Source organism: Aphis gossypii, chromosome 2 (assembly GCF_020184175.1).
Source record: "Aphis gossypii isolate Hap1 chromosome 2, ASM2018417v2, whole genome shotgun sequence".
NCBI classification, from domain to species: Eukaryota; Metazoa; Arthropoda; class Insecta; order Hemiptera; family Aphididae; genus Aphis; species Aphis gossypii.
This window is the reverse complement of record NC_065531.1, coordinates 13,811,443-13,955,621: the sequence shown is the minus strand read 5'-3', so window position 1 is coordinate 13,955,621 and position 144,179 is coordinate 13,811,443. Positions and strand designations below refer to the sequence as shown.

General features: G+C 30.0%; 18 protein-coding genes and 1 long non-coding RNA gene across 23 annotated transcripts in view; 9 read left to right on the top strand and 10 right to left on the bottom strand.

The window, feature by feature from the left end:
* Positions 1–24,018, top strand: part of LOC114127792 (potassium voltage-gated channel protein Shab) — a 51,494-nt gene extending 27,476 nt beyond the window's left edge. Inside the window, exons 4-11 of one of the 3 annotated variants that reach the window (XM_050202107.1) lie at positions 3,036–3,885; positions 5,368–5,415; positions 6,359–6,531; positions 9,365–9,445; positions 15,811–16,326; positions 17,354–17,519; positions 19,436–19,536; positions 21,543–21,691. In XM_050202107.1, coding sequence (XP_050058064.1) covers positions 3,036–3,885; positions 5,368–5,415; positions 6,359–6,531; positions 9,365–9,445; positions 15,811–16,326; positions 17,354–17,519; positions 19,436–19,491 — 1,890 coding nt within the window. In that variant the 3' untranslated portion in view covers positions 19,492–19,536; positions 21,543–21,691. Of the gene's footprint in view, positions 1–3,035; positions 3,886–5,367; positions 5,416–6,358; positions 6,532–9,364; positions 9,446–15,810; positions 16,327–17,353; positions 17,520–19,435; positions 19,537–21,542 lie in introns of all 3 variants that reach the window. The other 2 variants (XM_050202105.1, XM_050202106.1) reach the window with 2 other exon arrangements.
* LOC126550476 (uncharacterized) lies at positions 11,666–12,220 on the bottom strand. The gene is made up of 3 exons (XR_007604595.1): positions 12,105–12,220; positions 11,888–11,982; positions 11,666–11,803 (listed from the first exon to the last, which is right to left on the bottom strand). It is a non-coding gene; the product is annotated as an uncharacterized LOC126550476 (long non-coding RNA).
* Positions 24,019–24,712: 694 nt separating the features above from the next.
* Positions 24,713–30,619, bottom strand: LOC114133054 (protein phosphatase 1 regulatory subunit 16A). The gene is made up of 7 exons (XM_050201536.1): positions 30,047–30,619; positions 29,905–29,975; positions 27,539–27,684; positions 27,238–27,472; positions 27,043–27,168; positions 26,124–26,411; positions 24,713–25,609 (listed from the first exon to the last, which is right to left on the bottom strand). The coding sequence occupies exons 1-7, from the start codon at positions 30,267–30,269 to the stop codon at positions 25,169–25,171; spliced, it is 1,530 nt and encodes a 509-aa protein (XP_050057493.1). The 5' UTR covers positions 30,270–30,619; the 3' UTR covers positions 24,713–25,168.
* A 295-nt stretch (positions 30,620–30,914) lies between these two features.
* LOC126550303 (eukaryotic translation initiation factor 6-like) lies at positions 30,915–32,529 on the top strand. Its single transcript, XM_050201541.1, has 2 exons — positions 30,915–31,109; positions 31,671–32,529. Exon 2 carries the CDS (start codon positions 31,703–31,705, stop codon positions 32,441–32,443), a length of 741 nt encoding a protein of 246 aa, XP_050057498.1. The 5' UTR covers positions 30,915–31,109; positions 31,671–31,702; the 3' UTR covers positions 32,444–32,529.
* Positions 32,530–33,342: 813 nt separating this feature from the next.
* Positions 33,343–37,573, bottom strand: LOC126550302 (serine/threonine-protein phosphatase 4 catalytic subunit-like). Its single transcript, XM_050201540.1, has 6 exons — positions 36,945–37,573; positions 35,605–35,757; positions 34,492–34,665; positions 34,306–34,432; positions 34,046–34,238; positions 33,343–33,977 (listed from the first exon to the last, which is right to left on the bottom strand). The coding sequence occupies exons 1-6, from the start codon at positions 37,104–37,106 to the stop codon at positions 33,848–33,850; spliced, it is 939 nt and encodes a 312-aa protein (XP_050057497.1). The 5' UTR covers positions 37,107–37,573; the 3' UTR covers positions 33,343–33,847.
* A 2,574-nt stretch (positions 37,574–40,147) lies between these two features.
* On the top strand, positions 40,148–42,395 carry LOC126550301 (COP9 signalosome complex subunit 5-like). Its single transcript, XM_050201539.1, has 5 exons — positions 40,148–40,290; positions 40,414–40,588; positions 40,944–41,178; positions 41,578–41,772; positions 41,860–42,395. The coding sequence occupies exons 2-5, from the start codon at positions 40,434–40,436 to the stop codon at positions 42,292–42,294; spliced, it is 1,020 nt and encodes a 339-aa protein (XP_050057496.1). The 5' UTR covers positions 40,148–40,290; positions 40,414–40,433; the 3' UTR covers positions 42,295–42,395.
* A 372-nt stretch (positions 42,396–42,767) lies between these two features.
* Positions 42,768–48,876, top strand: LOC126550300 (queuine tRNA-ribosyltransferase accessory subunit 2-like). The gene is made up of 9 exons (XM_050201538.1): positions 42,768–43,668; positions 43,724–43,876; positions 44,475–44,593; positions 45,072–45,228; positions 47,736–47,930; positions 48,028–48,191; positions 48,269–48,358; positions 48,436–48,561; positions 48,631–48,876. Exons 1-9 carry the CDS (start codon positions 43,537–43,539, stop codon positions 48,692–48,694), a joined length of 1,200 nt encoding a protein of 399 aa, XP_050057495.1. The 5' UTR covers positions 42,768–43,536; the 3' UTR covers positions 48,695–48,876.
* A 14,708-nt stretch (positions 48,877–63,584) lies between these two features.
* LOC114132113 (b(0,+)-type amino acid transporter 1-like) lies at positions 63,585–75,380 on the top strand. 2 transcript variants are annotated; one of them, XM_050201537.1, is made up of 13 exons: positions 63,587–63,863; positions 70,160–70,287; positions 70,390–70,491; positions 70,605–70,880; positions 70,985–71,110; positions 71,198–71,297; positions 71,843–71,887; positions 71,984–72,107; positions 72,192–72,295; positions 72,396–72,492; positions 72,595–72,744; positions 73,610–73,778; positions 74,658–75,380. In XM_050201537.1, exons 2-13 carry the CDS (start codon positions 70,203–70,205, stop codon positions 74,792–74,794), a joined length of 1,515 nt encoding a protein of 504 aa, XP_050057494.1. In that variant the 5' UTR covers positions 63,587–63,863; positions 70,160–70,202; the 3' UTR covers positions 74,795–75,380. The 2 variants fall into 2 exon arrangements, 1 of the variants encoding a protein (XP_050057494.1); XR_007604350.1 differs by lacking the exon at positions 74,658–75,380 and having other exon boundaries at positions 63,585–63,863; positions 72,595–73,502; positions 73,610–73,639.
* Positions 75,381–80,035: 4,655 nt separating this feature from the next.
* On the top strand, positions 80,036–84,867 carry LOC114132119 (peptidyl-alpha-hydroxyglycine alpha-amidating lyase 2-like). Its single transcript, XM_050202269.1, has 7 exons — positions 80,036–80,439; positions 81,621–81,757; positions 81,823–82,021; positions 82,135–82,336; positions 83,515–83,703; positions 83,812–83,927; positions 84,220–84,867. The coding sequence occupies exons 1-7, from the start codon at positions 80,221–80,223 to the stop codon at positions 84,343–84,345; spliced, it is 1,188 nt and encodes a 395-aa protein (XP_050058226.1). The 5' UTR covers positions 80,036–80,220; the 3' UTR covers positions 84,346–84,867.
* Positions 84,868–86,293: 1,426 nt separating this feature from the next.
* Positions 86,294–88,960, bottom strand: LOC114132116 (probable malonyl-CoA-acyl carrier protein transacylase, mitochondrial). The gene is made up of 4 exons (XM_027997509.2): positions 88,528–88,960; positions 88,071–88,469; positions 87,792–88,009; positions 86,294–86,890 (listed from the first exon to the last, which is right to left on the bottom strand). Exons 1-4 carry the CDS (start codon positions 88,790–88,792, stop codon positions 86,495–86,497), a joined length of 1,278 nt encoding a protein of 425 aa, XP_027853310.2. The 5' UTR covers positions 88,793–88,960; the 3' UTR covers positions 86,294–86,494.
* Positions 88,961–89,077: 117 nt separating this feature from the next.
* LOC114132115 (protein adenylyltransferase Fic) lies at positions 89,078–92,863 on the top strand. The gene is made up of 7 exons (XM_027997508.2): positions 89,078–89,214; positions 89,390–89,822; positions 89,887–90,089; positions 90,146–90,325; positions 91,660–91,923; positions 92,002–92,255; positions 92,313–92,863. The coding sequence occupies exons 2-7, from the start codon at positions 89,558–89,560 to the stop codon at positions 92,482–92,484; spliced, it is 1,338 nt and encodes a 445-aa protein (XP_027853309.1). The 5' UTR covers positions 89,078–89,214; positions 89,390–89,557; the 3' UTR covers positions 92,485–92,863.
* A 4,264-nt stretch (positions 92,864–97,127) lies between these two features.
* On the top strand, positions 97,128–100,241 carry LOC114132121 (uncharacterized protein CG1161). 2 transcript variants are annotated; one of them, XM_050202271.1, is made up of 5 exons: positions 97,128–97,708; positions 98,225–98,325; positions 98,399–98,510; positions 98,569–98,742; positions 99,381–100,241. In XM_050202271.1, the coding sequence occupies exons 1-5, from the start codon at positions 97,655–97,657 to the stop codon at positions 99,552–99,554; spliced, it is 615 nt and encodes a 204-aa protein (XP_050058228.1). In that variant the 5' UTR covers positions 97,128–97,654; the 3' UTR covers positions 99,555–100,241. The 2 variants fall into 2 exon arrangements, with proteins under 2 accessions (XP_050058228.1, XP_050058229.1); XM_050202272.1 differs by having other exon boundaries at positions 97,132–97,708; positions 98,569–98,697.
* A 655-nt stretch (positions 100,242–100,896) lies between these two features.
* Positions 100,897–103,512, bottom strand: LOC114132120 (proteasome subunit beta type-4). Its single transcript, XM_050202270.1, has 4 exons — positions 103,343–103,512; positions 102,172–102,323; positions 101,259–101,677; positions 100,897–101,141 (listed from the first exon to the last, which is right to left on the bottom strand). The coding sequence occupies exons 1-4, from the start codon at positions 103,407–103,409 to the stop codon at positions 101,021–101,023; spliced, it is 759 nt and encodes a 252-aa protein (XP_050058227.1). The 5' UTR covers positions 103,410–103,512; the 3' UTR covers positions 100,897–101,020.
* Positions 103,513–104,872: 1,360 nt separating this feature from the next.
* Positions 104,873–108,542, bottom strand: LOC126549691 (uncharacterized). The gene is made up of 5 exons (XM_050199725.1): positions 107,379–108,542; positions 107,199–107,313; positions 106,907–107,030; positions 106,458–106,698; positions 104,873–105,030 (listed from the first exon to the last, which is right to left on the bottom strand). Exons 1-5 carry the CDS (start codon positions 107,478–107,480, stop codon positions 104,890–104,892), a joined length of 723 nt encoding a protein of 240 aa, XP_050055682.1. The 5' UTR covers positions 107,481–108,542; the 3' UTR covers positions 104,873–104,889.
* Positions 108,543–115,562: 7,020 nt separating this feature from the next.
* On the bottom strand, positions 115,563–117,143 carry LOC126549688 (uncharacterized). The gene has a single exon (XM_050199721.1). The coding sequence runs from the start codon at positions 116,964–116,966 to the stop codon at positions 115,692–115,694; it is 1,275 nt and encodes a 424-aa protein (XP_050055678.1). The 5' UTR covers positions 116,967–117,143; the 3' UTR covers positions 115,563–115,691.
* A 439-nt stretch (positions 117,144–117,582) lies between these two features.
* LOC126549690 (clumping factor A-like) lies at positions 117,583–119,489 on the bottom strand. Its single transcript, XM_050199724.1, has 3 exons — positions 119,351–119,489; positions 118,930–119,184; positions 117,583–118,848 (listed from the first exon to the last, which is right to left on the bottom strand). The coding sequence occupies exons 2-3, from the start codon at positions 118,967–118,969 to the stop codon at positions 117,881–117,883; spliced, it is 1,008 nt and encodes a 335-aa protein (XP_050055681.1). The 5' UTR covers positions 118,970–119,184; positions 119,351–119,489; the 3' UTR covers positions 117,583–117,880.
* Positions 119,490–119,857: 368 nt separating this feature from the next.
* Positions 119,858–126,570, bottom strand: LOC126549689 (uncharacterized). The gene is made up of 2 exons (XM_050199722.1): positions 123,629–126,570; positions 119,858–123,521 (listed from the first exon to the last, which is right to left on the bottom strand). The coding sequence occupies exon 2, from the start codon at positions 121,790–121,792 to the stop codon at positions 120,539–120,541; it is 1,254 nt and encodes a 417-aa protein (XP_050055679.1). The 5' UTR covers positions 121,793–123,521; positions 123,629–126,570; the 3' UTR covers positions 119,858–120,538.
* A 1,144-nt stretch (positions 126,571–127,714) lies between these two features.
* Positions 127,715–128,721, bottom strand: LOC126550281 (uncharacterized). Its single transcript, XM_050201484.1, has one exon. The coding sequence runs from the start codon at positions 128,602–128,604 to the stop codon at positions 127,834–127,836; it is 771 nt and encodes a 256-aa protein (XP_050057441.1). The 5' UTR covers positions 128,605–128,721; the 3' UTR covers positions 127,715–127,833.
* An 8,713-nt stretch (positions 128,722–137,434) lies between these two features.
* Positions 137,435–143,660, top strand: LOC114128118 (U1 small nuclear ribonucleoprotein 70 kDa). The gene is made up of 10 exons (XM_027992552.2): positions 137,435–137,749; positions 137,832–137,949; positions 138,030–138,094; positions 138,808–138,870; positions 138,945–139,026; positions 140,610–140,711; positions 140,794–141,037; positions 142,248–142,442; positions 142,502–142,584; positions 143,353–143,660. The coding sequence occupies exons 1-10, from the start codon at positions 137,606–137,608 to the stop codon at positions 143,496–143,498; spliced, it is 1,242 nt and encodes a 413-aa protein (XP_027848353.2). The 5' UTR covers positions 137,435–137,605; the 3' UTR covers positions 143,499–143,660.
* Positions 143,661–144,179: the final 519 nt, after the last annotated feature.

Sequence of the window (144,179 nt, the reverse complement as noted above, 5' to 3'; positions counted from 1 at the left end):
GAGTATTATATAAAGTATAATTGGTTTTTGTACTTATAAAATTGTAAGTCTCAGCCCTCAGGTAATAGATATATAATACAACGATCTGTTTGATTTAAGATAATTTTATGTGCGTTACCTATTTAAAAAAATTGTTTTTAAATTATTTCATTTTAAAAGTAATTCGTATATATAAAAATCATATGACTAGAATTACTTACTAAATGTTAATGTATTATTAAACTATTCATGTGCTAACGAAATACTTTTCTACTCCATAAATTTTATAATTATTTATATAGTAGCCGCATTTAGTATTTTAGCCCAATATTACACTTGAGACTTAAAATTTGGAAGTATGCGAAAACCAATCTCCATTATACATACTTATAAAATATAAAAATAGATCACAAACTATACTTCATAACCATCATTTAAAAAAAAATAAAGTTTTAAATACTCCATAAATGTTTCACTTTGTTTTTATGGTTATAAAGCTAACAAGGACCTTCGTTTTCAGTTATAACTAAAATAAACAGTTTAATACTGGTCTACGTTAATTTATTTTAAATGCTGCTGCTTTCCATCGAAATCGCTTATACTTCTTCAGAAGCACGTATTACATTATGTATTTATTGCACTGCGCTTTAATGTTATGTAAACAATTAATTTAAAGCTATTATGTAAATAATACTAAGTTATAGTACCTATACTAAATAAGAATTTCAAACTAAAAGAAATATTGTTAAACGATACTATGGAAAAAAAATGTATTACTACTGAGGCCCTAAGTACCTCGATTTCAATAAAAATAAAAGCTTAGAGTTGGTACCTCGTGAATGTTAGTAATTCCATTTTTAGAACATCTCAACATTTTTTCTCAATTTTTTTTAAGCATAGTAAATTATTCGACAAAAATATCTTAAATTGATACAGTTTTTCTTCGCGATATCATACACTAATAATATAATTTATCAAAAGTATGCCGTTATTTTTTCAAAACGTCAAGGTTTTTGATTGAGAATAAAAAATAATTTGATCAAATCTTTGTCATAATAATATATTATATATGCGTGCAAATTTTCAACGATACAGACGTATAAAATACAAATCCGATTTCCACTCTACAATCGGCGTATTTTCGTGCGACGAACAATACGAGTCCGTGGTGCGTGCGTACATACTATTGTTAGACAATAATTAAAAACAAAATAATAATAATAATAGTAATACGTTTATCTATATTATATTATATATTGTGTACAGTGTACAATGTATATTATAATATATATTTATACACATTAAATAGTATAATATATAGGTGACATCGTGCAGTATTATATTATATTACAGCGAAACACGAATCCTCAAATCGAACCATGACAGGCGCGAGAGTCGTCGCACCCGCGGGGTTATATCATACGATAATACACGGACTATATATATTTTATAGTGTATATATATTTTATAAGCACACCGATAGGCGATCCACCCGAAAACTATATAGGTACATAATATATGATATATGTGTAAGTGTGTGTATGTGTATGTGTGTGTGTGTGTGTGTGTGTGTGTGTACTGTGTATGTACTATTGTGCACGTATAGGTAAATTAGTTTTAATTAAAATCAAACGAATCGCAAACCGTTCGTTGAATACTGACCAGTGTGAACTGTATGGGTGGCACACGGCGCGCACGCACTTCATACCGCAAACCTACATATAATATGTATTTACACGAAACAGAGGGTTGCTTATTATTATTACTACTATTACTATCGTTATCGTCGTTATCGATCCCGCGTATACCTACTGGAGCTCGATAACGCCACAGTGGCACGCGAACCTCACGAAAGGTATAGACGGAAGGATGCAATAAACCATATTATATAATATATTATTATGTTATACTAACGCGATATACACACACACACACACACACACACACCGATGTAACGTAAATTTTATACCTTTATAAGACCTTCATGTTAACGCAAATAGAGCATCATTTCTTTCTATTTTGGTTTAGGTAGTGGTAGTGGTTTTGTGGCAGGATGTAGCCGGAATTTCGTAATCCCGAGATTGAGAAGGTTAGAATAGGGGACGTCGAGAGAAAAAATGTGTCTGTACCAGACATAATCGGCGTGGCGTATAAAGAGTGAAAAAAATGTATGATCGATTCGAATTGAATTATCTACTCTCTCCGAAACTATCCCACTGTAGATTCTTAAAGTCCACATTTTTAAAAGCTCTACTTTTTTCGAATTTTATAAGGACAGTGACGATACGAACTTTTTCATCTAGCATTCTCCTATAAATAGAATAGGTAACTCCAAATTATGTCAATCGTTTACGATAGATCATTTACTATTAACTTAAAAATAATAGAAATACCTATTCGAAAAAAATTGTCTCTTCGTAATATTCCAATATGTTCTTAATTGTCACAAAATATTGTTTGAAAATACAATATTTATAATAACCACATGTGTAGGTACTCAAAAAATGTTAAATCGTAGCGGTGTTCAAACAAATGCAAAAACGGGATGTACGGTTGTTTGAGTTTCTAAACTATTCGCCACATACATACCTCACAATATACGTATACGTGCAAAAATGTAGATATAGATAGGTAGACAATATGACTTGACGACCTAAACCGACGCGCATCGCTCTGTTGTATGTGGTAACCGTTTTTTACTAAAGTCGTATTCTTTCCTTTTTGGCCGATTCACTTTTCGACCAAGTTTAAAAAGGTCGATTCTACTTTTAACCAAAAACATACCTTTCCTTTTTGGTTTGGTCGAAAAAGGAAGGCTACGATTTTGGTTGTAGGGAATCGGACTTTTTAAAATTTAGATAAAAGGGAAAGGGTACGGTTTTGATCGAAAATGAGTTCATCCGTTGGACGATAGCAGCCTTTGCAGTGGTCGATAAAACCGTGAACGTTTAAAGCAATATCGTTAGGACGAAACCGAAACAACAAATTTAATACTTATTTTCGTGAACGGAAGTCTGACCGGAGCCGCACGCGGTTGTTTGTATGTGAACCTGCAGGTGATAGCCGTGATATCGATACTGTTCATCATTATGTCGACGGTGGCTCTGACGCTGAACACAATACCATCACTGCAAGTGGAAACGACGAAGGGTGTGATCCAAGACAATCCTGTTTTCGCCATGGTCGAGCTGGTGTGTATCACGTGGTTCACGCTCGAATACCTGCTCCGGTTCAGCGCGTCGCCCAACAAGTGGAAGTTTTTCAAAGGAGGCCTGAACGTTATCGATCTTCTAGCCATACTGCCGTACTTCGTGTCTCTGATATTGGTGGCCGAGACGGACAAGACGGACACTCACCAGTTCGACGACGTCCGCCGCGTCATACAGATATTCCGAATCATGCGTATACTTCGTATACTCAAGCTGGCCCGTCACTCCACCGGTCTGCAGAGTCTCGGGTTCACGTTGCGCAACTCGTACAAAGAGCTGGGCCTGCTCATGTTGTTCCTGGCCATGGGCGTGTTAATATTCTCCAGTCTGGCGTACTTCGCCGAAAAGGAAGAACCCAACACCAAATTCCTGTCCATACCCGAGACGTTCTGGTGGGCCGGCATCACCATGACCACCGTCGGTTACGGCGACATTTACCCGACCACGGCACTGGGAAAGGTCATCGGCGGCGTCTGTTGTATCTGCGGCGTGCTGGTCATTGCGCTGCCCATTCCGATTATCGTCAACAATTTTGCCGAGTTCTATAAAAACCAAATGCGACGGGAGAAGGCGCTCAAACGGCGTGAAGCATTGGAACGCGCCAAGCGCGAAGGAAGTATCGTGTCCTTCCACCACGTCAATCTCCGGGACGCGTTTGCAAAGAGCATGGACCTGATCGATGTGATCGTCGACAACGGTAAGTCTACGTCGCTGCTACTTGCTGCCGCTATCGTCGATATTCCTATTGTTATCACTTATCACTCCTTGTCAGGGATGTATTGGTAAAACATTGAATGTATTGTGTGCGCCATATTTTTCTAAAAAAAATTATTGGGAAATAAGTAAAAAATATATATTTTGTTGTTTACTGCCTAGTGAGCTCAAAATTATTTTTATCCACTATAAATATTTAAACATCAGCTTTATTTATGATTACATCGTATGGTTTTCGAGTGGTGTATTGGTGATGTAGTGTTACGGGAAACAACAGAATTTAAAAAGAAGAAATATAGTGTGAAACAAATAATATACGTTCATTGTTCACCATTCACCGTACATTTATAAAATCAATATTTATTTTTACGTATACGCATTTCTTGATAAATATTGTTATGAGTACACGCTCCGATACATCCCTGCTTCTTGTTGGTTGGTTGTATACGTTTAGTGAGATGATTTTTCTTCGTACACTTTCGTTCGATAGCGACCCTCATTTTTCTGTACGTCTCTGAATTACATGCTTAACGTATCCATTGTTTATAAACGTTTTGAGTTCCTAAAAAGTGGTGTGATTACACTCCTTTACTTTTTGTTCCACTATTCTGAGCAAGTTACAGTTTATATAAACAACAATCAACTCTTGGTCGTTGTGTCAGATGATTCTTATCAATCTAGCTTAGAAAATATTTTATTTTCTGAAATTTTAAATCAAAACTGTTACAGTTGGATTGAAAAGGTAAAAATATAATTAACGATCAATACTGAAAAAAAAATGAAAAATAATTAGTTTTCTATGAGATGCATCATATTATTTTGTTATGTTAAAATGTCCATTCTATGATAAAACGTAGAAAAACAGGCTACCATGTGTGTATGTACGTATACAGGATCATCGAAATATACATTACAAACCTTGAGAATCTTGTAAGATTATATATTTTATAATATATAATATTTTGACCGACACCAGTCTTGCAACTTGCTACAAAAAATTTTAATGATCCTGTTTATATATATTTTTAAATCTATAATTTATATTTTATATGTCATATGACATATAATATGGTTACCTTCGCTCTCTCACACAATCCTTGTTCCGCAATTGCCATATTACTACAACTGGTACACAGTATTGAATATATTATTGTCATTCATAGTTATTGTATACATGAAGAGCCTTCTTATAAAATTTCTGTATAAGTATCAGCTACTAAATTCGATGAACTTTAATCTTTTACAGTATTATAATATAATACATTCACCCTCTAAGCTGTTGTTTCTGAATTATATAATATTATAATGGTATGGAAACGCACTGAAATTTATAATAAATTAATCTATTAATGATAATGAATCATTACCAATCATTACTAATGATGTTATATTACCGGTATAAGAAAAAATATATATATATGCGCCGTATATGAAGCACGTGTAAATAACTCTAGTTGATTTTCAGAGAGCGACATCCCGAAGCTGTCCAAGCAGAATTCGCTAAGATCACACGGTAAGTTCGTTTTGTTTTTATATGTACTTATAGTATTTTATAGTTGATTTCGCAGCTGTTTAGAGTAGCAATTTCATTATATTCATCAATACCGTTAACTTTATATAGGTATGCGTTTATCTCTCGTATTTCGCAAAATAATCAAATTTTTAACCACGAGAAACAACTGTATTCACTTTCCGAAATTTTGATTAGGTGAATAACCTAGATATTAGATTTTACTATCCGATATATTAGACAACAACGATACAATTATGCATATTATTATATTATTAATTCAATTTTTGAATATCGTTATTTACTTTTTGATTCAATATAGAAAGATAAACAGTGAAAATTCATATATTTTAATGATAAATTACGTTAAACAGAAAATAATATTATTCGCCAGTCACTGACGCTATTAACCAAATACATAAGTAATTGTCATTAAAAATAGTATAAGCTATACATACACTATAGATTTTTGTTGTTTATACTCTTAATACGATTTCAAAGCCTGTACGTAAACCGTCACGATGTACATATCGTTTTTAACATCAATATTTTAGTCAAACAATTTGTCAATTTTTAAGTATCGGTGCGCTTAGCGTAAAAGCTTAGAACACTTTTTCACCACGTTTCGACTAATAAAAAAACCTATTCAGAACTTTCTCCCAAACTCAAATAGAAATTCTATAGAATAATATACAAGTGGTGTTCAAGTTGAGGAAAGGAAGAGAAAAATGCTTACATTAAACGTATTGAAGTTTAAACTTTTTATAGCCAGAAACCTATCGCGTCCCTTAACGAATAAAAAAAACATACGTTTGAACGTTTAAAATACACTAAAACGTCTGACAATTTATAGCACTGCTCTAGTATGCACTCGTGAAATCCATCGTTTTGGAAAAATACATGAATGTAAATGTATATTGTATGTGCAATGTGTGTGTTCAAACAGTGGACAGCAATTATTCGCAGTACGACGGGACGAGTAGCGGCAGCGAGACAGTTCCGTTAAACCCGACACCAGCGCGAGGTGCCGCGACCGTCAAACCGGAACACCAGACACTGTTAGACATCGACAATCCGGAACAAAATGCCAATTCGTTTGGGAAACCTTTCGAAAGCTCGGTGAGTACACGCTCCTACAAATCGTACGCCACTGCAAGTGCGTTCCTGCGGTTGTGTACTTAGCCACTATACCTACTAGAAATTGAAATTTCGATACTATTATAACGTAACGAAATATTATGCTGAGCGTAATAGTAGAAAATTGTTACTGTAATGTTACATATCAGTATATCACACTACCTGAAATATTAAATCAAATATTTTTGAAATTCTGTTTACTCACGAATTACAATTTCTCTTTTTATAGAACAGTAAATTTAAATTTAAAACAAAATAACATTTGCAAACTATTTGACGCTTCGGCAAAATTCCTTACTAATCGTTCAAGTTGCCGCACTATTTAAGACAAAAATTTTTGCTCGTTTAATAAATAAAATCTCATGACCATAGCTAATTTGTTTGTGGAATATAGAAAACCAGCCACATTTAGTTTTCTGTTTCCACACTCGCACCATTCGCGTACCATTTCAACATTTCCCGTGATTTTACGATACAAAATAATTAATAATAAATATTTCAGTACTCACATTCCAAAAAACTACTGATTTTTGAAACCGCAATTATACCCTAGCATTCGGTGTGACCGGATTTAAGAATTTCAATAGCTTCACTGTTCAAACTTTACGAGTACCTATCGTGATATCCACTTGAATGCACTTAATAATTTTTAAGTAAGACGATTACAATTTAAGGATAAAAGAAAATGACAGTCACTTAACTCGGAAGATTATGATGTGGCTTACTGTCTGTTTAATTTAAACTCGATTTTTTTTTTCATTCGAATTCCTTTGGGTTTACTGACAACGTTAGATTATTTATATTTTCATAACTTATAAGCTGATAATAATTTCTATTTGTTCTATAAAACTCAATATTTCAATAAATTGCGCACGTTAAGTTTTGTATTTTATTTCTATACCCACACAACTCAATGACTTTGGTAATAATTTTCTATCGCTTATATTTTCTTTAGTTTCCACTTTGAGTACTTTTATAAACATTATTATATTTCAATGACTTGCAAAACTAAATCAGATTTTCCAAATAAAATGATTTTGTATGACTTTGTATGGTTTTTAGTTATTATGTAGGTACTAAATTATTTATTTTACATCTTGAATCTTGATATGGTTTAATTTGTTTTGGTTTAATTTATATTTTTAGTTGGGCAAACTAAATAAGTTTACGATTGAATAACCAAAAATTTGGTGAAGATTTTCAGCTTATCCAGACCAAAACAGTTTTAACTTTATTATTATTATTATTATTTTTTTTTTTTTGATTAGTTTTAATCATTGATTCAACAGTAAATTTTTCAAAAATTCAACAAAATGTGAAAAAATCAAAAAACTTACTTAATAAATCAGCGGTTGTACACAAATTTTCTAAAATGTTTTACAATAATAATTTTTTGAGAAATAATTTTGATTAAACTTAAATAATCCTAATCATATAATACAAGTAAAATAGTAAATGAAAGCAGAGAATAAGCTTAATTGATTATATTGATTATAATCTTCCTATGTAAAAATAAAATATTCAATATTCTAATATTTATGCCACATAGAATACCATAATAATTACTAATTACTATAATATGAACAATTGGTATTAATCAATGCCTCAATAATTAAATAAGGCGCATGATATATATTTTTAAATCATTACAAGTAACGGTTCTAAATTTATTAAAAATTGAGATAATATGAATTAAAATATTCACCAAATAAAGTAACCTTCTGTTTTTTTCTCTTTTTGCGAGTATATAGTAATTGGTTAAAATTATTATTTCTAATAATCTAAAATGATCCAAAAATAAAATAAAATAATTTCAATTTATCACGTTAATTTTTACGATAAAAAATAATAGATAAACCAACTTCCATATTTTGAGTATACTAAAAAGAGACATAAACAATAAATATATATTAAATTCGTTCGTGCTTATTTTTTGAAAAATAGATTCATTACATTATTTTATAAATTAATATACGAATATTTATTTAAAAAAAATACTTACGTTAATCAACAGAATGAAGTTCTGGAAAAATATTTGCAAAGAAATATTTTATTATAATAAAAAGTAAAACATAAATAATAATAAAAAAAAATTATGAGCTGATACACCTAATATTATATTAGAAGGAAATAATATAAATTTCATGATAATTAAAATTGTTAAAATATTACTTTAATTTATACATTGAACATTAAAAATAATATAAATATAGTGATCAAAATATATGCAAATTGGGCGTTGTTAAAATTCAGTATGTACTTAATATTCATATATTTATACATAAATTTATTTAATAAGGATAGAATAGTTCATTCGAATAGAATAATTGCTCAAACGATAAACACCACAAAAATAAATCAACAAACTTAAACAAATCATTAAGTTCAAAGTCTGTATTGTTTATTATTATTTTAACAACAAATTGGATCTTTCTTTGATAAATTATTAAACAAAAAAGACCTATGGGGATGCAAACACAAGAGTAACCTTAGAATTAATTTGAATATGATCTGTGATTTGTCTAAACTCTGTTTAATATTTATTCTCTATTGCCCTAATAAATGATAATGTACCAATATGATGGTTATATAAGTGTAATCCTGAGTTTTAATTTGCTCATTAAAATAAAAATGTAATTAAAATGTTTATTCTTTGAAGTCATAAAAAATGAAAAATGATGTCATATGATTCTGAATATACAAAGAAAACAACCTTTTTACGCTTACTGCAGATTATCTATTTAGTTTTTGTTTGGTTTTTGCGTGACTTTTTTTTTATGAATGTTTGTTTTGTTTTGTTTTGTTTTTCTTTTAGGGGAATATGACCGTGAGTTGTTTTAACGAAAAATTAGACGAAAATTTCAATGAGTTCGAATGTTGCTCTTGTAGACAAAAGGTACCATGAAAGTTGTTTAAATGAAGTTATATTAGTGATTAATTTTATTTCTAATATCAAAAGTCTAACCAAAAGTAGACTTCATACATCATAATATATATTTTTATATAGTTGCAAGTAGAATTAATAAAAACTATTCTTAGTTTTGATTACATACTATAGTGTATCGATTAGACACTAGATATATATACATGCGTTATAGCTTATATAAATAAATACAATTCCACATTTTTAGAGTTGCAATGTTTGCATATAATACAAAGAAAATAATGTTAGATAAAAAAAAATCGTGGTTTTTATTTTTTTAGTTTTTTAACTAATATTTACCGAAAAGCTAATTATTTTCACTAACAACATTTTAATACCTTTTTTGTACATTCTTATACAAAATAAACACTTTTCAATGTTTATCATTTGATCAACGGTTTAAGTGGAATATAAAATACAACAGAATAGCTATAAGTTTTAGTATTATTATTTTAACTATTATGATATTATTTAGCAGTATTTCTCAACATAATTCACGGGAACTTTTCAGGAACTTAAACATTTTGTAAAATCTTCATTTTTTGGTCACAAAAAAAAACAACATTCGTTCATAGTTTAAATTGAAAATGTTGAACATCTATTATTTCCTAAATTCTTCATTGAACCCTATAGGCATTGAATTGCGGAACCTTTAAAAATATGTTATTCGTAGTCATTGTCAAAAACTAAAGTTTTACCCAAGTTAAAAAAAACTTAGTTTAATTCTTAGACTTGGTTAAACTAGAGTTTTATAACGTATTATTCATAGGCGACATAGTCAATGGGCTGGGTTAAGTTTTTAAAAACTGTGGATTATCTTAGTTTTATTATAAACAACATTAGAGCTCTCCAAATGTCCTTATTATTACTGATTGTTGCCAATCTAAAAAAAAATAAGATATTTCTAATCATTTTTTAAAGATGCTAGTACCTTATACGTAAACTTGTCGTCTCACACATCAACGGTTGACTAACATATGTAAATCTCCATTATCGTCCTAAACCTTAAATTATAATAATATAGATACTTGAGGTACTTGAGAAAATTTGTTTTAAATTCATTAACGAACTATTACTATAAACATAATAAATAATTACTTATCCACTACATGGGCGTCCATTGGAAGGGGCAAGATAAGGCACCCCCCTTTATCCCCCCTGGACCAAAAATATTTAAGACTTGTAGCTCAATAAATATTAACATAATATTATTATTATCTTTATTACCTTACATTTGAGAATTTTTTTATTTTGACCCCCCCTAAAATGTTACTTATGGGCGCCCATGGTCCACTAGCTAAATAAAATAGTGCAATCAAAAATTGAAAGCTCAGCGAAATCGGTTTTCCGTGATTGTTAACTGCTCGAAGTAAAAAGTCACAAATTTTGTGTACGATATATTTTGCTTTCGAAAATCTATATTTTTTTCTAAATTCATTATTGATAAGTTTTTTACGAATTTCTTATATTTTCTGTTGTCTAAAATGCAAATTTCTTGAATTCCTTCTGTGTCTAACATTTTATAAATTAACAATATCCATTTTTCTTAAGTATTAAGTGCACAATTTTTTTAAATATAAATAAATTAAATTAAATTATAATAAGATAACATTGATGTTTTTCTAGTTTGTAAATCGGTGGTTTATCGTTAAACTCAGTCTATGGTCTGAGTAAAGTTTATCGTCTATGAATACTAAAAAAAAAAAGAACCTTTGTTAAACCATGACCAATTTGACTATGAATAACACGGAATTCCAGTTGGGAAACAGTTATATAGTATTATCTATTATTATACTAAAACAGCTGATAACGTAGTTATCTGATTATGCGTAGATGCCATAGTTGGACAATGATCTACATTGTGTAGATAGCAGTAGATGCAATATGTAAATCACGGACTAAGATAAAAAATATAATCTGACACAGGCGTGCGTGAGAGAGATTAAATTTAATAACACGTCATATTATCATCTCGTGGATCAAACTAATGAAAAATATTAGGTACCATATTTCGTGGTAGATGGTTACGTTTAATTATGTAAATAACATGATTGTTGTATACGTTTCACATAATTTTTCATACAATCTATTATTATGGCGATAAATTATATAGACAATTATTTTAATATTATATTGCACTAATTGTAGTGCAATGCTACAATATAACATTGTAGTATTTGTCTTGAGAGAGATGAATTTTTGGTTAGAAATACATTGTATACTTTGTTGAAGACCTATGTAAAATATTATCCACTATTTCCGTTGTTGTCTTCAACGAAAACTTTGAACACGTCGAACACCTGATATCTATTGATCACATTTCCACTAATCCTGAATATTAATAATAATACAAAAAATACCTCCAAATCATTGATCACCGTTTTTTTATCGATATAATAAAATACGTTTGCGTACCTTTTTTGAGACATACCGGTACCAACTAGAACTGTCCTGTCTTTACAACACGGTTGTAGACTCTGCAAAACATTTCGCTTACCCATCCTGTTGACCTAAATCAACGGGAAACAAATAACGTATTATAATGCATGCAATGTTAGATAATAATCATATCCGTGAACTGCGATGGCTAATAATACTAAAATTATAATATGTACGTGTAATGTAAAATTACGTTTTGCACAAGATTCCTGTTTTCGTCGTTTTGACTCATATTTTAACTTTTGCGAGGACAAAAAAAAATCACGCTGACGTCTGTAAAATTAATAAAGCAAAATAGGTACCTAAAGTTACACACAAAACACGCGTTTGCTAATAAGAATACAGTATTATTTTTGAACACAGAGATTGCGATTATCGATTTTGTACAATGTATTGCATTTCGTCATCGTTGCGTGTTATTTTAAATGATGACACAACAACATAGAACAGGGGTTGGCAAGTCCAAAGATTAAAATAATAAATAAATGAAACCCAGACGAACCCAGACGTTTTTTCAAATTTTTATGATAAATTAATTACACAATCTAATTGAGATATTATTTTGATGGTCCAGTTTTTGCTTTTCGCGGTCCGAATACGAACCGCAATCCGCCAGTTGCCAACCGTTGACATAGAGCATAGATTTTATAATATTATAATTGTATGTTTATTTAGTAATCACGGTTGTAGATAAACAACCGTGTTAGTAATTATACACTATAGACATAATATAAATATCAATGATATTATATAATATTATATTATTATGTCTATGCTATACAAACCCAAACAATAGGATCATGTTTGAAGAAAAATCGTACTTTAAAACTGTATTATTAATTTTTAATTCATACTATAAAAATTGAACTAAATCAGTTACAATAATAAATCACGTACTATCTACATACCTATATTAAAATAACAAATTCGATAACGCAACTGTACTATACAACTCACTGCCACAACAATTAGCTGTAGATACAACAATTTTATAAATCCAATAAAAATACTAACATTAATAAATAAAGTTTCGAATTTGAATACAACACCAAATATTATTATATATCTTAGTGGTTAGAATATTAAGTGCGACGATGATAAAAAAATTCAGTTTTTGTTAATTTATGCTCCTAATTCTCGCGTTTTGTTCTTTGTAGAGTTTGGTTAGTAGTTATACAATAAAAAGCTGCTAAGGCTATCCTTATCCTAGTATAATAATATTGTTTACAATGTTTAAATATGTTTTTTTTTTAAATCAACTTGATTGACACAGTTCAACCTTTAACCTTAACGATGACATGTCCAGATTCATTAATAATGGTAACATACCAGAATGATTTTGGTTAAACATCCATTTTAGTTCAATATAAATATCTTGAATTCTAAAACTAATATACAATTATTTAAAATGCATATTTACCTTTTTGTTTAAAATATTTGATTTTTCTAAGGGAGATTTCGTCAAACATCATAAACTGTACTGTCTTTTTTAAAAAATTTTAAATATTTTTCCCAGTACAGTAAATTTTAAATATTATACTCACAACTTTTCAAGTGCTTTTAAAATGATTTGCGAACTTCTATTATACACTCATGGTACATTAATAATTGTAAATTTGTAAACAATAAAATGTTACACTTAGGTATATTATAATAAACAATAGTCAATATGTTACGTTGGTATAATTCTCGTACATGAACCACACACCATCGCCACTCTGAATAGTAACCACCACAGATCTTGTCATCGTTCTTGAATAATTAACGGTACTAAATCGATAAGTCTGCGACGCATGATGTCCACCGCTTTTTATTCGGGTGCAATGACTCCATATTTTTCGGGTTGTTTTGGTGAACCAGCCACCGAGGCGCCAAAACAGAGCGCTCTTCGTTAATCGTTTTTCTAATTAAAAATTAATTTTATACTCTGCGCAGAATATGTCTTATTATGAATATTATGATTAATCTATATGTAATTCCATTTAATATATTACTTAAATATTATATGAAACAGTTCAAAGTTTATTAATGTATGAGTAACATCGATGTCGTGTCTCCGTACTATTATTAATATAGGTATACTGCACAAGAGTCATGACTCATAGCTCATAAACATGTTTGACTCGAATAATTTGGTAGGGTAGGTATCTATATTTGATTTATATGATATTGTATATAAATAAATACTTATGTCATGACATAACATGGCTCCTAACTAAACGATAAAAGTCGATTGAATTATGGCCCAAACTTAAACGTAAATATACTTATATTGCATTTAATGTAGATTGTAGGTACTATAGATACATACCACCTTTCCAAATTATTATTGAAAAATGAATTAATAGTACTTATTATATTCAATTTGAATTTATCCACTAAAGAGTGTTAATTTTTGTCTGCTAAATTCTATTGCTCGGTACGAAAATTATACTTTGGGTCTATAGTATAAAGCATACTATGTTATAATAAATTATATTATATTATTATAATAAGTGATTGCACTTATTATTTAATAATAATTAACTTAGAATTAAGTGAACTGTAACTATTTGTGATGTTAATCGTCCTTCAGAATAACTTAATCAATAAAAAGTCCGTGGATAATAAATTATATATTTTTATAGCGTGCACGAACTATTTTGATCATTAGTTATATTATATAGAACTGCATGATTTATTATTATTTATATTTTATTTTCTAGCAATCTTTGTTATATCAGTTTTATACTTACTTTATTATATTTTGATATTTTTGATGAGTATGAGGTAGTTATAGAAATGCTATAAATATTTGAAAACCATTTATTTTATTTTTTACATAGTAATAAGTTTCAACAAATATTTCATATTTTTCCGTACAATTATAATATATGTATGTTATAAAAGTTCCGTTGAATAATATGAATTCATACAAAATCATATTTATCAAAATACTTGAGTAAATAAAAATGTAGTTATTACGCACTGATAAATCAGTAATGAACGAACAAGCGAGTACTTAATACTTTTGCTGATGTATTTCTGTGAGTCATTAACTGCTAGAGAAAATGTCAACATTTTATTTATTTTTCAATCGATATTATTATTTTTAGAAATGATTTTTAATAATATAGCTAAAAATATTGTAATTGTACTTAAGGTGTCTTAATAGAAAATATATATACTTTTAAAAACGACAATTATATATATATATATATATACCTACACTGTAATAATACTATGCATCATAGTATCATACGAGTGATTTAGTGTCATCTTGTCGACAGTCAAGCTCTATTATAGTCATAATACTTTAATACTTTATGTCACTTATAGGTTACACTATATTATACTATAATATGATAGTGCTTGTGCGTATTACCTTATCTACTTGTGTACGCTGTCAGCTATATTTAGGAAAGCTGGGGCTAATTGTCACAATTTTCACTATTTCGTTTTTTTTTCAAGTGCTATTAGTCACATGTTAAAAATATCATCTTGAAATCATATGAAAAAAAGTTAAAACGACAACGTTTGCTATATAGTATATATAAATGACAAATGTAAATAATATATTCACGAAAAAATATTACTCGCAGACTTAAAATTCACTTTGTTCGTCTTGAAACTCGTTATACGACTGCAATCATCTCATAGTCGAGATAAAAATAATTATTTTCATAGAAATAATATAAAACAAACATAAATACCATCGAGTTTCATAGGTATTGACATTATGACAATTAACTCGTGTGAAAATTAGCCCTAGTCTCTTCTTTAGTAACTATATTAATGACAATCTACTTAATCGTATTTTGGCGATTACGTTTTCTAATTTTGTATTTTGTTTTTTGTTTGTTTTCGACGCTCGTGTGCGTCCGTATATGTGTTTGCATTTTTGTGGTGCGGCACTACAGGAGGTTAAGGAATACTTGGACGCAGAACACCTAACACCGTACCCGACCAGCGAACTGCGGACGCCGCTCAGCGTGGAGATGAGAACCCTCAAGGAGGCCGACGGGTCATCGTCAGGTGGCGGCCAGTGGCGTTCGCGCAACGAAGTGGGCAGCGTTGACAGCTCGGACACGTACATCAGCTGCAAGTCACAACCGTTCCATTCGCAGGGTGACTTGACAACCGAAGACCTGCACGACGCTGTTTTCGAGCAGGTCGGTCACATCCCGGCCAGTGGCGTCATCGCCACCGGTAAGGGCAGTGACGGCGGCGGCGGTGGAGTTGGCATCAACGACTCCAACCTGTACGTAAACCCTCTGGAGAGTACCGGCGGCAAAGGTGGCAAGGGGGGGCCGCCCCGGAGCTTAGGCACCTCACCGATGGATGAGTGCAAAGAGTTCTCGGGCAGGACTGCGGCAGTCGGCAGTCGGGGAAGCCTCAACGAAACGGCCAAACAGCGAAAGACGAGATTTTCGCAAGTAAGTCGTACAGCTGTTGTACCTAACCAACCTAGCTAGTATAAGAATAGTTGAGCCGAAAAAATAAGTCTTTAAGGACACGTGATATTGATATCGATACTGTTCTACAAAAATTAAAATTTTCCGTTTGTTTTCAAAAAAAAAAATATACAGGAAAATCACTACCTCAACTCTTTCGATCGATGTTTATAAGTATATGAATGTAAATTAATAATAGGAAAATCTTAGAATCCGTTATACATAGGTACCGATGACCGACAACAGTATTATTTCCAATATTGGTGGATCAAAAATAATATGTCTGCAGTGTTCGGTCTAACAGTGGGAAAAACAATTTAATGCAATAATTTTTTCCTATAACATAATATAGTTCTCAATGATAATAATTATTTTACCGCCGAGAAAATCGATCGGCATTAATATTAAATAGCAGTATTACTAGTATTAGTAATAATTGCATTAATTTATCACCACCTGCAGTACTATTCCCACCGATAAAACCGGCAGTTAACATTATTAGTAGCATGTATATATTATAATATATTAAGAGTAATTATTTTCGTTTTGAAAATTAGAGTTTCATTTGTAATATATATTATAGGCGTTGCGACGTTTAACAATGACCAGTTATTGCTTTTCATATACCTATATTATAATATATACTATGGCAATTCGACTATTTAACTACAACGCCAATATTTTACGTATTCCGTATTATACTATCGTTCCAGTATAAACAAATTTCAAATCATTATAAATCTCGAAATTGTATACAATATAATGTGCGTGGAAAATTTAATTCGTTTATTTTATTTTAATCGAAATATTAAAATAACATTAACAACAGTCTAAATGGTATAACGTAATAATTGTATCGACGTTGATTTTATTATTTTATTCAAGTCGTTAACCTGAACATCAATAATAATAAATAATAACAATATTTAGATAATGTGCAAGCATAATAATACGATATTTAGTTAAAAGATAATATAATATGTGTGGTTTTATTTTACCATTTTTGAAGCAATCAAACATAGGAGAAAGTTTATTTGGCCGATCGTCTCAAGAAAGTTTGGATGGCGTACGGAAACGACGACCTTCGTTCGGGTTGTCGTCCAAAACATTGACTAATGCTACAAGAATAATCAATCAACGTTTGTTCGCGTTACCACTAATATCTAATAAAACAGGTACTATATTATGGAAAAAAAGTTTCCGTTTATGTTATATATAAATTAAATAACGTATGCATTGTATATTTCAATTTTATATACTATTGTGTTTATTTCAACAAAATAGCTCTGCATAGGTTCATACAATTATAATAATTAATATATTAATAATTGTAAGTATTATTTTATAATTTTAGGTTAAAATTGTTTTCGTTTACAAACAATCAAAAAAAATATTATTATCTAGGTATATACCTAAGTAAGAAACATAATTATTAATGTCATCTAACAAAATTGTAATACAGATATTATTATGACTTTAAAAAGGTATATATAACTTCAAATAGATACTCAATAAATACATGAAACTAATGAAAAAATATAATTAGAGTTTGCCAATTATTACATTCTATATAAAGTAACCAATTATTATCTGTATATACCTATATAACAAAGATAATAACTATCAATGTGACATAGCTAATATCTGACATATATGGGGTAGTAAATATGTACTCGAAACTTTGATATTGTAAAATAACGTTTAAAGTTAAACAATTTAACATAATATACTACACTAACAATAACTAAAATACCTAAGCACACTGGAAGTGATAGGGACTCGTTATTGTGATTGATATACTCAATAATTTACCTTTTAAACTTTAAAATTGATTGGATGTTGAAAAATATCGTTTTATACATACATAAGACTGATACGAGTGACTGATACGATTGACCTTTACAAAAATCCAATTTGGTAACGTATACCTACGTTGTGCGTGAGTCCTTTGTACTTTCCTATAATATATACAAAAAAAACCCTTATAACAATACTATAAAAAAAATAATAAATATGCATGTTCTATGACAATTACAAAATAAAGACTTTAATAGTTTATGGTTTAAACTTCATAATGTATAACAAATATATGTTTAAATATGTAAACAATATATTATCTTGCCATCATAACAAGACATAGGTAACGATTAATTTGTTCGAAAAGTAATTCTATGTTGAAATTCAGTTAAATTTAAAATAATAGCAAGATTATATTAAAAACAAGTAAATACTTACTTTCCTTCTCAATAATGTTTTGTATTGTATTTCACGTATACTTCAAAAACTAAAAGAAAATTCAAAAATCAATACTTTGCAATGAAATTGTGATTATTTTTATTTATTGAATTTTTAACCTGAAATGAAAGTATACAACAACCGTTTTATTAAATGAGACCTTTTTACTTTAAAATATAATTTTCCCAATTATTGGGAAATTACTTTTATCATATTTATTTTATTAAAAGTCCATCGACCATTCGACCCTTAAGATTATCAAGCAAAATGTGTTATGTCTCAAGTATAAACTTGATAGGCATGTAAGAATATAATATTTTACAATTAACGAAATAATTAAAATTAAATTATTATATCGGTTGCTGAGACTTTTCTATTAGAAAAGTCTTAATAAAGTTCTTACTAGAAACAATATTATAAACACTTTGTTTAAATATCATAAATTCATGACTATCGTTGCACCATTATGAATTAATCACTTGCTCATTTAATTAAATAAAATGATTCGTTTAATTTTTCACATTACCTACTAAGGATAGATAACGTTTTCAAATTTCTTAAATGAAAAACGTTTAAAAATATTAATTTAAAAATCTACTTTACAAATCCCTACGAATTTAAGTTTTCCTTTCAGTAACATAGCACATTCTCTAATACCCACCTAAGTCACATACTTACATATACATATATTTTAATTAAAGTCATTATATTATAATACCACTGTTCCAAGTTTTTACTTTTTAGAACGTAGGTAGTAAGTACCTATTAACATATCTATCTGCCATTGCGAGTTGTGACTGACATAATGCACATTTATCCTTTATGACTTTTAACTTATAATAGGATTAAATTACAGCTCTAAACATATGTAATGTGATAACAGCCATAAATATTGGCGTAGAAACTTCATAATGTTTGGACATTACGTTAACGACCGAAGGGGATGCTGAATTTAGGGTGAGTTTGAGGAATTTAGTCTTTATACTATGTATATGATGTTATCACTATATAGCTGATGATTATCAAAATAATAGATGTATTTTACTTATTAGTTATTTATACTACCTATCTACCTACCTTATTATATTATACTATTTATATACTATCTATCTATCTACACATAAAATAAAGTAATATTATAATGTATGTATATAGTGACTATTATAGTGCATAATATTATTATATAATATACAGTATAATATAAATTAAAAATCTAAACAATTATAGTGGATGATTTAAAACAACGATATCATTATTCAATGATTCTTTTATTCTTAATGTTTGTTAAATAGTAAATACACAATTACCAAAACACTTACTGTTTTCATTGCTTGTTAAACTTTTACGTATACGTTAGTAATAATAAACTTAGACTTCACCCTATGGGGCCATGTCTATACCCAATGATACCATTATATAACATTTGCTTTATAAAATAAACGAATTTTAAAGCAAATTTGTATAGACTGTAGTCAATTTTTTAAATATTATTACTATATGATTGACAGTAATAAAAATGTAATCGTAACGATTTTCTGATATTTTGTCGTCAAAATCGTTGCGAATACATTTGGTAGGTATAAGTGTATAATATTAATATAATATATTACCGACATCATTATGTCGGTATACATATTTACAATCATATATTAACTATAGATTTAAAAGTAGGTATTAATTTTAGTATTATATTATATTTAATATTTATATATAGATAAGTAGGATCTTGAAATAATTGAGATCGTTATGGAGAAGAGTGGTATTTTAGATATTATATACCTATTTTATTTTATCAATAGTTGTAATGCATCTTCTAGGTTTCTCGATTTTAGATATTTATAAAACGTTTATAATTATTAACAGACGTATGCGCACAAAGGCGTATTTCGAATATTTTATTCAAGAATAATGTTGTACAGGGACGGACTCTCACAGAATCATAAATATTTTTGCTCCTTCACTCCCTTTCCCACTGCTTAGTCAACCAATAAGATTAAAATATTTCTTACAGAAAATTATAAACACAAATAATATGAAATAATTCCACAGTAAGCAATCATCTCTTCTATCATCCGCCCCGGTGTACGGCCTAAACTTAAACATAATATACGTCAGTGCGACATACGTCTTGTGTATATCTTGTACATTGTACTCTAGTAAAAGTGTATAGGTACACATTATATAAATATAGCTACATGTGTACAACAATTTAAACTTAGCATAAGCCATTTAAATCTTTTAGTTTTGTGCTGAATTATATAATTTATAATAAGCAACCGCCATCCGTAACTATATATGCACATTAGTAGGCGCAACCGGACCAATATTTTTGGGGTGCGTAAGTTGTGAAAAGCTCGTGGACTACAACACTTTGGTAGGTTTACCTCCACGCCATTTTCCCTACTCTTTTTACAATTTTTATAATAACATAATTTGTTCAAATTTATATTTATGCATACGTTATATAATAACGTACAATCTATATTTAAATGCAAATAATATTCAAAAACCGAATTCAACTTTTACAACTATTTTAATATTTATTATAATTTGTCTTGAAAGTATACTATTATATTTATATAACATGTATTAGCTTTTAAAATTACTTAGAATATAATATATCTCTTTAAATTTAATGTTTATAAATTGGTGAATTATTGCAATGGCATCGTTCATAGCCTGCAATATATACAGCTACAGAGAGTAATAAAGTATATTACTCTAAAAATAATATACAAATTATCGGTAATACTTATTGAACAACGATAAAATCGTAGGAGAAAAAGGCTTTGATTTTTTGGGAATGCATACGTTCTCCCGATACCCCTACCCCCAGTTGCGCCCACAATGTGCATATTACGTGTATAGATAATGATGACGAAAACATTACTCGGGTCAACGTTCTCCGCATAATTATATATAGTATAAATTATGTATTGTTATAATTTCACTGGTTATTGCAGGGAAAAGCGGTAAGTCCACGCCGTCGGTGTCGACCGAATCGATAAATCGTTCTCCAGAACCGCATCGAAGGTCAAAATCGATACTGAAACGACACCAGAACCAAGGGTCGTCACAGGCGACTCAAGACTCTTTATCCGGCAACCACGCGAGAATAGGCATCCGGCGGACAGCACACGTGGACCCGGAAACGGAAAAGCTCATACCAGACAATCTATCGGACTGTTCGCCGGGCAAGAGCCCGATGTCCCCGCAGCAGCAACAGCAGCAGCAGCAGCATCAACCACCTCAACAGCAGCAGCAGCAACCGTCGCCACTGCCGCTGCCGTTGCCGTTGCCACTTCCGCAGCCTGTACATCCGCAACAGTCACGACACAACAACAACCTCCACCACCTACAGCAGCAGCAACAGCAACAACATCAAAACCACCATCGCCACATCAACAACAACCACCACAACAACAACAATAACGGGCGGACTACCGGTGGCGGCGGCGGCGCGGGCGGAAGAGCACCCGTCGAAGTGGCACTGCTGCAGGACCTTCTCGAGGATTCGGGTGGACCGATATTCATTTGTCCGCCACCGCCGCCCATGAACGACAACACCGACAAGAGGTACTCGTAGCCGTCGCACTACGTGGTACTTATGTATACGTATATTATATATGATATATATTATATTTGTGAAATCGTTTACTACCACTCGCAAGCAAAATTCGCAGACGCACGCGCGTAGAATACGTATAATATATTATTATACATAATACGAAGACAATAATATAATAATATAATATAATATAATAAAATATATGACAACAACTCGCTCGCCATTAAGCTACCTATACGTAGTGTATACTAGTAATATTATATATATATATATATATTTTATTATATTATGATATATAATATATGTGTACAGTCGTCAAGTGCCGCTGCCGGCGAAACAAGCGTACATTACATTATGATGCGCATCCTGTAATTATTATATTAGCCAACGAATTGCAAGAACGCCACCGCCGTCCTGGCTGGGATATCTCCAATATTATAGTGGTCGTGCCTTTGGACGGCGTTTTATTTTAACGATACATTTTACGTACAATATATAATATATATATATAATAATAATAATAATAATAACGATTTGTATACGATCGCGAGAACAACGTACTTATAATATGTACTACTATGCATACTATAAAGTACTATAATATATATATATATTTGTAATGTATGTATGGCGTTGTATAATGTATATGTAGATTTTTAACTAAATGCAACTCTCGTTTTTTTAAGAGAAATTTTCAAATTTAAATCATATATATATGAGAAATGCTCATTTTATCATCATCATTAGATTGTAATAATTATATATATATATTTTAGTCTCGAAGTAAGTGAAGAAAACGAAATGTAATCATTTACCGTAGTATATACGTAGATATTTGTAAAGGACGCTTCTTTTTAGGCTTCCTATTGGTCAACTCTGTTATTTAAATCGTCGCTATCATTCATCATCAACGTAATCATTATCGCATCATCATCACCATCAAAATCATCATCGTCGTCGTCATTACAATATGTTATGTACGTGGTGTACAATATTTTCATGTCGAAACGATTGTTTAGTTCCATAAATCGGCATACGCATCGTCGTGTTAACCCGAATATACAACCCGTTTCACGTTCAAAATATACGTTGCCAAATTATAACAATCTATCAAAAAAAAAAAAAAAAAATTTCAACTATTATACAATGTTACTGTTTTGTTAAGAAAAAAAAATCAAAATGAAAAAAAAAATTCTTCGGGTCAATTTTCTTTCCTAAATATTTCTTATATAATATATAACAAATAATCAAACGTTACCTACCTGTAATTTGATTTTTTTTTTTTTTAATAATAAAAATTAAAGACTGGGAAGCAAATGATGAATTATTCATTATAACATTAACAGGAAATTAAGCATGCATTTTGCACTGGCCTTTTATAATTATATTTTAATTTTATTATATATATATTATTATTATTGATAATTATACTTTATACCCACTTGGCACAGAAAAAATTTTATCGCTACGCAAAATTAATTTTTAACGCGATCTCAATTTGATATATCGACGGTAGATAATTAAAAATGTATAATGATATTTTGTGAAAGTATTTTAGAAAGAAAGCAATATTGTAGTTAAATATAATTGCGTAGTAGACTTAATCATGTAATTTTAATTGGATTTAAAAACGAAAACATTGTATACGTACCAATCGATATAGGTACGCAAAAATTGTAATGTGCATTGAGCACAAATTTTTTATAGTTCGGTCGAAACGAGTATTTTATTAGTATAGAAGTACATAATATTAATACATGAACAAAATTATAGTTTCCATTTTTTAATTCGCCTGTGATTTATCTTTTGTTAAGTTTATAAAATATGTGTATGTATATGTGCAACAATATACATAACAATGTTATTGAGCATTTTGTTTTTGGTCTTTTATCCTTTCTTTATTTATTATTATTTAAAAATTAATATTGAGTACAGAAAATGTTTGTACCGGTTAATTATTATGTGTAGTTCCTCTCTTTAATTGGCTAAAAGTAGATGTCTGGTGAAGCTGGTTAAAATAAAAATATATTAAAAAATAATAAACCAATTTAAACAATGGAAATTGTTTTAAAGTCAATCTATGTATTTACTATATAGAAAATATAATTACTTTATTTTACCAAATATTTAAAGATTTATACTTGATTTAGTAGGTTGACACTTGAAAGTAAAGTATCTAAAATTGTATGATGTTATTTGATTAACTTTTTATTACATGTTAAATTGTACACCAACAACTTAAACTCATATGATGCCACTTATAACACTAAATATTATATTGTTGGAAATATTTAATATAGCTTAACTATTTTAATATCCACACCACTAATAAATTATATCATTTAAAATTATACATTGCTAAATGTATTTTACTTTAATATATTCTATAAATTAATGAAAAACATCATATAATATATCTTAAACCGTTTTATCCTCATCGATTGCAAAATGTTTAATAATAATGGATTTTATATTTAAGTATTAGACTATGATATTAGTATGTATAATCAATAATTATTACCAATTTATTTAATTGCAGTCTATTTTAATAAAAAAAAATCATGATGTATTACAAAAAATATATTTCAAAAAAGAAAATCCACTTTAAAAATATTATTACATTTAATATTTAAACATAGGCAAATATTATTGGAATGTAAAAAAATATATTAATTTGATTTGTGCTTATACTATAAATACAAAAATAAGTTTTAAAAAAATGATCAAGTACTCTCCGAACACTCACAAATTTATCACAGTTATGTAAACAATTAATAATCTAAATTAATCCTAATGGCCCATTTAAATTGGAATAATTCAAAACTAAATAAAAATAATTCTACAGGACGGAACAATATTCAGTGATGTTTAAGTACACAAAAAAGGAAAATGTATAAAAAAAAATTATAGAAATTTACAAAATAAAAAACTACTTAAAAAAATGTAAATATTACATTTCAATAAAAAAGTTATTAATACTTTATCCTCCAAAAATTTCATAAATTAAAGGCAGTTAAAACATTAAAAAATTATACAACATTTTCGCCTTGTTTTTAATGGATCACCAACAATCACATCCTCAGTATCACCAGCAAATCTATTAAATGCAGCTCCCGAATCAGACGGCAAATCTGCATTATTAGAAAGAAGACCAGCTGCTGCACGAGTTTGTGCTCGTTGTTTCTTCAACTCAGCTAAAGTACCTGCATTGATAGTTACCGAAACATGTATATTTATTTTACCATCGCTTTCTGTAGTATAACAAGTTTCAGCAGCTGGACCAACATCAACAGATTCCAACTGTGACTTTTCATCAGTAACGTCTTCACCTTCAGGCTCTCGACGTTCTGTAGTAGGAATTATTGAAGGAACAGGAATAGGTACTGGGACAAATGAATCAATTGATGAATCTCCTTCTAAATCACTAGTGATACGCTCATTAGCCAAGAACTTTTTTGCAAACTAAAATAAAAAAAAAAAATTAATTTTTATGAAAATCAACTGCGAAGACATCTAATCAGCATGTATTGTCTCAGTCTTACAATTACTAACATAACAAATTCACATCTAGCAATATTCATTTAGCTTCATTAGTTTTAAAATTATAGTGATTTTACTAATAATTTAACATAAAAGTAACATCACTTTCTTTGATTTATTGGAGTTATTTTTTTCAATATTTTAGTAAAGCAAGTAATAAATGTGTAAAATACTACAATTTAAAAATGTTCATAACTTGCGTCAAAATTAAACTATCAAAAATAAAATACAATGAACGATTGAACAAATCGCAATAAATGCTTTACTTTTAAGTTCAATAATAGACCAACTTACTGAATTATTAAAGCTAAACCAAGAACTACTAAAAATAAATTTGGTATGTTACAACCGAACAAAACTGTAACAACACATCAAGGTGAGAAATGTCCTCTTAACACATTATAACATTTTTATATCAACATATAATTGTACTTACATTCTGAGCTTCAACCCTTAACCTAGCTTCTTCTACTGCATCCTTCTTAGATGTCAACGTTTTTTCTCTAATAGATGTTCTTCGAACCGATTGAGCTCTTGTGTTATTTGATTGTGTACGTCGTACTCTTCTTCTCTGAGCTTCTTTTTTGGTTTCTTGTTCATTACGTAATTGTAATATACGATCACGTAAATCTGGATCTTCACAAATGTCTGCCGGTGTTTCATCATTTTTTGTCTTAGCATTTAGATCAGCGCCATTTTGAACCAATATTTCCAATACTTCCAACTAATTACAAGTGTAAAATTAAACATATATTATTAGCTATTTTACTAACTCATTTACACAAGAATTGTTCAGTAATCACTAATCTTAGAAAAATTTAATAATTTGTTTATTTATATGGCAAATAGGTAAACAATAAAATAATATTACTAAGATTAATTGAACTATGTCAACAAAAAACAAATACAGAAATAAACAATAATAATAATAATATCGACAATTAAAATAAATTGAAATTATTTAACAATTTTATGGATGCAAAATATTCACTTAATACGCTAGATATAATGTATTTTGTGTAGCCGCAGTTTAAACAAAGATAAATATTAGAGTACAACCTCCTTATACCAAAATTTTTTAGAACCAACTTATTGTTCAGTACTAAAGGTACATCCTTTATAGGAACGATTAAAATATAAATGGAATATAAGTTACAGAATTGTTATTTTCCATTGTAAGGAGATTTCTATCCGTTTTTCAGTATATAAAAGTGTTATTGTTGTACCATAATTCATTATAATATTATAAAAATTAATGATTCTAACTTAGTTACAGTAAAAATACTCAGTGATCTGGTTAATAATTTAGAATGAATGATCTAAATATTTCATTCATAAAGAAAAACTATACTTACATGACCCCAACAAGCAGCCGCATGAACAGGTTGCCATTCATCAGAATCTTTAACATCAGTTGCAACGTGGTTATCTAATAAGTATTCAACAACTTTTAAATAACCATTGGCAGCAGCAATATGTAACTAAAATATAATGAAATATTTAATTATGTTCATAAAATAAAATAAAAATAGGTACACAATATATATTACAGGTGTAGCTCCTTGATGATCATATGATTCTAGTAAATAACTTTGATTATTTTCAACAGCTTGCTGGAGTTCTTGTAACATTCGATGTTCTGTAGTAGAACGTGTGTTATCAATCAATTGTTGTGTTACACCTCTTCTAGCCATTTCACTCTCAATAAGATCTAATGCCGCTTCATCTTCACAGATATCATATGGCATATTACCATCAGCATTCACAGAAAGTAAATTAGCACCCCTAAAAATAAATTATTAAAATAAACAGCGAAACAAAGCATAAAAAAAAAAAATTAGAGTAACATACTTATCAATAAGATATTTAATTAGGTGTAAATGAGCACAAGTGGCTGCTGCATGTAATGGAGTCCATTTTTCGCTATCTTCTGCGTTAACGTTAGCACCAAACTCTACTAAGAGTTTCATCATTTGTTCATTATCATCAATACAACACTAAAAATATTAAAAAATATTAATTAAATTAATAACAATACATAATTGTATTTTAGTTGTTTTAAAAAAAAATTTAGAAATTCTAGACTAAAGCTTATTTAGCTAGTTGTATTGATACCCCCATACTATAAATAAAACATTTAAAACAGCTTTACTATTTAATTTTATACATTATTTTGATAAATAAAAATCTCTAAGTATTTAACAATGTGAATAAAATGGCAAATTCATAAATTTATAGGTATACCTAGTAGATTTATGAAAATACAATAATAAATAATAATATTACGTACTGCCCTTGTACCAATTACACATCAATAGACAACAGTTATAATTAATTTGAGAATTATATCAATTTCAATGGAAATGTAATCAGATAAATACAGTGGCATGTTGAACTAATTTTTGGTGAAGAGCAAAAATGTTGTATACAATAAGTACCCACCCCCAACGCCCCTTTAACAATCTAATGGTACTTAATATACATCAACAAACAACTTTTAGCTTTAAAAAATGTATATATTTGTAGAGGTATTCGTATAATTGAGTATATACCTTACTTAATTAGTTTATTTAAATACAACCAACATGATTTTATGCTGAAAGTTACAAAAATAAGACACATATTTGTATTCATATTTCATAGTATATTTCTATAATAAACTTAGGTATTTTGAGGTAGGGAAAACCATCCAACCCCAGAAATTTTAAAGGAACAATTGCTCCAAATCCCTATGCAATTCCACTAAGATAATTTACATATTACTTCATAATAAATTTTAATTTTATTATTTTCATTTAACATTTATAAAAATATATATAATTACCAAAAGAGGATATGTTTTAGATATATTTATAAGTATATTTCCTATGTTTATAAATTAACCTATGTCAAGTAATATGGACTATTATAATAACAATTGTCATAGGTTAAACACACATATATTTAATGTAGAATTTTATTTGTCAGTCAAGACTCAAAACTCAACTTCCAATTTGATATGATCCATTAACAAAGTTTAATAAGTATTTTTAAATGTTTGAGTGAAAAATGTATTAGGTAGTTATTAATTTATTGTGCAGTATGTTCCAAAAGTTCCTTATCAACCTTAGTGGTAAATTAATATTTTTAAATGTGGTGGTTTTTACAACAATTAGTAAGAAAATTCTAATTGCATAGCATGTTTCAAAAAAAAAAAAAAAATACATTTAATGCAATTTAGTTTTTTAAATTTTCAAAATAGCCATTATTTTGATCATATAGTTTTAAGAAAAAATGTTAGAATGTTAAAACTCAATGGAAATCAACAGAGTTTAAGTAAATTAAAAAAATTCATAAAAATAATAATTAATAACTATTTTAGCTAACAAAACACAAATTGCATGCAAAATGCAATATCTCCATATATTGGATCCTGGCCTATTCTATGTAGTGTCCACAGAAACTATTGCTTTATTTTATTTTTGTTTTGACTTCCTATGAACAAACAATTTCCTTCCTCCACCCTCCAAGCTTCAATAATACTCAGATAATTTTGGATACAACTACATTTTCAAAAATGTTAATAATGAAGCCAACATTTTTCAACATTTTTCTTTGGTCAATTTAACCTATTTTGCTCATTGACATAACATAAGTGTTAAAATTAAGTTAAGAAAATAAGAAATTTGATGAATTAATAACGATAGGTATTAAATTATTAAATCATAAGCTACCTAATAATTACATGATTTGGTTGATTTTTATTTGATTAAAAAAAAAAAAAACTGAATGAACTATATAAAACTGTTATGATCAAAAATAGCTAGAGTGAAAATTTAAAAACTGAATTAAATTGAATTTTTAAACATGCCTTTTAGTCAGAATTGTTTAACTAATTGTTGTAAAAAATCGGCATTTAAATATATTGATTTACCTTGGAGATACTAACAGTGATACTTTTAGAACATACAAAATATCAGTGATTTTATACTTTTTAATTCACTTAAATCGTACAAGTATTGGGGATTCCAAAATATTATTACTGAAACAGAGATAATAGTGAGTTGTTTCATTTTAATTGACTTGAAAAAATGATAAGAGTAAAAACACGCTATGTTGGTTTTTTAAATTAATAATTTTTTTCTAAATTTGTAATATAGCCTTATATATAGGTATGTATAAATTGTAATAATTTTAATAACTTTTACTTTAGAATTTATATTACAACAGTTATTTACCTGATGCAAAGCAGTAAGTCCATCTTCATTTGTAGCATCAGGACTGACCCCTTTGGTCAAAAGTCTTTTTACTGAAAACATTTGCAACTTTCAACTCTTAATCTGTATCAATTTAATTTATAATAATTTAGTTATGTCATACCTTCTTCAATATCGTTTCTAGAAGCAGCTTCCAACAACATTACATTGTCACTGAAATATATATGTCTATTGTTGCGAGGTGGAGATAACCGTCGTCGTTCGCGATCTTTTTGGGCCCATAGTCGTAGTTGTTGAACCCGGCGCCGTCTAGCTAGGGCCAACCTATCTGCTGTAGGCATCCGCTCCAAATGAGACATTTCTAACACCAACTCGGCGTGATCCATTCTGCTCTAACGAATTAAGAACCAACAAATTCGAGCGATTTCTATCTAAGAAAAGTTAAGAGCCGACTGTCCGGTGACACCATTTCACTGTCACCGGTTTGATTTGCATAGTTGAAATGTCCATTATCGTACACGGTCGTGTTTCTCAAACTCGGTCGTAAAAAAACTGTAAAACTCAATATTCAAAGTTAAAAATTCTAAATTATACGGTACACATTATTCTGAAAAATATCCAACGAGATGAGATTCTTAAATCCTAACTAAACGACTAAACCTAAAATTAACTATTAACTATTAAAATGTATAAAGAATAATAAAAAAAAATACCGTTGTTTTTGTTATCACGTGTGTGTTATCAACTATAATTTTCACAGTCGTGGTTCAGCCACAGAATCTATTCTGTGGTTCAGCAGCAAGTTCACAACAGGTTTTAACAACGGTTGGTAATAATTTTCGTTTATCATATCTCGATTCCTTATCATTTTTCGGACAACTGCCAGCATAGATAATATACATTATCAGCTATGGAGGGATATTATCGTTTTGTAAGCAAATTGGAACATAGAAACGTAAATAAGTACGAAATTTTATAGTATGGTTGTGTATTAGTATCAAGTGGAGTGTAAATTTTGAATTACGAAAACGAAAATCGTCTCCGATGAGTCCTTTTCTACATCGTGTTCCCATCACAAAGTAGATCTACCTTCTAAGACGTGAGTCCGTGACTAATATCACAAAATATAAAAAACAATTTATCTAAAACCATTAAGCGGCATTTTTAGGTTAAAAACAATTCAAGTTTGTTATCCGTTTGTTTTTGGAAAAAGTATTATTAAAAACGTAAGTATATTTAAGTACATATTAATAGTTATATTTCTAATGTGTCGAAATGCGCGTGCCATTGTGTTGTTTGCACTAGAGTTGCGATGAGTACATTAAAACTGTAAACACAAATGCATGTGACTAACTGTTGTGTTAAGTCGATATGGTTTTAAAATAAATTGAATTAAGTATATAATAATATAGTGCTGTACGTGACACTAACCCCAATATTATTGACTACTGTTCATGTAAATTTCAATACAATACTGAATAGTTGAATTTTAACAATTTTCTTTGGCCCTCTTGATTTATAATTATAATAAGTTTTTTTATGAAATTTCCTTAATTTAAGTATTGTTGATTTGGTAAAACAAAAATTATGTAATGTAGACAGCATTAAGTATTTTTAATGCAAATTTAAATATTTAACAATTCTATAATAAAGCAATTTTGTCTAATTTCTGTTAAAAAAAATTCTATAAACCTTTTGATAGGAATTAAATTTAAAAAATGTGAATTTTATTACTTAAAATTTAGAAGTTAGAAAATATTTTAATGCTCGACTTTATTTGTATACAGGATTCTGATTGTGAATATATTATAATACAATAATGGCAGTCCGAGCACAGTTTGAAAACAACAACGAAATAGGGGTATTCAGCAAGTTGACAAATTCCTATTGTTTGGTTGGGATTGGAGCTTCAGAAACATTTTATAGTGTATTTGAATCAGAATTATCTGATATTATACCAGTTATTCACGCATCTGTTGCTGGATGTCGTATTGTCGGCCGTATGACAGTTGGCAATAAAAACGGGTTACTATTGCCTAATTCTACTACTGACACTGAATTACAACACATACGCAACTCATTGCCCGATAATGTCAAAGTACAGCGTGTGGAAGAACGTTTATCTGCTCTTGGAAATGTAATGGTGTGTAATGACTACGTAGCTCTAGTTCATCCTGATTTAGACAAGGATACAGAAGAGATACTTTCAGATACCTTAAATGTTGAAGTGTACAGACAAACTGTGGCCTCCAACTGTTTAGTAGGTTCATACTGTGCTATATCTAATCAAGGAGGATTAGTACATCCTAAAACCACAGTAGAAGATCTTGATGAATTGTCTGGTCTGATTCAAGTTCCCCTTGTAGCCGGAACAGTAAACCGTGGTTCAGATGTTATAGGTGCTGGAATGGTAGTAAACGATTGGTGTGCTGTTTGTGGTACAGATACTACATCAACAGAAATTTCTGTCATCGATAGTATATTTAAATTAGATCCAGATGGTGTACACAAAATGAAAAAACTTAAAGGTCCACTTATCGATAGTATTAAGGCTTCATAATCATTAATAATATTAAAATACACTTTATGTTTATACTATTTATATTATCAATATACTTTACAATAAAAAAAAAATAAAACTGTTAACATTGTATAAATTATTTTTTACATACTAAAAATATACAAACCATTCCTTTTTAGTAATCATTTATAAATTTAGTCAATTTATGCAAGTGCTACAAATAATCTATAGTAACCTATGTTTAAAATAAGTAATTGCGTCAATATCATTATAACGTATGTCATATAAAAATGAATAAAAACTGATGTAAGAAAAGTATCTTGGGTCATCCATGTTATAAGTTATAATATAAAAGATACTACCTATGGCTACTTTTTATGTTATCCATTAAAAATATGTTTAAGTTAAATGAATGTATTATTTCATAGGAGTATGTATCTATATTCTATAGGAACACATCTAAGTAATTTGATTTTAAATGTAAATAAATGATTTTGTTTTATGGATTGGTACAGATATTTAAGAAAATAGGAGCTATAAGACTAGTATAAGTACTTCTTAAATGGGTAGTGAATGCATTGAGTTTAACATATTGTAATAGTAGTTACATAAGAAATATATAGGGACCATGAGTTGAAACGAAATATTAACACAACCACTTATACTGTGTAGAATAATAAATATAAAATAGAGTGCTATTACAGTAGTGGAGTGCATAAAGAAAATAATAAGCAACATAGAACACATCATTTCTGGAATATTGCATACATTTAATTTTTATAGAAACGCATTAGATTGATTCAAATGGATATTTATTTATTTTCGAAACTAGATGATCAAAATCAACTTCAATAAATTATTATTACTATTATACTATAAATATTATGTTCATTAATACATGATAAAATGTGATATGCGATATGGACACATCAATAATATAGAGAAAAAAACTTGTATTACGCTTACGCAATATAATACCTGGATTTACAATTTGATATTGCTTTGCTCATTAACTTAAAGTATCCAAGTACTTCAACACACAACAATACATTTTAGATATTAATGTAACACTTTATAATGTCGTTAAGTAGGTACTTCGTGTTATTTATTATTTATACCTAAAGCTCATATTATGTAGGTGTATACATTTTAATAATAATGGATAAAAAAAATCAAATTATAAATTTTTATTTAAATACTATATTAAATTACTGTTCAGCCTCATATTAATTTCTAATAATAATGTATAAATCTATTTACTCCTGTACTAAGTATGTGTAAAAAAATAAGACTTATGTAGCTTAAATATAATGAAAATAAACAATAATTCATAATATTGTCATAATTCTTATAAATAAAATGAAATTAAGAGTTAAGATATTATTCATTTTCTCTATTGTGATTTAAAAATTATAATTAAATATATCAAAAACTACATAATATTTATAGGAAATAGTCAGCTGTATGTTTTTTTGTTGGCATTTCACGTCTCACTTGTATAGCTGCTTCAAACATTATAAAATCTCTTTGTAGTGTTTCATTAAGTTTTAATATTGCCGCAATATTACCACAACTAATAATGAATACATTAGTTCAACTATTTAAAATAACTAAATAAATATAAAAATAAATAGTATTTACCGATAACAATAATTAGGTGCTGACCAAACAGTAAGGACAGTTTCATCAAAATGCCATTTATAACCTTCCATTACTAATTGGTGAGCTCGGCAAATAATATCTAGATCATTTGTTGTATTAAATTGAGAAACAATATCTGAACCAAATAGATATCCAGCACCTCGAGGACTTACTCCCCATCCCTGCAGAGTATCTAAGATACATATAATATAATTTCACAACTATTAAATACTTAATAATTTATTTATTTAGGTGTTTACTTTCAGGATCAGACCATAATAAATCACACATCGGTCCATCATGAGGAACTTCCTGTTTTCTATCAATTGTTCTAATTTGATCCAAAGTTTGTATTGAAGGTGACAAACCACCATGTACACAGAATATCTAAATATTTTAATACACAATAATATTGAAAAATTTTAAAGAATGAAGATTTTTCATACTTTTCCATCAATAATAGCAGATAAACTCATATAATCAAAAATATCAGTGCAGTAACGCCAGACAGCAACACTATTGTATTTTCGTAAGCATTCATCATAAAATCCATAAACTTGGGTAATTTGTCGCGATTCATGGTTACCGCGAATTAATGTTATACGATCCGGATATCTTACCTATAAAAAAATTGTATAACTATTTCTTACTGAATAATGAATACTAAAAAAATAAGAACTACTTACATTTTTATGAACGATTGGTATGAACAAAATAAAATAAATATAATGAAACAAATGCCTAATTATTTTTATAAATTGATTGGTAAAGAATTAATTAGTAGGTAACTATAATATAGAAAATCAAATGTACAATATTTCATAAGCAGAACATAAAAGACAAGTAATATGTAATTTGTTAATTTAAATTGTTACCTACTGAGAAAACATTTTTAAATAACTATATATTTACATATTATGTGAGATTTTGTCAAAAAAGCATTCAATTGATTACTAAGTGAATTATTGATTACAAATTACAATGAATCAGAATTGAAATATGTATTTATATATAAATATATATAAATAGATAGCTTTGATTAGCTTTGATAATATATAATTTACAACATAACAAATATTAAAATAAAAAAATTAATTTTTATTTATTATTTAAAAAGTATTGAGAATAGAGCATTAGATACTTTCGGGATAAAGTATTCTAAAAATATTCAAAACATGTATTTGAATTTTGATTTTTGAAAAGTAAAAACTATAAGTATTCAGAATGTCTGCAATAATAGCATTGTATTATTATTATGCTTGTACATAATATATTATAGCTTCATCAGTATGTTATTAAAATATATTAATTACAAGAATTTTAGCTAATAGCTTAATAAGTAACAGAACCATATTAATAATATTTCATGTTGAAATGAATTCCTTTAACTTAATATTAAATTTATAATATTATCTACTTTATAATAAATTACATCAATAACTAGTTTTTAGTATGGATAATTTTTAAAATTTAATTAGCAATGAATATTTTACTATAAAATGTAAACAATAAGTAGATAGGTATTAAATACAAGATAAGTTAACAAAATGAATATTTACTTTTAAAGCAAGTAGAAGTAAAAATGTCTCAACACTGAAAAATCCTCGATCAACAAAATCACCCATAAATAAATAATTTCTTTCAGGAATATCACCACCTACATTAAACAATTTTTTTAGGTCATAGAACTGTCCATGAATATCTCCGCATACCTGTAAAAGAATTAAATGAATGATTGCAATTTTTTAAATAATTTGATTTAGAGAATAAAGAATAGAGATAATATAATTAATAGATATAAAAATATATTGGTCAGTTTATTTTCAAAGAGGGACACCGTACAATTTTAGATTAAATGTCATGTATGCAATACAACTAATCTTAGGATAACAGTAAAAAGAGCCTAGGAGTAAGGCTTTCAAAATTAAAAGCATAATTTTTAAATAAGTAAAAATCACCTTTTTTCAATACCTACTTAATAAAAAAATCATACATAACACACATACCACAGTATATTAATATCATACAAAATTAAACATTATTTTTCCTTACATAAATCATTTATCGAATAAAAATTTGATCAAATAGAATAAAATTCATTTTTTTCACTAAAAATTAAATTAAATCATAATAAAATACAATAATTAGTGTAATAACAAGTAATGAGACAAATAGATTTTGGGGTTAAAAAAAATCAAGATCTTCGACTTATGAATATTTCTTGATTTGTTGTCCTTGAGTACAATTGTAAAGGTATTATGGAAGAATTGAAAATGATGAGGTCAGTAAATTGCTTGGCATATCTCTGGTTTTTTATGTGTTTCCACAGAATATTTTATTTTTTTCAATAACCTAAATAAGTTTTTTGAATTAGTTAAAATCTAAAGAGTCAATTATTATTATGTACATTCATACAAATCTTTACTGAATTATTTTCCTTTTTACATGCAATAATAATAATAATATACAGTAAGTGCCTACTGTAGATAATCAAAAATGAATCGATGTGTCACGTCATATATTTGCTTAAAAACTTAAAGGTCTAAGGGCTATGTTTGATAATCAAATGCCAAGTATAAGTTTATAAATTGTAAGGCTAATATATAGATGTCTATCACAAACAGTATCTCGATTTTGAAAACTTATAATATCTATCGCGATAAAATAATAAAATATTGATTATAAATTTATAATCATTATATTCAATTGGCATATTTTGGCAATACGCTCGGGACACAGATACATCGAATCATCTATCGATCTATCTGTACCTACGGAGTGTTAGGTTAAACATTTTTTGGAACGACGAAAATTACACGACTGTTGATGAAGATATTGTTTTATGTAAGGGTAAGCGTGTACCTTAAACAATAAACAGTAAAATTATTATTGAACTCACCGTGACGGGCGAGTCAACGCGTTGCACGTTGCTCTCTTCAATGAGTATTTCACGTGCTTTAGAGCATAATACTTTCACGTCGTGTTCCGTGAGGATTTCGCATTGCCTAAGCTGTTCGATTTGACGATCTAAGTCGTTACTGGAACCAGTGAAATCATACATATTTGAAGTTTGAGATTTTGAATCATATAGTATACCAGGAGTGGTGAGTAGTTATTGAGTCGTAACCGTCAATCGCAATTCGTAATTATATTAACATTGGCCATTGTGTATTAATTATAAATTTATAAACAGGTATTTATGTTGTATAAAAAATTACAAAATACTTTATTTATTAATTACCTATTTATAAACAAAAATTAATGGTATATTTTAAATTGGAATAACCTAAATATTATTATTTATTGTAATTTTATTAGTTTTATATACATCTAAATGCGCGTGATCTAGGAAAGGCGACGGCCGCGGAAAAGTAGTACAGTCGTTGTGAATTTGAAACCAAAATATTTAATATTTCCGGCATTTCCGCTCCCCACCTACCGTACGCGAAGATCGACGAAGAGTTTCCGAACTTTGCCGACCAACTTGTTGATAAACGTCGGAGCAGGCCGAGCAGCAATATGCCGCCAAAAGTCAAAACTCAAAAGCTAATAGTATATAGCTGAATAAAATAATAAGTAATAAGAGACAAATAGACAATACAAGTATTAGACTTCCCTAGTGGCGGATCTAGGGGAGGGATATGGGAGACAGATCCCCCCCTGTGGCCGTGGAAATTAAATCTTGTTTTGTAAATTTAGTAGAATAGAAAAAATAAAAAATAAAAAGCTTAAATACCTATTACCTTTACGTGTTATGTACGAACATATTTTATATCCCCCCCTATGAGAATCCGCCACTGGACTTCCCTAATAGCTAATAACTTTTTCTACACGAGTTATCGTCATTGTCTAACGAAAAATTCCAGAGTTTTTGTAATGTCTACACTCTACACTGAAAGTTTAATTTTTTGGTACCAATTATATTATATATTATGTAGGTATCAATTATGACTAGATTCTAAACACCAACTACCAGAAGCAGCAAAAATAGTTCATTATAGATTATTTTATACCAAAAACATATTCTGTGATTAGTAGTTAGTATACTTATTATGCTCAATAATTATTAGAAAAGCTTTATAGACATTAGAGTAAGACGTAAGTATCATTATCAGTTGAGTTGTTTACCAAACAGTAAACACAGATAAAGATCCCTCAATCCGGAGTCGACTGCAAGTTGTAGGTATAGGTATATTATAGAATATATAGAATAGCATGCTGCTCACTGCCACATCAAATGTGTGGGATACCTTGATACCTAACTTAAGTTGATACTTGATTCTACTCATCTCTGTAGTTTAATTTGCGAATGTATACAAATCTAAAACAATGGGTATATGTGGTATCACCCACGATGTATATTATAAAAAGATGTCGATAGGTTCAATATTGTATCTACATAGTGGCTGTATAATAAGATATGATATAAGATTACAGGGTTAGGTTTTTTCCCCTATAGATTTGCATGGATGTAGTTTAACCTATGATATTAGAACTTCCATTATTAAGACCATCATAATTCATAGTCAACCCCATGACAAACTACAAAGGACCGAGTACATAAATACCTAGGTACATTTATTTTGTCATCGCCTACTTCCCTTAGGTATTTATTATTCAAGAAAAATTATATGCTGTTCCTAAACCAGTTGCTGTCGACATTTTAATTTTTAAATAACATATAATTATTCGTATAATATACGTAAGTGGATGTTTTGATAAATCGAAAAGGTTATAAAATGTATAAAATCGTTTAAGATTAGTTTTTATTGGTTAATTTTTGAATATTGTAGGTACGTATTTTTTTTTAGAAGTATTGAATTTTATACCCATATTATGTTAGTCTTGTTTATGACACTTCTAAAAAAAACATATATTCAAAATATTCCAAAATTAATCAATAAAACTAATTTTAAATGATATTATATATTTTTTAAAATAATAAAAAATTTTATTATTTATTAATATTGACATGGCTCTTATTCAGTCAATTTTGAATTTAGAATCATAATTGTTACATCAAAATTGCTTTTAAAAAATAGATCTATCTGAATATGATGTTCAAAATAGGTGTTGCTATTCAAAAAAAAGATTTTTTCTGGGCATGAGCAGACCAAAATTACAAAAAATTTTGAAATCTATCGAAAAATATGTATTTATATACCAACAGTATGTAAAAAAAAATCGATTTATTCCAAAAAAATCCAGCCGAGAAATTCAGTGTTTCTTAAATTGGTGAACACATCTGTATAAGTCTATTAATTATGTATTATATATTAATATTTTGAATTAATCATTGTATACCTAAAGATCATGCTAATTTAAACATTTGGACCATTTGGTGAAAATTTCAAGGAGTTACACTAACTATAACATTACAAATATAAAAAAATAGATTCTCGAAACTGGGTTTGCGTAAACATTCCCGCTTATCTGTCATTTTACTCTTTTATGTGGTTTTCCGACCTTTTGAAAACTGCTGGAATAAACTTCTTACTTTTGACCTCTACGGCTCTACTTCTACAATGCGCCACGGATATTCATTTTCTACCGGAAACAGCAGAAACCACCTCTGGGCCCTGAAGTTTTATATTGAAGCATTATTCCGACAAGTTATCGTGCACCTCCGTCCTACACTCCTGCACACATCATCGCACTATTGTAGAATCAATACATTCATCACTCCATTCCAGGGAAGTACGCAAAAAACAATTTGGGGGGGGGGGGGTATGTTTTTGAAAAGTACAACATTTTTTTTTCAAATTCTTTTGTACCCATCATATTAATACACAATAGGTATAGAAATTATATTAATTAAATTAATTTGTTGGTATTAATTTTTTTATTACAAAAACCAAGGATTTTGGGGGTGTGGTGTTTGAATACCCAAAACACCCCCCTGTGTACGTCCCTGCTTCGCTCCGTTCAGAATCTAAAAACGAACCAAAAATTACGAAAATCTAAAATTTTTCATTTTTAAATCTTTAACCGTGATCTTCGTCCGTGATTTATATATACACAATAATAAATATAATACAGTGGTACCAAGACCTTATTTTTGAAAAAAAAAATGAGATAATAGGCATTGTCATGTCGGTACTCGGTAGTGATTTCCTTATCACTGTCCATTTTTCTTGTTCTGTGACCAATATTAAATAATACATTTTCTAGTTTAAACTTAAAAATAAAATTCATCCTTATTTTTCGATTTTTTCGGTTATTAATTTAATCGAATTAATTTACTAGTTAAGTAGTTTATTTATTATTTATTCTATTTACTCAAATATCATAAAATTATAAAAACATTCGGAATAATCTTAACTTCCAATATAGACAACATTTATGATTTAACTTATTCTCATGTTTAGGTGGTTCTATTTTCTATAGTATGGCGTCTACATCGAGGGATTCCCAAGAAAGCATTGCTAAAAAGACATGGGAATTGGAAAACAATGTACAAACTGTTAATACAGTCGATGACATATTCAAATATGACAAGCAACAACAACAAGATATTTTGACTGCCAAACCTTGGGAAAAAGAGTATGTTCATATTGAATTTTTGATAAACTATTATTATTGGTATTAAAATTCTCTGGCATATATTGATCATAAAAATTAGTTTTCATTTAGAATCAATAATATTTTTGACATGTAATACGTATGTGTACAATATTTATCCATTTATTCAAATAATTATGAGTTGTTGAGTGTAATGCAGTTAAAATTAAATTTGAAATTTACCAATTTATCTTTAACAACTTTTCACATGCTTAAATTTTTTGTATTTTTCTTGCAAGTTGAAAGGCTCTTTCCATAAGCCATACCTTTCACCAAATGCATTAGATATTATTAATATAATACTTTGTATTGATATATATATTGTTAAATTTTTCAGTCCACATTATTTTAAAGATATTAAAATATCTGCATTAGCACTACTCAAAATGGTCATGCATGCTCGATCTGGTGGCATTCTGGAAATAATGGGTCTATTACTTGGCAAAGTAGAAGGTAATACTATGATTGTCATGGATTCTTTTGCTTTACCTGTTGAAGGAACAGAAACTAGAGTCAATGCTCAAGCTCAAGCCTATGAATACATGACTGCATATATTGAATCTGCTAAAGTTGTAAGTTCATATTCAGTATAGTATTTAAGTATTTAATGTTTATATTATCAGTTAAAGATGCTTGCAAAACTACTTGGTGTTAACTGTGAACAGTTACTATAATATATTTATAAAGTTATGTATTTTGCTCATGAAATTATAATAAGTTATTCGAGTATAATTTTTAATTGTTTTCCTGTAATATGTTAGGATTTTATTCTGGATTTGCCTATAACATATTATATGTGACAGTTAATTTTAAAGTTCAATTATTTTTGATCATATTATTAATATAATTTAAAAGAGTTATTTTTTTTTATGTATTTTTCAAGTGTATTCTTCAAAAATAATTATTTATAACTACCTAATAAAATGTATTTTATATTATAATTATATTTTGTTTATTATTAAATATTTTAGGTTGGACGTCAAGAAAATGCTATTGGATGGTATCATAGCCATCCTGGCTATGGCTGCTGGTTATCGGGTATTGATGTTTCAACTCAAATGTTAAATCAAAATTTTCAAGAACCTTTTGTTGCAATTGTTATTGATCCAGTTAGAACAATTTCTGCTGGTAAAGTTTGTTTGGGAGCATTCCGTACTTATCCCAAGGTAAGTTTATAAGGTTTTATTTAATATTTGATCTTTTTATGTCAACTATTATTATAATGCTATTCAAAACAAAATTAAAATTTCTAGGGTTATAAGCCAGCAAACGAAGAGCCATCTGAGTATCAAACTATTCCTTTAAATAAAATTGAAGACTTTGGAGTACACTGTAAACAATACTATTCATTAGAAGTAAATTATTTCAAATCTTCCTTGGATCGACGTTTATTGGATTCATTATGGAATAAATATTGGGTGAACACTTTAAGTTCATCCAGTTTAATAACCAATGCTGAATACTTAACTGGCCAAATCAATGATCTTTCTGATAAACTTGAACAAGCTGACACTTCTTTGAGTCGTACATTTTTCGAGCCTGTTGACCGTAGTAAAACAGAAAATAAATTGGTTAAAGCTACTAAGGATAGTAATAAAGCTACAATCGAAATACTATGTGGATTAATGTCTCAAACAATTAAAGAAGCTCTGTTTAATAGTTGTACACCAAAGAATAATCAGCAATAAATCACACATTTATATTATAATTATTAAGTAAATAATTAAGATTTTCAACTAATAATAATACATACATTTTTTAAAATAAATTATAAATGAAAAATAATAAATATGTGAATTTATTTTTTCCTAAAAACTGTTTAAGTATGAACAGTTATTTGACTAGTTATTTGAGTTATAAAGTAAAATGATGAGAAAGAAATATTCTTAACATCTACATTATATTAAGAAATGTAGCATAAATAACACAATTTTTACTAAAAAGTTAATTATATTATTAAATAATAAATAAATTAAAAAAAAATAATTTATTATAATATTTATAATATTTTATAATAAAAATAAATTTTATTTTAATATAGGTAGTATTCATTTTATCTCCAAAAAGATAAAAATATAATTTATACTCTCACTGTAAATATTATTTAAATTATCTGTTTACATTTATAGTAAAATACAAAATATGTACTATGGGCAATTTTTGTTTAAGTTCATAATGATGAAGACTACACATTTTTAATTTAAGAACATTTAATCATTGTATTGAATTTATTTTTTTTTAAATTATATTAAATTTACTTTAGGAATCATTGTATAAGAAACACCGAGTATTGACTCTAAATATAGGGTACATATAAGATATACCCTATAAATAATTTTTAAACCACTGACATATTTGTTTTGTTTTTGTGAATGTATTGGTATATCAATGAAATTTTTTGTCATTAATCATAATATTTTTGAGCAGAATAAATGCATTCAACAAACCTGAGTTATTACAATAATAAATAAAAATGTTGTTCAGAGTTTTTATTTTTTGTAAATACAAGTTTGAAGTACACATAAAAACAAAAATGTTGATACCAAAGTTAACGTAATACGACCATTTATCTCAGAGTTGTGTCAAGTTAAAAACTTAAAATGTGTAGTCTTTCAATGTTATTGGTATGGAAGTTCAATTTCTTGCCATACAGGAGTGGGGGTAACGAAAACTACATCTGCCCTTATTTACATCATAGTCCGCGCTCCAGTATATTCTTATCTATCTCAGTGACCATGACTGAAAAACTGATAACGATTAACCGGCATGGTCAATATGCGAGGAAGTATTTGAAATTGAAAACATGTTTAGATTTTATATAATTTAATTTTTTTGTACATTTCACCTTCATTGAAAACACGAGTATACTATTATATACCACCTTCTTACTTATTTTGTCCTCTGACGTCGTTTTCCTATAAATATCATCGATGGAGCAAGCTTTGTTTTCAGTTGTCACGGACAGACACAATGGCATACCATTGACAAACGGACCCAGACTTGGGACGTTGAAACATTCAAACTCTCAAGTTGATACTCCGGCGTTCATGTTTTACACTAAAGTAAGAAATACCATATTCTTTACAATAATGTATTTTATTTTTGCGATTTTTCTAGTGTGGAAGTGTCCCATACATATCGAGAGAAGTATTCGAAAAAATTTTGCCTGATGATCAGGCATTATTTAATTTCCCATTGCCGACATGTCTGAGTTTCTACCAACCATTGAAAGAGTTTAATCACGGTCTCAATGCGTTTGTTGGTCTTGAGGTATATATTAATTGCATTACAAACACTAGTCACTATAATATTTATTTAAACAATTAAACACTTGCTAGAGTAATACTTAATAGCTAGAGTATGTAGTTGCACTAGAATTATAATTTTATTTTCAAGCATTATTGCTTTTAATTTTTTTATTTAGATATTAAAAATGAATGATTTTCATTTTAATTTATTCAGGAGTCTTAATTTAAACAATTTTGTAGGTACTTAAAAGTTATAACAAAACATTTGACTTATGATAGGAGCAGAGGTGGTTTTTGGGGCAACTTTAAAATTTCAAACTGTCTAGCCTCTATTGTAACTGGACTATCTATCCCTTAATGCAGGCACCGGCAATTAACTATTAAGCCATTAAGGCTTAATGGCTTAATAGTTAATAGTAGTTTATTAAATTTCATTAGGTTATATTTTTAATATTATTGTATCTAATTGTAGTTAATTAATTTTTTTTAAATTTAATATCATTCACATACAACACAAAGTAACTAATAATTTACTAACATAATTTTTACTTAAATATATTTGTGTTGTTAAGTTTTATTGAATATATATTATATAAATATTCAAAATTTTCATTTTTTAGAAGTACTTGTCGTGCTGCTCAATAACTGACTGTGCTGTGGATAACCTTCAAGGTTACAATAAAAAAGATAGTGTTGCTGTTAAAACTAAAAGCGGAAATCAGTTAATAAACTATGAAAAGTAAATATTACAGTTATTTAAATATTGTAAATTACATCAATAATAAACAATTTATCTATTTTAATTAATTCAAAATGTTATAAAAAGTTATATTTTGTTTTATTTTTTATCTCACTTAAATCAACCACCTATATGTTTAATCAGGGCCGGTGTTTGAGATTGACGACCTGGGCCTACGCCAAGTGCGCTTGTTGAAAGGGGGACGCGTCAATTATATAAAACGACTACTAATTATATGGGGAGATGCGCATATTTGTTTACTTGCCCAGGGCGCCAATGACTCTATTGCCGGCACTGTGTTTAATTCATAATAGAACAAGTAAATTATCTTATTTTGATTTTTTGCTTAGTTTTATGTTTCAGAAAATAATTATTTTATCTTAAGACAACAAAGTTTTAACATTTTTATGACATCTTAATTTTTTCTAAGAATCACAATTATACATTTATACTATTTATTAAAATATGTTGTATTTAGATACATGGATATCATAGAAGTATTCAAACCCACTATGTACGTTACCCTAAGCATTTCAGATATTAATTTGGATAGTTCACCTTCAGCAATTGAAAAGTCAGTCAACATTACAAATAGACTTTTTAAGAGTTGCTTGGAACGGCACCATCAATCAGAAGTGAGTGTTCATTTCCTTGTATAAATGTGTGAACTTTACTATTTAATATTTTATTAATTCATAATTTATTAATATATATTACTATAGTTGGGGTTCAAATATCACAGGGAAAAAGGCATATAATGATAACGTTTGAACAGGTTATAATATCTTATACTTTGTTTTGAAATAAAATTGTTTTAATTTAGGCAACTATTTGAATACAAATTGTATAAATAATCAAAAGTATAGGTATGTACTATTCATATTTTATTAGTTAAAACAATATTTAAAAAAATATTCTTTAAATTAAATAGGTATATAGTTAAATATTTTTTAGTGAAGTTTTTCCTGAATCACTCAATATGTGTATTAATCCAAATTATGATTATGAGCACTTTAATGTTTGTTTTCAATTCTGATTCAAATATTTGATTTATACAATATCTGAAACATCCATCACTCAAAATCCAGATATATAATTCCCTGATTTAATATAATCATCATATTATATCACTCCTGTTTTTAAGTACTTAAGTTTAATGTTCAGTATTTTGTTGCTGTAATTTATACTCACTTATAATCTGACCATCTGAGCATTATCAATTTTTTGTTTAGTATTTACAATATAATTATGATAACATAATATACTAGTATTCATAACAAAACCATATAAGTTTCTAACCACTATTCTGTTTATTTTGTTATTACTCATTACATTTTTAAAAGGTATTTAAATCGAAAAATTAATCATACTTCTATTAAACCGTTTTGTCACAGAAGAAATTTAGTAAAATACTAATATACTAATCAGAATAAAATAATTTGATTTCAAGAAAATACAATTTTTATCATTTTAATGTTGAAAAAAAAATGTACTAAGTATGTGTTTCTTAGGAAGATAATTACAAAATAATATTGTTGTATGATCTATTACAATATTTTAAATTATTTCTTTTTATTCTTTAAGATAATATTACAAATCATATTAGTAATATGTTATTGTTGTTACTATGAAATAGTAATTTGTTTACTTACACATATTTTACTCAATATAATCATTTAACAGTTAAAATAATTACTAATAAATAATAATTAAAAATAAAGCTTAACTAGTTTATTTAGCAATGTTTTTAAACTTATATTATTTTAAATTATGTAGTATATTATTATTAATAGATTTATGATAGTATGATAATTCATTAACACATTTTTTTCTATAATTAAATATTGAAATTAAAAATTTGTTTCATTAATTTTTATTAATATTATATTTTTGATACATTTAATTAATTCAAATTATATTACACTAATCGTTAAACAATTATATTTTAATTATAGAATATGATTATTTTAAATAACTACTTTTCGTAGTCAAATTTAATTTGTTTTAAAATAAAAAAATGTATAATTTTAATTCTTTAGTATTGACAAATTCAATGGATTTTTCAGATTATCAATGTATATGTATTTAAATTAAATATTTTATTTATTTATTTTTAATCATTTTATTTTACAGATTTTTTCTTTTTATACTTTAATTATTAATTTATCCTAGAGTAATTTTCCCTATGTGTATGTTTAGTAGAATAACATCATTTTATCATTTTTATATTTTATTGTCTGGAAAAAGTATGACTGTAAAATTTAGAAAATTACAATTTATATATTTTTTTAATAATTAAACTTCTTAGTTATTTATCATACTTATTTAATTGATAATGTATTTATCCTTACTAAAGTATTATTGTATATAACATATTTATAAATATTTTAAATGTCAACTATATTGGGTGATTTATATTGTATCTTTTAATAATGTGTTGATTCAAATTCTAGTTTTTAGAATATTTAAGTTTTCTTTAAGTCTTAAGACCACATCTTAAGATAATTCAATTTAAGGTTTATTCTATTTTAGGAGTATCCTGAGGCTATAATATCAACTTCTTATTTTCTTATTAGAACCTTCCATATTTACTGTGAATTGTTAAGAAGCATGTAGTTTTGAAGTTTTGAACATGTTAATGTATTTAAATCGAAATTTAAATGAATAGTTTCTAAGTAAATAAATTGCTAGAATTAAGCATCCTTAAAAATAGTTGTATATAAAATAGGTATGCTATTTTAGTCTAATACAGTTATATGCAAATAATATTTACAATTATTATAAAAAGCTAAAATAGTAAAATATTATCTAGTTCAATTATATCTTTAAACCTATATAAATGTCCATAAAGTACAATAACTCAGAAACTATTTGTCCAAAATCCAAATTTGTATTTATATACTTTTAAATAGTAATAATAATAATAAACACAGTACGCTATTTAAATGAAAAGAAAACATTTAATTTATTTGAAAATAGTGTCTTTAAGTTAACTTGAATAATGCTGATAAAAAATCAGAATTTGAATAAGTTAATTGAAAGAAAAAATGGAGAGTTAATATGTTTGTTAAATCACCCTAAATATAAGAAATAGGATAGCAATGATGTTGTATAATATGTATATTCTAATGTTTGTTTTTAGATATTAAAACAAAGTTGTGTAATTGCTCCAATCCAAGGTGGTTATAATGTACAAGAAAGAATTAGATCAGCAACATTTTTATCAGAATATCAAAATGATGTATTAGGATTTCTATTTGATGGATTTTTTACTGATGGAAGTATTGTTGAAGAAATCCCTAGTGATCTAATTCTACCCATCGTCAATAAAACAATGGTACTTATGCTAAAAATATTACTTAATATTACTTATATTTAATTTATATTACATAATTTATCTATAATATGAACTGTACATTTTTCATTCAACAAAGGAATGTCTTCCATATGATAAAATGAAAATCATATTTGGTGCCTGGACTCCTAGTTTAATAATTGATTTTATAAACAGTGGAGTAGACATGTTTGATTCATCTTTCCCATATATCACAACTGAACGCAATTCGGCTTTAATATTTGATTACAGTTTAAAATATAAGTAAGATTTTGTTTTTCACTTAAATTATATTTATTCATTTTACTGAGCATATTAAAATGTATTGCTTTGAATTCTAGAAATGAAATTATTATTATGGACATTCATCATAATACAGATGAAAAAACAGACAGTTCAAATGACTATGAAATATGTTTAACAGATACAAGGTAATATACTCATTTTTTAAATTTTGTAATAAAATAATATTTATTAATATGTATGATTTGGAATGAAATAAATGAAGTAATTTTGAGAAGTTTGTACCAATAAAAGATTCATGTACGTGTTTGACCTGTAAAAAACATACTCGATCTTACATTCATCATCTACTGGTCTCAAATGAACTTCTAGGATCTATGTTATTAACCATGTAAGTATATTGAAAAATATCAACCTAAATATAGATTATGTTATACATTTAATTATTTATATTTTTCAGACACAATCTACATTACTTTAATAAATTTTTCAAGGACATTCGTGAAGTATTGAAGAAAAAATAAAATAAAATTCTAATTTATTTTGATAATTATGTTTGTGTTTATTGTACTTATTACATGTCTTGACATAATCCATTTTTCTCAGTTTTTTTTTATAACTTTTCTATATTTTTCAAAATTGTAATCAGTCTTAAAGAATTAATCATAATTTAAATTGAATTGAATTGGTAAAATAAGTATTTATTTTTTCTTAATTTTTTTTTATTTCCTCGGGTTCTAAAATCTCATAACTTTTTCATCCATTTTTCAATAATTGATTTTCATAAAAGAATTTCCTTTCATAAAAATAAACAATAACTTGATATATACAAATATTAATTTAATACTGGAATAAAGACATTTATATTAAAATTATTTGGCAATGTGATAAACAGTGGTTGTGAGTATGACGTACTGTGGAGGTGGATTTGTATTACCTAAAATTTTGAGTGGGTGGGTAGGTAAAAATATTTATCTAGAATTATTAATACTATTACTATAGTAGGTAGGTATTAGGCACTTATGTAGTTACGTATTACATGATTACATTATTATAGTATTACCACATTAATAGCTATTTATTTAGATATGATTAAAATGTATATAATTAATATTTGTATTAATTTTAAACAGTGTTGAGTTGATGACTATTGTTAAAATTATCTAATGAAGTATACAGTTCTAATACTAAATTTTTATATTAAAAAAGAAATCTATATTTGATACTTAAATCGATTGTGCATTGAGTCATTCAGTGTCGTAAAAATGCCCACTGTCAATTTTACAAGGCCCTCATTTTAAACATTTAAACATTTTTAATACATTGAACGTTTACAATTACATGTCTATACTAAACTCCAGCCAAACACTCGAGTTCATTTATAATTTTATACAGTGTACAAGTGTACCTCTGTTGTCTAACCTAATCTATATACATTTATATTCAAGTATAATTATTATTCATTTTACATGTATGGAATAATTGGGTAAAAATTGAGGAAATGTTGACCAATGATTTTGTCCGATGAAATATTATTATGTAGGTAGGTAGTATATGTGTGTATATGACAAATTTTAAATTATAAGTTCTTCAATCGTTTGTTGTCAATGCTTCAGCTATTATGAAAATGAATTACATATTTATAAATAACTGTTCTTCTACAAATGTAAGTGTATAAGAAAAGTCAAGTGACAGAAAATCATGAAATAATTATATTTTATTTGTCATAATGTTTTTTTCTTGGATATCATTCCTTACTATTTTCGGGATCATCGAAAAGACGCGTCTAAGTGATTGAGAGGCAATTTTAATGACTAAACTAAACTTATACAATCCTTTTTTCATATTGTATAAAAAGGATGGAAACTTATAATCAAAGTTTTTGTGAATAATGACTATTATTGAAATAGATAGATAGGTACCCCAGTATACATGTAATAAGATAAAAAATGTGTTGTAAAAGATGTATATTTTTCATAGTATAGTACCTTTTACACGCGCAAAGCAATCGGTATTGTGTAATTTAATATATATTTTAAATAATGACTCTAGCTTTTGAATGATTAGGTGGGTAAATAAGTTAAGGTTAGAATTGAATCACTTTTTATTTTAACTTAGAGCCACTGATGATAAAACTTAGTAATAAATATTAGTTAACTACCTAAATACCTACATTATTTTCATCAAATTAAAAATCATCAATATGTATACTGAAAATTAGGAGTAATACTATTTATCTCACCCCCTCCGCTAATAATTAGGTATATCTAGTGATTTGTTGTCAGACAGTTTATATTATAAATGTATAAATCTAAAGGATATGTGTGTAGTAAATGTATATTTTTTGGATTAATATGGCAGAGGGGTTGTTCCAACATACAAAACAACCCTCTGACTAGTGACTGTGCCACTGTCATTATACCTTTGACCTATTTATCGGACCTCTTAATATTGCATTATAACTGATAAGTGATACTTAATCCTGTAACTGTATTAATTTTTTATGTATCTAGTATTCTAGTAGGAATTTTATCAAATTTGTAAATTGAAATTAATAGCTAGGTAGGTACACATATATAAATACATACCTTATAATGGAATTATAACGTTAAGTGACGTTCATATTAATATTAAATTAATTATGTCTGAGAAGTAAAAAAAAAAAATCTGGTAAACACTAAAACAAATACTAATAGGTATAATTGAATGCTTTTCCTATTAATTTGTTTTTATCAAGTCATCTTATATTTAGGTATTCACATTGTATTTGTCCAAAACAAATTCATTTTTATAAAATCATTAAATTATAAAATTAAATAAAATTTTAATTGACATACCTATTTCTAACTTTTTTATACTTGTAACTTAACAATAAAACTATCTAAGAATCTAAGCTCTGTGCATTCCAATCAATTTTTATTTAATTTAAATTTTATTTTTGAAAAGTATACTTTGAGTTTTAATCAAAATAATATTTTATGTATATAGTATACACCTAAGTATAAATTGATAAAATAGGTAGATCACTAGGTATTCACTAGATTAGACGTAGGTAATGGATCTCGTCTCTATCTTATTATTTTTTTTTATAATCTTATGTAATAAAGCGTGAATAATAATTACTATTAAACAATAATATATGATATTGGACGACGACACGTGTCAGTATTAATTTTCTATGTTATAACTGATATAAGTTCAGTTAATCAGCTTGGTAAATTTATCAGGTTTTAAATTAATAACAATTGAAATTGTGCGTCGCAGAGTACATGAGTATTAAGTAGGTACCTGTCTCAAAATAATATTAACATAATAATATAGGTACCTAGGTATGTCGTTTAGTTTTCTGGCGTGACGTATATTATTAAAATTAGATAGGTATTATATTTTTTTGTGTCGCAAATTACAAGTACTAAAATTTGCACAAAATACCATAGGTATCCGATATCCCACGAAACAAGATTAAGCACGTTAGGTATGATAGAGATTATCTGTAGGGATACGATACAATCGATTTATTATAATTTATAAATTATAATATTAAACTTTTCACCGACGCATGCAACGCTCTAACGTTATATTTCAGGTTAAAAATGTGTACACTGTACGGCACGAATTCAAATAATATTAACGATGCAAGATGTTTACTTGGGTATTATTTATTTTTGATTATAACTCGGCAATTAGCACATAACTTTGCTGTGAATAAATTATTCTACTTACTTAACTATATTTACTATAGAAGGTAATAACAAGGTGCCTATAGCCTAAGGGTTGCCAAACCTTTTTTTGGTAACGGTCTACTAAAAATATACCTTACATTTGAGGATCGACTAAGCTTCCATCGAAATTTTTTTTTGATTTTTGAATAACTATAATTATTAAGAAACATATTTGCATTAAATGTATAATATACACTTAAAATAAATTCTAACATGATCGAATTGGAAATTGTACTCGATCAACCGTTTAGCCTCCCCTGCTATAGCCTATAGGTATTTTTATATTATATACTACCTGGGTACTAACTATATCCTCGTGCACTTCACTGTCCGCATAAAACGCAGCCGTTAAATTTGGCTGCTTAACTTACTAGGTTCCGCGTATGGATGAATAATATTTTTGGTTTCTTGATTTGGTGTTGGTATAGAATATAGATTATACTTCTAGAAAATCTAACATAAACTAACTTTACATGGCTGTTTCGCCTAGATTTGATATTTTTTTTTGGCCATTTAACAGCAACATTTTTTAAAATTTGGTATTTTTCTTTTCTTTTTTTTTTGTTGAACGACCCTAATTTAATTTCCTTTTCATTTTGCACCAAAAACTCATAAAGTTTCAATAGTGTGAATCAAGAACAACGCAGGCGCGGATCCAAGAAGGCAAGGGACCATATAAATTGAAAAAAAAAATGTTTATTTTCGTGAGCTGATAAAATGCAGTGGTGGCAAAACAATTTTTATTTAAATTTTATTCAAGATAGATTATACATCGATAAAGTTTTAAAAAGTTTTTAACTATTTGTTAAAATATATTTTATAATAACAACTAATAATTAGTAACAGATGAAAAACAAATATTTTTACGTGCGTATTTGCCAATTAAGTACCTACGTATAAAAATAAATAACTTGTTTTTTCATTAACTTATAGAATCAAAATAGGCTTAAAATCTGTTTCGAAATACACTCTTTCGTTAAAAAAATTTAAGAAATTGGATGAGTACTGATTAGTTTCATAGAACATGCGTGTCAAAAATTTCCATTTTCCCATTTATATGTATGCATACAGAGATAGATGTGAGTTATAGTCTATAGACTTGTGGTCATGCCATGGCATCACACCCATACTCCACGTGATTAACAAATGCCAGTAGGTACGCCACAAACAATTTTCGGGTATGGGAAATAAAAGTTAAACAATCTCTGATAATATTTTAATTACCTATCTGTTTTTATTTCTATTAAAATTATACAATAAATGCGATGTTATTAATGAAAATAATTTTAACATTTAGCTCATTATAAATTCTTCTTATTATTAATAAAAGCGATATAAATATAACATGATAAAATACCCTTAGTAATAATCAGGGTTCGGATTTTATAGCACTGAAAAGTTAAAAAGTACCAAAATATACTCTATAATATGACCAAAAATCTTAAAAAATGCCCTAAAATATAAAAACATTAAAAAAGAAAAAAAGTAAATCAAAATGTTATTAATTTTTTTTTATCTTTTACTGACAGTTTATTTGATTTTTATTTATTTTAATTAATATTTTAATCTTGTGTATACCTATTATGAATTAATAAATTTATAAAAATAACCTTTTTTACATTATATTTGTATATCTACTAAGTACTAACTATTCAGTATTCAAAAACAAAATTTAGAATTTATAAGTTTGAAATATTGGATATCGCTGATATTGTTCAATATGAAACGAAAATATGAACATTTTATAAAGGTTTTTATAAATAATATTTTTCATTCAATAAACGAGATTTATGATGTATGAAAAATATGAAGCATTATATTATTATGAATTTTAGCAAAAAACAAAAAAAAAAAGTCGACAAGTGGGTACCGCTCTGCTGTACATTAGGGGGTGGGGTGGGGTGTACCTCGGACTAGGGTAGGTTAAATATGAATGCAATGATAGGTATCATTATATACGAAAAACGATTCTGAATGGAGATGATTTATCAGTCTAGAATTTTTAACGTTAGATATAAATACAAACAATTTTAAGAATTTTGAACTACAAAATAATTTGCAAATATTCATGATTTTGACAAATTTTTGTCAAAATTTGAACTTCAAATGCTAATAAAAATAAATTGTGCCGATGTATTCTTATAATTTTTTAATCACTATAAGAATAATATATGAGGAACTTTGTATACAATTTTCAAGTATTTTGATTGGGCCAAAAAATTTTTTCAGAAAAATTGAAAAATTTCAGTTGTCTATAAATAGCTCAAAAAAACTCAAAATATATTTGAAAATTAAATCATGTAAAGAAAATGCCAATCTAAATAACTGGTAAAATTTTCAAGTATCTACGACTTATACTTTTTGAATAATAACAAATATTTAAAATCGTTTGAGGATAAATCGTTATCGTTAGTCGTTACGCGATTTCGTAAAAATTTAAAATTCAAACGCACTTAAAATTTTTCTTATAACGATGCTTCGAGTTTTCTCTATAGCTACTTGAAGAAAAACCTATGGAAAACTTAGTGTTGTATTTTAATCCTTAGTTATAAACACAAAACATTTTATGATCTTTCAACTTCAAAATTACTTGCAAATTTTTGCGTTTCGACGGATTTTGTAAAAATATGAACTATAAACGCTTATTAAAAAAATTGTGACTAACGATCTTTAATTTTTCTTAGCTACAATAAGAACAACTCATAAGGAGCCTTGTATTAAATTTTCAAGTTTTTTTGGTCATCCAAAATTTTTTTACCGACACTTCAAAAAAAAAATTCGCATAAAAATCGAGAATTTCAGTGGTCTATAAATAACTCAAAAGGGGTCAAAATTTTTTGAAAATTTATCTGTATATAGATAACACTAACATAAACATTTGGTGAAAATTTCAAGTATTTACAGTGATTAGTTTTTGAATTACAACCATATAAAAAAATCGATTCGGTCGAAAACTGGTTTTGCGTAAAAATTCCCGTTTTTCCGTCATTTTTTTTTGTTTTTCTCAATTTTTTTTGAAAACTGTTGGAAAATGTTTACTTTTTCCTCTATAATGCACCAAGAATATTTACTTTCCCATTGGAAACTACCCCCGAAGTTTGAAATTGAAGCATTATTTCGACTAGTTATGCTGTACACAGACACAAAAAAAACATACATCATTGTAAAATCAATACATTCATCACTCCGTTCAGAATCTAAAAATAGCACCAAAAAATCCAAAGTACTTCAAATATGTAAAAAAAAAAACAACAACAAAAATTTCATATTTAGAGCCGTTGGTGCATAAAACAAATTTATATTGCTCTCTAATAATTTTTATCTGTACCTATCCTGCTATAATAATTAGCAAATGTTATAAAATCCTAACCTGGCCAGTAGGTACCTACAGTTGTACAGACCGTCTCCACTTTGAAAAGTTGTTCTTATAAAATCATCTTTACTATACAACAGAACAGGCTGGTTCTCAGGATTTTTAGTTTTAATTGTATTAACCCTTGGACCTATATTTACAATGTATGCGTTGATAATCATTAAAGGTATGCCTATGTTAATTAAATATTACCTTTACGGCCTAACGCTTATCTATTACCCTTTTATTGTAGGTATTTAGTTTATTGGAATATAATATTATCAGTTATGTTAATCGATAATCGTTAATGGTTCTTACTCTTTATTAAAGAACATAATATTGTACCTATACGACCTACTCCTACCTACTTTTCTAATGCGTTCTACGAGTTACCTATATTATTCCAATAAAAAAACGAAAATATATAAATAATAATCTAAGTCTCAAAGCCAGTTAAAGGATATAATTGCTTGTTATATTGCATATATGGTTACTTAGAAATTATGGTAATCATATGACTTATAATTTTAATTGTTATTTATTTTATTGTTGATATAGGTTTAATTATGGGTATAATATTTACCTCTGTTTAGGTATAGACTGTATAACAGTTACATTCGTGGTCTGCATTGTTTGCCTTTACTTAATTATAATTTTAAGACGTATATGCATGATGGTTATACAAAATGACTTACATAAATTATTAAAAGAGTACATTGACTTATACATTTGATAAATTGCAATATTTAATTAACCGACTACGTATACGCTTTGTTCTACATAATAGATCATGTTAGACATTTTAAACATAGCTATGTATTTATCAAATAAATTTATCCTTGAAAAACGTATTTATTCATTCATAAATATGTTCAAATTTTTCTTACGTGTGTTGCAATAACCTTTTCTGTTAATCTATATATTATATATATATATATAAAATGCTGTTCGTTGATAAGCGCATAACTTGAAAACGGAAGGATCGATTGAACTTGTTGTTTTTTCTTATACATGTTCGTAATAGTCCATACATGGTTTTTTATGGAAAAAAAAAATTGGAAAAGTTATCCACAAAATTGAAAATTTAAAAAAAAACTGAAAGTGCGCTTTTCCTATGAAATTTTTGTTTGAACTTCCGACCATATTAGAGTATATAACGTTTGCCGGATAAAGTGGATCAACTATAAAATATAAAAACATTTTATGATCAAAACATTTATTGTTATATATTATAACATATATCTATATATTTATTGAAATTTATGTATTTTTTATTTATAGATATAATTGATTAAATATACATAAGTATATTTAAATATTTAATCAATGTATACTATTATACATACTAATATAATAAAGTCGAAAAGTTTGTTAGTTAATTGTTTAAATGCACTATGCCATTATAATCTCTAAAATTATCAGTCGGATTTAGAAAAATTCTGTATGCATGTAATAGTCCAATTCTCGAGGAAGATTATTGGCTATTTAGGTATAGTACGCAAAAGTTTGGTGAATGGGGTTATATAATATATAATACGGGGTTTCGAGATGCCATTTTTTACTGGCAACAAAGTGCATGGGGACAGCTAGCAACATAATATAATTTAACATCTGTACTTCGATTTTATTTTATATTAGTTCTATTTCTATATTAGGTATAATACATATATAATAATATTATATAATACCAATGTGGCAATGTCCTATAAATTATAATATATATATTATATCAGTGTTTCTCAACAATTTTTACTCAACACTTCTTTTAGATTTTCAAAAATCTCATCGCTTCCCCACTACAAAATAAATTAAAAATAATTATAGTTTAATTTTGATGATCAATAATTTAATTTTAGTAAAAAACAAAACTCAACAAACAATTTCTATTTTTATATACCTACTAAATTTTAATAGTGTGTATACAATATACATTTTATTTTTATACATACCTACATAGTTCTGTACATTACTTTTGTAACATTATCTTAAATTATTTTTGACTGTACATTTGTATGCCGTTAGCTTTACATTTTATTGTAATAAGTTATGAACTCAAAAATAAAATTCATAGTAGAATCGCCCTCTTAAGTAAAACGCAAACGCCCTCTTCAAAATTAAAAAATCCCAAGTTATTGGAAACCATAAACAATGTATTATACAGTATACACTTACAGTCCACTATACATTTACATGTTTTACCATAACATGTAATTCAAGTATAGGTATAACTGTGTTAATTATTATTTTATTCTTTATGCCTATTTTTAAGTTACAATAACTTCTACAATGTTCTAACGATCTAACTATTTAAGTATCTATATTTTGTATCTAATATATGATTACAGGTACTTTTACATACCTAAAATTTTTTTTGAAGGAGGAGGAGGTTAAAAAAATGTTAAAGTATTGCAAATTATTGTTATTATTAAACAATTTTGGGGGGATTTAAAACCTCTTAACCCCCCTGAATACATCACTAGGTATATACCTATGCTATTTTTTACTCTTAAATTTGATACCTACGTCGTTTACACAAATTTTAGTTCGAATCTATACATAGATTAAAGGTTACAAACTTAGGTAGTAATTTGAAATGTCATATGTAATTATTTCATCTCGTTAAAAAATTTTTTCTTCACTAGAATAAGGGATCAATGTCCTATGATAATATTTTGATACTAAAATCTTTTTGTATAGGTACATAAATTATCATGATAATCAGCGTCTAGTAAATATATTTTTTAAACAAATAGCTTTTATTCTATTGATCCAGAGATTCGTCATTGATATACTTGGTTCGTGATCGTGAAGTATGAACATTATGTAGAATTTGAAATTAGCTAAATTAGTTGACGTCAAGTTTAGTTACCCTCTATAGTCAAGATTTATTAGTTTTATTGTCGTAACCTGTGCTTGATTTGAGGGGGGATGGAGTTCCCCTTCTTTTTAATTTTTTTTTTTAGCGTACCCCTTCTATTCATTTGAAACGGAACGCTAGGAACGCAACATTTACTATAGTGAAATTGTAAATCATCAGTTTTTCTGATGCAAAATATTTAAATTTACCTATAACCTATAGCAATAATATTCGTACCTACATTTGAATCGACATTGATTGTTAAATTACTAAGAAATTGATATTGTATTGTGCCCACATAAATATAAGCATAAATATCTGTGATAATGCCATAGATACATTTTATGGATTAAATCTTTATAAATCGTATTATAAATTATAGTGTCATTGGATGATGTAATTAAGTTTTTTTTTGTAGAATAATTAATTAATAAACAAGTGTTTTTTTTAATATTTTTGTATAATAAATTTAATGATTTTTTGAGATAATGGGTAGCTGAAGGGGGGTGTGGGGGGCTTTGGCCCCCACGGTAATGCGACAGTTAATTTTGTGTGGAACGCTCGTTCATCAAACATCCGCTGAATCTCCCTTCTAGTTTTTTTCCAAATCAAGCACTGGTCGTAACCCATTTTATTTATCTGGAAATGATGACCTATTTATAAATTATAATCTCTCATTTTAAGTACAAATATTCTACAAATTCATTCATGGAACACTAAACCAATATTACCTAGTAAATGTTTACAGTTTTCCGACACTCAAGATATTTGTATCACTCCATATGGAATATTTAAATCAAAAATAGGCTTTTTTATTGAGATAAAATGCATTACTTTGTTAGTTTTTGTTGTTATTGATATTAAAAAAAAAAATAAAGGTAAGTGGGTTGTGGGTACCTACCCATTGGACCGTTTTGCTGTACATTGGGTATTGACTATTGAGAACTAAGGTCGCTATTATAATCAGGTGTATTAAATTTATATTCGATGATGTATCATTACATACAAAAAACGATTTTGAACTGAAACAGTTTTATCAACCTATACCACCAAGTGATATGTTTTTTTATGTAGCTATTAACTAATTAATATATCATTATTTATCGTTATAAATAATTTTGTTTAAATAATGAAACTTAAAATGTCTATAAAAAATAATGGCCTTTATACATATTTTAGATTTTATAGTTTTATTATGAACTACTTATAAAGAATATTGTGTACCTATTACATTTTCAAAATTTAGTCCCAGCTAATAATTGTTTATCGACATTTATAGAAAAAAAATAAAACATTTCTCATGCTTATAAATAATTTAAAATTTGTTAAGAAAAAAAAAGATTTAATATTTTGTTGTGTAATGAAAATAATATCATATATATTTGGTAAAAATTTCAAGTACCTATCTGATAGAAAACTTTAGATGAAATTACGGTGTATTATAATAAATTATTTGTGAACAGCGAGGACTAAACTTTTACGTTCCTATACTTATTATTACATTCTATATTCACAATGAAATTTTCAAAAGATTTTAATTAATTTTAATACCATGCATTGCCCGATTGCCGGACTAAAGGCTAAGTGAGCTAAAGTCCAGGCCTCCTCAAAATTTATTATGGGCTTGTAGCTTTTCTACAGTTATAGATATACAATTAAAAAAATGAATTTTAATAATATTTATTTAAAGATACATTCATATTAATAATTTGAAATAATTTTCAAAGTTGGCTCTAATTTAAAATCGACTAAGATCTTCACAGATAGAACTGATTTAAGATAGGTCGAACGCAGAACGCATTAATAATTATGTAAATTGAAAATTACATAATATGTAAAAAAAAAAACTCATTTGATGACATTTTTCATACTTTTATAGTAAGTAAATTAAAAAAATTTATTTTTAAACATTTATTTGTTTGTATTTTTGTATTATTACCATATATTTTATATTTTTAAACTTATATAATTAAATAGTATTTTTTAATAAATTTACTCTCTGGAAAAAAATATTTTTCTTATTTAACTAATAAATATCAATTGACTATTGATATATTATTATAAAAATACTTTTTTTGGTAAAATTAGGGCCCCAAAAATAAATAACCATACAGGGCCACTAATTTCATTAATCCGGTCCTGATACCATCATGAACCTTCTTTTACGATAAAGCAATAGTATTGTCTTAAAAGTTAATATAATAATAATACATGATATTGATTTAAATATATACTATTTTAATAGTTATTAATGTTTTAATAATATAATAAAAAAAATGTTATAAACAAAAAATCTACTATCATAGTGTATTATACAAATAAAATAAATTTGGTACTTTAATAGCAATATCAACAAATATATCATGAACTATTTTCATGACGGGTCGCATCAACAATCACTAATCATTTAATGAATCAATGTATAGTAAGCTAATGGTCCCTTAAATATGATTGGTCCACTATATTTTATTGAACCATTAAATGAGTCAATTTTTCGTGCAATTATATACGGTATAAATAATGTACCAATATAGGCTGACAAGTAACAGACAATTTTTCTTTGCTCAGAATCGTATTTTGTAATTAGTATATTATAATGATTTTTGATTGATTTTAAATTTATTATTATTTAATGAACATTGCAATGCCTATGTCTCAATGACAAACCGACGGCGACGAGGTACGTCGACGTACTGTACGTTTGTACCCTTTTCGACACCCAAATACAATATACTGCGTACAATAAAGTTGGTTACCTACTTTCCCCTTTTTATTTATATCAAATTCATTAGGTAATTCATTTTAGTGTTAATGCTCTTAATATTACGATTAATTACATCATTTTTGAAAATATTAGTTTTACTATGTTTTATTGTTAACACTTTTTAAGTTTTTACTTTTTCGAATAATAATATACATATATACATTTTTAATTTCAAATATAGAATAGTTTTTGGAATGAAAAGTATTATTTTGATAAGAACATACAATTAAATTTAGGATAAGAAGTTAATTATTTATAAATATTTAATAATACTATTAATGTTACGGAATCCTAGATTCAAATTCAAAGTAGGTAGGTACTTGTAGTGATTTAGAAAATGATGTAAAATATATTAAAATATAAATATTAAATAATATAATATTCACCTAAATTATTGTATTATTTTGTTACCTATAAAAATGTATAAAATATATATTAATGTTTTGTATTATAATACAATACATATTATCATTCATTCATAATTATTTAACTTAGTATGATACAAATATACAATACTTACTAAACTTAATGTTATTGCATAGGAGCAAAGTAATATTAAGATTTATAATTTTATACAGTTTAGTTACCGAACCTGCCAAAATTTTAACTAAATATAACAGGATGTAAAGCGTATTTTATTTATTTATATATTTATTTTAGTGTTTTCATTGACAATTATTAATTTGATATTAGTAAAATACTAAAATATGTTAGGTGTATGTACTGATTCTGGTATACCTATAACAATTGATTTCTATGTAATACGTTAATTCAATTTTCTAAATTCATATAAACATATATACTTGAGATAATATATTGTGGTTTAAAATTTTTAATTATAATACAGTAAGGTACATGCTTTTATCTACGTTCACTATTGCATCATTAATAATCAAGTATACTGTCAATATTACTCGTACGCATAGCCTGCCCTACCTATCTGTATACTTGCTCTTGTTTTAGTCGATAAAATATCTTTATAATTTTTTTTTTTTATATATATAAAATAGATAGGACTTAATTTATAATATGCATGATGCCGTGATGGAACAACGATATTATATCAACATGTAATGTGTAACTCATACTTTCATAAATAAATTAAGAATGATGATTGTTTACTTTTTAACCATTGCATTTTTAGTTTAAAATATTTGTTTTTGTTTTTATAATGACTAAATATACATATAAACTTAGTCCTTAATGACTTAATTATTAAATTAGCCGATTAAAATAATTTTGATCATTAATTTACATGCTTAAACGACAAACAATATTTTGATTAAACAAAATAATAATTAAAAATTAGTAACTGTTAATAATTGGTATTAATAAATAATAATTATAGTCTTTAACTATATTATAGCCATAATAATACTTATATAATATACAGATATAGGTATAGAATATAACTGCTCGTATATTATAAACTTGTAAGCTGTAAGCTCATATTATTTTAAAATAAATTTAAAACGCATCAGTATTTTAATTTGATACATTTTTTTAGCTTCTAAATAGAGTAGGTATGTTGTATGATATTACGATTTGTAATTATACCATATAGGTAGGTACCTTATATAAATTAGGTCTTAGGTATATTGGTTTATGAATATATGATTATTATATAAATTGAATATTCATAATTAATAAGTAATAGTCTATTAAAATATTTTGATTTAAATAAAATATAAATACAACTTAGTACCTATTACTATTGAATAACACGGTTTTATTTGATCCAACATTGAATCATATTATACATTAATACATTATAAGTAGGTATTGGAATTTTGAAAGGTTTCAATAATTTATCTAATGATTAATAGGTACTTTTTTGTTTTTTACAGTTTAAACAGTTTTTTATTATAGCTTAAAATATTAGATAGGCTATAATATGTTTAATTGCATAGCAGTACGTATACTGGTATACTTATCACATATTATATTATATAAATATAAAAAAGGATTTTTAATTTAAACATTGTATAGCCTAGTAAGTACCATAAGATTATATATAAGTTCATAGTACCTACCTACCTACTTTGACTGCTTTAAAAAAATTAAAATATTATGAACATGTTATTTCTACCTAACTATTTTTGTCTTATGTAAAATATGTTTTTATAAATAGTTCCAAGCCCAATAGGTCGTAGGGTAGGTGCACAAAAGGGACATAAATATCATACGGAGGAGATATTCGTATTATACAAATTAATTTATGGGTACCTATCTAAATTTTAAATACATGTTGTCTAATAAATTGTATTAATTTTTGGGTTTAATAAAAAGTAACCATTTTTAATCATATGATTAAAATAATTTTTTTGTAGATATTGAATATCGTCTTATCGATAATCAACAGAAATAAAATATTAAAATATCAAATATTCCAATATTATCGTGTATTTATAAGATACAATAATAAATTGATGGTTGTACGCGTATCTGTTTAATATTATGAATGCGCGTATAATATCATATGTACATTGTACAATAACTTGTATGCTACACGATATAGATGATTTCAGATTTATAAAGAAAAATATACTACTTACCCATAACATACCTATAGGTACATATTTTTTTTTTTTATATTACGACAATTTTTGTGTTCCACAGTTAAAATGAAACCTGCTCACTGGGATCGCTGCGGGTCATCGTGTTAAACTGTTAACGAAGCTATGCCGATTTTCATCCTCGAGTAGCGACTAGCGACTGGTGACTAGTGAGTAGTGAGAAGTCGTCACTATACATAGTCGAACGTGCGCTAAATACGAATTACACGAATAAACGGCTTGAGTCTATTCAGTAGTATTTGACGTACAGTACCTATTATTATAGTCAGTACTATAATTGTACTTATGCTGTATGGTTCTTAGTTGGAACACCTACATTAATCGCGTGCGTTTCTATAATTTATTTTTCTTTAAATCGATTCAAATCATTCTTTTTCACTAAAGTACCTATAATAATAATACGACAGTCAATTTTCAGACAGGTAAGATTTTTATTTTCTGATTTTTTTTTAAATATACAATTGCAATTACGGCAATTGTCTAAATATAATAAAAGTTATAATAATACCTAGGTATGTGCGTGAGACTTGAATAATATAAAAATATTTTGACCAATTCGCTGTGAATCGAGATAATAGTGTAAATGTAATCGTGTAAAGTCGATAATAAAATATGTTTATGATAGTCGTGTACCTACCTTAATATTTTAGTTAGTTGCGATTTACAATTTGTATACTATTACTCTCTAACGTTTTACTGCAGTATAGTATTATATTCATTTCCTTTGTCATTACTCATTATTATTGTATTCAAATTTTATTCCTTCGTCATTTTACTTATTTACGAATTACGAAAAAATTTTATTTTACCCTAATATTTCGTGATTTGATAAGGTAATTCCTTAGTCCTCGTGGGTCGTGGCTTGTCAAAAGACGATTTTGCTTTTACACCAATTACGTTATCTAGTGGTATAATCCTCGAAATAAAATATGATAAACCGCTCAGATTTAAACAGACGTACCAACCAATTATCTTGCTATAAGCAGATTAAAAAAAAGGCAAGATACAATTTTTATCATCGCCGTTCAAAAGTATCATTTCTACGAACAATTTGATTTTGGAATGAAACAGAAATATATTATTACCGTTATAATAAAATAAATAAACAAAATTATTATGATTAGGTACTTTCAAATTATATGTACCTAAATATGTAAGTACTCATAAATTAGCATTAAGTTTTAATATCTTCAACAATTATTATAAAAATTATGTTTGGTTTTAAAATTATTTACTAAAACCATGTGTTCATATGCGCATGTATAATAAAATGATAAATAAATAGATAATTTTAATTTTTTTGAATAATTTATTCGCTGTCATAAATTATAACTTTGGTTTTTTAAGTATTCATCTTATTATTCATAATGTATGAACTAAATGATTTCCTGTTTATGCATTACGATTGTTGTTAATTTATTTTTTTGATGTATTTTTACAATAATTAAACATACTTAATAAACTCCAGTAGATTTAAATTAACCTATCATTTTCCGGTCAATATTATTGTTCTATAAAATGTATAGAAGGGTAAATACATTAAATACAAAATTAGTATAGTAAAATATTAATTTAGATCTATAAAAACTGCAAATTAAAGTATAACATAGTACTTAAAAGCTAAAAATCATCGTGAATTTCCAATTATCTACCTACATATTATTGATATTAAAAGTGTTTTATGTATTTTTACAAAATGGTATAAATCAGATAATTTGTATCATACACAAAATTAATAAACTTAATATTTGAAAAAAATTATTAAACGAATTCAGTATTTTGAGGAACATAAACACGATTCTTGTCTAAAAATGTATGTGGAGGGAAATGGAAATGTTAGGTTAGGAAAGAAATACATTTCTTTATTATTTTGATAAAAATGTACAGTGAAAATAAACGATGTGTCATTTTTGGAGGAAAATAGTCCCACCCAAATATCCGTATTATAGCGATCCATATATAAGTCTTTCAGATGGTTCTATATATAATAGCGGGTTTCTATTTATATAATGCATACTTTTAACAATATTTTATGACGATCATTTATTACACATTTACTCCAATCATAATAACATTACAAATTACGAATGTTAGTAATTAAACATAATAAATATTAAGCATTTAAAAAAAATTAATTATATCTTCTAATCAATCGGAAATTATTAAAACAATTACGTTATCTACATACTTACGTATATGTTTATGTTTGTATATTATTTTTATAAAATAAAAATGTATAGGTACCTTCCAGGGACGTACACACGGGGGTGTTTTAGGTGTTCAAACACTCTCCGAAACATTTGATTTTTGTAATAAAAATGTAATACTAACAAATTAAAATAACTAATGTAATAAAATTTGAATAAAAATAAAAATACTTAAACAAGATTTATAAATAAAATAAAATTATACCTATTGTATATTGACGCGATGGGTACAAGATAATTTGAAAAAAGTTCTATTTTTTAATAACTGATTTTCACCCCCCCCCCAACCTTTTTTTATTGCGTACGTCCATGAACTACCTTCAGTAAATATTATTTCTAACTGAATTTTATTAGCGAGTATTTACATGTCGTGAAGAATATAACTTATTGTTTATAATAATTATTTATCATGCATAATATTGTAGTTTTATATAAATTATTACGAATAATTATGTAATTATTCGCTGTACTTCTATGTATGTATTAAAAACGTACCTATAGATAAACTATACCTACGCATTCAATACGATGTACGATGATGCTATTTTAATGTATATTATAGTTACCTACTGCACGCTATCATACTGTATGCTGCACCCGATATAAGACTATAACAACTATAACTGTATATTGTATAACATAATACATATACCAGTTGGCACGTGCACATGTCTGCTTGTTTTAGTCGCGATCGATGCATAAAATTAAAACAACCATTATGTAATATACTAATATAGTAATGTTTGTACTTGCGGCGATTACTTTAAATCTATAGACACAACATTATATTATGTGCGCACGTGAACCGGCGAATTTCACAGATCCGGGTTTAAGTCAGGTTATGTTTAGTCTCGTTAAGCTGCGTTATTTACAGTTAAAATATATTTTCGGTACAGTGTCGTACCTAGTTAGTAATTTTCTTTATTTATATGATGTGACACATGAATTATATACCAACATCCATTTTTTCACTATGAGAAATTAATAATTATGCAATATGCTTTATTTTGATACGCGTGTATGATCTCATTAAAATAACTGTTATTTACATTTTTTAATTTTTTTTTTCTAATCAATTAAACCACAATGAAATTTTTCCACGCAAGGATTATAGTATGAGCACAGTTTGAGAACTGCTGATGTAAGCATCAGACAAAGTACGTTGGTAAAAAAGTATAATATATACAATGTCTGATATGTTGTATAATATACTGTATACCGAATTCATTGGCGCTCGATAAATTGAAACAGTGGCGTAGTTATGGAGGGGATATGGGGATAGATCTCCCCCAGAGTTTTATTTTTTAATGTTCAATGCATTGACTTATTGAGCCCCCCACTTTATATTTAACTAATAAATTATATAACCCTCCAGAACAAAATCATAACTATGCCACTGAACTGAAACGAAATGTGATTCATTAAAATAAATAGTTTGAAAAAAAATCGTTGTAGCTATAGTTAAATAAAACTGCATATTTCACTAATATTATATATTTTTATTCTTGCACGTGTGAATGTTAATCTGATTTACGTATAGTGTAGGTTTATAAGTGAAATTTATATTATAGTACAGAGAGTGGTACCAAGTAGCTACTAACAATATAAAGGTAGGTTAGTAGTTTGAAAAATTGTACTTATTCGAATAGTCGCCGTATTGAAGAAAGCCTGTTATAAAATAACAAATTTAAAAACTGAGGAACTAGCTCTTATTGTATAGTACTTACATAAATACCTATAGCTATCAAAGCTATGTAATGATTTATTGTTGAATTCAAGTTTAACTAATACATTACAGTGACTTGATGACGAAATATACTCAAATCTTGTTGTACAAGTACATTTGTAATATTTTTTTTTGTTTATTTTTTTCTCATCTTTTAAAAGTACTAAACAATTTTCTTCTTCTTTAGATGATCCTTTAAGGAATATACTACCTATTTGCTACCAGAAACTGTCTTTAAAGTTAATAATAGAAGCATTTTTCTATTAAAAAACACGTCATTATTAAACCAATTATTATTTCGTTCAGAATCTAAAACGTAAAACGTATTTGATATTGAAAGTCACTTTCTGAACTAATCCATTCTTTGCTTAACCAAAGTTCAAGGTGAATCATATATTCATATACATAGGTATAATATTACTAATCAAATTAACACACAGTTAAGTTTCACCTAATGAATTCGTGTAAAAGATTATTCAATAGGTTACCGAGACGAGGTTATCGAAATGTTCACTTTGCGGAAATCACGCGAGGTTAGATTGATAGGTATTAATTATATATTTTAATATCTAAGTGTTAGGTACCTATATAAATTTATTTTCAATTCTTTTGAGTAAAGATCTATACTTAATTAATATAACTTTGCTTAGTGCTCGGTAAAATATTATTACGTGGTATTAGTTATCAGAAAAAAGCGGATATTCATAATAATTATAGGCAGATAACATATTATATTAATTAAAAAAAACATTTTTAAATTTTTAAGACCAGACAAAAAATAAAATTGTTTGAAATATTGCAAATAATAATATATAAACGTTTAGTATTATAAACGATAACAACTATACACAATACGTCAATACAATGTATAATAATATGAATTATTCGTGTATCTGCAATGACGCAGGGAAGTTTTTTCTCGAAATTTCATTTTGATCTGTATGCTTTTATCTGTTTTTGTGTCTTTAATTGGTCAAGAATTCCTTTTAAATGAATGCTTACTGGCTACTGATATAATTTTCAAATGTATCTGATCTTTTTATAAATTATAAGAATGCTGTTTGTATAGTATCACGTGTTGTGGTATTGTGGTATTGTGGCCTGTGTAGTTGTAGATAGTAGTTATTATTATACATTTTTATTTAAATTGTGTCTACTATAGTTTATAATAATATGATGAAATGATTTTATTTATACATATGTTATGCATAAAAACCTTGGAACTTGCTCTGTTATATAGGTTGTATATGCCATATGGTCATTGAATAGGTTAGGTTACTATGATGAATCAGCTAAATTTGAATTCAATGAAAAATGATTGTATTAAAAACATGGTTTTCTGTGGAGAAGACGATATATACCTCCATATATTTATGAGGATAGTAATACTAATGTTACTTACTATAGTAGCTGGTAGCTATACCACCCGATTTAGACCGTATAGAAATAAAATAATATAAAAGACAGCAGTTATATAGTGTATTTTGGTTTTAGTGTACCTCAGTTCTTAGTTTATGGTGTACTATACTATGTAGTTAGGTATACTAAATTAAATTACCTAAACAATATTATAATAAAATTAGAACACAATTTTTTAGCTTAAAATCCCTCCTGAAATTAATTTCTAGTTACGGTCCTGATACCTACTACCATTGTTGAATCCAGACAATTTCTCTGGGAGGGGGCTCACTTTTTTTCCATGGGTGAATGGTGATACAGTCAGTAGATAGTTCCTATACTAGCAATACGATATAAAAACATTGAAATAAATAAATTATATTTTATTGAACGCTATTAAGTGCGGTAATCGTAACGAGTATTGTGCATTTAATAAATAGGTACATTTTGTTGAAAGTTGTATTTGTCAGGGGTGCGAATGAAATTTCAGGGGGGCATTTGCCCTACCCCCCTCCAAAGTATACCTGGATTCAAAACTGCCTATTACTGTAAATGATGTAAATTGGGTAATAACGTAAATGACTAGCTAATATCATGAATGATTTACATTAGTATCACTAATGTAAAAATAAAATATTTTGCTAACATATTATTCACAACTATTAGGTACTAAGAAATTATTTGAATGTCCAATATTTGATAGACAATATTGATGGTTTTGTCTAGCAACATTTTTTTTTAATTTCATTAGAAATTTAAAACAACGCTGTACTGTGCAGATACTACGTGTTGACTGAAAATAATGAACATTAACGTTATTTCCTAAACAATATTGTATACTGTCTAATTTGATCGAAAATATTGTTATTAACTATAATGTAGTTATTAACATTAATTCCATAATTCACGTCTTCAACGGAAACATATCCCTATTTTCTTGATTTGTTATCACTTTTTAATTTTTTCTGATTATTAAGAAAAGTAGGTACTATAGTACTACTACTGTAAAGTACTATTTTACTAACCAGAAATAACATTTTTCACCTAGAAACGAATACTTTCTACGTTCCGAATCCAAGCACATTACTGATTCAATAAAATTATAAAATTGTTTAAGTTGGTCTCGAATATGTAATTTTTAGTCGCGAAACAGTTTAATTCCATAGCTGACTTTTGTAGAACTATATGACAATGCACTTATATACATTTGAATAGTTGACCAACTAAACGATTTAAGTTTGTCACAAACTATTCGATCGCGCTTACAAGCTATTCGTACATTTCAACCGTGGCGCAACTAAAAATTACATGTTTATGACAACAAACTGCAATGAAAAATTATGTGTATAATATACTAACTTGTTGTCCACTTGTATTATTGTTACAGGTAAAAATATATTTTATTCGTCTATACATTCCGAGAAATAAAAATGACATCGATACCGAAAAACGTAAAATTACGCCGAGAACTAGGCCTATTCAGTGCCGTCTGTCTCATTATCAGCGTAATGTTGGGTGAGTAGTTACATATTATATAAATAAGAAATATAAATTTATGTATTAACCGACTTTTATTTGACCTTAAATCATAACAATGTACGATTTTTTTCTTTGTAGGATCAGGAATATTTGTGTCTCCGGCCAATGCGTTAAAGAACACAGGTTCTGTGGGCATGTGTCTGGTCATTTGGGCATCTTGCGGGCTGTTATCGCTTTTGGGTAAATATTTTTTAAACTGTAATTCCTTTAGATCATACAGATAATATGCATGTATTCTGAAGTTATTATTAGAATAAATGTACAATCGTTTTATTGTCAATAATTATGTTTAGGTGCCATGTCGTACGCTGAACTTGGCACGGTGGTCAATAAGTCGGGAGGTGAGTTCAGTTTCTATCAGTCTGCATTCGCTGACATGCATAAGTTCTGGGGACCTCTACCGAGTTTTATATACTCTTGGGTGAGCATCATGTACGTTCGTCCAGCCGAGGTGGCCATCATTATTTTGACGTTCTCTGAATACTTCATCCGGCCGTTCAGCATTCTGACTGACATGACGCCCGAATCCGAACACACAGTAAAAAAGACTGTCAGCATACTTGCACTCGGTAAGTGCAGACATGCAGTGTTTAAATCTTTTCTTTTTTTTGTTATTATTAACTAAGTACAAGGAATAATATCTTATGATATTTGTATCGGTTTTGTTTTAAAGGTATCATAACTTTTATCAACTACACTAGTGTCAAGTGTTTCATAAAAATCCAAAATGTGTTCACTATATGTAAAGTTACTGCCTGCATATTTGTTATAGTAGGTGGAATATATCAACTTTATCTAGGTAAGTGACTAGTATATTTTAACGACGGTTTTTGATTTCGAATATTGACTTAATTAACGTATTTTTTATTATTGTTTATCGCTGTAGGAAATACTAAGAATTTGATGACCGGTTTCGAAGGCACGACATTATCCATAGACACGCTGCCGATAGCTTTTTACAGTGGCTTATGGGCATACGATGGATGGTAAGTTATCGTGACCCCCGACCGCTGTTATAACTTGAATTGAAAAGAAAATAGTAAAGGTGATTTGTTTCGCCAAAAAAATTGCGTTCCTAGCTTATTTATATACGCAATTATATTAACTAGAGTTTTCTTCCCATGCCCTCTTCATTACTCCCTCAAATGTAATACAATAATCTAACAAACATGTCATACCATATTATGCCAGTTAGTGGTAAACTTTTGAAAGCAATTGAGGTAATACTGGTATTTTTTTTAAAATGAATCAATAATAAAGTATAGTTTTAAATATTTTAATTTGGTTGGTTTTTATAGTATTATGTGTATCTTTTGTGTAAAATACCGTTTTGCATATTATACTGAGTAGGAAATATTTTTTAAAAAATAAAGAAACTAAAGAAATGGTATAAAAAATATAAAAAAAAAATTATTTACAATAATACATACACTCGACAAAAAAATAGCTGCATTCGTTATAAATTCAGAACTCTTAATATGAAAGGCCATATAACCGTATTATGTTTTAATAAAACGCGTGCATGTTGCAGGACGGCTACAACTGTGGTGTCCGAAGAAATCAAGAATCCTCAAAGGTACATACAACTTTTTTGTGTGACTATACATTTTATTTCTATCACGGCTTTCTGTGTTCTTTTTTCTATACAACAACAACATTTTACTTGTTACAGGAACATACTGCTCAGTATTCTTCTGGCGGTACCGTTTGTTACCATGATTTATGTTCTGATGAACGTGTCGTACTTAACAGTCCTGTCGGTCGCAGAAATGACTTCAGTCCAGGCGGTAGCAGTTGTAAGTATACTACAGCAAAGTCGATACTCGATTTAATAATTGTATTCTTTTACTTAAAATAATTTTGAACTTTTTAATATTTAGGAATTCGGAACTCGAGCACTGGGAAGTTTTAGTTTTATTATTCCACTCGGTGTAGCAATGGCAACATTTGGTTGTGCGCTCAGTGTCCAATTTGGAATAACCAGGTTAGTCACCGGATCACTGTTCAAAATATTTAATTTCATGCCATACATATAATGTACATTTCACTATGACTTATTTTTTTTTAAATTATCGTTGTTGTAGATTGTGTTTCGCCGCGAGTAGAGAAGGTCAAATGTTGGAAGTTTTCTCTTACGTGAGCGTAAAAAAGCTAACGCCCGCTCCCGCTGTAGTTTTACAGGTATGCCAATAATTAAGACATTGTACTTTATAATAATTATATTAAATTTTAATTTTAATTTGTATTTTACAATTTTACAACAATTTAATGTTTCTTTTTCAGGGCTTGCTCACGTTAATTTGTCTATTATGTGGAGACATTGTGGTGTTAATAGAGTTCGCTAGCTTCTTAGTGTGGATGTTCTACGGTATCTCCATGGCAGCATTAATAGTGATGCGTTATACCAAAAGAGACGTTAAACGTCCATTCAAAGTAAACACATCATTATATTGTCGTACTAACGACATTAATGCTATCTATCACCTCTATGGTGGTGCCAAATAATGTCTCTCCCGTGTCCTACTATGGACTTATAGGATACTCTATACATCGGGGGAAAATAACGTGATGAAATTATTCATCTTACATCGATTTGATAGATCAATTATATATTATTGCTCCGGGTCGTTATAAAATTTCGTTTGTCACCTATATGGTGGCGGTACAGTTCGTAATATAATTTAGTAACGTTTTCTTCAATGTCCTACTATGGGCTTTATATATATATATGACTCAGTGCGTCGAATGTGTACATGCTGCAAAATAATATGATGAAAATATTCATCTTATGTGTGTATATTGGATCGAATAAATCGATTGTTCAGGGTCCTCAAAGGACTTAAAATTCCTACCGCATCTAATTGGATGCGGTGTAAAATTATATTAAAATAATATTATATTTTATTAATGTTCCGTGATTTATATTTCTTTCACTAGTGTCCAATTGTTTATAGGTATAGATAATAATATTTCGAATAATTAGGAGGGTATTATAAAACCTTTGTTCCGCCTGCACGACGATGATCAAATATATGACACGGCATGTTTACGGTAACGAAATGAAATCCTATATATATATACAGCTCTACACATACACACAAACTCGCAAACAATATATATATAGGTAAAATCAAATTATATATATGGCGTATAGGTATATGTTTATAGATGCCGTAACTGCCCCGCAAGAAGTATGTAGCTTCTACAAAAAAATTGTATCTTTTGTGCATGCTACGCAAATCGGTGGAAAGCTCATCGTTTTTAATCTATACGTTTTATTTTTTGTTCGATCACGCAGGTGCCAATTGTAATTCCGATATTCGTGCTCATTGTGTCTACCGTTTTATTCATCACGCCCATACTCAGCGATCCCAAGCCACAGTTCCTCATTGGTCTTGTGTTCATTCTGTCAGCGTTTTTGATATACATTCCATTTGTTTACCTGAAAAAGAGATTATCGATAGTCGGTACGTATATATAATTGTAATATTATAATATGTTATATGACGTCGTGCTTTGTATAAATGCATCGGCGAGTTATCGACATAGTAAATACTAAAGAGCCTATATATTATATTATATAGGCTCTCTAGTAAATACTATTATGAGTACCAAATATTTCGTACACGTGACGTTGTACCAAAAATCTCGATTTTCTAAGATTTAAAGTATGCGTTCTTAACTAATATAATTCATAACTTTTTTCTATTTTAAAATATAAATAAGTTTAAATGATTTTTAAAAATACTCAGATTGTGTGGATCTTAAATAATAATATATATCTAGTATTTTATTTATTTTATTCCGATTTACGGGATGATAGTAGGTTCCCTATACTCTGTCTAGTGAGAGAAAACAAAATATGATTATCTTACTCAATGAGCTATCATCGAGATCAACTCACATAGCAGTGTATCACATGAGAATGTGGCGCGTTTGTGCAGAATAACCGATTTTCGTCGGACCGTTGCGTGTTCTCTCGCTAGATTATAGAGTATATATTGTATAGCTGGTATACTATCATAAAATCATCGTTTGTTAAAATTATAATAATTATTCGTTTCCAAATAGTATTTAATGTTTGAATAATCATAGGTATACTTATTTGTTATACTGAAATTTCGCTTCCAAACAATGATTTTTCTCCGGCAGAATATAACACCTCCTTCCTAGTGCACTAAAAACAAAATAAACCAGCTTTTATCTAAACATAAATAGATTAAGACGTTTGTAGACGTTATATATTAATAGTCAATAGCACGGTTTAAGATAGTATCTAAAGCCGTGGTCAATAGCCCTTTTTAAATCGTATATATATATCTATTCTTTTTATTTTATGTAAATAGATGACTTCACTAAGTTCATTCAATACTTAATGGTTGTCGTGCCACCGGAGAAAGATGAAGGGGAGGCCGAGGAAAATCATACCGTGGAAGGCGACGAGGGTGAAACTGAGGCTCCCATGATTGCCGCGGTGGTGTGAAAATCGCCTTAATATAATATATAACAAGCCTCACTTCCGAAGGACACAGTACTTCCGGATGGTCGCGTTTTATATTACTGTACCTATAATATTAATTATGATTTATACGACTGTGGAAACGGAATGCTAATTTAAGGTTTATTTTACGTCATGTCCACGTTATATATACAAGCAGCGAATCTGTGATATTAGGATTAACAATTTTATAGTATGTATATATAACTATCCTCAAACCAGTCGTATACTACATTAAGAATAACGCCACCTAAATTGTATTAAAGATAAAGAAGTCAATTATACTACTTATCATAATAATTTATAAGTATATTTACCTAACGTTAATGTCGTAGGTACATATATATATATATATTTATATGTGTATTTAAATTCATCTTTTGTATTATTATTATTATTATTATTATTATTATTATTATTTATTATTTATAATATTTATATAAAAGGTTTTCGCCTGTGTACTATGTACATTTACAAATTGGAAATTACTAATAATCGTCTGTATACAGATATATTATATGTAGGTATATATTATATATATAAACAATATAGTTCACATTTGTAACAATTTCATCATAGTTTTATCAACATTTTTTATTTTTGAATAAAAATATGACTAAAAAATAAAAATATTTTTTTATTTTTTTATCAAATGTGTATAATTTAATATCTCACAGCTTTTGGCTTGTGAATGGTGAATAGTTTAATATTAAATTCTTATATGTAAATATATTTTTATTGTATGATGTATTTTTCTGTTCTTTATTATAATATAATTTAATCTATAATAGTTGACCACCACATATTTTATAATAAAAAATAATAGATTGAAACTGTTGTAATGTTTTTTTTGTTATTTGACACACTTTTATACTTAACAACATAATTAACATAATTCAGCGGGATTGGTTTTAAATATGAACATACAAACATATGATTATATTATATCAAATACTAATAACTAATAAATTATAATAAAACTATATACATGGCTAAGTAAAACTAAAAAGTGAAAAAAAATGATTCAATAAACTTAAGTATAAGTTAAACTTTGATCTAATTTAACCAAACAAAGTATAAAATCTAAGTTAAATTAAATTAATTGAATGAAAAAGAAATATAATTATTTTTTATTTTAGTAAACTAGATATAAAACTATTAGTTTTGACAATTACAATTTATATTGTTTGACAACAGGGGTTATAACAACCCCGCAAAGATTGAAAAATTTATATCACAATATATTAACATAATAAGAAGAGAAAAAAAAATTAACATGATATAGGTAAAAATGATACGAATAATAAATAAAATATAATAAAAATAACAGAAATAAGTCTATTAATATATTGTAAAATTAATCAAACCAATAATCAATAATAATGAAGTGTTCGACGACATTAAATTTACAATAAATACAGCCTTAAGCTTGAGTACATTCAGTTCAGAAAAAAGAAGGAAAATTAAAGGACTGAATTATGAGTTTAGAGTTGAGATTAAATGTGAAAGGATGTCACAAGTATGTCGAAAATATCAGTTATTGGTGTTTGACGATTTGTTTTTTGGTGTTTGGTTCAATATGGAAATTAGCGAACTAAGACTTTTTAGGAATCTTTGTGGTAGTTCTTTTGAAAGCTGACTTGAATGCTGGGCATCCATTAATATTTAATGTGGGCAGACGGCAGTATAGCCTTTGTTGGTGCAAAAGACCTTTTTGAAACTCTATATTTAAAAATGATCATAACTTACTTAAAAATAATAATATCAATAAAAAGCTACGTGGAGCCGTAGATAATAATCTTACTTTTAAATTATATAATAGGTCAATTTACTCTAATATCAAAACTAACAGCATACTTTTGAATCTGGTGAACAAAAATTTGCTATGTCATACGTGTGTAAGACGGAGACTACACATGCGGGTACGACGCACGTCGTCCTCCTTAATGCATTGGCGTAGTGAGGGTGGAACAGGGGGGCACTCCCTCCCTGCGTCTCAAATTGAATTCTATTTTTTTATAAAAAAGAGTACATTTTACATTAAAATCACTTTAGCGATTGGTATAATAGTTTGATTTTGCAAAGACTCTAGACGATTATCATTGATATAATTTAAAAATAATAATGTAAATAAATGATTTAAAAAAAAATCGAGTTTTAATTTCCCTCCTCCTCTTGAATGAAATCCTAGCTGCGCCTTAATGTAATATTGTGTAATTAAATAGCTAAATTTTTAATGTAATACCTATATATTATATATGTATTATATAAAGCATTCATAAAAAACATATTACCTATATGATATAAGTATGAGGGTTACCGAACTGGGTTTACTGGTGCTGGTCGTCACGGAGTCTTCCTTCCGTTGTCTTTTTTTTAGTGTCACACACATTTTCCTAAGCACGCGTCACTGATTTTATTACCACAACACGTACGAGAAAAACTAGTCAGCAGTCAAGAGTCGATCAGTTCACCATTCCTCGTACTCAGTTTATTAGTCGTACTCATCTAAAAAGCTATAATTCGATAGACGGCTATCATTACAATAGTATACATTATATTTTACTGTATGTTCTCTGTGACTGTAAAAGGATATTTCTTATTTTATGTTACGAGTTTTGAATGTTATAGGTACCTCTAGTCTCTACATAGTGGCGTAATTTGGTCATGTTTGTAGGGGAGGGGATGAAATATTTTTACATTTTACTTATACCCCCCTTCACAAAAAAATTGTATTCATTGTAGTGAACCGGTCTCTGTAGAGATTAACTCAGCATGATTTAACGACGAGGTCCACTTTGTCGTAGGTCCGCTTCGGTGATGAGAGGTTTATACTTTGTAGTAAATAAACACTTAATAAAGTTAAAATATAAAGTTTATTTACTAAGACAAATTTAAAATAGCCTGGTAAGTCGTTAGGTCTATGCGTAATTGTGGTTAAATCATGTCTAATTCTAACTAGCAACTATACGACCCTTTTTATATACAGAAAAATAATATATGTGGTACCTCCCCGATGCGCTTGCGATGGTAAACAGAAAAAAACAACTATATTTTTGTTTACCATTTAGCGAAAGGTTAGGTAAACTTAACCTGTACATCTTCGTGAAAAGTCATAACCAGAAAAAATACTACCTACGATCTAAAAATAATATGTTAATTGACAAAAACATAAAAATAGTACGAGTATAATAAAATAACTTATACAATTATTAGTAATATACAGGCCCGACTCAAGGGGCAGGCGACATAGGCCCACGCCTAGGGTGGCATTTAATATTTTTGTATATAGATAAAAAAAAATGTTCGATGTAGTATGTAAGGAGTGGCAAAACTCAAGTTTGCCTAGGTGTGTTTAAACACTTGAGCCGGTCCTGGTAATATAGTATCCTAATTGCTCAAGGTGAATACCTAAATAGTAAAAACCGGGTTACTGCATTATCATAAGCATCTCTTTTCAGTGCAATTAATGTATTTACGCATCATGTGACACGGAAACAAATAATTACAAAAATTCAACAATATCAGTAAATAAACGTAGTTAACCAGTCTTTTTTTAAAATACGACACCCAAATCACCCTCCACTCGTAATTACGCCAATCGGTATACGTATATGGTGTATATGTAATAGTGAAATGTGTGAAGCAAACGATAATGTTATTTTACAACAACTTGAACACGCATATCCATTTTTGATACAATTAAAAATAGCTTTATAATATATTGGATTAAAAACCACGTTGTTAGTTAAACATTGCTTTTTTACCTATTATTGAAGAAATTAATAGGCACAAATTGATATTTTCAATACATATTATACATAGTCGCAATGCCATTATTCAAATATTATATTCCTATTAATATTTGGAAGAAAACGTGGATGGATAAAGTTTAATCAAAAATTCAAAAGACTAACTGAAAATATTGGGTGCTCCAAGTTCTAGCATCGCTGATTTTTTTTTTTTTTTATCAAAGTTATACCAGTGCATATTATGACTGACCGTGAATAGGTCATATCAATATTATACTCGTAAAATATTATTTATCTAGTTTATAAGATTATTTCATTTTTGTTATTATTTTATTAAGTCATATACCTAAATATTTGTTTAAGATTTAATTGTATTATAATAGATAGGTATAGTTAAAATCACTTCCAGTTCGAAAATATAGTTGGAAATTTATTAAAAGTTTCAATGAGAAATAAACATTTTTAGCATCAATATAATATATGATATGAGCTATAAATAAGCGAATATAATATAACAGGAATTTTTAACAATATTTTTTTTTGTTTTTAACCTAACTTTTCCATATTATATACTCGACAATTTATCTTCCGATCTATCAAAAAATAAATATATATAATAATATAATCTTATAAATTATTAAACTATAATTTAATATTTGTATAACCCAAAATTAAGTACCAGATATTTTAAAGTAGTGTTGATAACAAGTATACACAGAAAATTTCTTATTTCATCTCACAATAATTTTTGTTTAACACTGGGTATTGTAAACATAGCAAAAACTTTTAAAATAATCATTACCTAAAACATTTAAAACAAGATTAGGTAATTAATTCTACTTAGAATCGAATAATTTTCTTTTTAAAAATCAATTTGGTTTTAGTCCTAATAAAAGCACTGACTAAGCCATAGCAAACATAATAAGATCTACTTTGTATTAGATAAAGAAAAAACTAAAAAGTATACATTAATTTACTTAGATAGTTAGATCTAGTTAAAGCGTTCAACGCTGTGAATAAAAATAAACTTTAAATACAATGCAGGAATGCAGAATATAGGTATATCCGGATCTGCTTTAATCTTAAGAGGACGTATATTTTATTTTCATCTCAGAGTGTTGACATTTTTAGATCCGATTCCGTCCTGCATAAGTTCACATATCCATATAAAATATTATTAAATTATATTAATTTTATGTATAATAAATTTTAATAAAAATTTAAAACTTATATTATTATAGAGCGTCACGACTTGTGGTGGAACGGGTTTATACACTTTAGGGTGGGTCAGGGGTCATCTCCCAGCGATTCATCATCGCTGTTGAGAGGAAGTGAATGATTACATACATGTAATTTAAGGGTGGATGGAGGGGAAGCGTGTCGTTTAAGGGTGCACGGAGGGGGGTCCCGCTGCGCTCTCTGGCGATCAAATTAACCGACCACTGCTGTGGCATACCTAAGGTATTGATCTCGGCGATTTTACCAAGGCCAAATTCGTGAATCGCTGTCGTCGCCGCCGCCACTGTGCCAATGCATCGATAACGAAATATATTATACACTAACACAAGACACTTCGTACACGTCTTACCCACTGAAATACGTATAGCGCCCACGCGCACCCACATCACGTCACATACCTGCAGCAGTTACTGCTGCACTATGGGTCAGCCGCTGTACTTGTCGCTGTTGGCCACCACAGTCTTCCTGGCCACTTTTTTGGCCACGTGTCCCGTGTCGACAGTCGGTTGGCCGGTTGACAGCAGTTTTTATGACGCGATCAAGCGAGTAGTGTACGGTAGCGATAACGTCGACGACTCTGCCGCTGCCGCCACTGAATCATCACCTCCACCGCCGATTTCATTGCCGTTGTCGTCACAGGCGAGTATATATTATTATGATATATATTAGACACATATGGTTTAATAATGTTGATTGACGATATTATAAATAAGTAGGACATAAGGTCGATTCGTACATTTTTCATTCTGTGTCATAAATAATCCAATATTTCACTTTTTCCATCCATTTTATTTTTTATGACCTTCGAGAATTATTTTTTACTTTTTACCAACACTTATGGAACCCTATTGTAAGAGGCGTAAACTATATAGGATTGCAAGGCGCGGCAATGTTTCGGGGCTCCGAACTTGGGGGGCCCTTGACCTTCATAAATACCATTATTGTATAATGTATATACAAACATTTAAATTTTGTTTTAAAATTCGCGTTATAGTCGTTATACCATCTTAGAGAGTAGAGAATAAAAAGTGTAAAACACATATCATATTTCATACAAAAGTATGGGCAGGACTTTTACATTATGTTAATTGAAATAAATGTAAACAAAGAAAAATGAATCAAAGTTAGGTACATTAAACTTTATTTTATCGATATGAATGTATGTATTTTTCCCGAAAGTCTAAAAACCTGAAACCTTTTATCCGACGATTATTGTTCCCAAAATAAAAAAAATTTAAAAATTTTGTTATTACGAAGAACTACAGTGGCGTATTTGCTATATATATTATATTTTATATCTATATAACTAAAATACATTAAATACAACTATTTCTATACATTCTAATCTATATATAATAGGTTATCATTTGTTCATGCAATAAAGAGAGTATTTACGAAAAAGTAGAGTAGTATCTTTCCTTTATCACACTTTACCGTCGTTATTACGACATATATGCGGATATGCCTTTTTAATATTTAATTACATTACATAATTTATTACGTTATTATAATACTTATTATTAATTTTATTAGTTAATTTTTATTTTTATACGTATTATAATTTATTGACTTTAATATTGATTCAGGTAAAAGGTGTACGGGAAAAAAAGTTACGGGTTTACGGACTTTTGGGTAACATACCATTCGGGAAAAATACCGGTATAGTTTATTATATATTTATCAAAGACAAAACTTAAAGTTGTATATTGTATTTAATTTTAAATATAAAATATTGTTTTACTCAATCATAACCCATTACGCATTTATGCATAAACTTATATTTTTAATAAATGGCTCTTAATTGATATGAACAAACACAGGACATTAACAGGCCCGTAGAAGTAGAAGGATGGCCAAGAAGTCCGATACCCCGCCTCGGACAAGTGAGCGGGGTAGCAATAAACACGGTCGGACAACCTGTGATTTTTCACCGGGGAAGCCGTGTCTGGGATGAGAAGTGAGTTTAACTATCTTGTCCTTTTTTTCCAGAATTTGCATAAAATATTTATCAAAATTGTTTAGCTCATTCAATGAAACATTCCACTACCAACATATAGAGGAAGGTCCCATTTTAACAAACGCCATTGTCACTCTGAGTCCGAAAACTGGAGAGGTTTTATCCAGCTGGGGAGCAGGTTTCTTCTACATGCCTCATGGCATCACAATAGATCGCCAAGGGAACGTATGGGTCACAGATGTGGCTATGCATCAAGTGTTTAAGGTTAAAAAACACCACTTTTATAATATATTATAATTTTCTGCTCAAACGCATTTAAACTCATTCACAACGCATGTTGACATATAACGGAATAATGGTGATAAAAAAATAAACAGTTTTCGCCCGGAGCGCCCAGAGCGTCATTAACCTTTGGCAAGAGATTCGAGAACGGCAAAGGATACAGGACATTGTGTCAACCTACTTCTGTGGCCATCGCTTCCACTGGTGAAATTTTCATTGCAGACGGATACTGCAACTCTAGAGTCCTAAAGTTCACAAGCAGAGGAGAATTGCTACGAGTTTTTCCACATGCCAACGGTAAATTACTTTGCAATATTTAAAATAAAATAAAAACTAATTCATTTTGAGCCATTTTCATTGCAAATCATGCTGTAATATCTAGTAGTTAATTCAGTATTGGGAAAGTTTTGTTCAAAATTTAAAAAATAATAGGTAAAATTTTTAATTCGATACCTTTTCTAAAAGATAAATTAACTTGGATTGAACTTTTAGTTTAAAAATAAACTTTCGATTTTTATGTCATTTACAGTCACAATAAAATATAAATACTAAAAAGCATATTTAAAAACCAACAAAAAGTGACGAAAAAAACGAGAATTTTTAAGGACCCAGATTTTTAGTAAAATGTATTTAGTTTATTTTTTATATATATATATATATATATTTAGTTGCATGTTGAAGTTACATAGTTATTACAAGACTAATAATTATAGAAAAATTGTTGATCTAGACGGCTAAGAAGTTCGAAAAATAATTGTAAACTAAAAGTATTCAGTAACAGTTACTGCTTAACAAAAACCATCAGTTTAATTTAAAAAACCGAATAATGTATTTGATTTTATTTTATTTTCTTATTTTCTATTAGTTTTCTTGTACTTATTACATTTTATTTAAAATAATTATAATATACCAAAATAAATTAAATTAAATATAAATAATATTTAATAGTAAATAAGTATGGTATATATTAATATATGGTATACTTACATATTAAAATAACATTACATCTTTCTTTAACTTAAATTTGAGATTTTTTTATTTTTCCTCCCCTTAAAGTGTTACTTATGGCCTATGGGCGCCTATTTCCCATTCATGTACTTCTTAAACAAAATTTATTGTGTTTTTACTTGTTTGAATACCTATATAAGTACCTATAATTAGGTATTAATATAAATTTCAATATAATAAAAAAAATGTGTATGAAAAACGATTCATAAAATAATTTTAGTTATGAAATGCTCAACAAATGATTAGGCAAGAGCTAAAAATTATCAAATAACTATACCCATATTTTTATACTCTGTATAGTCCGATGATAATCATATAGATTTTAGATGATTTATAAACGTATAGTCGGGTATAGGAGTATAATATTTTAGAATCTCAAGTACCTATTTTGCAATTATAGAGCAGGGTACCTAGCGTTTTATACTTGTGTTAAATCCACACAGTGTTATAATTTATTGTGTTATTAGAATTTTTAAGCCTTCAAGTACCACACAGTCTGGCGTTGCTCGAACAACACGACCTCATCTGCATTGCTGACCGCGAAGATATGAGAGTCGTGTGCAGAGGCGCCGAACTTTCGACCGAAAGTAAAGAACAGGCTCCGTTAACGATTCAACAGCCAGACTTGGGACGTGTGTACGCGATAACCAATCACGGTATGTGTTTTGATGTAGCAAAGGGGTGGAATAGCTGGTTTATTAATGTGTCATTTCGCTGTTTTGCTATCTTACAAACGTTTTTTTTTTTTTTAATTTCGTTTTAAGGCGATCTGATTTACGCCGTCAACGGACCTACGTCACCTCTGATACCGGTACGAGGATTTACCATAAACCCTATGACCGAGAACATTGTTGATCACTGGACACTATCAAAAAATGGAGTGAGTTAATGCGATAATCGTCTAATATAATAATATATTTTTTAGATAGGAAATTATTTTATCACGCATATATAAACGCATATACCTACCTACCAAATGAGTTTGTAAATATTTTAATAATTTGTCTCGTTTAAATCATTTAATGTCATAAACTCATAACTCATAGGTAGGCATGTAAACACTGCCGAGCTGCACTGCTTATACGTCATTATATTATTATAATATAGTAAAAAACATTTAGTAATTACTAATTAATACCTACCTTATTATTTTATTGCTTCTTGTTTTTCAGGCTATTAATGTGCCGCATGACATAGCGATATCGAAAGACGGATCGTCGTTGTATGTAGCTTCCATCCATCCAAACCGTATAGTGAAATATACGATGGCATCAGTTACTCCATTAAAATCCGAATAATTCTCAAAACTCAAAATATTCTACACACAAAACTACACAATAACAATATTTATTTTATTCCATAGAATTAGGACACAATATATTCATTATTCGATTATTGTTTAATGAATATACAACAGTATATTGGATGATCCATTAAATTAACGATTGAACAATTAATTTAATAAAATTATTAAGTATATTGTTACAAGTACCTAGCCAGTAGAATATATTTTCCTAAATATTGTTCGGCTTACTTATAATAAGTATAATTTAAAAAAATAGGTACATAATGCATACGCATAGTGTGTGATTATGCGAGTATCGGAGTATGTTATGTACCTAAGTACCAATAACCTACATTGAAAATATATTGAATAGGTACGTTGGGAATAAAATTATATTATTTTGGTCCCTAAATTATTATGCTGCAGTTGGCAGTCGTTCGTGATCACTATTATCTATCGCCTAGCTGTTTTCATATTTCATCTATCGAAATTTGATAATGTATAAAATATAATAAAGTACAGAATTTTACCTACATTTATGAGTATTCGACTGTACAAATACGTATTACACTAAATAGTTGTTTAATATTTATTCATTATAGTATCAAACAAAAGTATAATGATATAATAAACAATAATATGTGTAAAAATATATTATACATACATATATAAATGACCTTTAGACATATTATTATACAAATTTGTAAAACATATATTATATTATATTGTACCATTAAATAGTAAGATTTTTTAATAGGTAGGCATACTATACATAATATAGACCTGACAGTGTTGTGGAGTATCTATTTGAGTAAAGTTATTCAAAAGTTTTACAAACATTTGATTTTTATTTGAAAAAATGGTTGGTAATGACTAGTGACTCAGGCCCGGCGAGTTACCGAGTTAAACTCGGTGGACTGACTTAGTAATATATGGCTGAAAATCGTTGAATATCCCAAACTCTGTTACTCTTAACAGCAACAGCTCAAAATGTATTTGAATTAATGGCTATATATTATTGAAAAATTTGGCGCTAACATTTTTAGAGCCGGTTAAAATCCTAAAACTAGGTGGGCCGATACTTTGCCTATCCGGCGCTGCTAGTGAGTAATATTATGAGCACATTGCCCACTGATTTCAAACGTTTCCGATTCATCATACCACATTTTATATGCTTTTTGAGATACCTACTGAAATGTAATTAATGATTACAATATAATAAAACATAATAATAACTTTTTATAATTATTTTAAATTATTCATCTGATGCTTTGCACTTCATCTTATGGCGATATAATATAATGTTTCTTATTTGTGATAAAAATTAATTTATTATAGTTTTTGGATTGTTATAAAAGTGGTATTTTGATTCAACTGTTGTTTATTAGTTCGACTCATTAAATTATTATATGTATTAAGCTTTTCATGTAAAGTATATGCTCTTGGGTATCTGTTTGGAACTTTTACCCAGAACTTTGGTAAAAAAAAAAAGATTTTTATAATGAAATATTTGGGTACAAATTTTAGACTCGTTGATTCTACAAATAAATTGATATAAATGATAGTTTTTTAGTATAATTAATTGAAAAAAATAAAAATACATACATTGGAGGAATAAGGTAACTCATTTCCTAGATACTCCAGAAGATCACTCACTACAAAATATCTTTTAGCCATGCAAAATAAAATTTTTTCGTAAAAGTCACAGATTAAAATTTAATTTTTGAATACACCTGGATACTAATTAACACCGATGCACCTGAAATGATTTTACATTGTAAATTACTATACATTTAATTTAATAAAATGGAAGAATTAACAAAATTGTAAGTCAATGTTAAATCAAAATTTTAAATTTCAAAACTATTAAGAAAAAAATATCTGATATGTTGAGTTATGGATAAAAAAAACTTGGATTTTAGCATGGATAGTAAGATTACCCTTAGTCTACAATAAAATGGTTTTGTATTTTAAATTATAGAATTTTATTTTATTACATATCTTAGTGTATACCAGTCGTAGTTTATTTAATTATAAGTCTCAATAGATGAAATAATCTACTGAGAGAATTACATAAAACAGTATAATAATAATATATAACAAATAACTGGTATTGCATTATAAATAGTTTTATAATTAAAGTTTCCTACTCAATAAATACATTAAATATCAATAGTCAGACAAGAAGAATGAGCCTTAGAATTAACTGTTTTTAATAGATTTCTGAGGGTAGAGCCAGGACCACACTCAAAGGTATCTGGGAAATCAGACCCAACTGGACGTTCATACAATATGTGTAATGTCTGTTCCCACTTAACAGGTTTGTATATTTGTTTAGGTAAATTTCTATAAATTTGAGCACTGTTATGATAACGTTTTCCATCAATATTTGAATGAACGGCTATCAGAGGTTCTGCTATTTTTATGTTACGCAATGCAGCTGCAAATGGTTCAACAGCAGGGCGCATGAGTTCCGTATGAAATGCACCAGAAACATTTAACCTTTGCATCTTTCTTAGGTTATATTGTTTTAAATTTGATTCTAAATACTTTAATGCCTAGAATAATTATAATAAATCAATAAATATTTTGTATACAATATTATGCTACTAATTTAATATTTAGTTACAATCTTGTAAGACTAGTTAAAGTGAATTTCAAAAAAAAAAAAAATTCCCATTATAAAAATTAATCCATTTTAATATAACATGTTTACTCTATGGCTAAATAAAAACTAATAGTAATTTAATATATGAATATAAATAAATAACAATAAAACATTAATAATTTGTAAAACATAGGTAAGGTAGGAATATTTAATATAATTAAGGAATAATATTAAATACAGTGAAACTGCAATAATATGACAAACTTCCATTTAATTAAATAGTTCTGAGAACCACAACTAAGTAGTAAGTTAGAACAAAATTTATGTAATTATATTTGATGAATGTCTTTAAAACATAATTTCTAAGCCAATGAATAAAATGCAATCACTTTTATTGTTTTAATGGATATAAATGATATAATAGTTTTTGACTGGATTTGACTTTTTGACCAATCTTAACAAGGCACTACATAATAATAGTGAAAATAGGCAGAGCCGCCCAAAATTATTCAAAGCCCTCAAAAAATAATAATAATAATATATAACCGATATGTCATACCCTCAAAGACATTGTCCTCAATAGTTTTTGTAATAAGTAATTTTACTTTAAGGTTACTCAAAAATCATGAAAAAAAACGATGTTAAGTGAAAAAATGTTATCTATGTTGAGTGTGGGTCTTAGAGTGAAAACAAATATTGCACTGTTGTCCTCTTAATTGTACAAATAATACCTTTTATACCTAAATATTTTATTGTATTATTAAAACTATTAATTATCATTAAAAAAAAAATTAATTTTTATATTGTGGATTTTTGGATTTTTTTCCAAAGACCAATTAAATACTTCTTACTTCTAAATGTCCAGCAACCACTTTACAATCAGGATTCAAATAGTTTGATATAGAACAAACAGGTTTTTCAATTCCTTTATCCAGACACCAATCTCTGGCCATTTTCAAAGCATATTTTAATTTAGAATCTGGACTTAAATAAATGTTTGCCATCCCACCCGGTTCAATTTCAGATGCATAATGCATTGCTTCAGCACGTACTTTTACTAAATTGACCGCTGAAAAAATTAAAGAATTTTTTAGAAAAATAAAACTATGATATAAAAAGTTATTTATTACCTTGTTCGAATGAAAAGCATCCAGCAAATGTAAGCGCAGCAAATTCTCCAATACTATAACCAGCAACAGCCATACAGTTTTCAATGGCACTAAGTTTCTCTTCTTTTAGTTTCTCAACTGCACCTAAGGAACACACAAAGATGGCTGGTTGACTATAGATGGTTTGATCCAATTTAGATTTTGGTCCTTCCAAACAAAGTTTCAATAGATTATACTTCAGTATTTCACTGGCTGCTTCGAACATCTCTACAACCTGAGGAAACACTAACAGATTTTTTCCCATACCCACAAACTGGGTACCTTGGCCAGGAAACATGAGTATTGATGTTTCTTTGGGGTCAACCTTTGGCCGTAGAGCATGCTGCGCTTGAGACTGGTTTTTGTGAGGTACATATGAACCTGGTTGTAAACAACAAATAAATTAAGAAAAATACTGTTCTAAATATGTAATTCAAACCTTTCGGATATGGGGATGTTGTCCAGTTTTCAGTGTCTCCTACAACAGATGACTCTTCTGGGACTGTCCCATCTTCCAACAATTTTTTTATGTCAGTTTCATGTGTGTGTTTTGAATCGTTGTCAATTGACATGAACCTTAGTTGTGGCCCATAATTTAAATATTTTGATTCTGACGAAGAACTGAATAAGGTATTTATTAAGCGTTTAGTGGACGTTTTTTGAAAACAGCCATACAATTGATGACACTTTCCAATTAACACCATAGTGTTCTAAAATGTTCTTCAATCGAGATCTATATTTAAAAAGTAAAAAAAATACGATTTTTAAACATTCACAATCATAAACAAATTGAACAAATTAAATTTTGAAATAATTAAATAATTAGTTAATATTAATGAATACCAACGAAAACGAAAATGTAATTCTGTGATACTGATATCACAAAATATTTTGAAGCACGTGAGAAAATACCACACAAAAATCTTTTGTTATCTATGGTGATACCACTAAGCACGGACAATATAATATTATATCAAAGAACAAACGATAAAAGGCTTTATCAGTATTATCATGCTGACTAGTGACGGGTGACGACTTATGAAATGATGACTACATAAAAAAAAAATTTAAAAACCCTTCAAGAGTTATGGAGTATTGAAATTTGAACTTTGAAGTGATTTAATAGGTACGTAAATGTAAACATGTTCATTTGGCATGTATTCAATGTACATGTTTTAATATTTACCGTAAATATTTGCTACCTAGAGGCTAGAATGAAGATACTCTTATATCGTATCATTCCTAGTCTACCGCTTTAACAATATGTTTATTAATTTATTATTCGATGCCGATCTTGACAGATGTGAACCATGGGCATTCGTTTTTTTGGACCAATAACACTCATGAAAATCACGAGCAGAATGAAGCCTATGTACATTGCAGGACCATCGTGAAGTTTTATAATATATATACTTAAATTTTTATTTCATTATTTTATTATATTGATGATATAAGATTCTATAATAATCATGAGGTGTTTAGCTCTGAAGTTATTCCAAAGCAATGGGGTAATGTACAAATATTATTCTGTGATCTTTATATTTTTGTTTGGAGCACTGTCAAGTATTGTTTTTAATAAATACTGGAACTACACTCTGTACGTTGATGATCAAACCAGACATCTGATTGTACGCCGCCCTTTTTCTATTATTGATTTTGATGATCATGAATATTTTGATTCGAATCAAGACGCCCACGAACTAATCATCAGAGAAACAGATGTGCATGTTGTGTGTAAGTTGGAATAATGATTCATTCTTTTTTTGATGTATATTTTTAATAAATCTATATTGTATAGCTGATCAAGATAATGTGGAAGCGTTAATGTCACTGATTGCTGCCAACGAGATGAAATCAATGGGTAAAGGTGAAAAAGCGTTAAAACTTATCGAACATGGTATTGCACTTGCTCCAAAAAATCCTGATTTATTAAATGGTTATGGTGAACTTATTGAAACACTTCGAGATGACATTTTAACAGCCGATCAGATGTATTATCAGGTTTGTTAATATAAATAATCATAAACCTGTTAATTTAATCATAGTATTTTTAACAGGCACTTATATATAGTCCAAAACATAAAGAAGCATTAATCAATCGTAAAAGAACTCAAATTATTGTTGATGATTTGGATTGGCAACAGCTCAAGCGTATTGACGAAAAAAGAGATAAAATGGCTTTAATATCAGATTCTAATATGGCTCTTAGAAGAGCAAAAAAAGAAGCATATTTTCAGGTAACTAACAACAAAGAAATAATTTAAATTATAATTTTTAATTACAACATAATTCCTTTTTTATATATGATAAATAATAAAAAACCAAATATTTAAAAAATTTAAAATACAATACTACCCTATTTTTTATTTTATCTAATTACTAAAATTCTTTTTATACAATTCTCAAATAAATCTTTTTATAAAAATGCCAATTATTTTTATTTAATTTTAAATTATAAAAACATCTTTGAAAAAAACCTTTCATTATGTATAATAAATATACAGTAAAACCTCTTCTTCTATTATCCATCTGTATCTGAACCCTGATGGTGATAGATAATAGTATTAAATGGATAAAAGAAAAATAATATTTTTATATTAACATATAAGTGAACATATTTGATTATTAAATAAGATTATTTTAAAAATGGTTCATTTTTATTTATTTATATGAATCATGGGCGTTTTTTTAGATAATTTTAAATAATTATTTGCTGAGTTTGTAACAACTCACTCCTTTTTCGTAAGTGTTGAACTATTTCATACTTTTTTTCCAAGTTATTAGGCAAATGTTTTTGTTTTTCAGACATTTTTCATTACAAAAAACATACATGAGTATGGAAAAAATTAATTAAGTACTGATTGTATAGTGTATAAAATATGTGTACGTCAAGGTACATAATATATGTATTCTTAATATTCATAATAGTAAATGATGATATGTTGCAGAAAATATGATATAGCTTATCTATAAACAAAAATAAGTGCACATATACTCTTTACCCATAATACAGCTATATAATATTCTATTTACTATTTATGATTGTTATTATATTACTCTCATGAAACTATTAAAACGGTGAGTGGTGTATAACAGAAGTTGACAGATAATCAAGGTTTTTTCTGTATTTTAATCATTATCATCACACATGCTTATTTTACTTATTTTACTTATATTATATTATTATTTACTTAATTGTTTAAGTTTTATGTTTCATAATGAATGTAAAAAAATAATTGTATAGGTATGTTAGGTATTATCATTCATTAATTATTAAATAGTAAATTAATAAATACAAATGTTTGCTTCAAAGTATCAATTTATCTCTACAATATTTTTTAGAAGATACAATAGAGTTTATTGATGGTGCATGACTACACTTATTTTAAAATTAATATTATTTTAAATATTTTTTTTTTCTAATTTGATAACAAATATTTATTTACCAACATCCCAAAATATGCGTAGTAGCATATTCTTTTCTAGTAAAATGAAACCATTAATATTAATTTATTTAAATTTAAACATTTAAAAAAAATAAACAAATTTAATTTCTGATTTTTTTTTTTAGCACATTTATCATACTGTTGGCATTGAAGGAAATAGAATGTCTTTATCAGAAACTAGGTCTATTTTAGAAACTAGAATGGCCATTGGTGGTAGAAGTATTGCTGAACACAATGAGATAATAGGTCTAGAAGCAGCTCTTAAGTACATAAATGCAACATTAATCAATCGACTTGGTAATATATCTGTTGATGATATTTTGGAAATTCATAAACGAGTAATGGGATTCGTTGATCCTTTAGAAAGTGGAGTTTTTCGTCAAACACAAGTATGTATTACAGTTATAGTATTCTTTCAATAAGTTTTTTAAACATTAATTAATTTTTATTTGTGTTAATTTCCTTAGGTATTTGTTGGTGGCCATGTTCCTCCGGGACCATCTCATATTGGAACATTAATTGAAAATTTTTCTTTATGGCTCAATTCTGAATCTACTCTCAGACTGCATCCTGTAAGATTTGCAGCTCTGGCACATTACAAATTAGTACATATACATCCATTTACTGATGGTAATGGACGAACTTCACGTCTGCTGATGAATATGATTTTAATGCAAGCTGGCTATCCACCAGTTATTATACCAAAAGGAGAAAGACATAAGTAAATATAATATTTTAATATTTATAAATAAAAATTATTTCATTTTTTTCATTTTAGATATTATCGAACTTTGGAATTCGCAAATAAAGGAGACATTAGGCCATTTTTGAGGTTTATTGCTGAATGCACTGAAAGAACATTAAATCATTTTTTATTGTCTACTACAACCGAATTTTCAACTGACATTCCAGAATTAGATTATGATAATATAATTATAAATGAATCTTAATTTTGTCCTAAGTCTAAAAATGTATCAGTCACAAAATTTATTGAAAGTGAAATTGGTGTAGTATTGTAAATATATACAAAATTGTATTTATACTAAACATTTAAGTCAATTTTATATACATTTTCTGATGTATATTTTTAATCTCAATATAACTATGTATAAAGTCTTTGATGACTATGTTATTAATTAAACCTATACTCTATCCAGCAAGAGAACGCGGGCCAAACAAAATCAGTTTTTCTACGCATCCCAAAACTTCACCTTGTTATATGGAAACCGGTTTTGATAGCAGGGTAATGCAAGAGGATGCGCAGAATTGGTGTATTCTCTTGCTGGACAGAGTATAGAACGTTAAATATATTCCTCTTATTATTTAATAGTAATTATATTTTATAAGAAAATTAAATTAAATGTATAAATCTTGTTTTTATGAGTCACTACTAAGTTATAATTGTAATGGATAAACAAAAATGTATCTTATATTGACTAACATAATAATATTAGATTATTATTTACAATACAATAATCTTTCTTACATAAATATCTTAGAATTTAAAAAAAATGTTTGTATAGGTAGAGAAAAAAAAATTAATTTATCTTATATTTTAGCTATAGGTCTGAAAATTAATTGGGTATTGTTGTTAACCAAAGCAAATTAATATTATAAAATATAACCAATAAATACCTATGTACTTTATTGTATATTAAATATTTAATTAATAGATACAATTTATTCTTATTATTATATTGCCTGTGATATATTTTTTATGTTAACAGTTACCTATTATTTCTTGTTATATAATATATTCAATGTTGATTATTTTTAAGTTTTAGTTATCTTTGTTGATATGTGTAAACTATTAAATTATGTTTAATTTCCAAACAAATGATACTTTTATTTATAAAAAACATGTTTATTTTTTAATTTACATTTTTGATTATTCGTGTATAATTTTATTTTATAATACATATTATTTTGGACCAAAATGTATTTATTATTTACATTAAATATATTTGTAATAATTTAATCCTAAATTTTTATTTCAATATAATCTGAAATGTGTGGGTACGCTACTAATGGTGTACATTATAAATACATTTTTAACTCATCCCTTATGAGTGTTTTAAATACAATATGGCTAGGGGGAACTAAACTGCATTTATGTCACAGCACCTTATTGAACATAAACTACGACTACTCAATTCTTCAGCTTTGTCATTATTAATTTAAAATAAATAAAATTTACAAGACTGAATATTTATTTGATTATAATTCGATTGTAAGAATAAAGTATTAAGATAGTGATAAAAAAATATTGTTTATAAATATATAATCAATTTAAATCAATTTAAATTTTCTGATTGTTTAAAATTATAATATTAATAATATTGTACTGTAGTAAAATATATAGAACATAGAAGTCAATTTTATAATTGACTTATAGTTAATACAGTAGTACAATTAATGAAATAAATAATTTTATTAATTATTACAAGTGTAACCTTGAATATTATAATTCAGAATTTTCCAGAAAACTGTATGTCAATTTTTTAAACCAGTAATATATTTATGTCATAGTTTAACACTTTTATAACTAAAAGTTAATAGTCTTTATAAATCATTACATAAAGGCTAATACATTAGATTATTAGACTTAATCATTTAACAGACATAATAATATAGTAACTCGTGTTTCGTTACATATAATTTTCAAGTCATTGTGTTCATTATTTTTAATTTTAAAAGCAAAAGTTGGTTGTTGTTATAGACTTAAATAGTTAAGTTTATCTATAATCGTTATGCTATAAGTATTAATTTCTTTGGTCTACCTATATTTTAAACTATAAATATTTTATTAATAATTATTTGAACTTAGAATATTTTTACCAGTTTATTTAATTTAATTTTTTGGACTTAGAATATTTTTTCACACTTTAAATATATTCCATCAGCATTTATTATTTCAACTTCCACCTCAAATATATATCACTATTTTTCTGCTGAACGAGACAATAGACTTATACAAAATCGTGAAATAAATATAAATTTAAGAAATGTTAATGCATAGTTTAATAAAGAATACTCTGCAATGAATTACGATTTTATTATTGATTACAAAAATGACCGATGGTTTGATTAGGTGCAATTTCAATGTCTATTGTTTGTGAATATTGTTTAGCTCTAAAATGGAATAAAAACACTAATTATACTTGCTATTATAAATTGTTAAAATAATTTATTAGTTTATGCATAGCTGCTAAAGTATTTCATATTAGATTATTTATTAAATATTTCATAATAAGTTATAATAAATGAATATTTTCGAGTAATTTAATTGGTTTTTATTTGATATTTGTAAAATGGTATAAAAATCCCAAAACGCTATGGTAAAATTAATTTAGGGCGTGTGAAAATCGTGACTATGTACTTTCGGTTTTTGTGTGTCTGTGTACAGCATAACTTGTCTAAATAATACTTCAATTTCAAACTTCGGGGAGGTGCTTTCTGATTGCAAACTGAATATCTTTGGTGCATTATACAGGTCAAAAGTAAATATTATCCAGCAATTTTCAAAAACATCGGGAAAAACAAAAAAAAAAGTGACGGCAAAACGTTTTATACAAAACAAGTTTTTAACGAAATCGATTTTTTTATAATTCAAATCTGATCACTGTAAATACTTGAAATTTTCACCAAATGTTTAAATAAGAATTATCTATATACAGTTAAATTTTCAAAGTATTTTAACTTTTTTTATACTTTTTTTTTAACTTTTAGTTAATGTTAAAAGTTGTAATTAACTTGTTAAAACAGTCGGTAATAGTAGTGTGAATATTAAAATCCAAACTAACGTTACTGCTGCCGAACTGCACTCGAAAACGATAAAGCATTAGCGAACGATACATCGTTAGGGTTAGGAACTGGTAGACGTATCAATATTGCATACACTAAACGCCGTGCTACATTCAAAATGATAAGATGACAAAAATACTAGGTATATCTAAAATATAATATTATACCTATTTGATAATTTTTTTAGGGTTCCGTACAGTAACGGGACCCTATTAATTTGGCTCCGCTGTCCATCCTTCCGTCTGTCACCAGGCTGTATCTCATTAACCGTGAAAGTTAGACAGTTGAAATTTTCACAGGTGATGTATTTCTGTTGCCACTGTAACAACAAAATATATGTTATACATTTATAAAATATAATGTAATAATTATAATATTATACGTAAGAAATACCGGCTGCTTGTAACCAGCCTAAGTCTTGGAACAAGCAGTGGTAAATAAGGATTAAGAATCAATATGAAAAAAACGAAGATAATGAAATTATTAGAGAGGGAAGAAAGTGCGGATAATGGTGTCAATGAAGACGTACGTAGATTTTGAAAAAGTTAACGAATTCCACTTGAATTGGCACTTACTAGCCATGCCGATTGTCAGGAACGATTGGTCAAGACAGATTGGTTTAAGAATAACAAAAGCGAAAGGGCAGCATCTGCACTAAGTAAGTTTATAAAATCAAAAGTATTTTAAGATAAAATGAAAGCAAGGTTGTACATTGTGATAATAAGACCCAACTTAACTTATAGATACGAAAATTGGACAACCACATGTAATACAGAATGAAGACTAATGACATTCGAAAATAAAATATGGAGAATAATCTGCTGTTCAGTCTATGACAACAGAACAGGTGCGTAAAGAAGAAAATTTAATCGGGAACTACAGGATGAGTTGGGACTGGCCTAAGTTAGTAGCTTCGTAACTGGTCAGCGAATACAATGGGTTAGGCACGTGATGCGTAGAAATGAGGAATGACGGTTAAGGCAGTGCTGGAATGTATACCTACAGGGAAGAGGCCGCGTGGACGGCCTAAAGAAAGGTGGTTGGATAAAGTGGAAGAAGACCTCAAGAAAATTGGAGTAGGAGAGGAGAGAACAATAGTTTATAACAGGGATGAATGAAGGTAGATCGTGATGGCGGTGAAAACTCTTCAAGAATAACAAATGCCAGCAGAAGAAGAAGAAATGGATATTCTAGTACAAGATTAAGACTGGTTAGATATTATAAATCAATATTTTTAACAAACGCAATAAAATGGGTCAGGAATATATTGTTATACTGTGCAATAATGATAATTAACTATAAAAAGCTAAGTTAAAACAATACAAAATTTAACTGAATAAGTTTAATAAGTTAAAAACAAAAATAACTAACTAGTTAAGTTAAAAAAAATTAACTTTTTAATAAGTTAATGCCCATCATTGCTAAAAAGTATGTACGTATGTATGTATGTATGTATAATTTAATGAAGTATTACATTTTACTACTATGTATATTATTTTAAATATGTATCTATAAATAAATGTAAATATATTATGTATAATATATTTTTTTTGAGTTTTTTTCCGGGGTGTGTTTTTTAGTTTGGGGTTTTTTTTTCCGTGGAAATTTTTTCCGCCTCCCGTTCGTGATATCATCATTTTAAACAGTGAAATTCGAATCAACTGATATTCGTAGTTATTTATTCGGTGTAGTACTACATTCGGTGAAATGACTTTTCGTAGCTATGGTGTTATCTCGGATTAGAAGGTTTTATATATCTGTGAAATTGATAAATAGTAAAATTAAAAATATGCTCTACAGAATAGATTACGATTTACGGACTAGTGACTACTGACTACTATAATAGTATGAGTTTTTTTATATTATGTTCTATTAATATTATGGAAGTGGAAGTATTGAGACGAGAGCTTTTTTCATAGGCATGTCGATTACTGATAACGGATGTTAAAATTTATTATAAATTTAGTGCCTAAATAGTAAATACTAAATGGTAAATACTAATTACTAATTTCAGGTAGTATTTATCTGCCTATTACCTGTACATTTTTTCTATTTTTTTCCGCTATTATCCGTATTAATAAAACGTCCAAATAATAAATATGTTAATCTCAATCTTAAATTCTTTTAGTGTGTTAAATGCCTAGAATTGATCGTTAGTTGGTATTTTAAGTATCGATTGTCTTTTTATTGTTTTTAATGTCCTCGAATTCTTTATGTATTAGTACAACTTAATAATAATCGTCATGTTTAAGACTTTTTTGTTTACCGTTCACTATTAAACATAACATAACATCGATTTACATAACTTAACTCAAAATGATGAAGATTCCTGTTATGGTGGGCGTTTTATCGTTGATCACCTTGTTGAAGGTAAGTATTTTACTTGATGATTTTAGACATTAAAGTTCACATACCGTAACAATAACTTTCATTAATTTTCAACTACCTAGTATTAATTACTGTAAAAATATATTTTTTATTATCAGAGCTCTTAACCTGATTTATGTGTTGGCACATTCACCACTTTATTATTACAACTAATTGTTATTAAAAGCCAATAGTAACCATTTATAAACAACAATTTTCCCTTCATAAATCTCAAAATACCCGGTTTAGCACATATATAGGGGTAGCTATTGCGATAAGAATCTTCTTCGTAATATACTCTTTCGTTTAATAAAACAATCAAGAAGATCTGATAAATAGTTCCAGAGTTTACACTGTACAAATATTTTCATTTCACATTCTAGTTAGAATGATATACATTACAGTCAAGCTATATAACATTTATTATTTTAAATACAATAAAATAGGTGAGAAAATAATTGAAAAATGTTTATAAACCATGTTTTTTTTCAACATTTTATTAGCCAACTAATTTTTCAGGCTGAATCATATGAAGACGCCCGTTGCAAATGTGTTTGTACTATAGTGAATGGTACAGAAATGTATAATAAATTATTTATAGCTAATGTTCTTCCTAGCAAGTAAGTTAAATTAATGTTCATCATAAATTGTTAATTTATGAAATTAACAATAATTATCCAATTGTCTTTTCAGTGATTGTAACGGAGTAAGTTTACCTATTATTGGTGAAGTGAATAATACAAAAAAAGAATTATGTCCGCGATGCACTTGTACTTATGAGAGTAGAAACACTACAACTATGAAAGTAACGAGTTTGTGTAACTTATGTTAAATATGTTATTAATGGTTACACATATTTTTAGGTGGTTGTATTGATTGTGCTGTGCGTGGTATCGTGTTTGGTGATGTACATGTTTTTCCTACTATGCCTGGAGCCTATGATAAGAAGACGCAAGCTTGTTGGCGCATACGTTGAGCACACCAACGAAGAGGTATGTTCTTTATTGGAGGCGACCATGTCCGATAGCGGTAGTTTTGTAAGTCCAACCCCATTCTCTCCCAATTTTTCTTACAAAATATGTAATAACAACAGTTATTTCCTAACGTTCCGTGATATGCAAAAGTATTTCGACATGACCATGTCAAAATAAATTGGAAAAATTACAAAAATACATCAAAAGATATGGTTTATTCAGTAAATATTGTTGTAGTTGGACATACTTGAGTTTTGTATTGTTGTGCTTAATTTGTTTTTTTTTTTTTGTCATTAGAATGATACACCAATTTTTTTACCATTATTAGCAGAATGCCTTGCTTTTCAAATAATAAATCAATATTATAAAATGTTTTTAACTTAATCATCGTGATCAGTTTGCTTGATGTTGTTATCAATGTTCACTTTTGGATAAAATGGATGTGTCCATTGCACTATGTGGGCCACTTATTACCTGCTTTAAAAATATTAACAACAAATTATTGAATATTGTGATTCAAAATAATTATCAATTTTTATTTTTAGTAGTATAAATAATTCAATTGCATGTGTGTTTGTATCAATTTTTTAATATAAATAATTAAATACATATTTTTATAATTTTTTTATATTTTATAATAATATTTATAATTAAACAGTGTATTAACAAATACTTTTTTTACTAATTACTTTGAAATATAGGATGATGTTCCACCTGCTGTTTCGTTAAACACAAGGGGAGGAAGTGATCCAATGGTTTCTGTAGCTAATAGCAGTAATGTTCTTAACAGATTTGGACATCAACAAGACAAATGGAAGAAACAGGTGAAAGAACAAAGAAAAAATATCTATGATCGTCATACTATTCTCAATTAAATGTTTAATTTTAATACATTTTTTAATTTGTTATTATTGTTATTTTTACACAATTAGTTAATATTTAAAGACAATTAATTTAACTCTTTCTTTAAGTTTTTCATCATAAATATTAAATGCTGCTGGTATTTTTTTTACATATATAATCAGTTTCGTGATGATCTATTTATATATTATCATTAATTTGATCATCAAAGAAAAAATAGGGTTTTTTTAAAAAAAAACCATTTTAATTTTAATTATTTGTGTATTATGTATTGTATTTATTATATTTTAACAGCCGTTACCTTACATTAAATTAAGCATATTCGTACGGCTTACATGTAAACTCCCATTGTGTGGCCATTGCCATCAATGTCTTAAACATATTATATTAATTACTATTTATACTAGGGGTTTCCAAACTTTTTTATTCAAGGGCCACAAAAAATATCATCTCTTAGCGGGCCAAAAGTTTATACACATACAATTTTTAATTTTTAAATGTTAGATATATCATCTTGTATATTTATTATCCTATGAGGGCCGCGGGCCGGTTAAAATTTGTTCGAGGGCCGTAGTTTGGAGATCCCTGATTTATACAATAAAAATAATAAATCCTATAGTGAAAAATATTTTAATGTTTATTAAATTACATTTTTGATTCTGAGCATTGAGCCATTGAATATATTGAATATTGATTTTACAGTGACATGTTTTTTATTTTTATGTTATCACCCTTTGTGGTCAATAAAAAAGTTTTGATTTTCAACTTTGAGGATGGTTTATGTTAACAAATTGAAACAAAAAATAGAAAGTGGGTAACGTTCTGCTGTGCAGTAGGTATTATATTCATTATTCAATGCTATTTTGTCAAAGGACAGTATTAAGCAGTTCATGTTATAAATACATAATAGCAATTGTTATTTTTCATCCTATTTTGAATTCAAATGTTTATAAAGAAAAATTGTGCATACATATTTAATATTTTAGAGTATTTTATTTTAGTATGAAGAATAAGGAACTCTAATTTTGGTAATTCACCGATTTAATCCAGGCCTGTTTCTAGTCTTCACATACACATGTTTTCAGTATTCAATGAATACACATTAAATTTTTCATATTAAAAACCAAGAACTGTAGTATGTATGAACAGTTGGCAATTAACAAACCGCAAAATGCAGAAAACTAGACGGTCAAAATATTTCAAATAGATTGTATAATTTATTTATTTTAATGATTTGTCAAAAAACTATTTTTGTGTGTCCCTCATTTATTTATTATTTTAATTTTCCAGACTCCAATAGAAATTACTTAACACCTGCTACATACAATAAAAATTAAAAAAATAATTATTTTAAAATATATTTCCATGAAATTTTTTATTAGCAAAAAAAAAATTAATCCCTACATAAATGTAATAATTATTTAAGAGTATTAAGAATAATGATAAGACAAAATTGTATGTTATATAAGACTTCAATATATTATTCATATCCTTGCACCAGCTTGGCAACTTCCCATCTCGGTTTCAATGCAAGATTTTGTACTTCTACGGAATCTTTGGTAATAATACCAATTTGATATTTATCGTGACTCCTTGCATCTCTGTAAAATATATTATAATACTTAATCAATATTTGTTAAAAAATAAAAAAAATAAAACAAAAGGTTAGGTAAACCTTAGAAACACCACTTAGAAAGAGTTAAAAATCATTCAAATACCTGTAATACAACACTTCCATGCACTTTTTAAGCAGATCGACAGCTTCATCTTTAGTTAGTTTAGAATTGAATTTTTCACGCTTCTCATCAATAGCTTTTCGCATTAATGGTAATGCAAGGTATGCACCATAGCCACTGGCAATTTGATCATCTACAAATGCAGTTCCCAATTTATCGATTTCACCCAAAAAGGGAACATCATTTTGGACTCCAGCCACTAAGAATGTAGACCAGAGAGGCTTCATCTTTGTCCTGCGGTTGTATAAGACACGAGATAACCATGTGTGCAAAGCTTTTGGTTTCATTGATATTCCGTCATTCAGACTCTTTTCAGTCCTCACTTTTTCTTCAACAACATCTCGTATAAATTGGTAATCAGAATATTCACCAGCTGCAGCTACAATAATATTTTGATTCACCTGTTGATACAATATAATCATATTATTTAAATAATCAATTGAATTATAAAACAAATCTTTTAGCTAATAATGATTAAGAGGACATCGTACTCATAAGTGTTATTTCCACTTTACACCCATACGACAGCAAATTTTCATTCATCAGTTTCAATAGTGTGTAATTAGTTTTGATATTAGAGTTAATCAACCTATTATAAGATTTAAAGGTAAAATTATTATCTAGGGCCCATGTAGTCTTGTATTGATATTATTATTTTTAAGTAAGTTATGATCATTTGAAAAAGTAGTTTCAAAAAGGTCATAACTTACTTAAAAATAATATCAATAAAAGCCTAAATGGGATCCTAGATAATAATTTCACCTTAAAATTTTATAATAGGTCAATTCACTCCAATATCAAAACTAACAACGTACTTTTGAGACTGACATGGGGATGCACCGAGTCAGCACAATCTCTTATTGGACAGAGTATAAGAATACAAAAATTATCATACCGTCAATATTCTGGGATTATTCTGGAAACAGGCCATTGAACCATATGATGTAAGTGTATCTGCAGCCAAAGCTACACCAGATTCAAACACAACTCCAAGAACAGAAGTAGTAGTAGTGATTGGTGTCCAACCATGCTGCACAACATCATGAGCTAGAAATCAAAAATTATTTGATAAATATTATAAATAATATAATACCTACTTAATGAGATAGGACTATATACATAATATCTAATGATTTATTTATATACAGTGATCTCTCAGTAACTTTGCAAATATCATACCAGAAAATAGATTAATGGAATACTGACTTTTTACCTTTTTAAATTTATTTTAAAATTGCAAGTCTCTCAACTAGATATAAAGTTGTTACATTTTTATTTACTGGAACATTTGTTTTATTATAACTACTTATATTACAAACACACTGAGTACAAAAAGTAAAAATATCTAATCAAACCATTGGTATATAATTAATTTTATTAATGTACAATTAGGTACTTATTATTTATTCATTATTACAAACATTATGAGAGACAAATCACTAAATATGTCAGTCGTCTGATTACCAAGTGACTGTACTCATTAAAGTAATGTCAAATGAGCTGTCTGGAAAAAGGAATTTCAGCACAGTGGATAACTGTAGGGGATATTTAACAATTAGTATTAACTTCAAAGCAGCACAGAATTTTACATAGCCTCTACTTATATAAATTAGATACAGAAAGGGATCTGTCAAACAAACTTATTAGATAATTTTTAAATGAAATAAAATCTGCAAATAGTGAAGAAACATTGAAGATGGGTTGGTACATTACTCAACATATTGGGCTATTTTATATCATATAATTAATGTAATTAATGACCGGATTAATGACACAAGTTAACTAAATAAATATGCTATAGTCACTATATCTAAATAGTTAATTACAAACATCAGTAGGTAATCATATTTATTGAATGTTTTTTAAAATCACATATTGGTAGCACTAAACGGTGCAACATAATATTTAACGTCCATTTATGTTTTTAAAAAAAATTCCAACACCAAGTTTCTTACATAGTTCAATATCTTCAGGTAATTTTGAAGGTATTTGCACTTTAAGTCGATCATATCAAAAAAAAAAAAAAAAATTGCTATTTAGGAAAATACATTGTGATTTAAACAAACCTGTACGTCCAGTATCGGGGACACTCTTAAAGTTTCCAGGAATCCAGTTTTGACTTACAAACTCCATAGCAAAAATTTAAATTTAAAATACTAAACTTTGAGTTTACTGTTTAATGTTTATTGTGATTTGTGATTTGTAAGCTCAATGTATTGTTAATCAAAAAACAAAATATTTAATCGTCATTACGATAATTTCAAACATAACCTTAAAAAAACTCGTATCACTGCTGTGGTTATCAAGGATTATTTATTATCTTTATCTTTAATCGTGATAATAATTAATAAGTGATACACAATTTAAATTTTAAATTTTAATATATAAAAAAAAGTGGCTTCTTATTCACGTAACCCCATAATGTTTATTAATGTTTATTACCCTAATTTCACTTATACTTATTGTGCTTAATTGTATAGATTGTATATTTCTTGTAAAAATAAAAAAATATAAAAAATATAATGAAATTACACTCTAAATAGTGAATTAGTGAAATTTGAACTATAAACTCTTATAAAAAAAAATTGTGACTAACGATTTTTAATTTTTTTTAGCTACAATAAAAACAACTCATAAGGAGCCTTGTATTAAATTTTCAAAACTTTTTGGTCATCCAAAAATTTTTTATCGACACTTTAAAAAAAATTTCTCAAAAAAATCGAAAATTTCAGTGGTCTATAAATAACTCAAAAAAAGTCAAAATTTTTTGAAAATTTAACTATATACGGATACCACTGACATTAACATTTGGTGAAAATTTCAAGTATTTTCAGTGATTAGTTTTTGAATTACAACCATAAAAAAAAATCGATTTGGTCGAAAACTGGTTTTGCGTAAAAATTCCCGTTTTTCCGTAATTTTTTTTTGGTTTTTCCCGGCGCTTTTGAAAACTATTGGAAATTTTTTACTTTTGACCCCCCAAAGTACAAACTACATTCACTTTCCTATCCGAAACAGGGTCCACTTTTTAAAATCGGAGCACTTTTACTGCTCCAAAACGTGGTGATAGATACAAAAAAAAATAAAATAAAAAAAAAAAAAACACACATCATTGTAAAATCAATACATTCTTCACTCCGTTCAGAATCTAAAATGTAAATTGTCCTGCAAAAATAAAAATTATTGTGAAGAAAACTACTGTTGACACCATTAAGAAGGATAAATTTATTAAAGTAAGATTATTTTAATTTTTTTTTTTTTTTGTAACCTGTAGACAATTGATGTTGCAGAATTTGCCCAATTTTTATAAATCTTTTTTTTAACTTACATTCAATAAATGGTACAATGCATATTTTATTCTTTTCATTATAATTATTTATTATCATTGAAATAGTTAACAAATTGATTATAAAAATAAATATTGTTTACAAAAGTAATGTAACATAACACAATACATAACAGTATAAGATAATATTATTTATCATAATTGTATGAGGTTTATTTAAATCATAATTTATTTATTTGTTAAAAAAAAAAAAAAAAAAACAAAAAAAAAATTTATTTTATAACAAATAGATAAATTATGATTTAAATAAACCTCATGCAATTATAATTAAATGGTATTAAATATTTCATCTGATCGCTTGATCTCATGAATATAATTTTCTGCTAGTTGTAAATCATCAAGAGATTCTTTAAATTGTCTTCGTTGATACAAAATTGAAGATCTCTTGATTAATGAATTTATCACCAACTATTAGAAAACAACATATAATTATTATATCTAAATTATATTATATATAATTATAAAAATATAGGTCAGTTTTGTTACATTATTATATTATAGTATTAAATATTTTATATTATATTATATACCTCGTATAATTAAAATTTCTGGTTTTATAAGTAAAACTGAAATTTTTAAAAACTGAAATAATTTAAATTATAAAAAATATATATTTAGCCCTATGACCAGTGATCTAATTAGAGATTTTTTATAAAATATAATTTAATATTATTTAAGTATATAAAAATGATTAATTAAGATTTTAAGACTGGGTCAGATGAGAATTCAATAAATATTTAATGAGTCAATAATGAGTATATTATTTTAAATACTATGATTGTTTGTAAAATAAGGTATCTAAAAGATACAAAATCTGTTAACTCTGGCATGTCATTTATTCCCTCATCGAAACGTGTCGACAGTTTAAAAACAGAAATACAGATGTCAACGATGATCAGAATGTTGGATAGCCATTGGTTTCGAACAACACAATTTAAAAAGTGAAGAAGATAATGCCTGAAGATTGATGACTATTCAGGAGCTGTATGAATTGATATCTGTTAGTAAAACTATAATTGACAAGATTTTTACAGAACATTTGCATTATCAAGATGAATTCTCAAAATTCTCATCCTCACACTGCCTGAGAAACAATATACTTAATCAACCATTATGGATAGAATAATATTAAACATCCTCAAAAAGCTTTTTAACCTAGTACCAAGTGTTAATCATCCCTATTCCTGCATTGAAATCATACCTATCTGGTACGAGTTCTATGATAAAGTTATTAAAAAAATGGTCTTCAAAATACAAAAATACATATATTCATCACAGTGGAGATTATGTAGAAATATAGTAAAGAGAACCAGAATTTCTAACAATGTATAGTTTATTTCAAATTTATTTGTCAATGTTTATCCCTAATTTTTGGGGTTTATTTTGTGTATTAAATAATTGATAAAATTAATACTTTTATTGGAGATATAAAAATAAGTATATATTTAAATGTTGTATACGCGTGTAAGTTTTCTAGACTTATAAAACTAATCAGTTTTATTACCTAATCAATTGTATAAATAAATCCGAGAAATCATTATATTATTCTAATTATTCTAATGAAACAAATATCTAATTTACTAATACCACTATGATAATCTTATTATAAATAATCAGTTCTTTAAACAATCTCTTTTGACAATCTATACTTAGGTTACAAAATAAATAATCTTAAACATAAAATAAAGATAGAAGATGTTTATTTATTGAAACTGAAATAAGAAAAAAAGAAATATTTAGAAATTATGAATTTGTTGTAGGGAGTAATAACATAATAAAACCATACATTTTTAAGTGTGTATACACACATCACTAAATATAGTTTAATTTTATACCTTTTTAGAAGCACTTGATGTTTCTACAACAGTAGTGAGATGTTCAATTGCAGTCACATAATCTCCCCGTAGTATGGCAAAAGTACCAAGAAGATTTAATGCCAATGTTCTTCGAATTTTTCTCATCAACCTTTTCTTCTTATTTTTATTTTTTTTCTTCGCCAATTCTTCTTTACATGCCTCCTCAACGAGTTCATATTTTTTTTGACGGAGGCATGTGAAGGATTTGGCGAGACCAGTTCTTAATAAGTTCGACGAAAAACAAACATTAAAAATTATGTTGTAAGTTATAACACATTTTATTATAAATGTAATACTGCAATGTGTATAATATATAAATATATTATAATTATAATTCAAAGATATATTATGCTGTATATTAATACAACTTTTTTTCAAAAATAAAAAGGCTGGCTGAATCGACTAAGAATCATTTAAAATAAACTCACTGAATTTCCGTTTCCATTAATGCGCGTGAATATGTATCGTCATATGGATCTTCGCTAAAAGAATTCAAATAATTTTCAATGATGATTTCATCAGGCAAATCGAAGTCATCATTGTTCTTTTTTCCTACATGAACATTAAAATATTGTAATAAACACAATAAAATATAATAAGATAAAAAAAAAATACAATTTCTAATTATATGAAATAAAGGTTTTCAAAAATTAGAAAAAATAAGTCTAGTTGAGTAATTATTAAGTTCTAACTTCTAGATAAGAAACTAAATAAATATACCACATAAAAATATTGGACCTATGGTCGAATTATTGTCAACCATTCCTAATTCTTCAAGTTTTTTTTTGTATATTGGTATGATTTCATATTTAACTTGACGATTCTCATTATTGTACTAAAAATAATTTAAGAAATTATATGAAATAAATGTTAAATAATTAATAAGTTTATATTCAGTACCAGTTTATTGTAAGCAGCAGCCAAGCCCGCAAAGCCCACCGCAATACCACCAATGGCAATACTCATTTTCCAGTTATTGGATATCATGTTATTGAACCACATACTTGTTACAGATTCAAAAACAAAATACGACAGAAAACGAATATTGTTATAAAGTGAACTAATTAAACACAGTGAAATAAATAATATTTATTTTGTTGATATTCCTATAACGTAGTCCAGGACGACGAAATAAAATATAATCAAACTATAAACATAGATGAAAAAATAAATATTATAGTAAGTATCTATTATATTATTATTATTATTAAAAATAATAAAATAAAATAAATAAGTAGTTTAATTTATTTATAAGTTATATTTATCCATAAAATTAATCTTCTCCTTTATCCTTATATAATAAAATGTGAAGGAATTCGCGACGTTGGCGATGCAGCAAATAAGGAACGCCAATTAGAAAATTAGATTTTTTTCTGATCGCTGTTTTCTGAGCTCCGTGGCCGCGTCGTTATCGAAACGAATAGTTCTCCTCTAGTTAATAACACGAGTTTTGAAAACAATTTTTACAATTTTCGCCGGATTTTTCAATTTTTCCGAACGCTTTTCACTTCGTTGTTTGCGTAGCTCGCGTCTCTTAAAGGCCGTGCGTATACGTGTTTTTCGTCGTTTGTGTTTGGAGCTGTCACGATCGCGGTACGAATCTATAACAACTTTAAATTACACTGTCGTTTATCGATTTATATCTTTACATGACTGATATCTAGATATTCAACTAGGTATAATTTTCTGTAAATATTTATTTTTAAACGTACAAAAAAGCACTGGAGAAGCTATAAATAGCTCAAAAAAAGTCAAAATACTTTGAAAATTAAATCACGTAAAGAAAACGCAAATCTTAATAACTGGTAAAATTTTCAAGTATCTACGACTTATACCTTTTGAATAATAACAAATATTTTAAATCGTTTGAGGATAAATCGTTATCGTTACGCTATTTCGTTAAAATTTAAAATTCAAACGCACTTAAAATTTTTCCTATAATGATGCTTTGAGTTTTCTCTATAGATACTTGAAGGTAAACTTATGGAAAACTTAGTGTTGTATTTTTAATCCTTAGTTATAAACACAAAAAATTTTATGATTTTTCAACTTCAAATAATTTGCAAATATTCATAATTTTAACGAATTTTCGTCAAAATTTGAACTTCAAGTGCTAATAAAAAAAATTGTGCCTATGTATTCTTATAATTTTTTAATCACTATAAGAATAACTTATGAGGAACTTTGTATTAAATTTTCAAGTATTTTGATAGGGCCAAAAAAATTTTATCGACACTTCAAAAATATTTTTTCAGAAAAATTGAAAATTTCAGTTGTCTATAAATAGCTCAAAAAAAGTCAAAATATTTTGAAATTTAAATCACGTAAAGAAAACGCGAATCTTAATAACTGGTAAAATTTTCAAGTATCTACGACTTATACTTTTTGAATAATAACAAATATTTAAAATCGTTTGAGGATAAATCGTTATCGTTACGCAATTTCATAAAAATTTAAAATTCAAACACTCATAAAAATTTTTTGTCTGAATCCGGTAGAGTTTTTTTTACAGATATTTGAAGAAAAATTTATGGAGAACCTTGTACCAAATTTTCAAAACTTAGTTATAAAAGAAAAAAATTTTATGATTTTTCAACTTCAAAAATACTTGCAAATTTTCGCGTTTTCGACAGATTTCGTAAAAATTTGAACTATAAACGCTTATAAAAAAAAATTGTGACTAACGATTTTTAATTTTTTTTAGCTACATTAAAAACAACTCATAAGGAATCTTGTATTAAATTTTTAAAACTTTTTGGTCATCCAAAAATTTTTTATCGACACTTTAAAAAAAATTTCTCAAAAAAATCGAAAATTTCAGTGGTCTATAAATAACTCAAAAAAAGTCAAAATTTTTTGAAAATTTAACTATACATGGATACCACTGACATTAACATTTGGTGAAAATTTCAAGTATTTTCAGTGATTAGTTTTTGAATTACAACCATAAAAAAAAATCGATTTGTTCGAAAACTGGTTTTGCGTAAAAATTCCCGTTTTTCCGTAATTTTTTTTTGGTTTTTCTCGGCGCTTTTGAAAACTATTGGAAATTTTGACCCCCAAAAGTACAAACTACATTCACTTTCCTATCCGAAACAGGGTCCACTTTTTAAAATCGGAGCACTTTTACTGCTCCAAAACGTGGTGACAGACACAAAAAAAAAAAATAAAATAAAAAAAAAAAAACACACATCATTGTAAAATCAATACATTCATCACTTCGTTCAGAATCTAAAAATGTTTTATATCAAATTAGTTCAGACTGTTTTAATATATTATATAATTCAAAAACATTTTCACGTAATAAGTAATTTTTTCCTTATTTTAATATTTCATAGCAAAATCTGCTGTCATATAAAATTTGGAATACCCTATATTCTATATTCCAACTGTATTAAAATAAACAACCAATTTTTCATTGAGATAATCACCTTTAGGCTATAATACCTCCTAAAAATTATTTGTTACGAATAATAGTTAAACTACAGCAACCGGATGCCAGCCGAATGGGATGCTTTTGAAATCAGACAGAGGAAAATGCCCGCCTACCCCTCCCTCTAAATGGTGTGCATTTGCTTAAAAATAAGGGGGGAGTGAAACGACTGACAAATTTTACATTTTAATTGCTGAACTGCAATTTTTTTTCAAATGATTATTTGATAGTTTTTAGTTTGTACTATTTATTCACTAATAAACTATCGGTTGTTTATTCGATAGTTTTTACTATTCACTTCAGGAACAAACTATCGGTCGTATTTTCGATAGTTTTTAGTATTCGGTCCCTAAATAAAACTATCGAATAAATATTCGATAGTTCACATGGACTATCGATCATCATTCGATAGTACAAATTATTCGGTAGTGCCCATCACGCTGCGTGACAAGACGTACAAAAAAGAGTGACGAACGTCCGAAACCCCGAACAACACGTTAACGGCGTTGTGTTCGTCTTTGCCCGGAGCAGGGCGGCAGGCGAGTCAGTGTCGCCACCATTGCGAGTGACCTAGCGTGGTCACCGAACAAATGTCCAAAACCCGGGGACAATTTGTACGTGCAAAAAGGTCGAAATTTATTTTTCTAAGGTTGGTACACCGATCTCCCGAAATTTGATTTTGGTGATATCTCGCTGTTATCAAAATCGGGAAATCTGTACCAGCCCCCACCCGTAACACGGAATCCCAAATGGGATCACTGGACCTATGCCATCTGTACACTAGGTCAAACGTACACTCGTCCCACCGCTTCTGTGGACCGTAACTCCGGAGAGTTGTTACGAATATACGTTCTGTGGTGATGAACCACGATGTAATATGTGCGTGTGTGTTTGTATTCGTGTGCACGCGTGAATTGACAAGAGAAAATATAGAATTTTATCGAACGTTGAAATTTCGACGCGCACTCGGATGCTGTGCGCGATACACTGAGCGGAGCCGCCACGCGCAACCGGTATATATACAAAACGCGCGTACGATTACAACACGTGCACGTTCCGTATACGGTGTCGCGTTTTTAAAGTGTCGACGTTAGCGGTCCGGTCACGATCAACTAAACGTGGTTTCACACGCGGTTCGGCACGGCGTTAAGTGTAAGACTACGACGGTGATGGTGACGTCGACCACGAACGGACACCGATGTCGATGTCGCAGCGGTAGCAGAAATCGTCGTTTGTGTACGTAATGATGTCGGGAACTATAGCAGTCGTTGACGTCGTCGCCGGTATCGTCAATTTCATTTCATCACTCGCGCCTAGAGATGTAGCCAATCCGGTTGCGTGGACTCATGAACAACCCACATTCTCCCCATACCGTAAGATGATCGTATACTTATAATGATACGTATACGGTTTACATACGGAGCACGCGGACGATAACAAAACGTACATGCGCCGAAATTACTACCGAGTGTAGTGATCTCTCACTATCGTTTATAAATGAGTGCTTGACATCTGCAGTTGGATCAAGTTGTCGAGAAAAGATTACGGGTTTTAAAAGTGAGACAAAGACACAATGTTAATATAAGAGTTTATTAAAATTAAAGTTACAATTTGTTACAATAAAACAAGTGTATAAGAATTTGAGGACAGCACGTTAAGTAGCTGCCCGAGAAAAAGTTTATCTAACATTTGGACATAGACTAGCTCTATGTAGATGTGAAACTAATTCTAAAAATTAAGACGGACAGAGACCTGTATTTAAATGGTTCTCTGTACCCCCTGGTTGTACATGATAGAGACTAGGAGATGGACAAAAAGGTGTGTTATAGAATGTTGTCATTGTAGCTACAAAAGTGGTTTTGCGCTCAAAACACTTAACCCTGGATCGGACTTGTTGTTGTGCTATTATACCAAGGCGTGCGCATCTATGATTTATGTGCATGACTTGTTTGTCAAAAGGGAAAGAAAAAGTTGTTTGTGACTGTGTTTTCCCATACGCTTTGATTCTTGGAAATTGCCATCAAATTTAATTACGTAGGTATTGCTACGACTCTACGAGTACGATAATAAAATATTTAAATGCGAAGAACCTTGAAGTACATGTAGATAAGTTAAAATAGAAAAGAAAATAGTGAGACGACTCCGTCGGCTTACTACACGAGGCATCTATCGTAAACAGCGAATTTACGTGTCATCGTCAGCGGTCCGATCGGCAATGGTTCGTGACGATGACACACAAATCGGTTTTTCGCGATCGCATCGAATACGGGGCCTAGCATGAAAAATGAATTTACGTGTCATCGTCAGCGGTCCGAGCGTTTTGAAACGTACCGTGACCTTCGATACGATAAACCACTCGGCTTGACCTTTAAATTTATTCATTTCCATGTACTCATTATACAGCAAGGTGGCATTTCACGAATGTGCGCCGCACATATCGGTCCACGCCCGCTCATCCGACTATGTAGTAATAGACACGTCTATTAACCGAGGTCATATGAATAACAAGTAACATCGATCAGTATTGCTTTTGACAAGGTTAACAACCTCGCGCGATGGTCGTGGATTTACACTACGACGGTGACGTCAACGACACCGACGACGACGACGAAGACTACGACTACAATTACTACTTTGACGGCTATGAGTTTACTTACGATCGGCGTAAACGGACAACACCGATCGCGACGTCGCAGCGTCGGTAGAAACCGTTTCGGTAATAGTCCTGGTCGTGATATCGGGAACTGTAGCGGTCGTCGTCGCCGGCGTTATCACTCGCGCCTAGAGATATAACCAGCCCGGTTGTGTGGACTCGTCAAACCAACCGCCCGAGACCGACGGGCGAGCCGGGGCTCGGCTCAGCCGTACGGCTTCACGGCACCGGTCGTCCGCAGTCCTGGGTAGATTTTAACGGGGACCGTCAACCCAATGCAGCCGTTCGTTCCCCGTACGATCCGCCCGAGACCGACAGGCGAGGGTCGTCCGCGTTTCAAGGTCGTGTGGTCGCGATCCGATCTTGTGTCGGGTGGAAGGTTAATCCGCCGACATGACCGGTCTTCGTTTCGCGCAACCATTTCCGCGAACGAGAATGAGATGATAACGCACACACACACACACATATATATATTATAAATGATATGGTTTCAAAACAGAATAATCGTATGTCATTCAACGACTTCACAGCGACCGAACGTGATCGGATCCGGGTTAGAGACGAACGCGTTGTAAGACCGTAAAAGTGACGCGCGAGACGGGTAGTTTTTACACGTACCCGTAACACGGAACCCCATACGGGATCACTGGAGCTATGCCATCCGTACACTAGGTCAAACGTACACTCGTCCCACCGCTTCTGTGGACAGTAACTTCGAAGAGTTGTTACGAATATACGTTCTGTGGTGATGAAACGCGATGTAATATGTGCGTGTGTGTTTGTATTCATGTGCACGCGTGAATTGACAAGAGAAAATATAGAATTTTATCGAACGTTGAAATTTTGACGTGAACTCGGATGCTGTTCGCGATACACTGAGCGGAGCCACCACGCGCAACCGATATATATACAAAACGCGCGTACGATTACAACACGTGCACGTTCCGTATACGGTGTCGCGTTTTTAAAGTGTCAACGTTAGCGGTCCGGTCACGATCAACTAAACGTGGTTTCACACGCGGTTCGGCACGGCGTTAAGTAAGACTACGACGGTGATGATGACGTCGACCACGAACGGACACCGATGACGATGTCGCAGCGGAAGCAGAAATCGTCGTTTGTGTACGAAATGATGTCGGGAACTATAGCGGTCGTTGACGTCGTCGCCGGTATCGTAAATTTCGTCACTCGCGCCTAGAGATGTAGCCAATCCGGTTGCGTGGACTCATGAACAACCCACATTCTCCCCATACCGTAAGATGATCGTATACTTATAAGGATACGTATACGGTTTACATACGGAACACGCGAACGATAACAAAACGTACTTTCGCTGAAGTTACTACCGAGGCATCTATCGTAAACAGTGAATTTACGTGTCGTCGTCAGCGGTCCGATCGGCAATGTGTCGTGACGATGACACACAAATCGGTTTTTCGCGATCACATCGAATACGGGGCCCAGCATGAAAAATGAATTATCTCTCCGAAAATTTGGTGGGGGCAGTCCTGAGGGGCCCCAAGAGGCGTCCACCAATTTTGGTCAAAATCGCTTCACGGGGAGCCGAGATCCCTTGGAAGGGATTTTAGACCCACCGACTATGAGGGGACTTTTTAGAGGGTTCCAAGACAGAATGATTGCCGTTGAAACGGGCTCTGTAAGTCGAATCCCCAGGGAGTTATACTTAGCTGAACAACCGTCAAAAAGAGAGAGGGGGAAGGTCACTTCTCGTATATAGTGCGCACACGCGTGTTGGTGCCGGTTTTGTTGTCCCCGTCAGTCCGCGACGCTTAGGTAAGGGAAGTCGGCAAAACCGATCCGTAACTTCGGGATATGAATTGGCTCTGAGGAGCGTGGCGGATCGGGTTCGGGTCGTCGTAGAAGCAGAGGCGGTGCTGGCAACACCCCGGCCGTCGCCCGTGCGCCCGGTCTCCGGACCGGGAGCCTCGAGGCGGTCGCGGACCCGTCGCCGTCCGCCGACAGTGGAACCACCGAGCTTCGTAGCAGGATCGACCGCCATGTAACGGTCAACTCAGAACTGGCACGAACCAGGGGAATCCGACTGTCTATTTAAAACAAAGCATCGCGATGGCCCGGGATGGGTGTTGACGCGATGTGATTTCTGCCCAGTGCTCTGAATGTCAACGTGAAGAAATTCAAGCAAGCGCGGGTTAGGTAAAAATCAGCGATGAAAGAAGACCTTGTTGAGATTGACTCTAATCTGGCATAGATAGGTTATACAGATACAGAACGGGCGGACGATAGCAAAAACATACTCGCTCCGAATACAACGTCTAGTGTGAAAAGTGAAATTACGTGTCGACATCAACGGTTACGAATCGCGCACAGGTCACCAACTAATAAGAACACGGTCTCGCACGCGTGTCGGAACGCCGTAGAACCTACTCGGGCAATAAAATTATTTATTCGATTTTCAAAAACGGCAAAAAGTGTAATCGAAGCGGGTTTGGAGCCCGATGTCGAATAATTTTTGCAGTGTCCCCCAGCACCGGTTTAACGACCGGAGGGTGAAATCTGAAATCTGTGGGGAAGGGTCGCGGTGTGAGGTCCGGAGCCGTGTTTTCGTCAAAATACTTCAAAATGGCGGATTCGCAGACGTCCGCACGCGTGTCGGAACGCCGTAAAACGTACTCGGGCGGTTATAGATTTGGATTTTCAAAAAGGACAAAAAGTGTCACAATCAACACTGCCCCTTTGTAGTACATAACGAAATTATTATTTCCTGCTCGATGGGTATACGACGTTCAGTTTAAGATGAAAATAACTCGACAACCTCAGTGGTGCGATCACCCATGGACCTTGAAGGACAAAGCAATATTGTTATTTCCTGCTCGATAGGTATACTGTGTCCGGGTTAACATGTGAAATTATTTGACGACCTTAGTGGTCCGTTCGCCTATGGATATTGAAGGATACGCGCACACACACACACACACACACACACACAATCATTCATTCGTACGTGATAAAAATCAAATAATTTTTCCAACAAATTTATTAAGTAGAAATAAAAAAATAAAATTAATTAAAAACAATTACAATTAAACAACAACAAAAAATACAATAATTAAAATATTCGCCGATACCGTAGTTTTATTTTCATCATTTAACAGTCAGTCGGTTTTTCGACGGGTTTGTCTTTTGGTTTTTGTCGCTTACGTTGTTTAGCCAATGCACCGAAGCCGGAATTCCATGCGTTTCTCCGGCACAATTCGTCGAAAAACTTACGGGCTTGTAATTTTTTACCGAAATCTGGTGAGAGTTTATTAAACGTGTTCGGGTACAGGTCTGACAAAGTTTGCATTTCGGGGAAAAGTGGGTCCAAAAATTCATTGTTGGAATCGAACAACAACGGCTGTTTGTACCTATCGTTTACTTTTATCTTTATTATATCCCTTATCGTTTCGAACGTATTGACCTTGTCCCGAATACGATAGTACAACGATTTTATGCACGTAAAACAACAAGATACGGCCATGTTTTGGTCTACGACTATGTTTCGAGTTTTGTAATTGTTTTTGGCGCACAGTGCACAATACACTCCGCAACGTGATTTTTTCTGTAAATGTCCGTTGCTCAAGACACCGAACGTACGTACCCCGTCTATAAGTATGTCAGTCTCGTCGTGTTTTAAAGTAAACGGCTCGAATTCGTCTTGTTTTCGCTTTCTACTGGGTACGATCACGACTGTTTTGACGTTAGCGTCGTCGTTGTTGTTGCCGGGACGATTATAGTTAGGATGTTTGTAGTCGTCAACGGTGATCGTTGCCGTCCCGGAGACCGTGTCTGTGTCTGATGTCGATGATTCGGGTGCGTCTCGTATAAAGTCCAACGTCTCGTTTGGTCTAAAACTTTCCGAGTTATCATCATGGCGTTTTACACGACGCTTCATTGCCCGAGACACGGACTCGTCCGTTGTCTTCCATCTGTGGTGTTGATCACGCAAGAGCCCTTTCAACTCTTTTCGTACTTCGCGCACGTCGTCGTCGTCGTCGTCGTCACTATCACTAACGTTACACCATGGGCTCGTTACGTTTTCCGTGTCCGATGTTTCAAGATCGTCGACGGGCATCCGGTCGAAATAATCGAAGACGCTGACGTCGTGCAGACAAAAGTCGTCGTCTTCAACACCGTCCGTGAGCCAAGGTAAACGTTTTTTAGCATTCGAAGTGATAGATGTGTTCTCCAACACGAAAAACTGCTCGAAACGATTCAATTCGTGTAAAAACAAATTCGACCACTGTACCGGCGCCAACGCTGGACCTTCGCGCACCAGGGCGGGTCCCAACGCGTACGATAGGTAATTGTGGCCCAACACGAATAACAGTTTCAATGTCGTCTTATCGATATTGAACCGCGTTTTCGGTGTTCTACTCAACATGTTCGCCTTCAACAGTATTGCCCGTTTAAAACTCTTTGTCAACCTTCTTCGAGTACACAAACGGTATTAACTTGGCCTCGTACCAGTCAATATAATTTTTCGTATGTAGTTCAAAAAAGTCTTCTTGCATTTCATGATCAAACCTGTCGAGTCTACTATACACACCGGTCTTGACCAAATACAGTCCAAACCAATATGCTGGTATCATAAACAGGTTATCGATTTTAATGCAGAGTTTCAAAGGAACGTCCGATTCTCGGTTGAAAAACCGGCTCAGCAATCGAAACACGTCCATTTTCGTAAACACGGCCGTATGCTTTGTGTACGTGTCGTTCGGCGAGCGCATGGTTTCGAAAAATTTACTCCGCCGTTCCTTGTCGCCAAAGTTGAATGGGTGTGACATTGTAAACATCCAACGGTATATGTATTCCCGGTTTTTTACAAGCGTGTTGTACGTGTGTGGAAATTGAAGGTGATGTAGTTTCATGTCCGAAAAAAAACCACCCAACAGTTCGTACACATCGACATCAGGTTTTAATGCCAAGAACGCGGAAACGTGCTTCTTCAGCAGTAACAACGATACGGCCGTGATGTGATCCGGATCTCTGGGCATCACGGAATGTTGTAAATCCCTAAGCGCCATCAAAATCGTTTCGGGCCGTGTCACAGAACGTTCCACCAGATCCGTTATGTTTCGCACGATGTGGACCAATATTTTTTTTTTACTACTCCGCACCACGGTTTCGTCATAGTCGTTCAAGTCTTGCGTTTCGAGTTTCCAATACGCTAAACATAACATTTCCAGTTCGCCTTCTATGAAATCGTACGGTTGATCTTTCCGGGCATCCATGAATCGACGGGCCATGAACTCCATTTCACGAATATACACGGTAGGTATAATCCCATGCTGTAAATTATACACGTGCATTCTTGACATGGTTTGTGTGTCTTTGGAATATCGTCGGCACGACTTCCACGTTGGCGCTGTACGCTGATAGCGCAGCGCCCAATGCGGAACGCTGTACCATTATCGTTTTTCCGTTTGTCAAATCGTCGGTCAAACATTTCGACAGTGTTTTCAAGGCGGTCATACTCTCTTCGAGATTTTTCGACGGAAACCTCGACGGGTAGTGATTACAATCGAAAATTTTCGAATCCGTATATTTGGAAATGAGATTTTTGACGAACACGGTATCTTTGATTGTCACGAATTTCTTACATTTCTTTCGGATAGCCATAATAACCTTTTGGTCGGCTTTCGAATACACTGGAAATTGGAATTTCTGCGTACACTTTGAGTACGCCAAATCGTTGTTAATGTTGTAAGTATACCTAACGTCAATGTCGTCGGGCGCACAGTCGTCGACAACCACGCCCGTCAGTAAATCCTGAATATCGAGTGGGGGCGAGTCGGATACATTACGAGATCGTGTACGTCTGCGTTCTCCGTAACCAACTATTGCCGGCTCATCGTCAGAACTGTAAGTTTCGCTGTCAGAAATGTTGTCGTCGTCGTCGTCGTCGTCCGAAAGGTTGTCGTCAGCGTGTGTTCGTTCGATTTTTTTTTTATAACGTATGGCGTTTTCTAATTCGAAGTCAGAATCACCGTCAGATTCATCGTCGGAATCACAGTCAGAATCACCGCACGTCGTTAATCGCGGCGGCGAAGACGTCATCAGAACGCCGCCATCGGTGTTCGACGGTAGTGCAGCCGCCCGCCGTTGTGATGGTACGCTTGAGTCTGGCAGAGACACTACGTTGCCGCCATCGTCACCGCCGTCGCCGTTGGCGTCCTCGTCATCGCCGCTGACGCTTAGACACCGGTCGTCGTCGTAGGAACCCATTTGGATCGAACCACCGACACCGTTATAAATGTCTTTGCCTAAAACATGTGTTTTAACACACACACAAACACGTATAATAAAAAAAAATACGAGACCGTGAGATTACGTTCAACTCTTACCGTATTTTCTTTGTTTAAATGACGTCGGTGGGCTTGTCATACTATCATCGCTGCTGCTACTATTAGTGCTGTTATTAGTGCTGCGGTTATTGCTGCTACTCGAACAATCGGCGCTATCGGTACCTTCTGTATCTCTTATATGTTATTTGGGCACACCCTTGCACCGCCGAAACATCGATTTTTGGGCCATTTTACCGGTAGATGGCAATGACTTTTGACAGATGGTTCCAAAGAGATTGTTGGACTCATCGTTACCTAAATTATAAACGAGATGTATTTGGTCAAGACCGGTGTGTATAGTAGACTCGACAGGTTTGATCATGAAATGCAAGAAGACTTTCGTGCCGACGATATTCCAAAGACACACAAACCATGTCAAAGATATGCACGTGTATAATTTACAGCATGGGATTATACCTACCGTGTATATTCGTGAAATGGAGTTCATGGCCCGTCGATTCATGGATGCCCGGAAAGATCAACCGTACGATTTCATAGAAGGCGAACTGGAAATGTTATGTTTAGCGTATTGGAAACTCGAAACGCAAGACTTGAACGACTATGACGAAACCGTGGTGCGGACTAGTAAAAAAAAAATATTGGTCCACATCGTGCGAAACATAACGGATCTGGTGGAACGTTCTGTGACACGGCCCGAAACGATTTTGATGGCGCTTAGGGATTTACAACATTCCGTGATGCCCAGAGATCCGGATCACATCACGGCCGTATCGTTGTTACTGCTGAAGAAGCACGTTTCCGCGTTCTTGGCATTAAAACCTGATGTCGATGTGTACGAACTGTTGGGTGGTTTTTTTTCGGACATGAAACTACATCACCTTCAATTTCCACACACGTACAACACGCTTGTAAAAAACCGGGAATACATATACCGTTGGATGTTTACAATGTCACACCACCCTTCAACTTTGGCGACAAGGAACGGCGGAGTAAATTTTTCGAAACCATGCGCTCGCCGAACGACACGTACACAAAGCATACGGCCGTGTTTACGAAAATGGACGTGTTTCGATTGCTGAGCCGGTTTTTCAACCGAGAATCGGACGTTCCTTTGAAACTCTGCATTAAAATCGATAACCTGTTTATGATACCAGCGTATTGGTTTGGACTGTATTTGGTCAAGACCGGTGTGTATAGTAGACTCGACAGGTTTGATCATGAAATGCAAGAAGACTTTTTTGAACTACATACGAAAAATTATATTGACTGGTACGAGGCCAAGTTAATACCGTTTGTGTACTCGAAGAAGGTTGACAAAGAGTTTTAAACGGGCAATACTGTTGACGGCGAACATGTTGAGTAGAACACCGAAAACGCGGTTCAATATCGATAAGACGACATTGAAACTGTTATTCGTGTTGGGCCACAATTACCTGTCGTACGCGTTGGGACCCGCCCTGGTGCGCAAAGGTCCAGCGTTGGCGCCGGTACAGTGGGCGAATTTGTTTTTACACGAATTGAATCGTTTCGAGCAGTTTTGCGTGTTGGAGAACACATCTATCACTTCGAATGCTAAAAAACGTTTACCTTGGCTCACGGACGGTGTTGAAGACGACGACTTTTGTCTGCACGACGTCAGCGTCTTCGATTATTTCGACCGGATGCCCGTCGACGATCTTGAAACATCGGACACGGAAAACGTAACGAGCCCATGGTGTAACGTTATCGAACAGTGCCTAGCTGCGTGATCCGGGCGGAGGCAGTTGTAGCATAGTCGTTTTGAACGCACGTGTTCTCTGCGTACGCTGATGGTCATTCCCAGGAACCCTCGGCAAGCGTACAACGGGTGTTGGCCGCCACTGCATGTTGTACATGATGAGATTGACTTGTCAGTTGTGGCGAAGGCGGTGGTGTAGGATCGCTTTTTTGGTGCGTACTGATTAGTGTTGTCGTCATATGAGGTTGGTCGCGCTGCTTGACAGTAGCTTGATCTTGTTTCAATGGACTCCAGAATCAGGCATCGTTGATTCAAGAATATCAGATAATCTTGCATTGAAGGAAGTGAGTCGCTGGAGCGGCTAGATTCCCACAGACGGTGTGATTCCACGTCCAATTTTTCTACCATTAGGTGAATGACCAGGGCATCCCAATGTTCTACCGGAAGCTTGAGAGCCTTCAAGGCTCGTAGATGACTATTTAAACCGTTCCGATGCCTTCTCAAATTAACTGACGATGCTATTGCTATTGGTGACATACTGCATACTGCATGGAAGTGGATTCCGACCATTTTTCGATTGTTGTCATATCGTTCGCGTAACTGTTCCCAAGCTGACAAATAGTTCGCAGATGAAGTTTCCAAGGACTCAATGACTTGAGCCGCCTCGTTTTTCAATGAAGATTTGAGATAGTGCAATTTTTGGATATCCGGAAGGTGGTTGTTGCTATGAACAAGTGATTCAAACGTGTCCCTGTAGCTCAGCCACTGTTTGTAATCTCCGTTGAATTCCGGCAGTGAGATTGGCGGCAGTCTTATAGCTGATTGGGTGTCATATCGTCCCATGTTGTCCGCAGAGCTTTGGCGGCTTGAGGCTTCGCTTGCTCTCCTTTGATTTGTTTTTGCAGATTCGAGAAAAACCATAGCTGGTGAAATAGTCTCATAGTAGGCTGTTTCTACAGCCAAGCGTTCTTCTAGTTGTTCTTCACGGGGATCCAATATTTCTATACGCGTTTGACTGTTGAGGAAGGCTCCGTAAGCAGCTTCAAGCCTCGTAGTTCGCATTCCTAGTTCCATGATCGTCGATGGATTTGAAAAGTTGCCGTTGTCAAAGAATTTCTGAAAGGCAGTGATCTGCCGCTTCATTGCTCCCCGACGACTGACGAGATCTCTTAGTTCGGCAGCCATCCTGATCCGGCTCGAAGATGACCAATGTTGTGTACACTGCCTTGGTTGAGTGGACTGTATCCTCTATTAGTTGCCGGGCGTTCGCTCTTGTAGCTTGGCTATGTTATTGCCTACGGTCCGACTGCGCAAGTCTGCCCTTGGTGGATCTTACTGCAGTCGTCACGTAGGCAATGGTCCCTTAGCTGCGCAAGTCTGCCCGGGTGGGTCTTGCTACAGCCAGGTGCCGTGTACGTTCAGAGTTCCCAAAACCGCGCAAGTCTGCCTGGGTAGGTCTTGCTACGGTTGAGGTAGTCTGAATACTGAATGATTTTGTGCTCCGCACTGGTATTTATAGACGGCGGCGTTGTGTAATCGCTGAAGTTGCCGAAGCCACCCGAGCTTGTCTTCGATTGTGGTCGTAACTACGCCCTCCGTGGCCTGTGATTCGTTGACGTCTGAAGATACGCAATCGCTGGCTTGTGATTGGCTAAAGCGCGTGGGCACGTCCCCGTCTTATCATAGAACGCGGGACCGGCCGTTTTTGTAAAGTGTGGCACCATAGCCAGCGTGCAGACCCGGGCTCCTCCGGCGCAGAGCGCGCGGGTCGCCGAACGCTTTGTCCTTGCTCGCCCATGAGCCCTTATACCGTTATTGGTGTAATGAACATTTATGACACAGTACATAGATTCGGCCCTTTACAGTCGGCGGGAGGTTAGTAGCTCACCTGTACGCCTCCCGACGTCAAACGTGCCCGTTGCAGCGTTTTATTCGCGACGATCGACCAGACAGTGTGCCGACCGACTGTATACCGAATCTCATGCGGTTGTGCAACGTATTTTGGCCAACGGCCCCGTACAAAATAATATAAATGTTAAACAGAAAATATACCTTTTTATTTGTAGACAAACATAATAATAATCGGAGAATACGTCGACGTGTGGCGCGAACAGTGTGTGTGTGTGTGTGCGCGTATCCTTCAATATCCATAGGCGAACGGACCACTAAGGTCGTCAAATAATTTCACATGTTAACCCGGACACAGTATACCTATCGAGCAGGAAATAACAATATTGCTTTGTCCTTCAAGGTAAATGGGTGATCGCACCACTGAGGTTGTCGAGTTATTTTCATCTTAAACTGAACGTCGTATACCCATCGAGCAGGAAATAATAATTTCGTTATGTACTACAAAGGAGCAGTGTTGATTGTGACACTTTTTGGCCTTTTTGAAAATCCAAATCTATAATCTAGGATCTCGCGATCGTCCGACTAGTCAATATCTAATTTTTCAAAGTAGTTATTGTAGTAGTAGTAGTCGTCGTCGTCGTCGTCGGTGTCGTTGACGTCACCGTCGTAGTGTAAATCCACGACCATCGCGCGAGGTTATTAACCTTGTCAAAAGCAATACTGATCGATGATACTTGTTATTCATATGACCTCGGTTAATAGACGTGTCTATTACTACATAGTCGGATGAGCGGGCGTGGACCGATATGTGCGGCGCACATTCGTGAAATACCACCTTGCTGTATAGTAAGTACATGGAAATGAATAAATTTAAAGGTCAAGCCGAGTGGTTTATCGTATCGAAGGTCACGGTACGTTTCAAAACGCTCGGACCGCTGACGATGACACGTAAATTCAATTTTCATGCTAGGCCCCGTATTCGATGCGATCGCGAAAAACCGATTTGTGTGTCATCGTCACGAACCATTGCCGATCGGACCGCTGACGATGACACGTAAATTCACTTTTCATGCTAGGCCCCGTATTCGATGCGATCCCGAAAAACCGATTTGTGTGTCATCGTCACGAACCATTGCCGATCGGACAGCTGACGATGACACGTAAATTCACTTTTCATGCTAGGCCCCGTATTCGATGCGATCGCGAAAAACCGATTTGTGTGTCATCGTCACGAACCATTTCGTTCAATTCTACGACATTTAGAAACAGGTCTCGCGTAGCGCGCGTTTTGAAACGTACCGTGACCTTCGATACGATAATCCCGGCGGATAAACACACACACACAAATTCATAATACGGTTTCAAAACAGAATAATCGTATGTCATTCAACGACTTCACAGCGACCGAACGTGATCGGATCCGGTTTAGAGACGAACGCGTTGTAAGACCGTAAAAGTGACGCGCGAGACGGGTAGTTTTTACACGTACCCATCACACGGAACCCCATACGGGATCACTGGAGCTATGCCATCCGTACACTATGTCAAACGTACACTCGTCCCACCGCTTCTGTGGACCGTAACTCCGGAGAGTTGTTACGAATATACGTTCTGTGGTGATGAAACGCGATGTAATATGTGCGTGTGTGTTTGTATTCATGTGCACGCGTGAATTGACAAGAGAAAATATAGAATTTTATCGAACGTTGAAATTTCGACGCGCACTCGGATGCTGTTCGCGATACACTGAGCGGAGCCGCCACGCGCAACCGGTATATATACAAAACGCGTGTACGATTACAACACGTGCACGTTCCGTATACGGTGTCGCGTTTTTAAAGTGTCGACGTTAACGGTCCGGTCACGATCAACTGATCAACTAAACGTGGTTTCACACGCGGTTCGGCACGGCGTTAAGTGTAAGACTACGACGGTGATGGTGACGTCGACCACGAACAGACACCGATGTCGATGTCGCAGCGGTAGCAGAAATCGTCGTTTGTGTACGTAATGATGTCGGGAACTATAGCAGTCGTTGACGTCGTCGCCGGTATCGTCAATTTCATCACTCGCGCCTAGAGATGTAGCCAATCCGGTTGCGTGGACTCATGAACAACCCACATTCTCCCCATACCGTAAGATGATCGTATACTTATAATGATACGTATACGGTTTACATACGGAACACGCGGACGATAACAAAACGTACATGCGCCGAAATTACTACCGAGGCATCTATCGTAAACAGCGAATTTACGTGTCGTCGTCAGCGGTCCGATCGGCAATGGTTCGTGACGATGACACACAAATCGGTTTTTCGCGATCGCATCGAATACGGGACCTAGCATGAAAAGTGAATTTACGTGTCATCGTCAGCGGTCCGATCGGCAATGGTTCGTGACGATGACACACAAATCGGTTTTTCGCGATCGCATCGAATACGGGGCCTAGCATGAAAAGTGAATTTACGTGTCATCGTCAGCGGTCCGATCGGCAATGGTTCGTGACGATGACACACAAATCGGTTTTTCGCGATCGCATCGAATACGGGGCCTAGCATGAAAAATGAATTTACGTGTCATCGTCAGCGGTCACACACACATATATATATATATATAAATGATATGGTTTCAAAACAGAATAATCGTATGTCATTCAACGACTTCACAGCGACCGAACGTGATCGGATCCGGGTTAGAGACGAACACGTTGTAAGACCGTAAAAGTGACGCGCGAGACGGGTAGTTTTTACACGTACCCGTAACACGGAACCCCATACGGGATCACTGGAGCTATGCCATCCGTACACTAGGTCAAACGTACACTCGTCCCACCGCTTCTGTGGACCGTAACTTCGGAGAGTTGTTACGAATATACGTTCTGTGGTGATGAAACGCGATGTAATATGTGCGTGTGTGTTTGTATTCATGTGCACGCGTGAATTGCCAAGAGAAAAGATAGAATTTTATCGAACGTTGAAATTTCGACGTGCACTCGGATGCTGTTCGCGATACACTGAGCGGAGCCGCTAAGCGCAACCGGTATATATACAAAACACGCATACGATTACAACACGTGCACGTTCCGTATACGGTGTAGAATTTACGTGTCGTCGTCAGCGGTCCGATCGGCAATGGTTCGTGACGATGACACACAAATCGGTTTTTTCGTGATCGCATCGAATACGGGGCCTAGCATGAAAAATGAATTTACGTGTCATCGTCAGCGGTCCGAGCGTTTTGAAACGTACCGTGACCTTCGATACGATAAACCACTCGGCTTGACCTTTAAATTTATTCATTTCCATGTACTCATTATACAGCAAGGTGGCATTTCACGAATGTGCGCCGCACATATCGGTCCACGCCCGCTCATCCGACTATGTAGTAATAGACACGTCTATTAACCGAGGTCATATGAATAACAAGTATCATCGATCAGTATTGCTTTTGACAAGGTCAACAACCTCGCGCGATGGTCGGGGATTTACACTACGACGGAGACGTCAACGACACCGACGACGACGACGACGACTACGACTACAATTACTACTTTGACGGCTACGAGTTTACTTACGATCGGCGTAAACGGACAACACCGATCACGACGTCGCAGCGGCGGTAGAAACCGAAAAATTAGATATTGACTATTTTTTTTTGTAGTCGGACGATCGCGAGATCCTGAATTGGGTACAGTGAAAGATTTGGTATTTATGCATCTAGTTATGGCATAGGTGATACAGGTCTCGCGTAGCGCGCGTTTTGAAACGTACCGTGACCTTCGATACGATAAACCACTCTGCTTGAGTTTTAAATTTATTCATTTCCATGTACTTATTATACAACCTACGCGACGCCCCGGGTTTTGGACTATAGTCTAACACGCTGCGTAGTATCCATTATGAATAAATAATTTGGCACTCTGACAGCGGGGTTTGGGTTATAGATAAAAGAATAACAAGGTCGTATGTAACTGTCAATGGACGTGCGCGATAGGTGTGCCGACATCGCCGTGTAATAAATTAATTCCAATTCTACGAATTCTAGAAACAGGTTTTACGTGGCGCGCGTTTTGAAACGTACCGTGACCTTTGTTACGATAAGCCGCGCGGATTAAGTTTTAAATTTATTCATTTAAATGCGCGCGATTGTCGTGATTTATGATCGAGTATAGGCGAAAATTTGGCAACAAACCAAATGTTTCGAATAAGGGCCTGAACAGACGACAGGTTTTTGCCGGACGGCAAAAATCGGACGGTCTTTATTTACATTGAGTTAGATTAGAGTAAACAGACGTTGAAGGTTTTTGCCGGACGGTCAGTTCACCGCAGAACTCACCGGTCCGGCTAAATTACCACGCTAGATGGTATCCGGCGGGCAGACGGCAAAACACCGGAAGATAATTACGCGTCATAGTAAAATACATATAAAATGATATGACTGAACACACGTCCGGCGATCTCCGTCCGGTGCTCCGATGTGTATTTCATTTCTTACATTATTTTACAACTATAATTTTTAGGTGGAGCAACTAGAGAAGGTATACTTACTACTTGGTCCCCTCTGACTAAAATTTAGCATTTTAGACCCTCCAAATAATATCCCTTTATTGATTTAGATATATGTATAAAAGCCATCCATGGGTTATTTTAAATTATAATTAATTAATATATAATTAATTGTAGTAGGTATATACTATATAGACAGTATAATACAGTAATGTAGCGTGCAATTACTATCCATGCATGGGCATGTTTGCTTTTGGTATGAACTTGCATAATATTGTCAAAAACTGGATACACTCGCATGTATTAATTTAACTCAGTATTTATTCATATTTCATTCGTACACAATCAAGATGAAATTTAAAAAAAATATATTTTTTTAAAATGGATTCATTACCTGAAAGTGTTATGGAAGATTTGGATTATGAAAAATTAATAGATGTAGTGCGATCCCATCCTGCTATTTGGAATATGACAGATCCCGATTATTCCAATAAAATTAAAAAAGATAATAGCTGGAATGACGTTTGTAAATTATTTTACGACAGTTGGGATGATTTGTCACTGAGCAGTAAAAAGAAAGCAGGTAAGTTTGTAATATACTGTCGTTTATATTATATAGTCGTTTATTAGTATCGTTTAGATTTTAATAATATAATCTACAGAATCATTATTTATAATACTGTTAATATATATATGTTAACAGATGATACTTGTACTAAATTTATTTTATTATTTTAAAAAAAGGAGTTGTCTTTTATGTTAATTAAAATAAAATAAATAAATAAATTTAATACAGAGAATTTTTTTTTTTTTAAATTACAAGTATTATAATTATTATCAAAAACCAGGAACATATTAAAGTTCATTTTTAAATTTTTGTCATTTGCCATGGAAGTTCTCCTTCAGGACTCATAAAATATGTTGCAAAATTATCGCGTACTGTTCTTGCGGGTCTATGTGTATTATTTGGAAACTCCACAGCATTAAAATCTTGATAAGATGTCGCATCTTCAAAATTGACACCATCACGTTCCCTTACAAAGTTATGCAGTATACATGCTGCTTTAAGCACATGGTTCACGTTATCTGGTTCCAATGCAATTGGTGTATGGAATAATCGCCATTTGTTGGCTAATATACCAAACGCACACTCAACAAATCGTCTACCCCTGCTCAACCGATAATTAAAAATCCGTTGATTTATGTTTAAGTTATGACCACCAAAAGGTCTCATTATTCGATCACATAATGGAAAAGCTCCGTCTGCTAAAAATACATAAGGAAAAGCTGATCCATTGTAACCTTCAATGTTCGATGGTGGTGGAAGATCTAGTTCTCCACGTTGAAGTCTCTTACCAAAATTACTGTTTTGAAAAACAAGTGAATCCGAACCTTTGCCATAAGCACCAATGTCCACAACTAAAAATCTATAATTTGCATCAACAACGGCCATCAAAACAACAGAAAAATAGTCTTTATAATTAAAATAATCTGATCCCGTATTCTTAGGTTTTCTAATTCGGATATGCTTTCCATCAATAGCTCCGAGGCAGTTAGGAAAGTTGGCTTTTTTTGCGTAAATTTTGGCTATTTCTAGCCATTCTTCTCTTGTCAATTCTGGCATGCACAAAGCTTTCATTTTTTCCCAAATTATAATGCATGTTTCTAAAACTATGCCACGGGCGGTACTTGCACCGACTTTGAAATTTACCCGAAGTTCAGAAAATGAACAGCCAGTGGCTAAATATCTAATAAAAAAAAAATGTACCTTTAAAACCTTTATTTTTAATTTTTAAGAAGAGTATATTTATAATCTATATAGACATTAGATAAGGTAGAATAAGTAAGTGTGGTAACATAAAATAATATTAATTATAGAATAGAAAGGCTAACAGTAGTGCTACCTGACAAGAAATTAGGTTTTTTTTTATTATTATTTAATTATTTTTAAACTTTAAAACCTTATAAAAAAATTGTTGCATGTATATTTTTTTTTTTTTTTTTACCTTATAGTATATTGAAACAATGAGTGAAGAGCCTTTAATTAAATTTTCAAGCATTTTGACCCAACAAATACAATTTTATCGATATTTATAAAAAATAAAAACATAAAAAACATAAAACATTTTAATGCTCGTAAACAGCTCAAAACAAGTCAAAATATTTTGAAAATTTTTTTAAGTATAAGAAATGATAAATTAAACATTTGGTGTAAATTTTGTGAATCTATGGTCATTTGTTTTATAGTTACCTACACCAAAAAACCAAAATTAGTTTTGTTAAATACCAATTTTGCTTAAAAATTCCCATTTTTAACTATTTTTTTTTTATTTTGATGGTAATACTGAGAATTTTAAATTAAAAAAAATATATTGGTTGCTTGTTTTGATGATGTAGAAACAGATTTGAAAAAAAAATGGAACAATGTACGTGACTCGTATAGAAAATATAAAAGAAAGACTAAACAAAGTTCGGGCGCAGGCGCAAAAAAAACAAAAAAATATTTATATGCCAATTTTTTGGATTTTTTAGACTCAACATTTGAACAAAGACAGTGAGTATAATATTTTCAACAACATTATTTCATTATATTTTTTAGTTACCTATCTATTTGTATATTGTTATTTTATTTTAACAAAACATATTGTAAAATTTAATTTAATTATAAATTATTATTGAATACTAATTAACGATATTTCTTCTCAATTTTATTATAATTATCTATTTATCTTTTTAGGACGGATTCTAATTATTATGAAGGCAATGATATTGACAATCAATCAATCTGTTCGGACCAGTCGAATGATGTCGTCAGTCCTACCGAAACAAATTCTAAACAAAAAAAAGTCGACCACAAAAAAACAACGAAACGCACTCGTGAAAATGAAGAAGCTCAAACTATTTTAGATTTTATTAAACAAAAATCAAAATCCGAAGATGAAGATTATTATTTTGCCATGTCACTAATACCGGAAATTAAAAGAGTTCCTTTACAATATAAGTTAAAGCTTAAAGCAGAAATGAATTTACTTATAAGCAAGTATCAACATTTATCTGAAATTGATACCAACCAAGTATATCAACAACCAAACAATAGCCAAATTCCAACTTATCATCAAGCTCATCAACCTCAACAAAATTTATACTCATCAGACTACAACAACCAAATACTTTCAGATGCTTATATACAAAATCAATCTACAAATTTCTATTTTCATCAAAATTTCTCTCAAACACAGCCAACTACATCTTCATTAATTCAACAAAATCAACCATTGCAGTATAACCAATCAAACACAACCGTAGCATCTGACACTTCAACTCATGATTATTCGAAATCGACTTCAACAAATTCATTTCAACGTTCTCCATATGATCTATCATCTACTCATCCTTAAAAATAAAACTAACAATTATTTACCTATTTAAGAAATAAATAAGAATTATAACTAACATAATATTAAATGTATAATTAAAATTTTTTAAATAAAATACTTTTCTAACATTTATCAGATTGAAATGTGTGTGAGTAAAATATTTTACTATACATCTACCTTAATGATATAATTAAACGTTCCATTGGACCAATAGGGATCCTCATATCGGTTGATTCCTTTGTTAAATCTATTTTTAAAAAATTGTACAGTTCATCAAATGTAGACATAGACATTCGTGTGTAACTAAAAAATTCATCTAAAAAAAAAAAAAAAAATTAGCTTATAAAACAATTTTCGTTATAAGTAACTTGTTTTATTATAATATATGTAATAATGTGACTTGTGAGGAAATATATTACCCAACAAATTATAACATAGTACCTATTATTTTTGATGAATAATTAATAAATAATAAACTAATAGTCCTAATACTAAATACATGTAGGTATTGCTTATATAATTTTATAATCTATTTACTTACCTATAATCTATTAAACTTACCTTCATTAGTTCTTAGCTCATTATAAGTCGCTATAAATTGCCCTTGACTCATCCTATTGGATAATACCGGATGTATCCACCAACGACGATTTTTAATTTTTCTTTTTTCTTTTTTTTGCAAGTATTGCAGTGCAATTAATGCTAGTGTCGTGGAGTCCATGGTTATAACTTAACATAACACTCTCAACTGAGCTCACAACAAAAATAATTTTTAACTTTACTCTACCTGATAATGGTTGATTTCTAAAATTATAACATACAAAATTGCCGGACGGCATACCTTTTGAGATTCGAACGTCCGGCGTTCGCCGTCCGATTTTTGCCGTCCGGCAAAAGCCTGTCGTCTGTTCAGGCCCTAACATACAATAACCTTCGACGTATTCTCGGTATTTCAGAACCCAGTTGAATGACATTGAGAACGATAAACAGGAAACACAATTGTAAAAATCTCAGAATTATAAAACTTGCTCCCCTGAGCGGACACGTACCTGTCACGGACCACGCCTAATACGTTGCGTAGTGATCGTGATTTATTGGTTTTTTTTCCGCCGAATACGGCGCCTGCCATTATAAGTGAATTTACGTGCCGACGCGTCACCATTATAAATAAGTTATACAGACATATTTAATAATTGTGTTCCAAATTTTCTAAAATTTCGGTTTTCTATTCCAAGTGTTACAACAATATACAATACGCGCATACGATAACAAAACGAGCGCGCTCCCGTATACGGTGCCACGTTTGAAAACACGTGGCACGTTAGCGGTCCCATCGAGATCAACAAAACACGGTTTCGCACGCGTGTCCGCACGGTGTCGGGTAAAACTACGACGGTGACGTCGACGACGCCGACGACTGCTACAAGTGTTATTTTGACGTCTACGAGTTAACTTACGAATCTACTCACGATCGGCGTAAACGGACACCGATGACGCTGTCGCAACGGTAGCAGAAACCGTTTCGGTAATAGCTGCGGTAATGATATCGGGGATTGTAACGATCGTCGTCGTCGTCGCCGCCGCCGCCGGTATTGTCAATCTTGTTACTCACGCCTCATTACGGTCCCCTCCCCACCCCCTCAACATTATACCGTAAGATGATCATATATTTATAAGGACAGGTATGGACAGGTTGTATAACGCGGAACGCGCGGACGACAAGTAAACGTATTCGCTATACGGCGTTAGAGAATTTACGTGTCGTCGTCAGCGGTCCGATCGACAACACGGTCAGTGACGACGACACGAGAATCGGTTTTTCGTGTTCGCTTCGTGAATACGGGGCCTAGCGTGAAAATAGAAATTACGTGTCGTCGTCAGCGGTCCGATTGCGGCAATGGTTCGTGACGATGACACACAAATCGGTGGTCCCCGCGTTACGGGTACGTGTAAAAACTACCCGTCTCGTGCGTCACATTTATGGTCTTACAATGCGTTCGTCTCTGACCCAGATCCGATCACGTTCGGTCGCTGTGAAGTCGTTGAATGACATACGATTTTTTCTGTTTTGAAATCATTGTGTGTGTGTGTGTATGTGTAACGGTAGTGTATATGCGGGACCGAATCGCGGAACCCCATACGGGATCACTGGATCTATGCCATCCGTACACTAGGTCAAACGTACGATCGTCCCACCGCTTCTGTGGACCGTAACTCCGGAGAGTTGTTACGAATATACGTTCTATGATGATGAAACGCTGTGTAATATGTGTACGCCAGTGCACACGCGAGGAGTTGAGAAATGATAGAAATTTGTAAAGTTGACAATTCGGTAAGAGCGGGTGTGCGGAGACGGCCGCCGGTTACCGCAGCGGAGACCACGCAGCCGGAGGTCGCGGCGGAGACCACCGCCGGAGACGGCCGCGCGTCACGACGACCGTTCTCGTCGACGGACCGTCTGGGCGACCGTCCGCCGTGCTCGCTGGCGAAACGCGACCGCTCACGATAACGTTTTCGTGATCGACTCGTATGCGACACGGGGCACCGTCATCGTCATCGTGGATCCGATAGAAATTAACTTTTGAAAAGTTAATTCTAATTCATTTTATTATTATTATTATTATTTTTTTATAAATTATAATTAAAAATGTGTCCAAATAGTCGGACTCAGTTCTCAAAAAAATAAAAAACATCAAACCAGTTCGTTTTTGGCAGAAGTGTGAAATGTCCATTTATTTGGAGCAGTGTCCATATTATTGGACCGCAAAAATCACAAGACACACTGTTGAGTTTCCGCCAGCCACTAGTTGTGATAATAAATTACGAAATGACAAGAATATTAATAATAATGATTGCAAGACAGTGGTGTACCCATTGAACTCTATATGATAACTGGAATGCTCACCAGTCATAAGACCAATGTAAACATAACCGAGATAGCGTGTTAGAAAAAGACAGCAGATAAGAATGGTGTTGCTATCTTTTTTTATCACACATGGTTATATGAATTGATTACCAACACATTTTAAATTCGTTATTCGTTTAACGTTTTGACTTTTGTTCTGCCTTCTGCGTTTTAAATAATAACTTTAAAAAAGATATTATATTAAAAGTGCAAAGACAATTTTTGGATCAAGTAAAAAATATAAATCCCATACATCCAATTATTGATACGTGCACTTTAGAATTACACGAAATGAAAATAGTAAAATTTATATCTTCATACTATTGTACTTTAAGAGTCCATACTCAGTGTAAAAAATTGACACAACAAAATCAAGGTTTAAAATCATCTCTTAGGCACAAATTAAATAAACTTATTTTATTTAATCATGTTTAACCTGAGTTTTATAATATTGGTTACATGTGTTTACAAAGTTATTTTGTGTGTTATAATATATAACCAGTTTATATTTAATTATACTTTTGAATCCAATTTTTAAATTTTTTTTGTATACAATACTAGGACTTCAGTACTCTTGTCATTGAAAATTGTGCATGTTAAATACTTTTATATAAGCTTGATTTATTTTACAATTAATATATATTTTCATTGCATGCTTTTATTTCAACACTACTGCTCATGTATGCACTTATTTATCATAATATAACATTGTTAACTTGTAGTGTATGCTTTTATTTTAATATGCTTTATGCTTAATGCTTTAAAATTTAATAAATCTATTTATTTTAAACTATTATATTTTACAATGGTATTTAAATGAATATTTTGATAGTTTATTTTAACTGTAATACCTTTTTTTATTAATTTATAGTTTTATTGTCAGTACAGGAAAAATATCTAGCTGAAGTCAACTTAACATAACAGATCATATAACTCCAAGGTTATGAATATAGTTAAAGTATCTACAAAGTATCATAGTATCTTTAAATATTTATTTATTTTAGGAAATTTTGGCCATGAAGTATAACAAAAATGTATTGCAGATTTTGTTTACTGGATATTTCCAGTATTAATATTTCCTTAATTATAAATCTACAATATTAAGCCTAAGTTAGGAAAGTAGTAAGTACAATCTAAAGTAAGTAGTAGATATAGCTCCAGGTAAATAGCGTAAGTACTTGTTATATTATTTTAAATTATAATTATAAACTAATAAACTATTTATTTATCATTTAATTATTTATATTTTATTAAATTAATAAAAAATATTTTGTGGAAGTTAAAAAAAATAATGAGGTGCAACTACATTATAAGAACCAAACTAGAATAATATCGCGGTAAAATATGAAATTAAGATATTAGCGCCATGTGCAAGACAAAGATAGTAACACCATTAGTATGTGCTATCTCATTCTAACATCCTCTTTCGGGCAACACTGCTTGGTGAGCATTCCAGTTATCATATAGAGTTCAATGGGTGTACCTGAATTGCCTACCCAAAACGTCGCTGAACATAATATCAGTAATGAAAATATGTGTATGCAATATTGCCATTTTATATAATATTATATAAACAAATAGAAAAACTTTTCTAAAAAACATTAGAAATATCGACTATTATTAAATATAAATATGTTTTTTTGAAATAAATTTAAATGGCTGTTGCTCATATCCAGGTTTAGGTACACGATAAAGGAATTCTTAACGATAAATTATACGTAGGTACCTATGTACGTTATTTTATGATTCTGTGTTTAAAAATTGAGTAAAACAGTTTGCATAGAATATACTAGAGAAAACGTCGTTAACTTAATATATTTATAATATTGGAGCGCATTGTATTTAAAATATTATATTACTACAGCAATGTTTGTATAATATATAAAGAGGTTGAGGTATGTGTGCTTATTTATAGTTTTGTTTATGCGAATAAATGTTTTAATAACCGATTGTGTTTCGCTAAATTGTAAAATAACACGGAAATTTCTTCTGGGTTTTCGTGTGTATACTTTTGCGTACCATTACATGTATTATACGCTTGTAGAGTTATAATATTTATTAGTCAACCACTACCACGCGTCGGGATCATATTGGCAGCGCTATCTACCGCTAGGTGCTTGAACTTTTCATCGTGTGGGTGAATTCATTCTGATTTGTTTTGCACCTAAGCGGCGCAGTCGTATACGTTTTTTGTAATTATGTTTTCCATTCCGATCTGTACTCAACCTTAGATTATCTATTTTCTTTACAAAATATTGCGATAATTTCACATTATATTATTTATATTACAGTTGTTTGAGTTTTTTTCCACAAGACAGATTAGCAGTTTATTTAGTTACGTGATCTACATAATATTGTCATCTTGATATCGATAAATACATACACAATAGGTACAATAAGTGTACCTATATTATGTACATTTTATAAAGATCCAATCAATACAATACGACAAATCCGATTAGTTATATAAGATAACCGGGTATATAATAACGTAAATTTAATGGGACAAAAAAAGCCCCGTTTGAAGTTTGTTGGGACAAGATGATATTTAAAAATGGCCTTAGGAAAATCGAAGACTCAGCGGATAGGTATCTTGTGGCTGTGTTTCGACATATTTCTGGTTGTTTTGTTTTTTGTGTTTTTTACGTAAACCTTTGGTATAATTGTATAAAGGCTAATACAAAGGGAAATTGGCAAAAAAATGTGTTTTTAAAAAAAATATATAACACCATGATATTGTATGCATTTAATAATTTTACTATTCGTTTTTTTTCGTTATAGATTATATACACTTCGAAATTTGTCAAAATATCGTTTAATCGTTCTCGAAGAAAATTAGAATATGAATATTCCATTCTTGGTGATATATCTCGGGGTGATCTTTCAGCAAAACCTGATGTTCTTATGTTTCATCTTATATAAAGAACAAGTCTGTTTTAAAGCTTAAAAATATCGGTTTTTTAATTAGAAATATATAAGAATTCAAGGACGAAATCTGTTTCAAAACATCACGTCTCTCACTTGTCAGGTCAATACTTGAATATTGTTCAGTATTATGGAATTCGTAGCAAAAGGTCTAAACGAATCACTTGAGCGTGTTCAAAGAAGATTTTTACGATGTATTGGCTACAAACAACAGCTTATTACTGGTGACCTTCCTTTTTTGTCTACACACTACAGTGTAACTAGACACTAGTTAACACCACACGATTTAGTCTTAATATTATTTTACTTTGGATTTAGTCGATTTTTATTTAATAACCGTAAGTAGGTACATATACAACAATAGTCACTAGCAGATTGTGTTAGAATTATTTAAATTCTATTCTTCAGCGTTCAGCCTATAGCTTATAGCCACATTGGAGTTCGTAACATTATTACCTATACTTATATTTTTGAAATGTTGTAAAAGCAATTTATGACGTGAACTTTGTATGTTAAGTCTTTATGATACTTGTTAAAATTTTAAGTTAAAACACTCGTAAAAAATTGTTCTAGCTTAATTTGTTTTTTGTATAAGTCTATAACTGGAATTTACACGTAGTTCAAATTTTTTCCCTCACATTTATTTTCTGATTAATCTTTAATCTAATCCACAAATTAAGATATATTTTAATTTAATTAATAATTCCGAATTCGTAATCTAAATACTCAAAATCTATCACGTGTGAATAATGAACACGTTTCAAATATTTTGTACAACAAATCCTGTGAAACAAACAGATTATGAAGTAAATTTCTACCGGAACTAAGTTGTAAATGAAAAAATAATCCATCGGAATAAATTTTTGGGCAAACATAAGCATTGTAAATGGGAAAAAGGTAAAATTTGGAAATTTATATCATTGGGAAAGGTGGATTTAGGAAAAAAATTGTGGAACAATAGGTAGTTAGGCTGGGGCTATACACGGCGTTTTCAGTCGAATTGAAAATGCATTAGTTTATATCTGAGTAGCTATACCAATGGACGTAATACGTCGCGTTATTTTGGCGTTCGCCCGCCAAAAGGAAACCGACCGGCGTTTTCCGCCGCGGGTTGCAACGCGGCGTATTACGACGTGTATAGCACCACTGCCCCAGCCTTATCCTATGCACACCAGCAGCTGCTATGCACAGTTGAGTTTGTGTTTACTGTTTAGTAGATTTTTTATTCCATGACTTTTGATTAAAATGGTTGACTATTAATTGTGTTATTCCGTATTCGAGTATTCGACGGCGTACGCCGTAGTGATCCGTAGGACCGTAGTGCCGAAACTGTTTAGTGACTACTGACTAGTAAATATGACAATTTTGTTATGCTAGTAAATACTGAGTAGGTCCACAAGTACAAGTAACATAGTTGGAACGAACGAAATACGATGACTCAATTTCTACCACCCAATTTGTTGGCGCTTTTCGCGCCGAGGGATCCAGTCCCTTACCTGCCGCCAGTTGCCAAATTACCGCACGAGAAGAAGACTCGCGGGTATCTGGGCGTCGGAAGTTTTATGGATTTATTCGAAGTGAGTAACCTAAACTTAGCTTTGCCCAGTGCTTTTTTTTCATATTTTCCTATTCTAATTATGTAATTTTTTTATTAACAAGGATCCCGAAGACACTCCTCCTCCAACAAAAATCGAAACCCGAGAAGAACGACTAGAACGCCGTCGTCGAGAGAAGGCTGAACAGGTAGCATACAAGTTAGAACAAGAAATTGCTTTATGTAAGTACATAATTAATGCATTTTTTGTTTATAATATACTTGTTTGTTGTGAATAAACATTTGTTCTTGTTCTGTTTTAGGGGAACCACATTCAGTTGCAAACGCTACTACAGATCCATTCAAAACATTATTTGTTGCTAGAATTGTAAGTAATTTTATAGTTTGTACAGATTGTTAATTATTCTTTTACTACTTGGCTTTGGCTCTATATGCATAATTATAATAATTGAAATAATACATTTTTAATCACAAAAAATAAAATTTAATACTTATTAAATTTAAATCATACAGTACTAACAGTACCTAGTAATGGTTTATAGTCCAATAAGAATTATAAAAATCATTAAATTCAATTTTGAAATGTATAGTATATTATTATTTATAGACAGAAGAAAATCACTATATTTTTAATAATTTAATGTTATTACTAAAATAATAAAATATATTTTTTTCCCACAAACTTACCGAAACACTAAATTAACATACTTCAAAAATCAAGACTATACCATGACATTGATCTTAATCTTATACTAAAATATATTGTAGGTATACCTACAAATTTAATAAATATTGTAATACCGTACTTTATTAATGTTGATTATTATTGTAATGTTATTTTATCATCTGATTTTGTGACTAATTTTAAAAAATTAATAGCAACCAGTACCTATAATAGCGAATAAGGAAGTATAGCTTATTACTTTAATATGGATATCTTGAGAAGTCAATATTATTTCCAAATTATATTCAATAAATATAAAACTGGGCCTACCTATTAAATTTTAATTAATGAAAGATATTCATATAATATATAGGTATTTATTAGGTAATTGTTTTTAATATTATTGCTTATTTCAGAATTATGATACATCTGAATCAAAATTACGAAGAGAATTTGAACTTTACGGTCCTATAAAAAAGGTAAATTATTGAAATTATTTAATTTAAATATTTTGTATTTGATATTAACTTACTCTTGTATTTCATTTTTATAGATTGTTGTCACACATAATAAGATTGATGGTAAACCGAGAGGGTATGCTTTCATTGAGTACGAATATGAACGTGATATGCATTGTAAGTAATTAACATTTAGATTAATTTTTATATTCAAAAATTGACCTGGTGGTCTCAAATGGCGATTGTTGAGGTTAAAGTCTACCAAAATTGATTTTACTAGCCTATGAATATTTTGGAAATTTGTTTGTTGTTTTTCAACCGACACACCTGGGCGTTCAATTTCTAGTTTCACAATTATTAAATAATTTCTATTTTATCCACTAATTTTAATTAGTTTTTTACATTATAAAAAAATGCTACTTTGCTCAACGATATAACAACCCATACACAAACAAATAACCTATTTATAATTTCAATAACTGGTTGTTTAAAAAAACATTCTGAAGTCATTTTAAATAAGCAAACAAAAATTATAAAAATTTCAAAATATGTATGGATTAGTATAATCAATTTACTTTTCAAATTTAACTTAATATTATTTTGAAAAATGTCAAGATCTAAATACTCGCCAGTTTGAAAAATTATTTTTTAAATATTTGTTTTATATCAACCCTTGCGCGTTCTTAAAAACAATGATCTTTAAAATTCAAAATTTAAAAATAAAAACATTCTGGTACAGTTTTAATAATTGTATTTTGTTCTTGATGCAGTGAACTGTGAAGAGCTCGCTGATTGGAGCTTCTTTAATGACCCTGTGATTATACGTAGACGACTTTGTTGATAATAGGTTTGTATGTGTGGTAAGCCCAACATACAAATTATAAAAATAAATTAACCCATCATTTCAGTTTCCAAAAATTTTCTCAAGTACAATACATTCTTAAATGTACATTACTTATTAGTTATTTCAATAACCCGTATTTATTGGTAAACGAGTGTTATTTAATTTTTTTTTTTTATTTAACTTACATTAGTTAATTTAATATACTAAAAATAAAACAACTTATGGGACATTACACAACTTAGGGATATTACAGAATATGGTAAACTGTAATGTTAATAACATTACAGCATATGGTAAACTGTAATGTTATTTGTTTAAATAATAGTATAATATTTTATATTTTATTTTATTCTTTCGTGCATGAAAATATGCAAAGGTAAGATTAATGTGATATTGGTGGAAGAAAACGTGATATTTTTATTTCATTTACACTTTCTTCTTATTCTTAATTTTACTGGGTTATAAAATAATTTGCGCCCATGTGTAAGTATTGGCGTCCCAGGTAAAGTAAAAAAAAAAAAAAAAAAAAAAAAATCGACAAATTTTGGATTCACTTGGCATTACAAACTGCGCTAAAAAAAATCAATCTGGGAATAGCAAATAAGTATAATTGGTAGGTACTTAAATATTTGATTATTTTCTAATTTTTCTTTGAGATTTACATTTTTGTTTTTATGAGGTTGGTAAGTCCTGGTTCTGATGTACTTTAAATTTGTTCCAATACATTTCAAAGATACAATCTGTGCTATCTTATCAACTCTTCAATTAACAAATTTTGTTCAAGAATTTCAATAATTAGTTAAACATTCTCATTTGAATTGGGACGGGTACTATTCAATTTTTCTTATCGACAGCAAGGTTTTATATACAATCTTAGTTCAGTCTAATTGTTTTCCCCCAATAATATTTATTATAGCTGCATATAAACATGCTGATGGAAAAAAGATTGATGGACGAAGAGTATTGGTGGATGTTGAGAGAGCACGCACAGTCAAAGGATGGCTTCCTAGAAGATTGGGTAAATTAATTTTATTTTTAACCTAATTTATAATAAAAACTACTGTAATTTTATATTAATAGATTTTCATTTAATAATTTAGGAGGTGGATTAGGGGGTACACGACGAGGTGGACCAGAAGTCAATTTGAAACATTCAGGTAGGGAAGATAATGAACGAGAAAGAGAAAGGTATGCCCGTGAAATGGCTGGTAGCCGTTCTGGACGTAGTGTTACTACAGAAAGAGATCGAGAACGTGATTATCGTGACCGAGATAGAGATCGTGAACTTGAACCAAGACGTCCTCGTAGTAGAGACCGTGAAAGAAAACGTCACCGTTCTAAGTCGTATGTATTAATTATATTTATAATTAATATATAATAATTGAAACCATTGGTAAAACTATCAAGTATCAAATACCATGTATATGTCTGATTTCTAAATTGTTATTACATTTTTGTTTTTGTTGTAAAACATAGTATGTTTAGGTATTGTGTTATTAAATTATATTTTTTAAATAGTTATTTAACTGACGCAAAAAAATTTGTATCTTTTTTCATAAATCTAACGTTTAACATTGTTACAAGTGTTTATTTTTAGATTTATAACCTAAAATTACCTTCTCAACCTTTTTTGTAATAGGGCCCCCCTAATTTAATGTAAAACTATCTAGACCCCTCCCTCAATCTAAATCATTAATTATTTTTTCTTAATGAAGTACTAAATTTACATGCGCTATTTCACACAAATAAATTATTAAAATGTAAAGAAAATTACTAAATAATCGTAAATATTTTAAATGAAATAAATATTTTCAAGGCCCTCTAGTTATTCATCCACAACCCCCAGGTTGAAAAGCACTGACCTAAAACATCATGTTTGACATTTAAAAATATAGTTTTAAATTTTTTATTGAAATTAAATCTTCGAAGTAGTTATCTAATTTAAAAACTAACATGTTTAATTATTTGTTTTAAAACTGAATTATCGTAGTATGTAAGTCAAACTAGTTTGAATTACAAAATAATTGTTTAATAAGTTTTGTAAATGTATACTAAAAATTAATTGGTACACTATCAAATGAAAAGTTTGAACAAGTATACTTAACCATTCATATTTGTATTTTACTTTTTTTTTTTGAACTAGTCAAATCAATCTAAACAAAATTTTCAGATACTTCCAGTTTTGTAGTTAATGTTATAATAATTACTTATCAATAATTTATTTTCAAATACATAATTATACACATTTAAAATACAAATAAATGTATTCTTTAGTTCTTAAAGTACAACTGTTGATTGGCACTTGTTACTTTACTCCATTTAGAAAATCAAAAACATCCTCTAATTTGTTCTGCAAAAATACCTCTGATAGGTGACAGAGTAAAAACCAATTTTAAGGTGTATAAGTTCATAATAGATAAGAAAATTAATGTTAAATTTTACCAATAAAATATAAAAATAAAAAATTTAAACAAAATGTGATCACTTAAGTGCATTTATGCTGATAAGTGAAAAGTCACAATAATTTTATTAATATATTCAAACTTTATTATAGACGTTCACGTGAACGCAAGAGACGTCGTAGTAGAGACCGTGCTAGGGATGTAGAGTATGATGAAGTTGAAGAGGTTCCTGTTTCCAAATCTAGAGATAAAGATCATGATCGTGAAAGAAAAAGAAAGCGTAGCCGTTCTAGGGATCGTGAACGTAAGAAGGATCGCAAAGAAAGAGATCATCATCGCCGAGACAAGTAAAATGTCATTTTAATTTTAAGGCTATTTCATAGACTAACACTTATATGTTCCACAGGAGTAAAGATCGCCGTGACAAACATGATAAAGACAACTCTGAACGTGATGACAAAATTCACATTAAACAAGAACCTCTTGATGGTTAGTTTTTTTTTATCTTAGATTATGAGCAATGAATTAGTTTTACAATGATGTATTTTTTTTTTTTATATCTTAAAACACTGCTTGAAAAATGCTTCATCTTCAATGTTGAGGGTTGTTTCCCCATTTTTTATTTCATTTTAAATATTACATGTTTCTAGGACAGTAGATTAGGAAGATTTTTTAATTTATTTTTTAATATGTTAACAGTTATGAGAGACATTTATAACTGGTCATTATAATTTTTCAATTATTGATTATTTTGTGATGATTTCACATTTATTAGGCCCGTTTCATATAGACATGTATCATACATGCGCTTTTTTAGTTTACATTGATAAAGTTTATACACGTAATACCGGAGAGTGAAATGATCCATTATCGGAGTGGCGTGTATGAACTTATTCAATGTAACTGAAAACATGCCCTTTCAGTATGCGTCCATGTGAACGGGCCTTATTGTTTTCAATATCTATTAAATTTAGTATATCTGAAAAATAAGAAATATTTACTATTTAACATGATAAAACTAATATGATAAACCTATAGGTTAGAATGGTTAGATAATGTTATTAGTCATTATTTAAAAAAATTTAGTCCAAGAAAAACTTACTGATTAAGATATAGCAGTTAACATGTCAAATAAATTAAAATTATTTATTATTTTTAAAAGGTTAAAAATGTTTACTGTTCATTGGTATTTATTATGAATAATATTAGTATTTTGAAATATTTATGTATTTATAAATTCTTTTGTTTTTTTTTCAGAATATGACAATAATTATGACAATTACAATAACGAATATGATGGTTACAATAGTCCCCATGATGATTACGATCCAGACATGGTTAAAAAGGAAGAACCCGATGAAGACAATTCTAATGGTGGACGTTACAGTAATAATATGATTTAATAGACTGTATCGTACTATATTGACTATTTTTTACATAAGTAAATATGTAAAACTTAAGAAAAATGGAATTAAAAAATTAATAAATTTATTGTTTAGTTCAATGTTTCAAAACAAATTTCTGTTTATACACATTAGTAAGTAAATAAATTCCACTTCTTCAATTTTTTTTTTTTTTTTTATTAGCTATTGATATTCCTTGTATATTACTTCCTATATAGTAAAATACTATAAATTACTCAATCATAATAAAACATTAATATTCATAAACAGGTAATTTTATCAGTGTTATAAAAATTAAACAAAAAAAGTGTTCCATTATTAAATATACTTGTAGTTACTTAATTTGTCAAAATTAAAATTAATTCATTATGTTATGAAGTATATTAAATATAAGTTCAAATTTTTAAAAAATTTACAAATTACAAGTGTTTGATGATGCTATGAAAAGTTAAGATGTTCCTCTTGAATAGATCATAGTGGAACTAAAAAATATAAATAATACAATCATTAAATTACTTTTTATAGATATTTAAATGATATTTTTACTTTTAAATATACTATGAATTTAACTTTATGCAGTAATGACATCTTCAAAATATGTGTAGATTTTATTTTAACATAATATCTATTTATATTTTTTATACTTATATGAACTAATTTACTCTATACTAAGGTGTATAG

Excerpts from the sequence above, each read along its gene's own strand:
- LOC126550302 (XM_050201540.1), bottom strand. The coding sequence starts at position 37,106 with ATGTATGATTTCACTGGTTCCAGTAACGACTTAGATCGTCAAATCGAA. Across the intron at positions 35,758-36,944 it reads GCGTTGACTCGCCCGTCACG|GTATGCGGAGATATTCATGG; the intron begins GTGAGTTCAATA and ends ATTCTTTTACAG. Across the intron at positions 34,666-35,604 it reads TACTTCTACTTGCTTTAAAA|GTAAGATATCCGGATCGTAT; the intron begins GTAAATATTCAT and ends ATTTTTTTATAG.
- LOC126550303 (XM_050201541.1), top strand. The coding sequence starts at position 31,703 with ATGGCAGTCCGAGCACAGTTTGAAAACAACAACGAAATAGGGGTATTC.
- LOC114132116 (XM_027997509.2), bottom strand. The coding sequence starts at position 88,792 with ATGGTGTTAATTGGAAAGTGTCATCAATTGTATGGCTGTTTTCAAAAA. Across the intron at positions 88,470-88,527 it reads AACATCCCCATATCCGAAAG|GTTCATATGTACCTCACAAA; the intron begins GTTTGAATTACA and ends GTTTACAACCAG. Across the intron at positions 88,010-88,070 it reads ATGCTTTTCATTCGAACAAG|CGGTCAATTTAGTAAAAGTA; the intron begins GTAATAAATAAC and ends TAATTTTTTCAG.
- LOC126549690 (XM_050199724.1), bottom strand. The coding sequence starts at position 118,969 with ATGACAAGCCCACCGACGTCATTTAAACAAAGAAAATACG. Across the intron at positions 118,849-118,929 it reads ATTTAAACAAAGAAAATACG|GCAAAGACATTTATAACGGT; the intron begins GTAAGAGTTGAA and ends CACATGTTTTAG.
- LOC126549689 (XM_050199722.1), bottom strand. The coding sequence starts at position 121,792 with ATGGCTGCCGAACTAAGAGATCTCGTCAGTCGTCGGGGAGCAATGAAG.
- LOC126550281 (XM_050201484.1), bottom strand. The coding sequence starts at position 128,604 with ATGAAAGCTTTGTGCATGCCAGAATTGACAAGAGAAGAATGGCTAGAA.
- LOC114132113 (XM_050201537.1), top strand. The coding sequence starts at position 70,203 with ATGACATCGATACCGAAAAACGTAAAATTACGCCGAGAACTAGGCCTA. Across the intron at positions 72,108-72,191 it reads CAGTCCAGGCGGTAGCAGTT|GAATTCGGAACTCGAGCACT; the intron begins GTAAGTATACTA and ends TTTAATATTTAG. Across the intron at positions 72,745-73,609 it reads ACGTTAAACGTCCATTCAAA|GTGCCAATTGTAATTCCGAT; the intron begins GTAAACACATCA and ends TCGATCACGCAG.
- LOC114132115 (XM_027997508.2), top strand. The coding sequence starts at position 89,558 with ATGAGGTGTTTAGCTCTGAAGTTATTCCAAAGCAATGGGGTAATGTAC. Across the intron at positions 90,090-90,145 it reads CCGATCAGATGTATTATCAG|GCACTTATATATAGTCCAAA; the intron begins GTTTGTTAATAT and ends TATTTTTAACAG. Across the intron at positions 91,924-92,001 it reads GAGTTTTTCGTCAAACACAA|GTATTTGTTGGTGGCCATGT; the intron begins GTATGTATTACA and ends TAATTTCCTTAG.
- LOC114128118 (XM_027992552.2), top strand. The coding sequence starts at position 137,606 with ATGACTCAATTTCTACCACCCAATTTGTTGGCGCTTTTCGCGCCGAGG. Across the intron at positions 140,712-140,793 it reads ATGGCTTCCTAGAAGATTGG|GAGGTGGATTAGGGGGTACA; the intron begins GTAAATTAATTT and ends TTAATAATTTAG. Across the intron at positions 142,585-143,352 it reads TAAACAAGAACCTCTTGATG|AATATGACAATAATTATGAC; the intron begins GTTAGTTTTTTT and ends TTTTTTTTTCAG.
- LOC126550301 (XM_050201539.1), top strand. The coding sequence starts at position 40,434 with ATGGCGTCTACATCGAGGGATTCCCAAGAAAGCATTGCTAAAAAGACA. Across the intron at positions 40,589-40,943 it reads GCCAAACCTTGGGAAAAAGA|TCCACATTATTTTAAAGATA; the intron begins GTATGTTCATAT and ends TAAATTTTTCAG. Across the intron at positions 41,773-41,859 it reads CATTCCGTACTTATCCCAAG|GGTTATAAGCCAGCAAACGA; the intron begins GTAAGTTTATAA and ends TAAAATTTCTAG.
- LOC114132120 (XM_050202270.1), bottom strand. The coding sequence starts at position 103,409 with ATGGAGTTTGTAAGTCAAAACTGGATTCCTGGAAACTTTAAGAGTGTC. Across the intron at positions 102,324-103,342 it reads CCCCGATACTGGACGTACAG|CTCATGATGTTGTGCAGCAT; the intron begins GTTTGTTTAAAT and ends TTTGATTTCTAG. Across the intron at positions 101,142-101,258 it reads ATGGAAGTGTTGTATTACAG|AGATGCAAGGAGTCACGATA; the intron begins GTATTTGAATGA and ends TATATTTTACAG.
- LOC114132121 (XM_050202271.1), top strand. The coding sequence starts at position 97,655 with ATGATGAAGATTCCTGTTATGGTGGGCGTTTTATCGTTGATCACCTTG. Across the intron at positions 98,326-98,398 it reads GCTAATGTTCTTCCTAGCAA|TGATTGTAACGGAGTAAGTT; the intron begins GTAAGTTAAATT and ends TTGTCTTTTCAG. Across the intron at positions 98,743-99,380 it reads TGTCCGATAGCGGTAGTTTT|GATGATGTTCCACCTGCTGT; the intron begins GTAAGTCCAACC and ends TTTGAAATATAG.
- LOC126549688 (XM_050199721.1), bottom strand. The coding sequence starts at position 116,966 with ATGTTGAGTAGAACACCGAAAACGCGGTTCAATATCGATAAGACGACA.
- LOC126550300 (XM_050201538.1), top strand. The coding sequence starts at position 43,537 with ATGGAGCAAGCTTTGTTTTCAGTTGTCACGGACAGACACAATGGCATA. Across the intron at positions 45,229-47,735 it reads AACGGCACCATCAATCAGAA|ATATTAAAACAAAGTTGTGT; the intron begins GTGAGTGTTCAT and ends GTTTGTTTTTAG. Across the intron at positions 48,562-48,630 it reads GGATCTATGTTATTAACCAT|ACACAATCTACATTACTTTA; the intron begins GTAAGTATATTG and ends TATATTTTTCAG.
- LOC126549691 (XM_050199725.1), bottom strand. The coding sequence starts at position 107,480 with ATGTGGTTCAATAACATGATATCCAATAACTGGAAAATGAGTATTGCC. Across the intron at positions 107,031-107,198 it reads AGGTCCAATATTTTTATGTG|GAAAAAAGAACAATGATGAC; the intron begins GTATATTTATTT and ends ATGTTCATGTAG. Across the intron at positions 106,699-106,906 it reads TTAATGGAAACGGAAATTCA|AACTGGTCTCGCCAAATCCT; the intron begins GTGAGTTTATTT and ends GAACTTATTAAG.
- LOC114133054 (XM_050201536.1), bottom strand. The coding sequence starts at position 30,269 with ATGGATCACGCCGAGTTGGTGTTAGAAATGTCTCATTTGGAGCGGATG. Across the intron at positions 27,473-27,538 it reads ATTAAATATCTTATTGATAA|GGGTGCTAATTTACTTTCTG; the intron begins GTATGTTACTCT and ends ATTTATTTTTAG. Across the intron at positions 25,610-26,123 it reads TAAGGGTTGAAGCTCAGAAT|TTTGCAAAAAAGTTCTTGGC; the intron begins GTAAGTACAATT and ends TTTTTATTTTAG.
- LOC114132119 (XM_050202269.1), top strand. The coding sequence starts at position 80,221 with ATGGGTCAGCCGCTGTACTTGTCGCTGTTGGCCACCACAGTCTTCCTG. Across the intron at positions 82,337-83,514 it reads AGTTTTTCCACATGCCAACG|AATTTTTAAGCCTTCAAGTA; the intron begins GTAAATTACTTT and ends TTGTGTTATTAG. Across the intron at positions 83,704-83,811 it reads GTACGCGATAACCAATCACG|GCGATCTGATTTACGCCGTC; the intron begins GTATGTGTTTTG and ends TTTCGTTTTAAG.